Here is a 141,365-nt window from a genome sequence, read left to right on the forward strand (position 1 = left end):
CAATCTCCATGCTTGGTGCTTCCCGCCACCCCCCCCCCCCACCCCACCCCATACTACATTTAAACCTCACAACAGTCCAGTGAAATATTATTCTCCCTCCCTTCTGTTTCTGTGTTGATGAGGAAGGTAAAGTACCAAGGGTTACAGAGAGTGTTACAGTGAAGGTAAGGCTTATTAGCAGGTCCAGCTCTAGAACTGGAGCTCCAGCTGGTTTGCTCACAAAGCCTTTGACCTCTTTACAGCATGTTTTGTCTCTGGAAATTAGTTTTAAAATGTTCTTTTCAAAGTATGGACAGTTCTTAGGTTCCAGCTAGTTGATTTTGAGCCCCATGATGTATGTAGAAGACTAGAAGGGTTTCTGACATGGTGACTGATTCTCCCAGATGGGACCTCCTGTTGTAGTTCCTCAAGTCTGCAGCATACCAGAGGGGTCATTCTCTCAGGGATACCCCATACATTTGGATATACTGGTACCTCTGTGGGAAGATCGTGAGTCATTTGCATCTCTCTCTCTTAGAGCAGGACCAGAAGCTGTGTCCATGTGGGACCACTTCCCATGCTGTGTATTTACTTCGTGTCAGCCAGTGATACCTGCCCAGTTGGAACCATTCTGGCCTGGGGTGTTCTTAATAAAAGCGACAGCAGCAGGCATTTACTGATTAACCCTGTTCCAGGTACTTTTCAAAGTGCTTTCTAGGTATTATCTCATGTACCCTCAAACCAAACTTTTGAGGTTGGTACTGACAGAAGAGGAGAACCTGAGGCACAGGAAAATTAATCTGCCACAGCAAGAGCTCAGACCTTTAAGGTTCCATCTCCTGATCTTCCAACAAAATTTCCTTGAGTTTGTTTACCTTAATCAAGAGCTGAAGTATACAACAAAAATTATGCCAAAGCTTTCTTTGGATGCAGGCAAGCATAATAGGTAGAGAGACATGTGAAATCTGGGAAATCAATGGTTGGAGTTTGGTGAAATATGTAGGAAACAGAATTAATGATAAAAGATTTGGAGGAGGTAGCCTTGAACTGTCACTTCTTTGAAGAGACTGTACCCCAATAGCTGTGTAAACTCAGAAGTTATGCTTGAGTTCCTCATTGCACATCTAAGGATTGGTGAGGTTATCACTTGCAAGAGCTCCATAAAAATGCAGTTTCCTGGGTCCTACCCAATAGGTGGTTGAGTGAGTGGCAGGATGAGCAAGCTTGTTAAACTACTGTTCATGCCCCTGACATAAATCTGAGAGAAAAGGATCAGTGGCTTTCCCCTGCTATAGTCTACTTGTAGCCCTTTACCCATGAGATAATACTCAGTGTGAGCCTGCCTGTGTTAGGTGTACAAGGAGGTAAAGAAAGAAGACACGGGAAGAGCCCTGAATCTGTCCAGAAGTCAAGGCTGTCACATAGGAGATCTGGTGAACAAAGCCAGAGAACCCACAATCAAATACGACGAAGAAAGTGTTTAAAGGAGAGAGCGTATTGTGCATAACTCGGGCTTTTGCTAGGATGAGGATTCCTGAGGTGAAGGACGCCCCAGCATCCTCAGCAGAGAAGGCCCACCTTTGTTATGTGCAGGTGAATGACAGAATGGGACTGGTTCTCAGGAGACTGGACTATTTAGCATCATACCTGAGGAAGATGGGGCTCCTGCCTTAGGATCTTCCCATCTCTAGAGAACCAGACACATACGGAAACCCTCACAAGTCAGACCACTGCAGGGTGGTGGGCCAGGAAGTATGGCTAGGTAGAAAAGTCTTCCTAGAGTAACTGAGCTCTTCAGTAGTTCTGAGGTCTCACCACTCAACTCAAGGCAGGTCCTAGCTTTTATTTTAAAAAAAGGTGCTGTTTTAAATGATCCTACTACAGGCCCTCCAACACTGAGGGTCTGGTTCTTTACTGGACAATGCAAGATACCTATAGAGGAACCATCAGACCCTTCTCTGGTTGGGTCAGCTGCCACTTGGAATCCCCAGTTCTAGTTTATTTTCAAAGTCTCCTCTTTCAAGGTGCATCCACCTCCCTATGATCCCTCAGTTCCCTATCCAAGGGGGCCAACCCATAGACCTTTAAGGCTTTTGTGTTATTACATGTGGGACAGACTGGGTGACTCAGAGCCGAGCTACCAGAGCTCCCAACCAAGGTCTTAGGTTTGTCTCCAGCCTTGGTTACTACCAAGACTACTATCCACACACCATCATTAACTTACCAAGGACAGAAGCTAAAAGATCCATGAGTTTGGGAATCAGATTTAGTCTTGGGAGATACCCGCTCTACAGTTACCATCACACAGACAGTTGTGAATGTTTTAAGACTGCACTGCTTTTAACTGACCACAGAGAAAACAGCTCCACAAATAGAAATCTAGCACTCTCAGAAACCTGTTGCAGTGTTTAGCCTTCTTTTACCTCTCACCATAGCTTTCATAAAATCTGTTTAAGCTAAGTCTGGTGTTCTGCAGTCTTAAATACTCTCATTTTTTTTTTCTGGCTAAACCCAACATGGAAAAAGCTAACTAAACCAGAAACCTAGAGTGTGTTGGATGGAAGGGGGAGCCATTGATCCCTTCTCAACAACTTAGGGTAACAACATGTTTCTCCTAACATGGTGTTGGAGAAGACTCTTGAGAGTCCCTTGGACTGCAAGGAGATCCAAACCAATCCATTCTGAAGGAGATCAGCCCTGGGATTTCTTTGGAAGGAATGATGCTAAAGCTGAAACTCCAGTACTTTGGCCATCTCAAGCGAAGAGTTGACTCATTGGAAAAGACTCTGATGCTGGGAGGGATTGGGGGCAGGAGGAGAAGGGGACAACAGAGGATGAGATGGCTGGATGGCATCACTAACTCGATGGACATGAGTCTGAGTGAACTCTGGGGGTTGGTGATGGACAGGGAGGTGTGGCGTGCTGCGATTTATGGGGTCGCAAAGAGTCAGACACGACTGAGTGACTGAAATGAACTGAGCTGAACATGGTAATATGTTCCTGATAGTTTGGGGGACTAAGATGAAGGTGAAAGTAGGAAAGCAAGACAGTGAGTTGTGTAGAGAAAGTAGTAAAAAAAGGACATAGCGTGCTCTTCCCCACTAGGCTCACTTCTACCCTTCCCCTCGCATCAGAACCTGGTTCTTTTCTAAGCTAATGTATCAATAGTTGTCTTAGCCTCCCGACTGGCCAGATGCATAGCTGAGTCTAGCTCACCCATGTCATCCTGTGAAGTCTGTTTTACCTCCTTGACCTTTAATGATACCTATTCTGTGGCCAGCAACGAGTGGACTACAGAGTAGGATGTTCAGGGCAGATGCTAGTCTGGAGATAGCAATTGGTGACTTAGTTTAGATAGAAGCTAGGAGCCTTGGAAGTGGGTGAGAACAAAGAAGAATGAGGAGGGCAAGAAGAGAGGCGAGACGCTTGGAAGCCACTGATATTTAGGGGAGGATGGGGAAAGAAAAGCTTGGGAAAGATTCTGATTACTAGGCAGAGGTAACCAAGGACAAGACCAGGCTGTCTTCTCACACACTGGTGAGAGATGGGGAGTGGCTGGGATGAATGACCAGGATTCAGAAATGGAACTTCACTAGCGATCCTGAGGCAGGAGGTGACGAGGAAATATGAGTTAGAAGTGAAGGAATAGTGCTTGGGCTCCACTTCAACCAAAGCAAGGCCCAATTTTTGCATATTAGACCTCTGAGTAAGATTTCATTTAAACAAAGGAAACTGCTACCTTAAAAAAAAAAAAAAAAACAGCAAATATCCAAAAGCAAACAGTTTGAAAGCATAAAGCAGAGTAAACTGAACATATTGTTACATTTTTTTTCTAGATTTGGGCTGCAGTGACCTAGAGGGGTAAACAATGCCAAGCAAGGGCAAGACATTTCAAGGCGCTGAATAGCCGTCTTAAAATCCAGTTTAAAAATCATGTCCGACTTTTGCAACCGTATGAACTGCAGCACATCAGGCTTCCCTTCACTATCTCCCTAAGTTTGCTCAAACTCATGTCCATTGAGTCAGGGATGCTCAAAATATGGCCTATGTACAACCATATAAGCCATCTGGCTGCCAGAGAAATGTGGTTTCTAATTTATACAGTGGAATTTTGGGGTCCTTCAAGCCTATCCTAGTCTCCTCTCAAACTGGAACACCAGGGACTTTGAATGGCCAGGAGAAGGGAGTGTTGACAAAATAAAGGAAAAAAGGATCTGACAACCTTTGAGTGCTAGGCATACTTTATTTTTAATCTCACAATAACCCACTGCAGTAGGTATTCTTTGGTGGTGTTTAGTTGCTAAGTCTTGTTGGACTCATTGTGGCTCAACGGACTGTAGCCTGCCAGGCTCCTCCGTCCATGGGATTTCCTGGGCAAGAACACTCAAGTGGGTTGCTGTCTCCTTTTCCAGGGGATCTTCCCAACCCAGGAAGGGATGGAACCCCAGTCTCCTGCATTGGAGGTGGATTCTTTACCACTGAACAATCAGGGAAGCCCTATTCTTAGTTTACAGATAAGGAAATTGAAAAGATTAATGACTTGCTAAAGACAGCCCAGCTAGAAGTGGCTAAACTGGAATTCTGTCCAATACCTTAAGCTTTTCCCATTAAACCTATCAGACGCTTTGGGTTGGGAGTGGGAAGCAATCCTTAGATGCCCCTCACCTGTATATTCCCAAACTGCCAATGGTATTTAGCTGGCAGAAATTGTGTCAGCAGGGCCCTAGCACTGACATCTTTTTGGCAGAACTACTAAAGTGCAGACCCTAAATATCTCTCAATCACCACCTACCATAAGCACCCTAAAAACTGATTGAGGGTGTATGTGTGTGATGCCTAGGAGGCAGGGTGTCAGAAAATGTGACAGTTTTGAGTCTATGTGTTGTGAGTTGAAGATGCATGTATGTGATTTGGAAACAAATTGCTTCTTTGGAGAAATTTTTTTTTTGAAAAGGGCCAGAAATCATTTCAAGCTGGCACAAGCTGCTTTTGGAGTCAGGAAGGAAAGGAGTGTGGGACAAGAGGGGAGGCTGTTTCTCTCAGAAGTCCCAGCTTGAATCACCGGTCCTAGTATGTCTAGAAATAACACGAGGTGGAATGGACGAAGCTCAGGCAGGCTCGGTTTGGCAGCTTGGTTTGGGCAAGTCATTCTAGTACTGTGAGCCTCCAGTTTGCTCCGCTACAAATACAATTCAACACAAAAGAGGACTCCTGGGAATCAGAACCTGGCTTCCCCCTGTGACTTCTCCAAGGCCTTCACACAGATTCATTCACTCTTTTGTTCTCACTGATAATCAGAGTAGGGGTGAGGTGGGGGTCGATGCAACTGTTAGTGAAGCTGGAGGGCCATTGTCTCCAAATCAAACTTAACTAATTTCCCAGAGTCTGGGAGTGGCTGTGTTCTGCAGGGATCAATGTACCGAGCCAGAAACAATCACAGGACCTCTTTCAAGGGGCCCCCTTGCCTGACTGCTGGGGATACAGGCAGCTCGGGGGTGCATTAGAGTTACTGTCCTTGAGGAACTCAGTCTAGGGGTTGTTTAAGAGGGGATTCCCATCAGGGTGGTGCACTTACGAGGGTAAGGACTATCAGTGAAGTCTGGTTCTCTGAGCAGGAGTAACTGTCCTAGTTTGCAAATGCACCATAAGTAACCTCATTTACAGTACACCCACTATAGTTAAGGCTTACAGTCAGATGCTTGGGCCTTTGGCCTCCACAGAAGTTCCAAACTTCACTAGGTGTATTAAAACAAGTTTTTATCATCACGTGTGATCTGCATAACGGTATGGACTGCTCTGTGAACTTCTTGTACAGAACAGGAGGCTGAACCACAGGAAATAAGAAGACCAAGTGGAAACCATGGGGCTCAACTTCCAGATGAATGTTCTTTCTGCTCTATTACTCTCCCCCATCTTACATTCACACAGTATCTGTTATGCTTTCATTTAGGGCAGAGCAACTTGGGAAATAAAGCCCAAATCTGAGATAGGGCTCCAAACATCATGAGATCTCTGTTCTGATATAGAAAAACGTGGTCTTCAGTCTAAGGGTCCCCCAGGCTGAGAATGTACTTCAGCCTCGATGGCCCTGCCACATGCTGGGCTTCCCACTGAATACACAGTCTTCACCTCCTGGTTTTTCCTTCTTTACTGCCTTTCCTTCAGTAATTCCAACCAAGCTGCCACCCAGATTCTAGTCCCTATACCTGAGATGACCTACTTCCCTTCCCAAATCAGTGTTTCTTCCCACCTGCTCTCCTTAGTAGCAAACTTTCCTCCCCATTAGAGCCCCCCACCCCCATGGACTCAGGGAGGGAAGGGTCCTTACAGACCATCTTTCTACTCCAATTTTTCACCCCTATTTTTGCAGAAGAAAAACAGGCCCAGAGGGAGAAAGGGACTTGCTTAAGGATATACTGCTAAATCACTGGCCTTACTACCCAGGTGGCCAAAGCACTAGCCTCAAGCTCTTCTACCTCTTCACACACCAGCCACTGACAACTTTCCCTCCATAACCCACAATGATCAGTCACCCAGTCCTCTTGAGGCTTTCTCAAACACATCTCCCCATTTTTATTCCTGCTTACCCATTGCCAGTGCCCTAGTCAAGTCTTCCTTACATCTCACCTGAATTGTTGGGATAGCCTAACTGGCAGCAGGCTGCCCTATTCTGCCACAGGATTTAAAGGCCCTTCGCATTCTGACACCTCACCTTATCCACACTAGCTTCCTTTCCTGAATATCTCAACTGGTCTTTCTTGCTCATTCACTGTGTAACCTGGCCCCAGGGTCAGCTCTGTTGAGCACAGACATGTGGCATAGCCTCACCATCCCCCTGCAAAAAAAAAAAAAAAATTACAAATGATCCAGGGAAGCATCTGAGTCCGAATTTTGACTTTAGGGCTGCTAAAAGTAGGAAGGGTTTCTGGATTGGGGGACCAGGAGAGAGACAAGAAACATCTTGGCTCCCTCCACCTACCCCTCCCACCAGAAGATGTACCTCTGTAGTCTTCAAACCGGTCATTACAAGCCTTTCTGCCTCCCCTTGCCGCTTGTAGGCACCCTTCTTTCAGCCCACCCTCAGAATTCATCCAGCTGCTGGGATGTTGAGCATCTTAAATGGTAGTTCTGGGCCTGTGGTCCTGTGACCCAGCATGCTGCTTGTACATTCTGCTATACAAGTCTAATAATTTTAACAAGGTAGAAAAGTCTTTGCTCTCTGACTCCATCTTTCCAACTCTGGTTTTCGTTACTATAGCCACACTTGAAGAAGCTCTTAATACTGCTTTGCATTTATCATTTTGTGTGCTTTGCTGAAAATGAGTTAGTTGCCCCTCCGTTTCTGCGTGAGTGCCACCTCCTCCATGAAGTCTTCACCCAGTTTTCCTCAGCTAGAAGACTCTCCCTGCTCTGAGCCTCTGGAGGTGTCTCTATATACATTTCCAAATTGCCTTAGCTCTTTCTGTATCCTCTCTTCAGCTAGGTCTGAAGCCCTAAGAGGACACAGAGTGAACATCTCATTCAGTTTCTGTAATGGCAAAAAGCAGCAGGTGCGGTATGAATGTGTCTGCCTCACCCCTGCAGGTGCTCAGGCAAGTGCCTGTTACCCCGAAGGGAGGACTTCCCGCTTACACCGCTCAGTTTTTAGGCAGGCGCCGGACACGGTTAGGTTACACAGCCAGGGGAGTCGGGACATTCCAGTCAGTCGCTAGGGTATCCTCACCCGCTCTCTCTGCCCAGTTCCAAATGGGGTGTGTGTAAGAAGGATATGGGGGCCGGGTAGCCTCAATAGCTCCTCCTCCAGGTTCACCCAGCGAATCTCCGAGTCCCAGGAGGTCTCCTTCCAGTCAAAGGGCCTCAAGTAACTCCAAGCGGCGGTGCGGTAGAGATGGGGCCCTCTGCCATGGTTGCACCTCCCACTCACAGCTAGTTTAATTAATTTATTTCTATTTTTTGGAGGGAGGGGGCGTTCAATGAAGGGGAAGAGGTGGAGCAAGGGGAGGAGGCGGGCCCAGGATGACTGACGCGAGCACCAGGGAGCCAATGGCCCGTGGGGGGCGTTCCCCCCCATTCAGGACTCCTCGCCTGGCTCGGAAGGTATGTTAAACAGCTGCTTTTAATTTGGTCTCCCCAATCTCGGGCGTTTGGGGGGCTTGTTTGCCGGCCGGTCCCTTTGACCAGTCAGCCATGGTGCAGGCGCCGCGGGCCCTGGGACGGAGCTAGGGGAGACTTGGAGTCCGGCGGCCGAGGGAGGCGAGGGGCAGGCCAGGAAGGAGAGCTCTTGGCGCCGCCCGCTCGCCAGTGTGTTTCCAAGCCGGGCCAGATCCGCGGGGAGGGGGTCGGCCCGACCCGGGGTCTCCAGTGTGCCGGCCGTGCTGCCTAGTTTATTTCACCGAGCGGTCGGTTTCGGTAGGTTTCGGCGGCGGGCTGGGTAAGGGGCCGGCAGGAGGAGATCCCTCGCCCTGCTGGAATGGCTTAAAAAATTATTGTAAAGAAGAAAAAAGGGGAGATTCCGTACACAGACTGGAACCGGGCCCGAGATGCGGCGCGCGGGCTCCGCAGGGGGCGGCGGCCTGAGCTCAGCCGGCCGGGCCCACCAAACCGCCCGGAGTTGGTCGAGAGCTGGAGTTAGCGAGCGAGCCCAGGCCCGCAGCTTTCCCCGCTAACCACGCTGGGCGAGGGCGGCAGCCGCCCAAGGGTTTTGTTTCTGTCCGCAAACTTGTCGGAGGGGGCGGTGGGCGCGCTCAGAAGAGGCGCGGGCTCCTTGGGCCCGCGGTTGTTATGGACTCTGGGGGCGGGGGCAACGCCGGACTTGCGGGAGGGGCGGTCGGGGGCGGGGGAGGCCACCGGAAAGAGCCCCAGCGCCTCGGCAGTAGACCCATGCGCCGGTCTGAGCTCTCCGAACTCCCGGGCCGTGGCAGGAGAGCTAGCGTTCGGCGCCGGAACCCGGCCCGGGGGTGTGGAAAACCTCCAGGAACTCGGCGGCTTCGACCCGCAGCCCCAGCTGATCCCTTTGCAAACATGGAGCTGCCTCCTTCCCCGCCCACCCCAAGGCGGTGACGGCGGCTCCTTTCCCCTCCCCCTGCCGTGCTGCTCGCCCGCGGAAGGGGCGGGGGCGGGGGCACCGGCGAGTGAGCGCGCCCACGAGGGGGTAGCCTGAAAGGGGCAGTGAAGGTCGGAAACTGGGCAAACAGTCTCCACGCTCGAAATCGGGAAAAGGAAATGCATCAGCGGGCGGGAGGGGCGCGGGAGGCGCGCCTGTCAGTCGGGATGGCGGCCGCGGGCTGGGGGCGGGGCGCCGGCGCGAACCGCGGAGGTCGGGCGGGGCGACGCCAGGAGAGGAGGCGCAGGGGCCCGGCCCTTGGAGCGCCAGACTACCCCGACTTCCACTCCTTGGCCTAGCCTGTTTACTATACTCTGGCGACGGCTTGTGCAACCGGCCTGGAGGCGAGCTGAGGGGCGGGGCCTTCCCTCCTCTCTTCCACCCGTCTCGGGCTTCTTCAGAGGGCCCGCCTTCTCTTGTTTTCCACTGGCTGGGCGAGGCTCCCTTTTTTCCTGCTCGGTTGTTGATTGGATGACATTCTTCCCAGCTCCGCCTATCGGAGGCCGGGCTGGAGTTTAAGTTGCTAGGATTTTTTTCCGTGAAGGGCGGAGGGAGGATTCCTGCGGCTTACGTGAGGCGCAAGGGTCCGCCCCTACTTCTGATTGGTGAGGTGGATAGTCCCGCCCCCTACGGGGGAGCGAGCTTGGAGGGGGAAGTCCACCCCTGTTCCCCGCCCCCTACCCTAGCGTGTGTGCGCGCTCAGCACATGTGTAAGGCGCGCCTTGCTCCTTCGAAGAGTCCTCCCGCCCGGAAGTCCCGGGCTTGGAGCTCTTGGCAAGGGGGGCAGGGAGAGCCGAGAAAGGCACACGATATTTCCTCCAAGGCTCGAGATCTGGTAGCCTTCGCTTTGAAGTTAGGGGTTGACGGTGTAGGGTGGCTTTGGGGGGCTTTGCTCCTGTGGTTCTGCAAGGGTTGGGAGGAGGGGGTGTGGTCTGTCCTTCCTCGCCAAGTACTAAAGTTCTGACCCTGCATCCTGGCTTTTCTTGCGACTCAACTTCCCGGAGACCGCCCTAAGCCTAAGCTTCAGAACGCTGCGGACGCTGCCAGTGTGTTTTCTTTCCAGCATAAGGCAGCCGCTGTCCTTACTAAGCTTTATCAAAACCTCTGAGCAACCTAGGATTGCCGTGGATGGCTTTAGGCAATATCCAGGGCAGCTCATCCCCTGCTGACAGAGAAGTCGAGAGTGGCCCAATTCTGCTAGAGTTCCGAATGGTTCTTGATGTCCAGGTGGGAATGCCGTGTGGCACCCAGTGCAAGGAGAGGAGGAAGACCCAGTTCTGCATATTTGCCGCTTCTTCGTAACCTCCTAGAGGTTTGGGCTGGGGGTCTCGTTTGTTTCGTCCGTGTTACTTATTTTTTGAGCTCCGTCCTGGGGCAGGGTTTGGCTCCCAGGGAGATTGTTCCCATCTGTCGGCTATTGAAGTTCAGTTCGCTGCCTTCCGGTTTGGAGTCCGGCCCACCTGTTGCCAGCGCTCATTTCTTGGGGTCTCCGGCGGATTACGGAGGAGGGACAAGAAAGGACCTGGGAGTGAGCTACCTGGGGCCTGCCTCTTGGATACGGACTCGGCTCTCTTAGGGGAGTAGCTTTTCTGCGGAAGAGAGCGGGAAAACTCTAGTCCCGCCCCCTCCTCTCCTGGCGCTCCGTGAGCGCCCCCCAAAGCAAGGCCAGCGTCAGTTCGCCCTATTTAGTGAATAAATTAAAGCCACCTAGATATCGCTAGCATCTCGTCTGTGTTCAAGGCCATATTACCTAAACAGAGAGGGCCTAGGAACTGTCATTAACTCTCGTAGACCAAGGAGGAGGGAACAGCTGTTCTTATTCCGTTTCCAACTCTGGAACTTTTATTATTTCTCTGAAGTGTGGTGCAAGATTCATTTATGCCATGGCCTGTTTGGTCTCCTTTTCTCAGTCGAGTCTGATCCTCCAGATCTACCCTGGAGATCGCAATTGCCGTACGCCTCACGCTCCGCCTTTCAGAGGCTTGCCAGGGCGTTGGCTGTTAGGGCCCTGCCCTCATTTTGGTTATCTCCGCCCTCTTAGGACTGCATATTCAGGTTTAGGGAGTGTCGGTGTTAAAAGTATGCAGCCACCCCTAGCTGCGGGCTGAACAACCGCTGGAGCTATTCCTCGACTTTGATCTCCAGCCCTTAATTGTGTATTCTACTTACTGAAAGGAGCTGTCGGCTGCTCCGCATATTTGTGTCTACAAGGAGGCATTCTGCAGAAATGTAAACTGTAGAGAACTGGATGGGAAGAATGAGATTCTCTTTCCCTTTGTAAGGGGGTCCTCCACGGTGGCAATGCTGCTGCCTCTCCCTTTCAGATCCCAAGATATCGGATTCCCGCTGCTGCGCTCCGCATCACCTTCTGTTACAGGCCCTGGAACTCTGCGCTTCAGTCTCTAGTGTAAACATTCCACAAAAGGACTGCTAAGGTTCAGCCTCCTCGCGCAGGGCGGAGTCAGCTGCTTCCTAGACGGGCATCCTGGCCAATAGAGGCTCCTACCGGCGCCGAGACAGCCAGTCTGATGGTTGGAGGCGGGGCCTGGTCCGGTAGTGCGGTAGGAGGAGCCTGCTCACGGACATTTTACCCCACATCGGTTACTTACCTTCCTAGGGCAGCCGGAGAGCTAGGGGTAGTCTTCCAATACGGTGACCGGCGAGGGCGGGAGCGGAGTTTTTGGGCCTGTAGCTGAGACGGCACGGGGCGGGACATATAGAGTTCTCCAATGAGATGCGAAGAGCTTCCCTGCTTCTTCCAATTGTATTGTGGCTTGGGGGTGGGATTCAGCAGTTCGTCTCCAATAGGCGGGGTTGAGTTAGGGAAGCTCCCCGCCAATAGGGGCGTGGAGAAGGTGAGCGGCTCCCCCCCCTCCCAGCCGGGGGGGAAGGGGCGGGCATCAGCAGGCAGAGCGCAGCGATTGGCTATATCTTTGACGGGCGGATAGTACGGCCTGTGCGGAGCGAAGTTGAGTCTTCCCTCTGCGGGGCGGGCCGGGCGAGTGGGCGGGATTTCCCGGGTAACAGAGAAGCGGCCGCGGCGGTAGAGGCGGCGGAGACGGTTTCTCCATCTTCCCCCCCTCCCCTTCCCCCCTCGGAGTTTCCCTCCCTCCCTCCCTCCCTCCTTCCCAGTCTGGGCACTGGGGCCTGTGACCGCTCCGTTAGCAGAGGGGCGGCTGCCAGTCCGCTTTGGCGGGCCTGTGCTCCGCGCGGTTCTTGGGGCCTCCCTGCCCCAGAGGCTCACGCCGAGAGGGACACGCAGTGAGGAGCGGCCGAAGCAGCTTTGCGGTGAGAGCACGCCGGGCCGGGGTCGGGGCGGAGAGCCTGGTGGCGGGTAACGCCGGAGCGAGGGTGTGTATTTAGGGGGGGGCTGACCTCCTCGGCTTCCCGTAGAGCAGGAGGGCGGGAGGCGTGTGGATGTGTGAGGGGGGTGGGGGGCGGAGCGGGGTAGCTCTCGGTGCGGGAGGGGGAGGAGAGCGTAGTCCCGGTGCGCGCGGAGGGGGCGGGCTCTCGCGCCGCCGCTCAGGGGCGGGGCCGGCGCGCGCGTGCGATTGTGGAGAAAGGGGCGGGGCTGGGCCCTATGCTGAGTGCTCTTTGCCGCCGACCACCCCTCCAGTCCTCCCTGGTTGGGCGGGGCCTTGGCTGAGCGGCCTAGCACTGGCCTGCTGGGGTTGGGTGACGGGCTGGGGGTCTCCCGCCTGTGGCTTCGGGGCGCGGCAGGGAGGGGGCGTGAAATCTGCCTTCCTCCGCCTTCCTGGGATCCGGTTGGCCGGAGGGGCCGGACGGAGCGGCGATGCCACTCCCCCTGACCGTCCTCCCCCTTTCCCGGGTTTCCGCCTCCTTGGCAAGTGAGGCGGGGCTCGGGAAAGCCCGCTGTCCTGTCTGGCTGAGAGTCGCGGCGCCTAGATCTGCCCCGCCCTACGTCTCCATAGGGTGGGAGGAGCCCCCAGACTGCGAACTGTGGAGGTGTCAGGACTTTCTCTTGTGGCTCGGCCAAGCCTTTTGCCTCGGGCCGGAGAGTCAGGTGCCAGAGCTGTTGTCTCTGCTTTACTCGGTGCAGCATGGATCGCACTATGCAGCCTGGAGAGTGAGAGCGTGGTCCACTTCACGGCCCTCTTGGTTGTAATTCTTGGGGCGAGGTGCTCAAGGTCCTTTCGCTGCAGTCTGCGGTCGAGGGCTGCTCGTGCTGAGACCGTGCTTCCGCAGCGGTGCTGGTTGGGGGGAGGGGCGGAGAGTCATCAGAGACTAGAAATGTGGCCGGGGACAACCTTTCCTGGAGTTCCCTTGATGTTGGGTTACCGAGGCTGAACGGGGCGGGGCTTCCTCTAAGCCAATGGGATGGTGGGTAGTTAGTTAGACTTGGGCACTGTTTCTTTGCCTTAGAACTTCACATCCAGTTAGCCAAGGAAAGGCTGAGAAAGCTTCTTTTCCCAAGACTGAGATTTAGAAAAGTGTTGGATTTGCATTTTACTAAATGATTTTTAATCAAAAACGGTGATTAAAAAAACCTGAGACTTTGAATAAAATTTTCCAGTTTCTTCAGCTCCTGCATTTTTTGAATGCCCTAATTGTACAGGTGGTCTGCTACTTAATTCCACAAATAAGTAAGTTGCCCTTTAGGTAACTTTAGATGTTCTTGAAAAGCCTGGTTTTAGTAATTCTGTTAGAACATCTAGACCACTTTCTATTTATATTTATAAAGCATAATGTTCTTACTCTATTTTTTTTAGAGAAGGGTGAATTTGAGGCTAGTGTATTGAGCCTTATGTATGTGACTTATGTACTGTTGCCCTGCAGTCTGTATTTGGAAATTGCCTTAGGACAGTTCAAGGTTAATGAACCACTTTAATTGAGGATTTTGCTCAGAGTTGAGACATTCTTTTTTTTTATTTTAATTGGAGGCTAATTACAATATTGTAGTGGGTTTTGCCATACACTGACATGAACCAGCCATGGGTATACATGTGTGAATCCCCCTCCCACTTCCCTCCCCATCCCATCTCTCAGGGTCATCCCAGTGCACCGGCCCTGAGTGCCGGAGACATTCTCTTTTCTTAAGAGAAATTACTTGTGTTTTTAATATTTTTCATGAGAAAATAAACATGGGACAAATATGTTTATTTATTCCTTAATATCTTATCAAGCCCTCTGGCTAATTAGCTGAACTTAAATTCAGTTCTGGATTTGTGCTTTGCTCATTTGGGACTGAGAGCTTGGTGTCCTGTGCTGTACTCATGTGAAGAGATTAAGTCCCACCTTCTTAGCTAAAGAAGTCGCAGTGGCAACAGTAACTTTAATTTGCTTAGTGGTGACTGTAGTAGAACTGGTCTGGAGACAGGAAACCTGGGTATTTTCCCTGTTTCTATAAACTGATAAAGTTGGTGAGAATAGCGGAGAGTTTCCATTGAGGACAGTTTGGTCAGCACATAATTCCCACTATTTGTGATGCTGTGTGCTGGGAAACATAGAAGACCTAATTCATGCCCTTGAAGACTGTGTGGTCTTTTGGTGAGCCAGGGTCAGAAGTCCCACATAGACTTTAAGATTTCGGGTAAGAGCCTAAATAATGCTGTATTAAGAAAGTTAATATCAAATATCAGTATCATATAGTTTTGTCAAAGACCCTAGATAGATTTGCATTTTGTAATTAAGGTTTCACCTAAAGAGTAAAAAGAAAAAAAAATTTTTTTTCTTTTTTTTCTCAGGAATGGGTTATGTAGTAATTTGATCAGATTCCTGGCAAAACATAATCCTGTTTGCATCTTCAGTGCAAACAGACAAGATGCTGAAGATCTTTGCCAGGCAGATGTTAATGGCTGTGAATTTTAGTTGGAATTAAAAGATTGTATCCATGGCATTCAGTAATCTAGTGCAGTGCTTTCAAAGGCTTTCTTACTCTTCTGGATAACTCTTATCAATCAAGAATTTGTTAAGCTTTATTTTCTGTAGAGTCTTATAAAGATGATGTTAAATGCTTTTTCAGACTACACTTTGTCTCTCTTCTTGAGTAATAATGAGAACACTTACTGAGCCCTTTACTATGCCCCAGGCACTGAGTTAAGTATTATACATTTATTAATGTTTAATGCTCACTACAGCACTGTGTAGTAGGTACTATGAAATCTGTTTTAAAGATGAGGAAACAGTGGGACAGAGAAGTTAGACAAATGGTAAATGGCTAATCCAGAATCTGAACCCAGGCATTCTGGTTATAGAGTCCAGGCTCTTAATGCTATACTCCAGCTGCCTCTGGTCTAAGGATAGTAAGTGGAGAAGGAGCAGTGTGGTGTTTGTTTGTTTGTTTTTTCTAGTTGTAGTAAAACATATAATATAAAATTTACAATTTTATCTATTTTTAAATGTGTGATTCAGTGACATTAAGTGCATATACATTGTTGCGCAATCATCGCCTCCATCCACATTTCATCTATCCATATGATAGATGTTTGGTTGTTTCCACTTTTTGTCTAAGTGGAATACTGTCTCTACCACTTCTTGTCTATGCAGCTGTGAACATGGATGGATAAATATCTCTTCAAGTACCTACTTTGTATTCTTCTAGGTATATACCCGGAAGTGGGATTGCTAAGACATATGATAATTTTATGTTTAATTTTTGGAAGAAGCAGCAATGTGCTTTTGAAGGCACGTTTGAGGGGTAAGATTGAGATTCAGATTCTAAAGTTAAAATGAGTCAACATGCATTGTTGACCACCTTTTTTAAGTTGAGGTATAGTTGATGTACAGTATTATATAAATTTCAGGTGTACAACACAATGATTCACAATTTTTTTTAAGGTTATTGAGCATCTTCTTAAATAGCTCTGGATTGACACAGCGAGAGTGTTTGTCCCTGAAAAGTTTACATTCTTAGAAGGAAAGGTAAATATACATATAATGTGATTTTTACTACACGCCAGTATAGGTTGAATGTGTAAGAGTAAAGTACAGAGAGCTGTAAGGAATTCAGTGGAGAGCCCAGCTTTTGGTGGGAAGAGGAAGAAGGAACACTGAATAAGAAACAGGAGGGAGGAGTCTGAAATCAGAGCCAGTTTAAGGGAGTTGTTAGACATCTCTCAAAATACCCCAGAGAATGCTTTGGAGTGTTAGAAAGGGTGGCATTGTATTGAAAATGGCATGTGGATTGTCTGTCTTTCAGAGTTTGTGAATCCTTTTCTCTTCAGTTGGCAGATGTGATTGCTTCCCCTGCTTAGCAAGGTAGTTAAGAAACACAGGGAAGAAATTATGAACTTGGGGTAACTTCTTGTTACTCTGTTAAGCTCAAAATACTTTATTAATATGGTCAATGTTATTTCCTAGTACTTCTTTTCCTCCATCTACCTTCCTGTTTCTGTTACTTTAATAAGTGAGTAGTCAAAGTAATATCTTAGGATTTTAATATTTTTCTTGTTACAATTTAATTAATTCCTGGTTTTTGTTCTTTGTTGAGATTAAGGTCAAATAATGAGGTGCATCCAGCAGCATACTTGGGTAGTCTGAGTTCTGAATATTTCAAGGAGTTTTGTTTTTCTGGCAGACATCTTTTTAAATTTGAATTTTAATTATCTTTATACAGTTATCTGTCCAATTGTCTTTTAACAACACATTAAAAACCTTCGACTTCTCTTCAGTTACGTAATTTTCTTTTGAGGTCTGTTTCTTCAAAAGGCAAGTCCTTCTCCCCCAAAGTCCCAAAAGACATGCCCAGTGGGATTTGTTGTCACATATAACCAAATGCAGATTTTTTTTGTCCTTGTATATTTGCAGGACAGCAACCTGATACTGATTTTCCTCAGGGAGAGCTGCTGCAGCAGCTCGCAGTTCATATAGATTGGGACTTTATTTTCTCCATATCCTCAGTGTCTAGGACAGTCCTGGCATACAATAGGTCATACAATAGATAAGTAGTTTACAAACTGAACTCTGATGACATTTTATAGTTTGATAACTAGAGGACATCCTGGAGTGTGAAGTCAAGTGGCCTTAGGAAGCATTACTATGAACAAAGCTGGTGGAGGTGATAGAGTTCCAGCTGAGCTATTTCAAATCCTAAAAATGATGCTGTTAAAGTGAGATGGTTGTATGACATCACTGACTCAATGGACATGAGTTTGAGTAAGCTTTGGGAGTTGGTGATGGACAAGGAATCCTGGCATACTGCGGTCTGTGGGGTCGCAAAGATTTGGACACAACTGAACGACTGAACTGAAAGTGCTGCGCTCAATATGTCAATAAATTTGGAAAACTCAGCAGTGGCCACAGGACTGGAAAAGGTCAGTTTTCATTCCAGTCCCAAGGAATGTTCACACTATCACACAGTTGTGCACATTTCACATGCTAGCAAGGTAATGCTTAAAATACTTCAAGTTAGACTTCAACTGTACATGAACCAAGAAGTTCCAGGTGTACAGGCTGGGTTTAGAAGAGACAGAGGAACTGGAGATCAAATTGCCAACATCCGTTGGATCATAGAGAAAGCTAGGGAATTCCAAACAAACATCTACTGCTTCACTGACTATGCTAAAGCCTTTGACTGGATCACAACAAACTGTGGAAAATTCTTGAAGAGATGGGAATATCAGACCATCTTACCTTCCTCCTGAGAAACTTGTATTCAGGTCAAGAAGCAATGGTTAGAACCAGAAATGGAACAACGAACTGGTTCAAAATTTTCAAAGGAGTACATCAAGGTTGTGTATTATTCCTCTGCTTATTTAACTTATATGCAGAGTACATCATGCAGGATACCAGGCTGGATGAAGCACAAGCTGGAATCAAGATTGCCGGGAGAAATATCAATAACCTCAGGTATGCAGAAGACACCACCCTTATAGCAGAAGGCAAAGAGAAACTAAAGAGCCTCTTGATGAGGGTGAAAGAGGAGAATGAAAAAGTTGGCATAAAACTCCACATTCAAAAAATTAAGATCGTGGCATCCAGTCCCATCACTTCATGGCAAATGGATGGGGGAAACATTTGGAAACAGTGGCAGATTTATTTTCTTGGGCTCCAAAATCACTATGGATGGTGACTACAGCCATGAAATTAAAAGACGCTTGCTCCTTGGAAGAAAAGCTCTGACAAACCTAGAAGGTGTATTAAAAAGCAGTGACATCACTTTGCCGACAAAGGTCCATCTAGTCAAAGCTGTGGTTTTTCCAGTAGTCATGTACAGATGTGAGAGCTGGACCATAAAGAAGGCTGAGCACCAAAGGATTGATGCTTTCAAATTGTGGTGCTAGAGAAGGCTGAGAGTCCCTTGGTCTGCAAGGAGATCAAACCAGTCAATCCTAAAGGAAATCAACCCTGAATATTCATTGAAAGAACTGAAGCTGAAGCTCCAATGCTTTGGCCACCTGATGCGAAGTGCCGAGTCATTGGAAAAAACCCTGATGCTGGGAAAGAGAGGGCAAGAGAAGAAGGGGGTGACAGGATGAGATGGTTGGATGGAATCACTGACTTAATGGACATGAGTTTGAGCGGACTGTGGGAGATAGTGGAAGACGGGAAAGCCTAGCGTGCTGTGGTCCATTGGATTGCAAAGAGTCAGAAATGGCTTAGTGACTAAACAACTAGAGGATACCTCTGTTTTGTTAGCAGCTGGCTTCAAAATTAGTTAGGCTTTTATTGGTAGGAATTTCTAACGGATCCATCTCCTTTTTGCTCCTCCTTTCTTTTGCTTTTGTTTTCCTCACCCACTCTTCTTTGTGAGTGCCTGCATGTTGGTTGTATTTACCAGCATCGTGGTGGTGAATGTTTCTGCAGTCCTGTTGATATCCTCCAGGGCTAGGCTTGCTGACTTGCAGGCTATTGAAGGATATACAGAGACACAATCCCTTATTTGCAGCTCTGAAATACAAATATTTTTGTTTGTTTGTTTTGGTAAGTTCGGAATTCAGAGGCACAACTTCCAAATTTTGGTAAGTTTGGAATTTGGCAAGGAGATCCAACCAGTCCATTCTGAAGGAGACCAACCCTGGGTGTGCTTTGGAGGGAATGATGCTAAAGCTGAAGCTCCAGTACTTTGGCCACCTCATGCAAAGAGTTGACTCATTGGAAAAGACTCTGATGCTGGGAGGGATTGGGGGCAGGAGAAGGGGATGACCGAGGATGAGATGGCTGGATGGATCACAGACTCGATGGATGTGAGTCTGAGTGAACTCCGGGAGATGGTGATGGACAGGGAGGCCTGGCGTGCTACGATTCGTGGGGTCGCAAAGAGTTGGACACAACTGAGCGACTGAACGGAATAAGGAATTCAGAGGCACAGCCTGATCTAAGCTGTCCCACTTGGTGCAGAAATGTGAACGTGCTTGATTATGGAGAGCTACACTATGCACCATATGCCTTTCCGAAACCTCAGCAATACTGATAACTCAAATTTCTATCACTGGAAACCTCTCCTCTCTACAGTAGAGGAACAAATCCAGTTGCCCACTTCCTGCTTCCTCTTGGATAGCTAACAGGCATCTTTGACTTTCTTATTCACAGCAGATAAATACTATTTGCTCTATATTGAAAAAACTATCCAGAATTTGACCACTTAATTCCACCCCCTACCCCCAGCTACAGCAGTGAATGTCAGTAACATCTCTGTTTCTAGCTTGGATTGTTTCAGTAGCACCTTAACTGTTCTGTTTTGTTACTGCCACTCTTCAATCTGTTCTTAACATAGCAACCCAAGTGATTCTCTGCTTAAAACCCTCCAGTGGCTTCCCATTTCAGTCTGAGTCTTTATTACAGCCTCTGAGAACAAACGTGTACTCTCTACCTCTTACCCCCAACTCCATTACCTTTCTGACTTCATTTCCTACTAGTCTATCTTTCCTCCATTCTGCTCCAACTAGATGGCTTTTTCCCTTTTCTTGGAAAATGCCAAGCACATATGTACATCAGAGTCTGCACTTGCTGCCCCCTCTGCCTGTGATGCTGCTTCTACTGATCCCCACATGGCCAGCCTCTTCATTTATTTCATTTCATAAGTTACCTTATTAGTGAGATATTCTTTGGTCATTATTACCTAAAATTTCAAAAATTCTCCTCTGCTTTTTCTTCTTAGCGTGTGTCACTGTCTGATATTTTGAACACTGTTTATTATCTTGTTTATTTCTCCCACTAAAATGTGAACTTCTGGGATTTACTTCCCTGGTGGTCCAGTGCAGGGGCTCTGGGTTTGATCCCTTGTCAGGTAACTGTATCGCACGTGCCACAGTGGAGAGTTTGCATGCCACAACTAACAATCCCGCCTGCTGTAAGCAAGACCTGCCGCAGGCAAGTAAATAGATATTTTTAAATATGTAAACTTCCTGAGGAAGGAGAAGTTTGTTTTATTTTATTTACATCTGTATCCCTGGCTCCTAGAACAATGCCCGACACATAGTATGTGCTTACTAAATATTAGAGGATGCATACATGTGTGAATGAATGATTTGGTTTCCATCACAGCAAAACGCTATCCTAAGCACGGTGGAGGACACAGAGATGTTTAAAGGTTTGTGTGCCCATGTCTGTGTGGGGGCAGAAATATAGCGAATAGAATAGAGGGAATATGAGGTGAGTGGCACATCTGTCATCCACAGAACCACCTTGAGTTCTGTTCTTTATAATACTTTCTTGAAAGCTGCAGCTAACATAACTTCTGTTATACCTAATCTGTTGTTTTATACTTGCCAGTTAATTTATAGAAACCTTGTCACACGAAGTAAATGTTAATGTCCTTGAGAAGAGGGATACACAATGATTTCCTTTTTCAAAATTACTCTACTGTTAATATTTAGTTTTTTAAACTTTTCATTTTGAAATAATTTTAGGCTTTAAAAACTTGCGAAAATAATACAAAGAATTGCCACATAACCTTCACCCAGATCTCCCAAATGCATCTTACATAAAACTACAATACAGTGATCAAATCAGAAAGTGAATATTGATACAGTTGTTAGTATCTTTTGAATTGAACTAGTTTCTTGTCCATTTTTTGTCTGTAACATCAGTGTTAGTTAGACCCAATTTTAGTTTTTGAGTTTCTTTTTTGAGCAGTATTAACTACCTGTAAAGATTTATATTTCATGACTTGATTCTTTATTAGAGGTCTTCAAAAGAATGGAAATTTACTTATTTTCTTTTTAATGGAATAAACTGGTTCTAGCTTTTACCGTTTATACATCTGACCTAAGTTGTAGGATCTTGATGATCTTAGTTATCCTATATCTTGAACCGTTTTGGTCTTTCATCATCTTAGGAATTACTTTATTATTACTGATCAATTATTCCCAACTATGCTAAAAAAAAAAACGCCTAAGATAGTAAGTGGAAGAATGATGAATCGCCTAGAAGGATGTGTTGTGTGCATGCGTGCCTACTCAGTTGTGTCTGACTTTCTGCGACCCCATGGACTGTAGCCCACCAGGCTCCTCTGTCCATGGGATTTCCCAGGCAAGAATACTGGAGTGGGTTGCCACTTCCTACTCCAGGGGATCTTCCCTGATCCAGAGATCGAATCTGTATTTTTTCATCTCCTGCATTGCAGGTGGATTCTTTACCACTATACCATCTAGGAAACCCTAGAAGAATGATGCAATAGTAAAATTTTAAGTCATCATTACGGCAGTTTTCTTACTGCTTTGCCCAAAGCATTACAGCACCTTTCAAAAAAGTATAAAAGAAGTTGAAGGATGCTATCTGAAACATTATGTAAGATGTTACCAATTGAGTTATCTGAGTGAAGAGTAGATGACAGTTCTTTATGCTACTATTTTTATAGTTTTTTATAAGCTTTTATTCAATATATTTCATAACCTGTAATCTTTTATTTTCCTCCAATAATGGCAAAGAGGAAAACTCACAGAGGAAGACGTTTCACAGTTATCAGAGGAACTAATAGATGAAAGTAATGGGCATCCCTGGTGGCTTGGTGGTAGAGAATCCGCCTGCCAATGCAGGAGATGTGGGTTCAATCCCTGGGTCGGGAAAATCCCCTGGAAAAGGAAATGGCAACTCCAGTATTCTTGCCTGGAAAGTTCCATGGACAGAGGAGCCTGGTGGGCCATAGTCCATGGGGTCGCAAAAGAGTTAAACGTGACTTAGTGAGTAAACAATAACAATGCAGCAGGTAGCAACACTCTTGGCTATGATGGGGATGGTAAAATTGATTGCATAAGCCAAGCTGATGACTTTGAGGCTTTAGATGATAAGATCCTAGATGAATTTTCTCAAACTGAAGAATTTATGTGTGGACAATATATTTCTGAGGGTAGGGTGCAGGCTGGAATATGATGTCCTCATCCAGGAATCATTCAACTAGAAGGACTTAGGAATGCAGTATTTTCAACAAAAGTGTAAACCATTCCGATTTGCTAAAAGGATGTACAATGGTATTCTTCTACCAAAACTTACTTGACACAGTTTGTAAATGGACAGATTCCCAAAGTTGTGTTTGATGATGTAAGGGCAAAAACCAATAAAAACCCCAAAGTAGTAATAAGCTAGAACTTTACTTGAGAGAAGTCTGTGCATGACAGCTGATGACTGGTCAGTTGCATTTTGAAGGATATTGCTTATTTTGGTTATATATATATCTTCAAAATCAGGGAGATGTGGACTAAAATTTGGATTTGCAGCTTAAATTCTCGCTAAAATTTCTAATAAAGGTGTTTCTAGCTCAGATGTTTAATGATAAGTTTTTCTGGCATACTGGGGTTAAAGGTGAATCACGTGTTGTAAAGAAAGCAGTGTTACCATCTGCACATACAAGGTGATTGTCCTGAATCACCTTTTTAAAACTTGTTGTCACACTGTAGTATGACATAACTTCACCAGAGCTCACAAAAGGTATGTATCAAATGGGACTGTCATTATATTAATCCCGGTTTCTCAGCCTTGGCTCTGTTAATATTTTGGACTGAATCATTCTCTCTCGTGGGGAACTGTCCTGTACACTGCAGTGTGTGTGGTGACATCCCTGGTCTCCATTCATGAGATGCCAGTAGCACCTCTCTTCTGGAATCGTGACAACAAAAAGTGTCTTCTAACACTGCCAGATGCACCCTGGAGGGGGGGCAAAATCTCCCCAGATTGGGGGACTGCCTCTTCGGGAAAATGTGAAACTACTTTTCAGGGGAGGCTTGGGTATCATATCTTGCGGTATTTTGAGGAAAATGGGTTGTTGATTTTGTTGAGCAATTATTCTAAGTAATGTGGGAAATCTAAATGGATTGACTTTTTCATTCTGGAAACATTTTTTTCACTTTCTAACAGATTTAAATCCAGAAGTGGATTTTTGGACATATTTTGAAATAGACTGTGACAGGAGTTTTACTGGGTTGAAGTAATTATAGACACTTGTGCTTTGGCAAAAATTTCTTTACTTTTGAAGAGAAGCTTTCCATTTTTTCAAGAGTATTCATTGAAATAAAACTGACCAGGACACATTTTATGTGATTTCACGTGATGTAGTAAGAGAGAGTAACTTTAGATTTTTCTTTTACTCTACAAATAAAAGACCTTTAAAGTGTGCCTAATTCAAGATAATACCAACACAAAAGCAAGAGGCACTGAAGGGTCAGCCATAAGTTAAGTGCATTTCAAAAAGAAAGTTGTGTGTTAAAATCCTCCATAATAAGGTGGTATGTTCCATGCACACTATTACTTTGAACTTATCTTGACTGAAAAAATTCTGTTGTTTCCATTTAAGCCAATGTGTGAAATTTAATCTAAATTAAAAGATTCTTTGTAGTTGGATTTTTCCATTTGGATTTTAGTAATTATGGAGAAATTTCTCGATTTCTCGGAGGCCAACACTTTGTTGTGGTTAAAGATATTTAGTTTGTAAAACTAGAAAATTGGCTTTTATTTTTCTTGTTCTGAATGGGTCAGCTTTTACCCTGCCCTCCCGTCTGAAATGTGTCTCGTTCGCTCCTCAGTTGTTCTGTCCTACTCCAGAAGACTCCCCTGCAATGTCAGAATTATCCTGCTCTACTTGCTTTATTTGGGAATTATGATTACTTTGCCTGATGATTTGGAGCTGTTCCCACTTTTTATTATAACGAATGACCTGATGACTTCTTAGTGTCCTGCGCTATTGTTTGTTCACATTAGGCTTTCTTTACTAGTTTCTATCCCTCAGAGTGCTTTTTTTTTTTCTTTTTTAATTCTGCCTTCTTAGATTAGAGTTTTGGTAACAGGGTAACCTCCAAATTGGAAACAGTTGGAGACCATAGTCGCAGATGAAAATCATGTCAACTGAATTGGGGCTTGAAAGTAGTTTTCTAACTCTTGTGGCTCCATCATCTGGCATTCAAATACTTGATGGTTTTGAATTATACTATACCTCTCTCTAAGGAGGATCCTCTGGTCTGTCCAGTATTTCTACTCCAGATATATCATGTATTCCAAGGAGACAGAGTATCTACCCTTTTGTTCCTTTAATCAGCTTTGTGACCTGGAATAAGTCGCTTAATTTCTCTGATTATCAGTTTCCCTCTAGATAGAAGGCTTTTGAGTGTGCTCAGTCGACAGGAGTGTTGTGAGGAGCTGGTAGCGATCAGATACGCAGGACTCGGCTGCTGTGGAGCCTAAGCACAGGGCTTGGCACGCAGGGACTATTTGTAGGATGGATAAATTGACAAAAATTTTATATAGCTATTTACTGCCTATAAGTCCAAGTTACTATAACATTTTAATTCATCTTGTATACTCCCATACCATAATTCATCCCTATTTTTCAAAACTAAGTATTGCCTTCTCCATATAGGATCTTTCTCAGTGTACACATTTCTACTCCCTTCCCAGTTGATAGTGCTTGTTTGTATCACTTGTGAACTAGTTTGTATTATTAGCTTTTCCTCCCACGATTTGATATAATTTTATAGTTGACACCCACATACACATACTACCTGGATTTTACTATTTCCGTTTTTACAGTACTTGTTTTATTATATGTCTATCTTTCCATTCCATCATCCATTAATCCAAACTAATTTCTTGGTGATATTTTAAGTACATTTCAGACATTGGTACACTCTTTTGGGGGGCCCTCCGCAGTGAAAGTGCAGAGTCCTAATCACTGGACCTCCAGGGAATTCTCTATATTTTTATCTAAGTGCTTGAGCATGCATCTCCTTATCTAGAGTTCAGTACTTGTTTCTAGAATTCACACACAATGAAATGCAGAAATCTTAAAAGAGTACATTGTGTCTGTGTTGAGAGCACACTGTATATATTCTGTAGCTCATTTTTTTCACTATTCTGCCTTTCCCTGTAGATGAACCCTAATCCTTCTAATTACTACATAGTTTTCTAAATATGGATGGATCCAGTTTACTTAGCTATTGATAGACATTTAAAATTTTCATACTTTGCTGCAGATGTATAGGATAGAGACCTAGAAGTGGAATTGTTAGGTGGTTAAAGGGTATGCACATTTTCAATTTGATTTAAAAATTTGATAAAAGCCTGAAAGTTGCCAACCAAATAGTCTTTACCAGCTACCACCAGTAGTGTCTCCCCGTACTCTCACCTACACTGAATATCATCATTCTCTTTTTAATCTTTGCTAATTCCTTTGAGTAATCATTTTGCTTTATATTACTAGTGAGGCTGTATATGGTCTTTCCAGCTAGCGTTTTGTTTTTAAGCTTTCTGTCGCCTCTCACGGCAGCTGGGATCTTAATTCCGTGACCAAGGATTGAACCCACCCCCACCACCCACCCACATTGGCAGCATGGAGTCTTAATTAACCATTGGACCATCAGGAAAGTCCCTCCAACTAGCTTTCAGACTTTTCTAGGGCATAGGTTGAAATCATCTGCCACCTTCATATCTAAATATTTGCTAAATGAATGAATGAGTGCTGTCAGAGCATTCCTGCTGTTGGGTAAGGCTGAAGAAAGGATGAATGAGGCAAGCGTGTGAGAAGTTAAAGAAAGCAGAAGTTGCTCAACGTGTGTGTGTGTTAAATCAGTAAAGGAACTCTTCTTCCTGTTGTCTTCTCCTCTTCTGTGTGAGGTAGGATAGTGAGATGGTTAAGAACCCACGCTCTGGAGGCAGGTTTCGTGGATTCATAGCTGTGCAACATTGGGCAATTTACTTAATCTTTGAGTTTCAGTTTCCTTATTTATAAAATGGAGAATAGTAGCACCTTGCTTACAGGGTTATTGAATGGATTAAATTATTACTAGTAAATTGTATAGAATAGTGCTTGACACTCAATATATGCTGCTGTTATGTTAATTATTATCTTTCCCTTCTGCATATGCAGTATTTGAGCATCTGTGATGAGTGTCTGGAAGGTGAGAAATGCAGACAAAGTTGGAAAGGACTCTGTCTTGAAGAAGCTTACAGATTTCGGGCTTCTTTAGGGGAGTGGAAAGACATTTTGACAACCTGGATGATAGGGTGGGATTGAATGGATATAATTGGTGAGTTAAATTGTCCCCACAATCAGTGAGAAAGAATTTTGAAGGCTGACTTAAGAAATTTGGATTTTTTTTTTTTTTTTTGCTGCACTGTGTGACCTGTGGGATTTTAGTTCCCCAACTAGGGATTGAACCCAGGCCCCTCAGCAGTTAGCGTGCCGAGTCCTAACTACTGGACCACCAGGGAAATCCTGGATTGATGGATTTACAACTGGATTGGATTTGCAGTTGAAGCCAACCATTTTAAAAGCAGTGTAGATTGTATGGGAGAGAGGCTGGAAGGTGTTGGTAACAAAGGATGATGAGGTCCCAAAATGAGGGGTTGCCTGTATGACTAGGGGAGAAGCAATTGATTTGAGAATCATTTAGGGAATAGAATTAAGAGTGGTAATTGTTAAAGAAGTGGAGGGCAGTTCACAGAAAGTACAGACCTTGGGCAGCCTCTTCAGTATCATAGAGATGGTCTGGAAGGCAAACTCTAGAGGCAAATTAAGTTAACTACTTTATAGAATCACAGTCACTTTATAAAGGAAATGATATTTTAATAGCTAAAAGATAGGACATGATCTCAGAATAAAGCATAGTTCTCTAATACTTAACCTTTGGAAAATTCACTGCAGCCTCCTCCCCTTCTTTTTCATCTTCCCATAGACTTGTCCGTAGACCAGCATTTGGGAATAGCTTCCCGGGTGGGGCAGTGGTAAAGAAGCTGCCTGCCAATGCAGGTGACTCAGGTTCCATTTCTGAGTCAGAAAGGGCCTCTGAAGAAGGAAATGGCAACCCCCTCCAGTATTCTTGCCTGGAGAATTCCATGGACAGAAGGGAGCTAGGCGGGCTGCAGTCCATGGGATGGTAAAGAGTTGGGCACGACTAGCGTGCACGCACAGAGTAGTCTAATTACATGCTTTTGCAAATAAGAAAACAGAACCAAAGTTACATGGCTTCAAGTCAGTTCAGACTAGAATCCAGGTCTTGACAGGTACTCTAGTCTTTTTTCCATAGTCTGTGTCGTGACCTTCTGATCTAAATTTGGTTTTCCATTTATGAGGTATTGACTGGCTTTTGGTTCCAGGGATTAATCTCAGGTGTGTTTAAGCATCTAGGTTCCACGCTAGTAGAACCCAAGATCAAACTGTGATCTAGATCATGGGTTTACATAGAAGTAACAGCCAAAAAGTCTTTAAGACTTTTTACTCTGTCCATTTATTAGACTTACTCCCCAAAAGGTTGAGATTGAGTGTTCCTAGTCAGTTGACTGGTAGTTCTTAAGTATCAAATAGCATGTGTAAGTCTATATTTCTAACTTCTTAATATGTCTGAAAAATTTTGAAATACTGTGCTAAATATGCTACTTCATACTAGAAAAGCCTGGGAAGACATAATCAGTTAAGACATTTTAAATTATTTCCCCTCGGCAGCCATCAGCAGTATGTTTTCAACTCCAGTTAACTAAATTCAACATATTATATAAATTTGGGAGACAGTCCTTCGATCTAAATTTATAGTGAATAGGAACTTCCTGGCGATTCAGTGGTTAAGACTCCACGCTTCCTATGCAGGGGGCTTGGGTTCAATCCCTGGTAGGGGGGCTAAGATCTCATATCCCTCACAGCAAAAAACAGTATAATCAGCAGAAAGATTAATTATGGCTTGAGATTTACAGAAAGATAATATTGAAAATGGCTGGCTTGCAGATGAAACAGTTGTGCTCCTGTGTCAGAGTCTAGCTTAGGTTTGTGAGAGTGTGAGAACAACCCAAGACGCTCTTTCAGGGCTGAGCACCCGAGTTACAGGCATGCTGAAGATGATGGTGAGGCTGGAGAAGAGGTGAAGCAGCCTCGAGGAGTCCTTGTGAGGATTGCTTCCCCTCGGGGCCTGCACGCTCCCGGGAAATGAGGAAAAGAGATTCGGATGTGTTTAGAAACTAGGTAACCCACTCCCCCCCAATTTTAAAAAGAATCTTGCTTTAGATGGAAAGGGAGTGGCTTGTGAAGTCTATTACTGTATTTTTAATCTTCTCACCACAGCAGCCGTGTCTTTCTTAGGCTGTGTTTTGTGACCAGAAAAGTGGTAGGGCTTGGCCCCATTTTGTCCTTGGCTGACTAGAGCTCTCTTTCTTATTGATATGCTTGTATTAATGATACCGATGTTGGAAAAGCTCCGAAAAGACCCATCTGGATTCCTGGCCAGAGACTAGACTTTGTGTGCTGCGGGAAAGGAACTATTCCCGTACAGGGGGATTATTAAACTGGGGGGTTCTGGAATCACTTTAGGACTTGAGAATATAAGGAGAAACCTTACTGATGGTCAGTTTCAACCTTACTTTATTTTTGAAGAAATAAATTTACATGGAAGGAGGAGCTTATTGGGATGTACAGAGTTTCTTAAATTGGCAAGTTTACAACCATTGTCCTCTTACTACTGGCCTAGTATTCTGTGATACCATTTAATTGTTGAAACATTTCATACTTTAAAAATTAGACCACAATTATAATGCTAGCTTTTGAGAGGAGTTAGGAAGAAACACTTGAATGTTTTTATAGCCAGTGAATAATATAATTAATATTAGGGATGATGGCACTTGAGAAAACCGGAGAATAAAGAAAGGTGTATTTGTGTGTTTCTAAATTGGAGGCTATTTTTCAGCTCTGCAGTATCAAGGTAATTCAGACTGGGTTGTTATTTACATTTTTGTCTCTCAGCTATGATAATCTGTCCACTGGGATTGGGAGTGTGTGGTCCCCCATGCACTTAAACTACCCAGTGATCATCTCTAGATGCAGGAGATGGTCATTGTCTCCAGGAGTTGAACTTTCGGGTAACTGGTCGTACACGTTATATTGGAGTGCTAATTGGTTTGCATGTGGTTGCTTTTGGTTTCTGCAGGTTTTGTAGTGCATCCCTGAGCATGAACGCAGAATGAAGCGACGTTTGGATGACCAGGAGTCACCGGTATATGCGGCCCAGCAGCGTCGGATTCCTGGTAGCGCAGAGGCTTTTCCTCACCAGCACCGGGTGCTTGCCCCTGCCCCTCCTGTGTATGAAGCGGTGTCTGAGACCATGCAGTCAGCCACAGGGATTCAGTACTCTGTGACACCCAGTTATCAGGTAAGCTGGAGCCCAGCAAGGGACTAGGGTAAAGGAGAAACACTGGTAAAGCATCCAGTTAGAGTTTTTGTTAAACACTCAGGTATTAAAAATCTGTTTATGGGCTATATGGAAGGTATAAAAAATAATGTAAACAATGTACACTTGTGTATTTACCACACACATTTTTTTAAAAGAGTGTTGTTGTTGTAACCTTTGAAGTTCATCCTGTCTTTCCCTGGTCGCTTTTGCGACAATAAAGTTGTTTAGTTGGGGTATTTTTGAACTTGTATCTGAAGTAAAAATGTATATTTTCTTCTTTGATTCATTTTTTTAAACCCATTCAGTGTGGTTCCTAAGACTTATCCATTTTCATGTATGTGACCAATTAAGTAGAATTTTCACTTGGTTATGAATTACGTGAATATATTCAATTAATTTATCCATTCTTCTGTTGGTAGAGTATCAAGCTGTTTCCAGACTTTTCCTGTTAGACAGGGGCTTCAGTGAGTGTCCGCAGGTTTTCCTAGTGCAGTGGTGCTCGCAGTGGCAGTCCCGGCGAGATGAGCTTGCAGACTTGGTGCACTACATATTTTATCAAGAAGGTCTTGCTGTGGAAATACAAAAAAAAGGCAGTGGAATTAAACAGCGTGTTTATTAGTGAAGGAGGTGGTTTGCATTCTGGTGCAAGCTGCTTATTTTTGCAGACCATTCTGCAGGTCTGCTTATTTAACCTATATGCAGAGTACATCACGAGAAATGCCGGGCTGGATAAAGCACAAGCTGGAATCAAGATTGCTGGGAGAAATATCAATAACCTCAGATATGCAGATGACACCACCCTTATGGCAGAAAGTGAAGAGGAACTAAAAAGCCTCTTGATGAAAGTGAAAGAGGAGAGTGAAAAAGTTGGCTTAAAGCTCAACATTCAGAAAACGAAGATCATGGCATCTGGTCCCATCACTTCCTGGGAGATAGATGGGGAAACAGTGGAAACAGTGCAAGACTTTATTTGGGGGGGGCTCCAAAATCACTGCAGATGGTGATTGGCAGCCATGAAATTAAAAGACACTTACTTCTTGGAAGGAAAGTTATGACCAACCTAGATAGCATATTCAAAAGCAGAGACATTACTTTGCTGACTAAGGTCCGTCTAGTCAAGGCTATGGTTTTTCCTGTGGTCATGTATGGATGTGAGAGTTGGACTGTGAAGAAAGCTAAGCACCGAAGAATTGATGCTTTTGAACTGTGGTATTGGAGAATACTCTTGAGAGTCCCTTGGACTGCAGGGAGATCCAACCAGTCCATTCTAAAGGAGATCAGTCCTGGATATTCATTGGAAGGACTGATACTGAAGCTGAAACTCCAGTACTTTGGCCACTTGATGCGAAGAGCTGACTCATTTGAAATAAGACCCTGATGCTGGGAAAGATTGAGGGCAGGAGGAGAAGGGGACGACAGAGGATAAGGTGGTTGGATGGCATCACCGACTTGATGGACATGGGTTTGGGTTGATTCTGGCAGTTGGTAATGGACAGGGAGGCCTGGCGTGCTGCGATTCATGGGGTCGCAAAGAGTAGGACACGACTGAGCAACAACTGAACTGCAGGTCTGAGGACACATTAGGAAGTCTGAGTGTCTAGGAGAGGGTTTGCTGGGCCATAGGGTGCATACATTTTCACCTTTAGCAGGTAACGTCAAATTGTTTTTCAGAGCTGTCCCAGTTTATTTACTCCAGCATTGTATATTCCTGTCATTGCATATCCTGATCAACACTGATCATTCATCTCTTGTCTGTTCACTCTTTTTTGTAAAAATATAAATTTGTGTTTTGCCCTTTTTAATTTTGAAAGTAAATGTCACCATTTAAAATAAAAAGATAAAATGTGACTTCTTCCTCTGAGCCCTCAGACTTAACCCCACTGGGTGCATTTCTCGGGTATTCAGAGTTTTCTCTGCATATGCAGGCATGTTTATTTACTTTTCTAATTATTTAGCTGTACTTCCCTGTTTACATAATTTAGGCCATACAGTCTACACTGTTCTGTTATTTCTTTTCACTTAATACATAGTAGACAATTTTCCACTTGAATATATGTATAGACCCAAGTAATTAAAAATATATGTATATATTTATTTACTCGTCTGCTCCAGGTCTTAGTTGCAGCATGCGGGATCTTTAGCTGTGGCATGTGAACTCTTAGTTGTGGCATGTGGGATCCAGTTCTCTGACCAGAGATTGAGCTCGGGCCCCCCACATTGGGAGCTTGGAGTCTTAGCCACTGGACCACCAGTGCACATCCCAAGTGATTTTTTAAAAAATCATTGCATATATAATATTCCATTCCAGGTCAGTCAGAACCATAACTTATGCAACTAGTCTAGAGAGGCACAGGTTGGGCTGGCACAGGAGTTCCCTGGTAGCCTGGTGGTTAGGATTCTGGGTTTTCACTGCTGTGGCATGGGTTCAGTCCCTGGTCAAGGAACTGAGCCCCTGCAAGCCATGTGGTGCAGCCAGAAAGAATAAAGTAAAAATGAAAAAAAGGTTTGGCTGGTACTGGTAATATTAATTGGTTTAATCTTCCTTGAGAGCGATTTGACAGTTTGTATCAAAGTTGTTATTTTTTTACCTAGCAATTACATATCTAGGAATTTATTATAAGAAAACAGTCAAGGAAGAGGGAAACCTGGATGAAATAGGAAATGGCAGTTCCTTAGGTGTCACTCCTCCACTGGAGCCCACCTTGCAGCAATATAGTACCTTCCTATGGGGCGGGGTGGGGCAGTCAGAGGACTGCTACAGATCACATCGTTAGATTAGGACTTGTAGGAAAGAAAGGTGATGTGTTTTCCTTGGGTGATTACTTTTGTCTGAACTAGTTCACGACTTTCTCCTACACCTGGGATAATCACATTTATTCCTATACCAGAAACTGTAATGTGCTCTTATAAAACCAGCCATCACAAGTATTTGTAAATGCTAGTTAAGTCTTAGAAAAACCTGTTCAGTATATGCATGTTGTAATATTAAAAGCTTAGAAACATAAAACTCTTCTTAAAAATATTAGAGCTTTTTGAATCATCTAAATAGTTTCTTTTTACTCCTAATGTTTATTGTTTCTGTGGATTTGTAAATAGTTGCTCTATTTCCCACCTTCTCCTCTGCCCAGGGTAATCTTTGTAAATCTGTGGGGCCTTGGGGAAAAAAACATTCTCAAGTTGTAGTACTTAGTTTACATTGTTTCAAAGTGTCATGTTATTTAGTCTCCTTACCTTGGAGATGTGGCGTATCAGGTGTATTGTTCTTAGTTGTTTTCTGTAGTGATTAAAGTTCTGAAATAGGAAAATTTTTAGAGCTTTGGAAATTTTATATAACACTTCTTGCAATAGAAATAGAAGGAAAGGGGCCTTCTATTTTAACCCTAAACTTTTAAGAGGACAAGAGAGAATAGATAAGAAATATGTTTCATGTTAGACCACGAACAGGTTGGAAAATTTAAAAATTTTTTATTTTAAAAGTCATAAATAAGGGGGAATTCCCTGAGTCCTAGTCCAGTGACTAGAGACTTGGAGCTTTCACTCCAGGAACAAATGAGAATATACAGAATAAGCAAAATAAAAATATTCTCTAACCTTACAGTCACAAAATAAAATGTTCACATTTTACTATATATTTGTTCTCTAGGATTTAAAATTTTATTGTGTTTTTTTTCTGAATGTTAATTTTTTTATTCTAGTATAGTTGATTTGCAGTGTTGTGTTAGTTTCAGATGTACAGCACAGTGCATGTGTGTGTGTATAGGATTCTTTTCCATTAGAGTTTATTACCAGATCCCAGGTATAGTTCCCTGTGCTATACAGTAGGTCTTTATTGGTTATCTCATTTATATATAGTATGTGTATATGTTAATTCCAAACTCCTAATTTATCCTTAGTATATTATATATACTGCTTTGTGTAATGTGCTTTAAAAAATTATTTAAAAGTTTAAATCCATATGCAACACATGAATACATTCAGTTTATGGATTGTGAACATTTTTTAAGTGTTAAAATATTTGCCTCTCTATCAGTGCTATTCAAACTGTGGTCCACAGATGGTTGATGTGAATACTTTCATACTAGTCTGTAATGAGATAAGTACAGAAATGGAGTGTTTAGAAACTTATTTAGCAATTGGACATTGTAATTTTATGTCTGTAGAACCTTGTAATAAAAAATAGGGGCTTATGTATTTTTATCTCATATGTAGTAATTCATTTTTATCATATTTCATAAAAGTAGTAGTCCATGAAGGATCAGAACTTAAGAAACAAGAAAAACTGGTCCTTTGCCACAGATAGTTTGAGATATACCAAGCTATATAATTTTTAATAGCTGTAGAATGCTGCTCTAAGATGGGTGGGCTATAGTTTATTTCACCAATTCCCTTTTGTGGGAAATTTGGGTTTCTGGTAATCTTTTGCGTGTGTGTGTTCTTTAGAGGCGTTTGGAGAGGAACGCACAAGCCTTGAAGCTTCTCATCAGCGTTTTGTCCGTTCTAGGTTTCAGCAGTGCCGCAGAGCTCCAGCAGTCATGGGCCCACCATCGCAGCGGTGCACAGCAGCCATCATCACCCCACAGCCGTGCAGCCCCACGGAGGCCAGGTGGTCCAGAGTCACGCTCACCCAGCTCCACCAGTTGCGCCAGTGCAGGGACAGCAGCAGTTTCAGAGACTCAAGGTGGTGTTCCACCCCTTCCATTTCTCTCTTAGCAGGCAGCATTGGCTTCAGCTTGTTGCTAGTGGTGTTACAGCTGTTTACAGTAGGCTGGGGGGTGAATGACAAGAAGTCTTCTTTTGATTTCCTGTCTTAGCACCTTGAGCCTGATCCAGAGAATACATTCAGGAGATTTTTGGGGATGAATGTGTGGTGTTCAAACATTCCAGGATTGAGGAGCTATTTGAAATGAAGTCCATTTTTTGGATGCCTGCTTTTGAACTCTTTAGTTCTTAGCATGGAATAAGGTTTTATTAACATACACATGGTTGACTACAGTCCTATATGGTAAATGGACCCAAGTATTATGGTTTAATCTTCTTATTCTTTATGACCAGCTGAATTGGCTAGCATCATCAAGTCCATCCTTAGTAAATCACATGCTCCTTTGGGGAAACCTTTATGAAGTTTGGGAAAGGCTATTGTTGTGAATAAAAAGTCAGTGTTTTCATCTGATCTACTTGGTGTATGCTGTAGGTTTTTAGCACTTTGAAATTCATGAGGCATCCGTGGAGAAATGAAACTTTCATTTCCAGCTAACCTTCTCTCTCTGTTTAGTTGAGTGTTACTTTTCCAAATGTGTGATTATGGTAGTAAGTTTTCCAGATTTCTTTTTTTTCCCCTAGTTTTTATATAAAATTTGAAATCAAGTACAAGAAGTATAAAACTGAAGACCTATAAAGAGATAAGATGTTGGATCTTTATTTGGTCATACAATTGTAATTATATCAAGTAGCTTGCAAGTAGGAATGAACAATGTATCCTTAAAAGATACATCTATGTGTAGGAGATATTTCATCTCTCTCATTTTTTGGTACTTAATCTAGTTCTCCCTGACTCCTGCCCTCATTGTTTGGGTTCTCAAGAACTTTAACATTGGCCTAAAGAAATTAAATGTTACATAAATAAGAGCACACCAAAGCTAAGCTATATAGAGGGATTTTGTGAAATTTACCCTGTATATTAGCTTAAGTCATTAGGAGTTGACTATGCATAAACATAGTCCTAAAGAGAGTAATTATTTGGGCCTGAAACTTTACTCTGGGCTCTGTCTTTAGGAAAATATTTGTAAGCTATATCACTTTTCCTTAAAACATTTTTACTGTCTGTTTGTAGAGTGGTGGCTGTATACCAAAATGTATTATTGTTACAGACTTAGCACTTCACCGAGTCCTGAAAAAAATTTTTAAGTTGGTTTGGTGTGACTGAATTCCATATTAATACTGTATTCAGCAATTGATACCTTAATGTTGCAAAAGCACTTATAACTTTCTTATTAAACTAACAAAAAATATATATTTATTTCTATACCCTTTTTCCAGTCAGCCCTGTCAAAGCATAGCACCTATTTTATTCTCCTTCCTCACTTGGCTGTAAGTGTATAGAGTGTGCTTTGTATGTTTTATAGGTGCTGTCAAGGAAGCAAGAAAGGGCTTTAGAGTTGGGGTTACAGAGTGAGTCACAGGTCGAGTTAGGTTTGTTCTCTTAGTTACAAGCTCTTGAATGTGATTCCTGGACATAATAACTTGTTGAATGTCCTTTCTAACAAGGGGAGGTAAAATGGTTTCTTGCGCCTCCATGTAATTTCATTTAACATTCTCACATCGCTTGCCATTTTTGGATCAGTCCTAAAATGTTTTACAAGCATTTGAACCAGCTTCAGTAAACCATTTATATTCTATAATAAGGAAGTGTTCAGTGAGAACTCTTAGCTTATTTCATACATCAACATTGTCTATACTTTCTTCTTTGTCTTTGGCAGATTGATGACAAGCAAGATTTGAATAATTTGAGACGTTTGGTGTGATTTAGTTATTTGTTGAATGCCAGCAGCGTACATATTTGGCACATATTTAGCAAGTTCTCTTTACAGTTGTTTGCTTGTCTCCCCAACAAGACTGTGAACTTCAGGAGGTTGAGGACTTTACTAATAAATGCCTGTGGAAGTGAGCCAGGAAGATGCATCAGCAGAATCTAAGACCCTCCCCACATGCCTCCTTAAACCTGTAGCTTTCAAATGATTTGTTCCAAGTTGTGTTCTTCTAAGTAATGATTTCTAGAACTGTATACATGCTTTTATAAAAGAGTTGTACTATACTAATTTTTAAACAGTGGTTCATTATGACCTGTACCTTTTTGTTCCAGACACACATACATCACATATACTTTCCTTCTTCAGGTTTCAGGATTTTTTCTCTCTGTGTATTTATTATAATATACCATAGAGTGCTTGTTTTTTGTATGTTTATTTTTGATAACTCTTCTGTTGTGACTGTAAATACTGTTCTTAAATATCTTCCAAAGTCTTTCCCTTCTGCAAGCTTACTGAATTTTAGGTTCCATCAATTTGGTCACTAATGAAACATTTCAATATGGAAAATTCTGAATATTGAATTTCAACAAAAATTGTCATGTTATTTATAAAGTACCAAAAGACCAACCTCCAATGAGTTGGTATTGACCAGGTATACACACTGTGCTCTGGCAGCGCAAATGCTCTCATTAACCATGGCTATAGTGGAAGTTGGGGCAACTCCTGAGCTACTACTCTTTAATGGCTTATTTGATTATAAAGATTCTGTTTCACAATATGTCACCAAAGTAGTGCTTGTCAAATCAGATGTTTACTTGTGAAACTTTCCTAAACTTAAAGTTATATAGAATTAAAAATAATCCCAGAGTATGTAGGATACACCTAGTGGGCAGTTCCCTTAGATGTCTCCTGAGTAGCTAAAACTCAAGTTGTCCTAGATCACACTTGTAACTTTGTAGCCCTTCAGACTTGTTCCTCTTTGTGAATGCCCACATGGTGTATAATTTAGTGAATGCCCTCTTTGCCTTATCTTCCATGTACAGTCAGCCAGCCCCCAAGCCCTGTCACTTCTGTCTCCTAAAAAGCTTTTGAATCTGCCCAGTTCTCTCTGTTTGGTCAGTACTATAATTTATGCCACTCCTGTTCACACGTGAGCCAACCTTATAGCATGACTGGTTTTCCTGCCTCCTCTTCATTATCTGTTTTTCCTGCACCAACTTGTTGTCAACACTTATAGCCAAATTGATACACGTGCAGATGATAATAGTCTGAATTGCTTTCTAACAAGATCCTTTCAGGATCTAGATCTTGCATTGTCTCCTGTGTTATCTCTTATCACTATTCCTACCACCATTTCTTCTTTTCACCACAGATCCTCTGGCCAAACTAAACTGTTTTCACATTTCCACATACACCAGATGGTGTCCCGTCTGCAGTTTTGCCCATGCTGCTTCCTCTGACTTTCTTCATGGGTCTTCATTTCTGCTAACTTGTACTTATCCACAAGACTCAGTTTAGACACCATTTCTTAAGGAAGCCCTCCGGTGTGTCCCCATAGGTTGGTTGGTTGGTTGGTTGATTTTCTTGTGTGTGGAGGGGTGCCCTTCCCATGTGCTCTCTGGGCATTTGGTGATTGCCCACTTTGCCACTGTGTTATGACTCCCAGCTGGATGTGGAATGAACTTTTGTACAGCAGGGCATACCGTGGCTTATTTGACATTAATTCCTTGGGACCTCACGTTGGGCCTGGCCTAGCATGTTGTTGCTTCTTAGTAAATATTTGTGAAATGAATAAATGAATGACTAAGTGAATGACATATGGATGTGATTATCCTTCACTAATAATTCTATGCAAAACTATTCAAAGCAGGGTTACAGATTTTATGAGTTAATTTTTATTTTAAGCTTGAGTTATATTACTGGTACCCATATTAATTTTTAGTGTTTTTAATGTATGTTTACTATATGTTTCTGTTTCACTTAATATGCTGATTTTATTTAGGTATAAATCAGTCTTTTAGAAGTAATTCTTGGCTGGCTTTTCTCTTAATAACCTTGAGATTTGTCCCTGCCCCAGGTGGAGGATGCACTCTCCTACCTTGACCAAGTGAAGCTGCAGTTTGGTAGTCAGCCTCAGGTCTACAATGACTTCCTTGACATCATGAAGGAGTTCAAATCTCAGAGGTAAAAGATACATGTGGTTGTAGTCGAGAATTTTGCTTGTTTTGTTGGTTCTGGAAGGAGGATATGGCTTATTCTCATCTGCTGAACGATAAAGGGCTCTTTGGAGGGAGTTGTGCTTTTATTTCCATGGGTCATGTTTTTGTTTTATATATTGTATAAAAATTGAAGGCCCAACACCTTTATTTTTTGCATATTGATAAATTTTTCTTAGTACTTAATCTGTCAGGGAAGTAAGCTAGTAATGATTAAGCTACTTGCTTTTTGGATTAGCTTAAGACACCCTAATATTCTGGCATGGTTCACTATTATAAAAGAGTGACTCATCTGAACAGTGTATATAGATACATGATGATTTATGCCAGTGTATCAGGGGTTGGATCTTGCATGGCAATTGGAGTTGGAGACTTACTTCCTGAGTCTGCTTGAGGGGACTGTTAGCATGCTTGAATGTCTGTTCTGTTTAAAATTGTGACCAAGCCTCTTTGGTTATGAGTATAAATGGCTTTGAATTTCAGAGGTCTTTGGGTGTGGTTAATTTTGTAACATTCAGGTTGATTTTTATTTTCCTGTGTAGAGAACCTAGTGGAATGTGAATTTTGTCTTGCCAGGGTGCTTTGTCAGGCTTGCCACTTTAATATTTGTGTTTCTTTTTTTTTTTTTTTTTAATCAGCATCGACACTCCAGGAGTGATTAGTCGTGTGTCCCAGCTGTTCAAAGGCCACCCTGACCTGATCATGGGCTTCAATACCTTCTTGCCCCCTGGCTACAAGATTGAGGTGCAAACCAATGACATGGTGAATGTGACAACTCCTGGCCAGGTTCATCAGATCCCAACCCATGGCATCCAGCCCCAGCCTCAGCCACCACCCCAGCATCCTTCCCAGCCTTCAGCCCAGTCAGCCCCAGCACCTGCCCAGCCAGCTCCTCAGCCCCCACCTGCCAAAGTCAGCAAGGTGAGCACTTGGAACACTCTGCACCATGTGAAATGCATCCCTAGAAAGCACCCTCCTTTGACATTTTCCCTTCGTATATAAGGCTTAGATAGATGACACAAGTTAAAATTCGTCAGAGAAGATGCGAGTCACATTCCTATAAAGTGGCTCACATTTATACACCACATAGTTATATATCTATTTAAGTCTACACATCAGCAATCTACATGGACTCTCTTGCCCCCAACTTCTGCTGTTTGAACCCGTGAGCATCCCAAGAAATGACAGCTTTGTGTAATAGTACTTTGATAACACAGGCAGAAATGGTCAGCTTATGATCAGATTATACTGTTTTCTGCATGGTCATCATTTTACAAAAGTTACTCTGTTTACCAGATTAGACCATATCAAGCTAAGCAGAAGATCTTGATGATGATGATGAGGTGTTTTTAGTATAGAACTCTACTGATACAGTAGCCATTAGTCACATATGGCTATATTTAAATTTAAATTAATTAAAATGAATTTAGTTTTTCCGTTTTACCGGCTACATTTCAAGTGCTCACTGGTTTCATGTGGCTAGTGGCTATTGGTGACTTCCTTGGTGGCTCAGGTGGTAAACCGTCTGTTTACAATGCAGGAGACCCGGGTTCAATCCCTGAGTCGGGAAGATCCCCTGGAGAAGGAAAGGGCAATCCACTCCAGTACTATTGCCTGGAAAATCCCATGGACAGAGGAGCCTGGTAGGCTACAGTCCATGGGGTCACAAAGAGTCAGACATGACTGAGCAACTTCACTAGTGGCTGTTGTGCAGAATAATGCAAATAAAGAACATTTCCATCACCTCAGAGAGTCTGTTGGGCAGAGTTGGTTTAGAAGACTTTTTTTATATGGCGTTAACTGCAGCAATTGAATTGTCTTTTTTGACATTAAAGATCTATGTAGAATAAGGTTTTTTCCTATTCTGTTCACACCTGTTGAGCAAGTAAGCTTAAAAATTGCGTATGAAAATTCTTCCCTGTAATTGGAGACGTCGCCCACTTTTAAGATTGTGTTTAGAAAATTTAAGGCTTGAATATTTGTATTAGAATGTGTGAACCCTCTGCTGTTGCCACCCCTGCTCAGTGTGATCTGAGCTGGGCTAAGATGGCCTAGCCAGAGTGAATAAAGTATATATGTTAATCAGACACCTTGTTTCTCTTTACTTTGAACTTTCTTTCCTGTGTTAAACCATCTGTATTCCTGAGGAGAATAAAGACTTTTTTCTTTTTAGCCTTCCCAACTACAAGCACATACTCCAGCCAGTCAGCAGACTCCCCCACTCCCACCATACGCGTCCCCACGTTCTCCACCTGTCCAGCCTCATACACCAGTGACAATCTCGTTGGGAACAGCCCCGCCCTTGCAGAACAATCAGCCTGTGGAGTTTAACCATGCCATCAACTATGTTAATAAGATCAAGAACAGGTTCCAGGGCCAACCAGACATCTACAAAGCGTTCCTGGAGATTTTGCACACATATCAGGTAAGACAGTTGCCCTTTCAGCCTGTCTTAACCAGGTTGCCTTCTGGGAACAACTAGTCTGAGAAGAACTGGTTATTGTGGACACGGTTGTGTCCACTAATTCTTACTGGTAGTTAACCAGTTAGACATTGTGATGTGTGTTTGTAAAGCCAGTTCGATTTACCTGACTTTAATTCCCTTGTAGCAGCCAGTTAGGATTTTTAAAGTCACTCCTCTGTGAAACAGTGCTATTTATCTGAAAGTTGAAAGAATGATTTGTGTAATATAGTTAAACTACAATAGAAGGAGAAATTTCTCTAATATTTTCTATTTTATCAGTCGGTAGTGGTCCCCTGAGCATTGACATATACTGCCCTGGTTTTCAAAAGGAATTGTCAGCCACCATCTTCCAGTCCTTTGTCAACTTCAAAGCTTGAAGCCAAAAACAGGTGCTAAGAACATAGACTTTCCTCCTGACTGCTACAAAGCCAGACATCTCAGAAAGTGTGCAAAAGCAAGTCATTCAAAACAGTGCCCCTTTAATAAGATCTCTTCCCATTTGCAATTTCCTATCAGAAAGAGCAGCGAAATGCCAAGGAAGCTGGAGGAAACTACACTCCAGCATTGACTGAGCAGGAGGTGTATGCCCAGGTGGCTCGTCTTTTTAAAAATCAGGAAGATCTGTTGTCAGAATTCGGACAGTTCTTACCAGATGCCAACAGCTCTGTGGTAAGTTATTTAGAAGAACTACACAATTGAGAATGGTTGTGATAAGTTAGGAAGCTGGAATCAGAAGGAGACTTTTTCGAAGTGATAACTTGCTTTTATAAGAGCACTCATCTCTTTCATGTGTTCTTAATTAGCTTTTAAGCAAAACAACTGCTGAGAAGGTTGATTCCGTGAGAAATGACCACGGAGGCACGGTGAAGAAACCTCAGCTGAACAACAAGCCGCAGAGGCCCAGCCAGAATGGCTGCCAGATTCGCAGGCACTCTGGAACGGGGGCCACCCCTCCAGTGAAGGTGAGGAGGGTGAAACTGCTCGTTGTGACTTTCAGGAACGGTAGTAGCAGACAGTGCGCAAGGCTGACACTTGGATCCTGGATATTTGAAGTTAGTTGGTGTATGTCACATAAACTCAGTGCAAAGCTTTTTATCTGGCTTTGTGAAGGAATGTTAGAATATAAATTGCTCCAATTACTTTTGAGTTCTTAACAGGTTTTCTTTATAGTTTCTCCCTTCTTTGCTATTAGCTCTCATCTGTTTCTTTGTTTCCTGCCAAGGGTTTCTGAGACTTAATTTTTCCTGCCTTGTACTAAGAAAGAAGCTGATTAAATTAATAATTATTTCCAAAATAAGTCAGTGGTCTCTGAGGTCCTCTTGTGAGTAAAGTGCAAATGCTTTGTGGGATCTCCTTGGTCTAGAGGCCTGTCCTCCCCAAGGTTCTTTGTTGGGTTGCCAGATCTTATCTGCCTCATCTTAATCTCCAAGGAAGGACCTTGGGGGTACAGCAGAGGGCGGTCTTAAACTCCTGTTAGTGACTTAACATGGTGCTCCTTGTTAGGGTAAACCCTGATGGTCTGCCTGCAGAAAGCTGAGCCCACTCTCTCCCTGTTGACGTGGGGCAGCAGTGCTAGGGAGTGGGCTCTGTGTATGTACTGAGTGTTGTTTCAGTGAATTCTGAAGCTGTATATGATGTTGAAGAGGTAGATATGTCTTTAGAATTTAAAGAATAACAAAAGCTAGTGGAATATCTTATGGTAAGAAGTGACTGGTAAATAAGCAAATAACCACTAAGAGTGACCTGTAAGGTGTTGACACTTTTGAAGGACTGTTGAACTATTTCTCAACGTTTGTAATGGTTTCTCCCTTTGAAACCAGCCGAACATAGTAATCGTGTATGTTTCTTCCCTTTAGTAAGGAGTTTTAGTAATACGAGTAGCAAGAATCAGGTCAGCAGATAGGCGCCAATCTTGGTCTTCTCCCGCACTTGATTACCGCAGGTGGAAATCCTATATTGGGAGGTTAGGATTCCCTGTCTGCCTTTTCCTTAGGCAGTGTAAGGCAGAGGCTGTGGCTCCTAAGAGAACGCAGTCCGACGGCGAAGGTAAATGTGCTGCTTCTCCCGGACGGTGCATTTCTTCACAGGCAGCTGAGAGGTGATTTCTTTATAGTAAACTTTCTGCCTGGAGTTATGTATGACCCATTCATTTGCTTTAAAATAGCAATCTTAAATTGGTCTGAGTGGATATTACTGACAAGGTAGTTATTCCTTCTGTTAGGAAAATAAACTTTTTTTTCCCATGATTTTTTCAGTTGAACTATTTAAAGTTAAAGGTTAAAGATTGATTACTGTGTAGTCCAGATATTTTTATAGCCTCTTCTGCCTCCACAGCTAGGAAGATAAAGCAATAGCGTTTGGTTCCTAATAAAGTTACTTTTAGCCCATGGAAAAAAGTAAGGATATTCATTCTAACATCACAGTAATGCTGTGACCATTTATGGAAAGAGTTATAGGCAAGTAGAATGACCTATGAACCTCTGGGGGGAAATGACAGGCAATCTGAAAAATAGGGAAGATAAGTGGAAATCTTTTAAGATGTAAAGCAAGTTAGTGACTTGAATTCTCTCATTTGTTGCAAATTATTAATCAGTGGTGGTTAGTGGTGGAACCTTAGAACAGAGATGATAATAAAGCTTAGGGGATTCCCTGGCAGTTCAGTGGCTAGGATCCGGCCCTCTCGCTGCCGGAAGCCCAGGTTCAGTCTCTGGTTGGGGAACAAAGATCCCACTACGGGGCACAGCCAAGAAAGCGAAAACAGAAAAGAACATAAAGCCCAGAGAAACCCTCTCTTTGAATCTTACATGTTTATATTTTTCCTTTTTTACAGAAGAAACCCAAACTGCTCAGCCTCAAAGATTCTTCTATGGCAGATGCCAGCAAGCATGGTGTAGGAACGGAATCATTATTTTTTGATAAGGTGAGTAATAAATTAATTGGATTTGATTGAACCCGGGTCTCTATGTCTCCTGCATCGGCAGGCAGGTTGTTCACCACTAGCACCGCCTGGAAAGCCCTGCCTCACTTTGAAAAACTGTGTCCAGTTGGAAGACCCCTAATATTAGCTACTAATGCCCAAAGAAAATCACCTTGTCCCCAAGAAGATTTTGTTTTAGAGGCATCAAGCTGGTTAGGTCTTTGTACTTTCTAACAGAGATTTCAAATTGTAGGTCCTTGCCATCTTTGAGAACTGTTAGCACAACTAGAGAAATGGTAACACTGTTTGCTTTAATTTTGTGAAATAGTTTGCAGCAAAATATAGCATTTGCCTTGTGGAAAAAAGCTATAAAAGAAGTGCATGATATTACTCTCTCAAACTATTGTGCTTCTATTGTAGATACCCAGGTGTAGATAGTGAAGCATGTCAGTGCGCCAGTTGTTGAGGACTTAAAATGGCTTGTAACCTTCTGATTGCTTGTGAAACTTATTTGTGGTATTGAATATTGGGTCATGGGAATTCTGATTTAACTGTATGTTGTCAGAGCTCCGCAGGTGATTTTTTTTTTTTTAAGTTTTGGTTGTGCTGGGTCTTTGATGTCATGAGGGCTTTTCTTTGATTATGAGCAGGGGCTACTCTCTAGTTGTGATGCACAGGCTTCTCATTGCCGTGGCTTCTCCTGTTTTGGAGCACTAGCCCCAAAATGCGTGGACTAAGTAGTTGTGGCCCACAGGCTTAGTTTCTCTGAGGCGTGTGGGGTCTTCCCAGACTATGGATTGAACCATGTTTCCTGCACTGGCAGGCGGATTCTTTACCACTGAGCCACCAGAAAAGTCCTGCACCTCTGGGTTTTTGCAAAAGGGCAAATCACTTAGTATCTCCATGATTGGTGCCTCCTGAGTCCATGGCTCTGATCTGAACCATTTCTGAGGGCTGCCTGGGCACTTGGTGCTTTTGAGGCAAATGTGAAAGTCCAGGTCACAGCCAACAGATGGCAAGGAAAGGGTGAGGGGAGGGGACTGAACTAGTTAATTTTAAAAATAGTGATGGTGTTTGTTGTTGTTTTCAAGGTACTTATTTCTTAGACATACTAAAAAAAAGTCCGGAGTTTGCTTGATAATTCAGGGAAATGATTAGTATTGGGGGTTATTAAAATTCTCAGCACTGTGAAGAAAGGAGAAGTGGAGAAAGGAAACAGATCAAGTCAGAGAACAAAAGTAGCTTATTTTAAAAGGTTATTAGTCAGGATTACCAGAGTTTGAAAAGAGTGTTGAAAAGATTCTGTAAACATCCGTTAGGCGAAGCAACAAAAGCTTGGGCAACACTCTTATGGTTCAGAGAATCAGGCTTGGGAGAGGTAAACGTCTTATTTACTCCAGGGCCTCTTTTTTCAGAGCTTTCGTTACAGGCATTTTTAAGCATGTGAAATTAGAGAGAGCGGTAAGATGACAGCACGTGCACCCATCACCAGCCTCGGCGGGCCTCAGCTCCAGCTGCTGCGCCTGTTCCATGTGTACTCTCACCTACCCCCGGTTATTTGGAGACAAGTCTCGTATAATATAATATTTCACCCATGAGTACTAAGTTTTCTTTCTTTTTTTAATATTTGTTTGGCTGCATCTGGTCTTAGTTGTAGCACGTGGGATCTAGTTTCCTGATCAGGAATCGAACCTGGTCTTCCTTCATTTGGAGCACAGAGTCTTAGCCACTGAACCACCAAGGAAGTCCCTAAGTTTCCTTTTTAAATGACTCTTTTTTTCAAACATAAGCATTAACACATCTAAAAAAACCAAAATTGATTCTTAATATCATCAAATAACAGTTCAAGTTTCCCCAGTCTTTTAAAAGTGATCCAGGATCTCTTGATTTCTCACTGAATTATTTTTCTTTCGGTTGTCTCCATAAGGTCCGAAAGGCTCTGCGGAGTACAGAGGCCTATGAAAATTTCCTGCGCTGTCTTGTTATCTTTAACCAGGAGGTGATCTCTCGGGCGGAGCTTGTGCAGTTAGTCTCTCCATTCCTAGGGTAAGTGGAGTCAGGAGCTTGGCCCTGGTGTGTGATAAGGAAGTAAAATAAAACTTAGTTTGTGGGAGTATATGAGAGACAAAATTAATTTGATTGTGGTGGGTCAGTTGACTCATAAAATGTTAGTGCTAAGAGAGTCCTCTGCGAAGTCTTCTAGTTCAGCTATGGAGATTAAAAGATTGGCAGAGGGCACATTGGCCAAGACTAGTGGTCTCCTGATCCCCTGACCAATGTTGGATGTTTTATATAGACCAGTCTCTTCCAGGGTTCTAGAATCTTGACTTTGACAACCAAAGAATTATCTGAACTTTGAAACAATATTGTTGATTAGAAGAATGGCTGGTTATTGCCTTGTTTCAGTACAGTTCTTGCATCACCACCTTGACTGATCTTAGAGCACTCTGTAAGAAAAGGAGAAGCCAGGTATTCAAAAGCAGTGCTTATTAGGCAAGAAGTAATAATTGTCACTGGAATTTGTCCAATGATAGCAAAGTTCTGACTCTACATCAAATAGTGGTAGTCACACCTCAGCATTACTGCATAATACTTCTAATTGCTCACCAGTTTTTTGGTTTGATTCTTTAGGAAATTCCCAGAATTGTTTAATTGGTTTAAAAACTTTCTGGGCTATAAGGAGTCTGTACACCTGGAAACCTTTCCAAAGGAACGGGCCACAGAGGGCATTGCCATGGAGATAGATTATGCCTCTTGTAAACGGTTGGGCTCCAGCTATCGAGCCCTACCAAAGAGTTACCAGCAGCCCAAGTGTACGGGACGGACTCCTCTCTGTAAAGAGGTAAGAAGGCATCAGCCCTGAGTCGTCAGCTTCCTCCAGAAGGAAGTGGTACGTGGGATGGAGAATTTATACGAATGAAGAAATCAAAATCCTTTCCTGTCTTTTTTCAAAAGAAAATGTTTTGTACTTATATTGAGAACTTTTTTCTATCTTTTTAAACTTGCTACACAGTTTCACTTGCTTATATTGAGAACTTTTTTCTATCTTTTTAAACTTGCTACACAGTTTCACTTGCTATGGGTGAAACTTGTAATGTTAACTGTTTCTTCCCTCCCCTAAAGTTTTGTCTTTTTTAATTGAGAAAGCTTAATCACCAGAAAATTTTGTTACACTTTTGTTTCAATCTCTCTTCTTTTACCCAAAGGTTTTAAATGATACCTGGGTTTCCTTCCCCTCCTGGTCTGAGGACTCCACCTTTGTTAGTTCCAAGAAAACTCAGTATGAAGAACATATCTATCGTTGTGAAGATGAACGTTTTGAGGTACAAGCTCCTTTATCATTTGAAGTTTGGGGAAATGAGAGATTCTGAAAGAGGATATCTTAAATACCTACCTGAGAGGACTGGCTTTTATGACCAAAGAGCAAGAGGCTCATATTCTTCTGTGGTAAATGCTTCTTGTATTTACCATGTTTTGTGACTTTGTCAGGTATATTAGTAATATTTTTGTAACAAATGTGACTTATCTAAAAGGCCACTTTAGCCCGTTTAACTGAAATTATCCGTTGATGGCTGAATAATACTCCTTTGAATTTTTAATGACATTTTAAAGGTTATTGTGTTGTACATAGTATTTAAAATCAGTATTTTAAGACCTAGTGGAAAACTTTCTGGCAGCTGTTTTAAATTACTTATCTTAAAGTGTATATTATTTTTAGCAGGTATCTTACTAACATGGTTAGCAAACTAGCTCTCCTGTGAGAACTGGAACTCTTCTCTCATATTTCTGATGTTGATTTGTCTCCTTTTGAAAGGAAGTTGAGTTAGGGACTTCATTTTAAAGTAGTTGGAAAGGGAAGAGCTAGAGTGAAGAAATGAGCTGGTCCAGAGCCCTGATACCAGGAGTGGGAGTACTGGAAACAGACTCAGTTCCCAGTGTGTTTAAATGTCTGGTTCACCGATACCAACAAAAGGGAATGTTAAATGTGTCTAGAGAGAGAAAATTACATGCCTCCTTTTTAATGTATTATATAAAATTGACTGTCCCTGCCCTTCCTATGGGTAGGAGATGTTTTGCTCCTTTTTTAACCCATACTGATTTAGCTCTGTGCCAGTTATCCCCCTTCACACTTGCTTCCCCTGTTTCTGGCGTGTTTTGAAGGAAGAACCACATGTTGGTTGGTCCGCTGGGCCCCAGTGTTTATGAGGAGCTTTGACCACTTGCAGAAAACTCAGTCATGACAGATATTAACTTCTGTGTAAAGTTTTATCAAGCTGAAGAAAGCATTTCTTTTTTTTTTTTAACCTATGTTTAGTCAGTTTCAGTGATGTGTTAGCAGAGATTGATGCCTGTTTTTGACAGGATATTATTCTCAGCTAGTATGCCTGCACAGGAGAGGCATCAGCCTCATTTCCTGCTTGTTATTGCAGTAGTGAAGATGAAAGAAATGTGTGTATGTATGCACATGTACATGCTGAGGATTGGATGGGATAGACTAATTTGAATCCTTTATGCATCAGGATTGGTTAATAGTCCTGTAATATAGTCAACCCCTAAATCCCAATGACTTGAAAAAGACGGATTTATTTCCTTATCATACTGCATGTGCAGTGATGTTCAGCTGCAGATTCCACTCATCAGAATTGCTTGGGGACCTGGGCTGTCAGAGTGGCACCATCATGAACAGTATCCATGACTGTAGGAGAAAAGCTCAGATGGATCTTGCACCCTTAAATGCGCTAGCCTAGAAGTAATGGATGTTACTTTGACTCACCTGTTAACAGCTCATAGGTCAGAACTAGTTACATGGCCCTACAACCCACTCCAGTGCTCTTGCCTGGAAAATCCCATGGACGGAGGAGCCTGGTAGGCTGCAGTCCCTGGGGTCGCGAAGGGTTGGACATGACCGAGTGACTTCACTTTCACTTTCATGCACTGGAGAAGGAAATGGCAGTTTTCTGAAGAAAACTCCAGTGTTCTTGCCTGGAGAATCCCAGGGACGGAGGAGCCTGGTGGGCTGCCGTCTCTGGGGTCACACGGAGTCGGACACGACTGAAGCGACTTAGCAGCAGCAGCAGCAGCTAATCTCAAGGCAGCCAGGAAGCCCAAGCCATCGTTTATCCATAACTGGGGAAAGGGGGCATTAAAATTTTTGACAAAATGACTACCATAGTCCTCAAACTAGAAAATTAGGAAACACTTATACAGAGTCATAGACTCTTGAGACTGCTCATTTCCTTTATTTTCTGTTTCTCATCTAGAAAATTTTGTGTTAAGCTTTGGAAAAAAGTTAACTCAAGGTTGCTAGTCATGTCTTTAACCAGGTTAGGCTTGGCCCTTGCCAGAAAATAAAGTGTCAGAAATATTCAGTGAAAATTTAAATGGTTACTCACAAATACAACATTGAAGCCCTTAAGTAATGCTCTTATTGTTAGTAGAGGTGCAAAAAGACATTAAACATTTAAACATTTCAAGTTACTCTGAAAAACTACTCATGAGATTGATTTACTGTCTTGAATGATCTTTTTGGGATTTGGTGGTAGTGGTTGTTATTGTCTGTAACAGATCTGAGTAATTCACAAAAGTTCAGGGGAAAGTGTCAGTAAGGTTGCCTCCTCCTAGGCCCCTTTGGCGTGGGGGCCAGTCGTCTTCAATAAACCACATTGGTGGCGCTAGAAGTATTAACTACTGCTTTGTTGTTGTTGTTCCGTTGCTAAGACGACTTTGTGACCCCGTGGGCTGGGGTACATCAGGCTTCCCTGTCCTTCACTTATCTCCCTGAATTTGCTCAAATTCATGTCCGTTGAGCTGGTGATGCCATCCAACCATCTCATTCTCTGTCACCCCCTTTCTCCTCCTGCTCTCAATGTTTCCCAGCATCAGAGTCTTTTCCAGTGAGTCAGCTGTTCGCATTAAGTGGCCAAAATTTTAGAGCTTCAGCTTCATCATCAGTCCTTTCAGTGAATATTCAGGGTTTGGATGTTTGCTGTGTGCCTGGTATTGTGCTAAATCCTTTATGTGGGTTGTATTGTTAAATCCAGAACCCAACCTTGTGAGAGTAGGTGGTGGTATTCCTGTCTTACTGATAAGCTAACAGTTTTATATGGCCATGGTATGGCAGAGCCCAGATTCAAATCCAGGGAGTTTGACTTCTACCTTCTACTCCTGACAGCTATTCTGTTCTGATTTGGGTCCTGAGCACACTGTCTTTTTTTTTTCAATAGCTTGATGTAGTTTTAGAGACCAATCTGGCAACTATCCGGGTTCTGGAAGCAATACAGAAGAAACTTTCCCGCTTGTCTGCTGAAGAACAAGCTAAATTTCGCTTGGACAACACCCTCGGGGGCACATCGGAAGTCATCCACCGAAAAGCACTCCAAAGGATATATGCTGACAAAGCAGCTGACATCATTGATGGTCTGAGGAAGAACCCTTCCATTGCCGTCCCAATTGTCCTTAAAAGGTACCTGAGTGCATACGCCCTTCATGCTTTAGTGCACTTCTCAACAGATTTAGTGTCCCATTAAATAAGATTCTCCTTTTCAGCCCAGTTTTTCCCTGAGACCTCCATTTCTCCCCAACCGCGGCTGTAGGAAGTCAGGTGGATAGTGTGGGATAGTGGAACTTCTTGATGGGGTTCTGTGTCACCAACAGCAGAGAACAAACCTTTCCAGTCTATACTGGAATGCTCTATGTGTTTAGGGGGATATTTTAAAATAGAGAACAAAGAAGAAAACAGCCACCCACCTTCCTGCCACTTAGTACTAACCGATGTTCACATCTTTTGTTTTTTAATAAGAAAAATCACTTTGTCTTTATGAAATTGATATGTTACTTAAAAAGCCTTAGCATCCCGTAAAAATTCAAGAATGTCTTCTTTCTTCTAACCAACCTTCAAATCAAGTATAGAGGGGCCGTTGAACCCACCTAAAATAAGGCTGTAGGTATCGAGGAGGCCGGGGCTGAGCCCCAGGCTCCTCGAAGTCCATGGCGCTCCTATAAATCTGGTCCTGTATCACCTGGTGAAAACTTATCCACTGCACAGTCACACGTGCCCAGATTTTCTTGTTCCTCCCCAGTCTTCCTCTCAAGAGCTGGCAGAGGGTGTTTGCCTTCTTGCCAGTAGCGTTTAACTTTTGTCATCGAGGTGGAGGATATCCTTCAGTTCTAGTGCTGGTTTTGATTTTTCTCTCCTCTCTTCCAGAGGCTCAGTCAGTTGTTTTTGCTGGAACTTCCAGGCTCTGTCTAGAGGAGCATCCATTGTTGTTCAAGTTCTCTGCTCTTGGACATTCGCATTTGCATTAGCATAATAACAATTCTCAGAAGTCCTGTAGCAGAGAAACTTGTTTCACTTTGTTTTAGCTGGCCAAAGAAGAGAGTCTGCTTTTCTAGGGTATTCTGTGGAATGTTGGTTGAGAAATAACTGTTCTCTGCAAGATTTCTGACTTTGGGATAAATTACTTCCCCATAGTAAGTCCCGAATGAGTAGTTTTCTCGTGTATCAGAGTTCAAGACTAGTTTGAATAAATGTATCCCAGAGTTGACTTGACAGATCTGCTGTACCTGTTGACCTTTGAAATAAAGTAAACCTGACATATTTCTTACTTCTAAACTCTGTGGGATGAGGTGCTGTTATCCCCTTTTTACGGATAAGGAGGCAGTCTTACGTGGCTAATATGGCAGAGTCAGGATTCCAGTCTACAAGTGTAATATGACTCCTTGCCTTAAAATTCCCTCCTCTGAACTCTTGTGTCTTTCTTTTTCCACCCTCCACCCCACTAGGTTGAAGATGAAAGAGGAAGAATGGCGAGAAGCTCAGAGAGGCTTTAACAAGGTGTGGAGAGAGCAAAATGAGAAATACTATTTGAAATCTCTGGACCACCAAGGCATCAACTTTAAACAAAATGACACCAAGGTCCTGAGGTCCAAGAGCTTACTCAATGAGATTGAGAGTATATATGATGAGGTGAGTCGAGGGTCTCAACATTTGTGAGAAGTCTCCAGTCTGTATGCTCAGCATAGCTTTGACTCCTACAAATTACCTTTGTTATATGAGCCTGAGACCCTCCAAGGTTTGTTGATTGTTGCTTCATAGGATAGACTTCTATTCCCAATTCTTCTACCATTTTAAATCTAAGGCTCACTGAGCTGTTTTACTGATTTTCCAGTTTTCCATCCTGGTTATAGTTCATGCCCACTGCCACCCTCTTCCACTTCTCTCCATATTTCCTTCCAACAGTACCTTGTATTCCTTCTTGTAGCCTATCTCAACTTTCCACAACTTAAAATACTATCTTCAATCCCCACACTCTTTCTCTCTCTGTTTTTGACCATGCTGTGTGGCTTGTGAGATTTCAGTTCCCCCACCAGGGACTGAACCCAGGCCTTTGGTACTGAGAGCATGGAGTCTTAACCACTGGATCACCAGAGAATTGCCCCCAGACTTTCTAATCCTTGTTTATTTGGCATCCTTCAGGATTATGTAGAGTACTGGGAGCTAGGATACAGAGATGAATAAGAAGTTAATCCTTCTTTCTTTGAGCTCATAGTCTTAGGGGATGGATAGAAACAGAGTATGATTGAGAATTTCTAGAAGGGCGTGATCTTGAATTTTAAACTTTATTATGAAAATATCAAGCATACGTGAAAAGGGAGAGAACAGTAAAATGAACTGACATAAATTTAATTTCCTCTCTGTCTTGCCAGTTCTGTTATATCTGCCACCTTCCTCACTCCCAGAAGTGTTTTAAAGGAAATTTTAGACCTCATATCGTATCCTCCATAAGTACTAATGTAAAATTTTAGAAGATGGTCCCTTTTCTGTCCTATTGTCTTTTAAAAATCTCAGTGTCTGGGAGGTGCCAGTCATGGTACCTCCAGTCATTTTGGTATCAAACCACATCTTGCACACTGTCTTTGTTTCTGGAAGTTTTCGATGGGAAAATAGTGGCCGTTATGAACGTGCTGCTCGTGTAGTCTCGTAGGTCTGTCTGTTGCTTTTGTAGCTGTCACATAATACTTGGTCTCTCTCTCTCTCCCCTGGTAGAGGCAAGAGCAGGCTACGGAAGAAAATGCTGGTGTACCTGTTGGCCCACACCTCTCGCTTGCCTATGAAGACAAACAGATTCTGGAAGATGCTGCTGCTCTGATCATCCACCACGTGAAGAGGCAGACAGGCATTCAGAAGGAAGACAAATATAAAATCAAGCAAATCATGCATCATTTTATTCCAGATCTGCTCTTTGCTCAGAGAGGTGATCTCTCAGATGTGGAGGAAGAGGAAGAAGAAGAGATGGATGTAGATGAAGCCACAGGGGCGGCTAAGAAGCACAATGGTGTTGGGGGCAGTCCCCCTAAGTCCAAGCTACTGTTTAGTAACACAGCAGCTCAGAAGTTAAGAGGGATGGATGAAGTGTACAACCTCTTCTATGTTAATAATAACTGGTATATCTTTATGCGGCTGCACCAGATACTCTGCTTGAGGCTGCTTCGGATTTGTTCCCAAGCTGAACGGCAAATTGAAGAAGAAAACCGAGAAAGAGAGTGGGAACGGGAAGTGCTGGGCATTAAGCGAGACAAGAGTGACAGCCCTGCCATCCAGCTGCGTCTCAAAGAACCTAGTGAGTGCTAGGGTTGTCGGTCTGCAGAAGGTGTGAGAGCTCGGGGATGCAGGACCTAGTTAGACTCAGGACTGCTTTCTTTTATGTTAGTGCATAGAGCACAGGCAGTCCTTCGAGGCTGGCTGGGTTCAAATCCTAGCACTGCAATTTACTGGTTGCGTGACCTTACTTAAACTCTCTGAACCTGTTTTTCTGTAAACTGGAGGTGCTACTTGTTATCTTGTGGGGCTGCTGGGAGAATTGGGGGAAATATGCAAAGCACCCTGTGCCTTGCTTAGATCATAGACCCTCAGTAGCTGGTACCGTGGACACCAAGGAAGTGGGTGTCAGTTACCGTCGTCAGCTTCCCAAATGGAAGGTCTCTCTGAAAGGACAGAGAATGACTGAAGCATCATAGTTGGTTCCCACTCCACGACAGAACAACTGTTCGTGCCTGAGACAATTACAAAAAAAGAGATGGGGACTCAGGAGATGGTTTGAGACAGCAGAACAGGAATGAAGATAGAAAACTCAGAAAAAGGAAAATAAGGGATGGTTAAGGAAGCCTCCACGTGCTCTACGTGATTCTGTGCCGCTTGCCTCTAGATCTCCCTTCAGGTTGTAAGTTAGGTACTTAAGCTGTTAGCCAAAGCTCTTCTGTGAAACCTTCTTGTGTGTTCTTTAGGAAATAACCCATTTTTGGAGTGAATTACCTTTTTATTTTTAACTGTTGGTAATGTAAGAAGCCCATGTGAAGCCCTGGCCATCTATCTGTTGGAGAGCTAATGACCGTGAAAATTAATTCTAAAAGCCTTTATCTGGATTAATCCTAGCTTGAGAGAGACATCTTTTAGACTTCAGTGTGGCGATTCCCTCTGCTTGGGTGGAAACAAGAAAGATGACCTGATCTTGGCTTGACCATTGGCTTAACCTGATTTTTTAGGCTAACAGTTCGTTCTTGAGTAATAATGCCAAGCCTCCACTGATCGTGGCTCACGTGGTTTGCACCAGTAGAACTCATAGCTTTATTCTGACGTGAAAGCATTTTTCACAGCAATAGCACAGCCCATGCCTCTGCTGTGGATCTGAACAAGGTAATGTTCTGTTAGGAAACTCAAGCCAGTTGCTTCTCTTAAATAGTAGTTGTCCTGTTTTGCCTGTATTGAATGAATCCATCACACTTCAAATAAATGGAAATGGACTCAGTTTTTGCTCTCAGAGCCTTTTTTCCCCTGTATAAACTTTACAAAGAGGTAGCTAAATGTCAAAGACAAAGAGTTCTCTTTGTAAATTTTTCTCATTGTAGTGAACTTTTTGTTGGAAGTACAACACACATACAGAATTGCGTAGCTTAGTAAATTTTTACAAAGCAAATACACCTGTGTAACCAGCACCCAGATCAGGAAACAACATAACCAGTAGCCCCCTTCCACTGCTGTCTGGCTTGCCAGCACTGGAAATGAGATTTGCCATCTTCATGTAAATAGGTCTTATTTGAGTAAGCTAAAGGTGAAGTCCTTCCACCTTTCCTTGTGCGCTCTGTTAGTTGCCAGATGTCTCTGTAACAACGGATAAGGTTTCTATCTGGTGGTTGAGGTGATTCATATGCAGCAGGTATAGATCATTTGATGCAATTTGTGAAATACAATGTTGAGAATCCACTTTTAAACAAAAAGACTTTGACAAATGCAGATACTTCATTATTCATAAAGGATTTAATCTGCCCTCCTAGTTTCCTGTTCCTGAGACGTTTCTCAGTGCTCGTGTTCGGTTCTGTCTGCCTTTTCTCTTCAGCCGTTTATGCTTCATTGACATAGCTATTTGAGCAAGTAACCCATGTCGGGGATACTCCCTTTGCAGGCTCCTCTCCTAGCAGGGAGCCGACAGCTTTTTGAAGAAACTTCTTTCCTGGGATATTTTGCTCTCATGTCACGCGTTGCCAGGCCGTACTGTAAATAAGTGTTTTGGTCAGTCAGAGGGTTAGAAGCCGCTGTTGAAATTGCAGCGTCACTCTCCTTTGATAGACAGTGCTGGGATTGTGGCCACCTGTCAGATCTCATCTGTCTGCAGCAGACTGAATACCGAGGGTTTGTTCTGTAAAGTGCTTTTCAGGCCAGCTGTGGGGTTTGCCCTGCCCTCTCTTCCCATCTTTTCTTAGCAGGGTAAGGCCTCACCTCTCCCCTCTTTCCCACAGTGGATGTTGATGTAGAAGATTATTACCCAGCTTTCCTGGACATGGTGCGGAGCCTGCTGGATGGCAACATAGACTCGTCCCAGTACGAAGATTCACTGAGAGAGATGTTCACCATTCATGCCTACATTGCCTTTACCATGGACAAACTCATCCAGAGCATTGTCAGACAGGTGAGGGTGTGGTGCGGGCGAGGGTTGGGGAGGGAGACAGTCCTCGTCTACAGGTAGGTCAGGAAAGAGACGGGGCAAGTTTGCTTCTGGGAACAGACGAGCAGTTTTCTTATGTGATAGTGTTAACGAACAGGTGGTTCTGTAGAGGGGAGGGAGAGGTTAATGTGATGTCGGATTTCTCCTGTTAACTGAGTGAAAGGGCTTCAGCCATGTGATTGACTGCTTTGCTCAGTGTGCCCTGGGAGGAGGAACCTACCCCAGATGTGAGGTTTTGCCCCCAGCTCCTGGCCTGTCTTCCCAGCTCTTATGTCATTTACCAGGTGTGAGCTGTTTCTCTTCTGTGAAAAGTGAAAGTGTTAGTCACTCAGTCGTGTCTGACTCTTCGTGACCCCGTGGACTGGAGCCCGCCAGGCTTCTCTGTCCATGGAATTCTCCAGGCAACAATACTGGAGTGGATTGCCATTTCCTTCTCCAGGGGATCTTCCTGACCCCGGTCTCCTGCATTGCAGGTGTATTTTTTTACTGTCTTAATAGGTGTTGGTAATTCTATGGACTTGCCTCATTTAACATTTGAAGTTCTTTTTACAGGAAGGGTTTTGTATAACATCTTTTATAATACTCTGTCCACCTCACTATCTGAGACTCCCTCTGTGTTAGGTTTGTAGTTGGCTTTGTGGTTTATTCTTGGGGTACCCTGGGAGTTTGTAGATATGTTGTTCTTTACAACAATGATAATTTTATAGCAAATAACATGTAATAGGTTTCCATTCCTTTGCCTTTTGTTCTGAGTTCTCAAAGGTATCAGTCTGTTGTTAGTGCACTTTTTTCTTTAATTAATGAATTTATTTATCTTTGGTTACACTGGGTCTTTGTTGCTGCACACGAGCTTTCTTTCATTATGGCAAGCAGAGGGCTGTTCTTCATTGCGGTGATCAGGCTTCTCATTGTAGAGCACGTGCTCTAGGGCACGCGGGCTTAGTTGCCCTGAGGCATGTAGAATCTTCCCGGACCAGGGATTGAACCTGTGTCCCCTGTGTTGTCAGGCAGATTCCTATTCACTGCCCCGCCAGGGAAGTCCACTTTTTTCTTTAAAGTGGAAAGTGCCTTCCTTAGGTAAAATCACAAAGGAATCCTTTGTGAGGTACTCTTGCTTTTGTCTTGAGTTTAGAAGGATGTGTGGCTTTGCACCCCTCTCATAGGATCTACTCAAAGTCAAGGAATAAGTGAAGCTTGGCATCTTCACAAAAGTTGTTATGGAGGAAGCTGCAAGTTGAAGCGGTTATTAAGGCTTTCCCTTAAGAGGTCTTTATGTTAAGAGACAGAAATCTTGACATGGATATAATCATCTATGGTCATAATTTTTGAGAGACTAATGCCTATTCAGTTCAGTTCAGTCGCTCAGTCGTGTCCGACTCTTTGCAACCGCATGAATCACAGCACGCCAGGCCTCCCTGTCCATCACCAACTCCTGGAGTTCACTCAAGCTCACATCCATCAAGTCGGTGATGCCGTCCAGCCATCTCATCCTCTGTCATCCTCTTCTCCTCCTGCCCCCAATCCCTCCCAGCATCAGAGTCTTTTCCAATGAGTCAACTCTTCGCATCAGGTGGCCAGAGTACTGGAGTTTCATCTTTAGCATCGTTCCTTCCAAAGAACACCAAGGGCTGAACTCCTTCAGAATGGACTGGTTGGATCTCCTTACAGTCCAAGGGACTCTAAAGAGTCTTCTCCAACACCACAGTTCAAAAGCATGAATTCTTTGGCGCCCAGCTTTCTTCACAGTCCAACTCTCACTTCCATACATGACCACTGGAATGTCCCCTAAATTTATATGAGAGTCCGCTTACCATACCATGTGCTTATGTTTCTATTTACAAGTTCGCTGTTGCTGGAGCTAGAAGTAAAGTCTTTCATACTATCAGCTCAACTTTAAAAATCCAATACAACCAGCTTTTTCTTTTTTTGTAAGCCCACAGTTGATTTTTTAAACAATAGATTAGTGATTAGTCCATTTACTAGAAGCACCTGGTGATGATTTTGAGTCAGTAATACATAAGGTCCAGTCTTTTTTTTATGGAGACAGATAGTATCCGGAAATCCAAATCTAGTGTTTTAAAAACATATGTTTATGCTTCTCAGGTTAACTCCTGAATTGGAGGCATAACATTTCTCCTTAAATCCTTTGCTGTTCTCCCAGAGTTCATTATTGAGGTCAAATAGACATTGCAGGGTCAAACCATATATTTAGCTTACTTTTCCAGACTAGTTTAATACGGGTTTGCTTAGGAATACAATAGGCAGTCTCATAAGTGTCTAGTGTGGGACTGAAGGTATGGCTAGACCAGATGGGGACTAGACTGGAAAGGTTTTTTCCCTCTCTGGCATGCCTCTTTTCTGGGCATCCCCCCCATCCTCACACTTCTCTCTGCAGATGAACATCCGGCCCCCTGAGTGTTTTCAGCGCTGACATGACCAACCTTTCCAATCCAGGTGCTCCTCTATAAAATGTCTGTCTACTGGACACACTCATTGTGTCATTTCAGTTTAGTAGGAGAGAGAATCTGACAAGCCTGGCATTGGGTTGGGAGTTGCCTAGTTGTGCCTGGATTTATAATACTGCCCTTTCCAAAGACTGGGTGGGGCCAGAAATCCAAGAAGAGGGTGTGGAAGGAGTCGGTGACCTTTAACAGTGAAGTATAAAGATGTATCTACATAGTAGAGACCATGCTTTGTATACTTTTTTTTTAACACTGCTTTTTTCTCTTAAACACTGTGTTTTAAGCTTTCCCCTGTGTTTTCAAGTTATAAGCATTGCTTTAACAGTCACATTAAAAGCTGTTGTATGGCCTGGTTGTAATTTAACCATTTCCAGTTGCTGGCCTTTCTACCACCAACAGGTGACTCACCATCTGACCTTTCATTTTGTCCGTTTATCTACAAATACACATACTTGTCATTTAAGACTTTTTCAAATGTTAAAAATAAGTAGTTGTCATAGTTACTAGTGCTTCAAAAAGAGTGTATCTTCCTAAAAATAGAATGGCTTAGTGGTTATGAGAATTTTAAAGTAAAATAGGTATTGCAATTAATGTTTTGCTTTCTTCTTTATCTGTTTTTCACATCCGGTGGCGTTTTAACGGGTAAAATTTCATTTGAAGGAATTTTTATTTTATGATAGATTATATCATCATGACCTGTAAGAATGGAATCTCTGAAGGGTTCAACTTGCTAGGTATCAGAGAGTTTAATAAGATAGTCACAGAAGTTACCAGTAGTCAATCATGATTGACATGTATTGAAAATGAGTTTATTTGCATGAAATTTAAATACTATGCTTTTATTATCAGATGTGGAAAAATAGGGAATGTGTTAGAAAGAATATTGGCGTGGGGTCCAGAAACTTGAATATTCGTTCTGACTTAGCTCCTTCAGCTGAGTGCCAGTGACAGATTAATTCAGCAACAGCTTCTTCGGGGCCTATTGAATTTCACTTTGTACCAGGGCTTTGAATATAGGAATGGATCTTGTTTTCATGGTTCTCCAAGTTCCCTCTCCTCACCTTAGCACACAGTGAGTTTTCTTATCTAAAATGTACATTTATCTCATATATAACAGGGCACTCCTATCCAGACTGCTTCCCAGGGTAGTTGTGTGGATCAAATGAGAATATGTGTGAAAGCAAATTATAAATGTTAAAGAAGTACCATAAAGGTAGCAAGCCGTAGAAATTTTCTTTCATGTAAAACAATTTTTAAGTACCTTAGAACTTTAAATGGTTCAGTTTAAATGAACTATAAATGAGCCAACCGGTGGCTCAGTTGGTAAAGAGTCTGTCTGCAGTGTGGCAGACCCAGGTTCAGTCCCTGGGTGGGGAAGAGTGAGTGGTCACTCTAGTATTCTTGCCTGGAGAACTCCATGGACTGAGGAGCCTGGTGGGCTCGAGTCCATGGGGTCACAAAGAGTCAGACACGGCCAAGTGACCAACACTAGAATTTTAAATAAGTAGCACATTCTGAGTTACCTATGGTTTTGCTCTTAAATATATATGAATACTTTACTTGTGGACCAATGATATGGTTGAAGATTTTGGCTCGGTTATTCTCTAGGAAAATAAGATAGTGATTTTATATGATTAATTTTCTAAAATTTTCAACCAAAAAAACCCTTTTTTTAAACTGAATGATTGGAACCACCGAAGGAAGGCCAAGTGTATGACGGGGAGAACTGTAATTTTGGTTCCTGATGACTTGCCTTTGCTTGATTCCAGCTGCAGCATATCGTGAGTGATGAGATCTGTGTGCAAGTGACAGACCTGTACCTGGCAGAAAACAATAATGGGGCCACAGGCGGCCAGCTGAACACACAGACGTCAAGGAGCCTCCTGGAGTCAGCATATCAGCGGAAAGCTGAGCAGCTCATGTCAGATGAAAATTGTTTCAAGGTGAGAGCTACTCGTTTAGTCGAGGAGCATGCTGATGGCAGTGTAGGCTGTTGGGACTCTACCCGCACAAGTCGGAGCCACACCAGGGTGCTTTGACCCAGTGTCTCCACTCCTAGAATGCCAGGGAGTTCCTTTGAACGCATCAGAAGAAATATAAAAAACATGGAAAAGTAAAGTCTCGTAGGCAGTCTGTTTCTTGCCTTTAAAAAAAAAATTAGTTCTTATATATGATTTTCATTTTCTCTGAACTTTTTTTTTGGTATTAAATGCTTTGTGAAAATTGTTTAAAAACGTAATCCATGGTCACTGTAGAAAAGATAGGAAATGTAGAAAAAGAAAAACTAGTTGTCTACAGTTTTCCCCAGAAATAATCATTGATGGCATTTCTAAACTTTTCTATGTTTGTATATATTTTGAAAGAGATTATACTGGGCAAAGCATTCTGTGTAACTTATTTTGCTGAATTAGCAACACCTCTGGGTCTTTTTATGACTGTTCAGTATCTTATAGAAAACTATGCCCGTCTATTTGGGCATTTAGGTTGTTGCCAGTTTTCCACCATTATAATAGCTAATTAGAAAAGCCAGTAGCTGGAGACTGGGAACAATCTAGATGCCCATTCCTTAGTGGGAATGGTTAATGGCAGCCTGTTCTGTGACTGCTAGATGGCATATTTTGCAGCTCTTAAAAGTTAATTATATGTTAGTAAAAATACTGAAGCAAATAAAAGGACACAAAATTATGTATATTATTATTGCACCTGTGTAATATGTATAGTTGAACAAAGCCTGTATGTATTAATGTAAGGATAGGTTTAGGTGGCCCAGAGTAAGGTTTATAGCTGGCTAAACAGAGAGAGCTAAGCTAAACAAAACTTCAACCTCAGTGAGCACATCCCATGTACTTTAATGATGTGACCCTCAAACTGTTCACTTAGCTGTGCATGCTTCTACTTTCAGCCTACTGTTGGCTTAATTTAGAATCAAAGACCTGGAAATGAGTTTTCTAGTTCAGTCACAGTTGTGATGCTCTACTACCTGAGGACTTTCCCACTACAGAGGAGAGTTCCTAAGCCTTTCATAGTTTTAAATCTATAAATGTTTATCATGAGTTTAATCTGTGCTTATTTCATGGTGACAGAATTACCACCCCCACCTACCGTGAGTTAACAGATTATGTGGTGAGGGCCTATGAAGGAATGGGTAGACTCACCCTGTAGATAACACATTTGTCAGAATAGCAGAGGGAACAGAAGGTTTGGTAACCAGGAATATTGGGTCATCACAGTGACCTTTTTCTTTTAAGTGTTTTACATAGAGAATGAAAGTACATAGTATGAGCATTAAGCTAAGCATAAGCAGCCCTTCAAATCCCCTGCCCAGTCCCACCTCCAGCCTCCTCTCCCTTCATTTTTTTCTAGGCATATTCTTTAGTGCTTTTTAAAAATTAGGCATGTTTAACTCTCCATATAACCACTCAAACCCTTTTCTATGCACTTACATATACATGTGTATTTATGTAGAAATAAATTTTTTAACTAAACTATGTACTTTATATCTTGCTTTTTTCCACTTAATACGTCTTAGAAATTTGCTCTATTTTGGTTTATATAGACATAACTCATGTTTTTCAGCTGCCGTGTCATACTTAAAACTATGTGGTTTGTTTGTTTGTTTAGGGTATTAGCTCCCTCACCACGATTCACTTGAGCCCCCAGCAGTGAAAGCACAGGAGTCTAACCACTGGACCACCAGGAAATTTCCTGTGCCATAGTTGTGTTGTTTTTTTTTTTAATCATTCCCCTATGGGTGAATGTTTTAAGCTATTTCCGTTTTTACTATCTCAAATAGTGCTTCATTGAACAGCATTTACAATTTATATTCTTGTGTGCATGTGGTAATGTTAAGGGTAGAGACATAGAAATGAAATTACTCGGTTAAAAGGGTAGGGTATGCATATTTTAGGGCTTCCCAGGTGGTGCAGTGATAAGTGAAAGTCCCTCAGTTGCATCCAATTCTTTGCAACCCCATGGACTATACAATTCATAGAATTCTCTGGGCCAGAATACTGGAGTGGGTAGCTTTTCCCTTCTCCAGGGGATCTTCCCAACCCAGGGATCGAACCCAGGTCTCCCACATTGCAGGTGAATTCTTTACCAGCTGAGTCACAAGGGAAGCCCAAGAATACTGGAGTGGGTAGCCTATCCCTTCTCCAGGGGATCTTCCCAACTTGGGAATCGAACCAGGGTCTCATGCATTGCAGGCGGATTCTTTACCAGCTGAGCTATCAGGGAAGCCCGGTGCAGTGGTAAAGAATCCACCCAACAGTGCAGACGCTGCAGGAGACAGGTTTAGTTCTGGGTTGGGAAGGTTCCCTGGAGGAAGAAATGGCAACCAACTCCAGTATTCTTTCCTAAAAAATTCCATGTACAGAAGAGCCTGGTGGGCTACACTCCACAGGGTCGCAAAGAGTCAGACACGACTGGGCGTCCATGCACATGCATGTTTTAAAATTTAAACTTTAATAGATATTCTCATTTCTCTCCCAAAGTGACAGGATATACCAGTGTGCACTTTGGTAAGAGCATTTATTTCTCCGTAACACTTAGTATTACCAAGCTCATTTTTGACAATTAGATGATTAGAAAAATATTTTAATTCATGTTTCCCTATTTCCTGTTGTCACCCATTTTTCCTCTTCTGTGTATTGTGTACTCGCATGCGCATCCTTCACCGTTTCTGGGGGAGGAGGACTGTAGTTCTTTTTTTGTACTTTTTCAAATATTTTTGTTATGATTTGTTTGGTTTTCTTTGTTATGATTTCTCTGAAATTGATTGGTCTTCCCCTTTGTCGTGTCTCTTAGGGCCCAGCTAAGTGTCACTTCAGTAAAGTGGAATCTTTCTCAGTTCGCTGAGCAGGGACTAGCATATTGCTCATGTTTCTAGAATAGTACCTTTGTAGTTATTTTGTTGTAATGTAAATATAGCTGTGTGTATGTATCCCTTTTCTTTTATTGAATTAAGCTCCTCCATTCAAGAAACTGGGGCTTCCCAGTGGCTCAGCTGGTAAAGCACCAACCTGCCAATGCAGGGGATGTAAGAGACGCAGATTAGATCCCTGGGTTGGAAAGATCCCCTGGAGGAGGGCATGGCAACCCACTCCAATATTCTTTCCTGGAGAATTCCATGGACAGAGGAGCCTGGTGGGCTGCAGTCCAAGGGGACGCAAGAGTCAGGCACAGTTGAGTGCATATGCACCCGTGCGCACTCACACACAAGCAAGAAACCATGCTCTCTTCTGAGTGTGCCCCTGACAGATAATAGCAAGCATTCAGTGGCTTGACTTTGTGTTAGTTGAAGGAAGCAAAGGAGGTATGTAGAAAAAGGAGAGGAGGGTGGTGTCGAAATGGTAGAGGATCTTCATAGCCATAGTAAGAGGTGTGAATTTTGTTGTGGTTGCTGAGCAGTGAGGCGTTTTTAAGGACTAAATAGCCCACTGAATTTGAGCTTTCTGGAAGATCAGTTTAGTAGCACTGAGTAAGGAGAAGGGGAGGAATCGAGGCATATTTACAACAGGAGGCCATTACCAAATTGGGGTGATGTGAGCAGTCTAATAATAAAGCTAGTCAAGCCTTGGAGTGGTTGCAGAGGTCAGAGAGTTGGGGTGAACACACGGTCAAGGACCTAGCAAGATAAGTGTCAGGTGAGGAGCCAGTTGGGGTGAAACCGAGTTCCGTTCTAGACATGCAGAGGACACTCTTAGTATTACTCTGAAGGGTGGCTTCCTTACAGATCTTGACACTCTAGGTCATTCATCCTAAATCCCCAGGGGGTTTTAGCAAACTCCTAGGAACAGTTTTTTTCACATCTATTTTGAAAGTAATTATGTTTGTGTTTATATGTATGTTATATTCTTGTCATTTTAAAAAATTCATTAAGAGGAGTTTTTAAAGGCTGCTCTAGAAAAACTGTGAACCAGAACTGGTTTCTGGTTCTGTTTGCTTATTGACTAGCTGTGTGGCCTTGAGAAATCAGAACTCTGAATTTTAGGTTTTTCCCTATGTAAAATGAAGAGTATTGATATAAATGATTCTCAAGCTTTCTTCTAATCTCTGATCATTACCATGTAATTCTGATAGTGATCTTTTTTATGTTTTAAATTTTAATTTTTTTGAATTATAAAAGTATGATAACACATTTACAGGAAATTTGGAAAATATATATAGAACAAGGTTACATATAGTTCCACTATATATTATATTTTTAAGTAGATAAATTCAATATCAAACTCTCAAAAATTAATAGAATGAGTATACAGAAAAGTAGATATAGTAAGCCTGAAAAGCACTGTGAACCGATTCAACATAATTACGATTTATACAATTTTCACGTAACAGTAGGATACAAATTCTATTCAAGTTCCCACAGACTATAAACTTGGAGACACTGAAGCATATCCAGGGACATAAAACAAGGTGCAAAGCTTTGATGGTCTAACGGTAGTGAAAACATAGAGTCTGTTCTCTTATCACTGTGCAGTTAGGATAGAGATCAATCCGATGGTGATTTATCTGCAGCAGTTCCTCAGGATGGGGCATTGAGAGTCCTGGGATTCCCAACAGGGAACTCTGTGTGCCATCACTACTTGATACTTCTTTTGTGCAAAACATGACTTGGTTTTGCCCCTATCAGTGTATTGCTTTTAAATATGAATTTTTTAAAAAATCACACAAATAATATTAGCAAAACTCAAAATTTCAAATAATCATTGGTTTCATTGTAGCAGATCACTTCTTAATGTTGATGGTTTGTGTTCCTTACCCCATGGTATGTGTGATTTCTTGGGTAGTTTTTATTGTGGTGAAAATGTGATTGCTGCTATCTGTTTGATGTTTTCCACTTCAGTTTGGTATGGGAAGTTTCTTTTTAAAAAAAAAATACAAAAAAACACTGTAGACTTGTTTACATCTTTGCATTAAGTCCCATAAATGAGATTATCATGTGAAATGGCATTGACATTTTATGGTTCTGATTTGAGTACTCTTTCTGATATTGATTACTGTTTTAGCTAATTCAAGAAGTATGAAACATGAAATGTTAACAAGAAGCTCTTACATTTCATTTTGCTGGTAGCAGCCTTTGCCTTCTAATCACCTCTTAAGCTTTTGAATATCTTCTTCATCTCTTCAATTGGAGCAAAATTTTTTTTTACAACTCTGTTGCCTCCCTACCTCTCAACCCTTGAGAATCTAATTACAGCTTTGGAGATGGTCTTTTGTTTACACTAAGCTTTCTTATTTGCAGCTTATGTTCATTCAGAGCCAAGGCCAGGTTCAGCTGACCATTGAGCTTCTGGACACAGAAGAGGAGAACTCGGATGATCCTGTAGAAGCAGAGGTATGGATGAACATACTGCGGAAACTGTGCTGAGAGTGTGCTGTGCTCTGAGAGTCTGCGTAGGGACTGTCTGCTAGAAGCCCAGCCAGCGTTAGCCTGTTCGAGGGTCAGGACCTGATGCTTAAAGTACAGGTCGTGTCAGCATGTCTTCGACTGAAGAGACTGCCTGGTGGTAGAGATTTAGACTTAGCGGCAGTCTCCTCTAGTTTTCAGTAAAGCCCTCTCCTCAGAGGGAATCTCATGGTTGCCAGCTTTGTTTTCTCCTAAAGCGTAAGAAACAAAAAATGAGGTGCCATCTGCCCAGTATTATCTTGATTCTTTGAGTCATGTTTATTTTCTGTTGGGATAGATGGAGCCAGGAGTTCAACCCCACAGAGTAGATGGAGAGTGAGTCGGTTGGCATAGCTGGGTCTAGCAGATAATACTAATGAGAGAGGCAAGCATCGTGTATGACACTGAGGGCATACGGAGGGGAGGAGACTTGTTTTATGGGACTATAGTTGCCGAATCTTCTTAATTTTTTTAAAAAGTTTCCAGATACACAGATTTTGATGTGAAAGGTACTGATTTTCAAACATTTGCCACTATACATTTTGTTCTTTAACAGAACCCTCTGTGGGGAAATAAAAACCTTTTCAGGTTTACTATATCCTTCTACTTCTGTGTATACTCATTCTATTAATTTTTGAGAGTTTGATATTGAACTTATCTACTTAAAAATATAATTATAATGTATAGTGGAACTATATGTAAATTTGTCAGTGAGCTACCTTCTAACCATTTACGACTTCTGATAACTCTAAAGTATCTCAGAGAAGCTTTAAGTTTTGCATTCTCACAGCTTTTTTTAAGGTGTTTCAGTACCACTTACCAAGCATGTCATTATGGAAAGTTTTTTTTTTTAATCTTGAAATTTAAGTATTTCAGACATTTCAGTCATAGAATTTGCTAACCCACCTGTTGAGGTTGGAGCTCAGGTTTTTTGCCTTCCCCACACCCATGCTGTGTTTACACTTCTAGCGCTGGTCAGACTATGTGGAGCGATACATGAATTCTGATACTACCTCTCCTGAGCTTCGTGAGCATCTGGCACGGAAACCAGTATTTCTCCCACGGTGAGTGAACCATGTCATGTACCGGCAGCAGGACACTTCTGCGTGTCCCGGGACGAGGGGTTAGCTCACTTTCAGGTTCTTGGTTTTCATTTTATCTATTGTTCTATTTACTGAGAACAGTAATTTGAGGTTTGTGTGGCTTTTACACCGTGCTCTTACCTGGAGTGTATGCTCAAGCATCAGGGAGGTGAGAGTTTTAGGAATCACTAATAACTTCCCTTTAGGAATATGTGTCAGAGTCTCCAGGGTTTGGTGATTCACTGGGAGGACTCACAGGATGCAGTCATACCCACAGTAATGATTTATCATAATGAAAGGATACGCAGCTAAATCAGCAAAGGCAGAAGGTGCCTGTGATAAAAATCAGCGGCACAAGCTTCTAGAGAGTCTGTGGCTTCCGTTGGAGTCACAAGGATACTCTTAATTCCTCCAGCAGCAAATTACAATATGTTTGAAATGCTACCTACCAAAGAAGCTCGCTGGAGACTTGGTGCTGTGAGTTTTTTTATTGGTTGCTAGTCCTGTATGTACCCTCTGCCTAACTTGTACCAAAATTCCAGACTTCAGAAGGAAAGTGGGTTTTCAGCTTTCCATTTACTTTGTACAAGCAGTTTAGGTACAGTGAGACACTCTTAGCATTTAGAGAATGGTGGAAACTCTCCCACGATTCACAGTCCCAGAACCCACCCAGGGGACAACCTTGTAAGCAAGGTTTTCAAAGGATGGCAGTCTTAGGCTGGCTGTGTTGCTTTTAGCAGAATTTTTGAAATTTCCTCCCTGTATATGGGGAAATTGTGTATGGTGGACCTCTCTCTGAAGATGAAAACAAAGTTTCAGAAGTAGGAAACGGGTTTTGTGTAATTAAGCAGCTTTCTTCCTTTCCCAAAGTTTGGGAATTGAAATCTCATGTCTTATATTCCCAGAAAGGTATTATGATAAGTGTGATTAGACTCATTGCTGATTGGAACATGGAAAGAGGTGTGAACAGAAGGACGCTGCCAGCTTCTTCTACTCCTTGAGTCATTTAGCAGACTTTAAGCAGCTGCTCTGTGCCAGGCCCCTTTCTCAACAAAACAGATTTAGTCTCCATGCTTATGAAACAGTACGAATAAACATAAGATCGTATATTTCTCACCAGATTGGCAAAATTCTTAAAAGATTTGTAAACTGTATTATAGCAGGTGTAGGGAAGAGGGGAGCGACTTTCACATACTTTAGGGGGAAATATTGATACAATCATTCTGAGGTCAGAGCAGTTAAAATGCAGACGACTTTACCCTGGACCTTTGGTTTTTAATAATTTGCCTTTCAGCTATTATTACAGCTGAGGTTATTTTTCAGTCTTTTTCTTTGAAACCCTTAAATTCTTAGATTGAATACCCCCCAAAGCTCTTATTTATGTGAATTATATATAGTAATATTTATCACATTTAGAAATTAAAACTGAAAAATGTTTATGAATTCATTAAAAAACAATACTAGATGCATTCCATGTTATTATCATAAGTAGTATTTTAGTGAAACACTGCTTCAGATGAGTGGAAAGCGTGGCATTGCTCTGCATCTTTGTGAATCTGTCTCATGTCTGGTTTAGTGTAACAGCTGGGTCCTCACAGCTGCCCCTGTGTTCAGTCTGCTGCCTGTTTCGTTTGGTTGTACTATGTGAAGAAAATCTGGCTAGAAAAGGAAGTATTTTCATATCCTTTCAGATAATTGTAGATACTCTTTGATATGACAACAAAACTCTCCAAGTAGTAGTTTCTTAAAGGTTAGTTGCAGTATCACTGAAAATACCAACAAGCCTGTCAAAATCCATTGGCTTATCTTGTACTTTGAATTTTTTTCTTGCATGGTTTTATAACTTCATATGGTCAGTTATTTGGAAAATGTGAATTCACTGAGTTGCGCAGACCTACCAAATGTTGACATGCTTTCTTTTTACAATATTCCCACCCCTACCTCCACACCACCCCTGAAAAAAGCCACATTTACTGATATCGCCGTTGACTTCATCAGTCACACCTTTTAAGTAGTGGGAAGTTGTCACTTATGCTGGCCAGTACCAATTTATAAAAATTCAGAATTTTACTTGAAGTCTTAAATTTTATCTTTAACAACAAATATATTGTTCAGATGTTTTTCCTTGAGGTACCAGGCTCCCTTGTTCATTTTTGAGAAAATATCTGCCAAACATTCCAGACTGACTAGTCAGCTATTCTTCCAGGTAAAAAGTGTGAACATTTGCAGTACAAGTGGTGCTCGCTCAAGTGCTTTCCTTCATGAGTCCATTGTACTTTAGCACACAGAGGTGCTTTATATGGAGTTCCCATTTCATCACCCAGCATATTAAAAAGATATGAAATAAGGGGCTTTAATTTCATCAGAAATGTTACTGCTTCACGAGGACATTCTTAAGTCAGACCAGCTTTTCTTTTTAATTGCCAGTGTGTGGCCAAAGGGTACAAAGGTACCTAAGGGGGTTGGTGCCACCATCAGCTTTTGTTTTAATCACTGTTACTTTTATACTGGTAATGCTAATGTTAGTACTTTGTGTCTTGTCTTGTTTTTTTAGAAAGAAAGACAATGTTTTAGTATTATGAAAATAGTTTTGATCTCACAGCTTCCTCAAAAATGTCTTGGGCCCTCCGACAGTCCTTGGACCAAAGAACTGCTGTTCTACGGAAATGTATATGCACAAAGATATTCACTGAAGCAGTTTTTAATAGCGAAGTATAGGAAACAATAGAATTGTCAAGCTGACAACCTTTCTCTGCTTGTTGTTGAGGGTATTAAGCTCTAAATACCTGCCAAGGCATCCACTGATGTGAATTATCTTTTTTCATATGTAGAATGGCACTGATTATGTACCGTCTTTGGGAGAACCGAAAAAATAGACATTTGAATAATTTTTTGTGCTCTGTGGTTCAGGTGAAGAGCCCTGATTGATTCCTGTTAAGGAAATGTTAAATTAAGACATATTTCTCTGTAGCAGTTAAAGAGAATGACACAAATTTATGTTTAATGAAATGAAAAAAAAAATCTTTATGGCATTAAGTGAAAAATTGAGAGAGACCTAGAAGATTTTAAGCCAAAACTGCTAACAGCGGGACTTCCTTGGTGGTCCAGTGGTTAAGAATCCGCCTGCCAATGCAGGCGACAGTAGTTCAATCCCTGGTCCGGGAAGATCCCACATGCCAAGGGGCAACTAAGCCCATGTGCCACAGATACTGAGCCCACGCTCCACAAGAGAAGCCCCTACAATGAGACGCCGGCGCACCGCAGCTAGCGAGCAGCCCCCACTCGCTGCAACTAGAGAAAGCCCACATGGAGTAACGAAGACCTAGCACAGCCAAAAATAGATTTAAAAAAACAAAAACCCAAACAGCCAACAGTGGCTACCCCTGCCAAGGCAAGTGGGATTTTGAGAATTGGGGTAGGGGGTAGTTGGCAATTTCTACTTTTTATTCCACATATCTCTGCAGTTGAAAAAAGATTTTTTTTAACAATGAAACCATTGAACATTTTTTTAGATGTATGTAGTTGTGATCAGCTTCATGAAGGCATATAATAAGGAAAAATTGGGGGTGGGGGGCAGTCATGGGAATCTGGATCTGGAGGAACTCTCACGCTGCAGGGCTTTGCTGCTTTGTAGGAATCTGCGGCGGATCCGGAAGTGTCAGCGTGGTCGAGAGCAGCAGGAAAAGGAGGGGAAGGAAGGAAACAGCAAGAAGACCATGGAGAACGCGGATAGCCTGGATAAACTGGAGTGTAGATTTAAGCTGAATTCCTACAAGATGGTATATGTGATCAAGTCAGAGGACTACATGTATCGGAGGACCGCCTTGCTGCGGGCTCATCAGGTGAGAACCAGTATTTGGAATTTCTCCACACGTCTCCCTCAGCCAGTATACCAGGATGCTGTAAGAAAGCACCAAAGACTGCGTGACTTAACAACAAAAACTTACTATCTTGACACTTGTAGAGGCTGGAAGTCCCAAGTCGAAGTGTTGGCAGGGTTGCTTTGAAACTTCTGAGGACTGTGAGGGAAAATCTGTTTCTTGCCTTTCCTAGCCTCTGGTGGTTTTCCGGCAATCACCAGCATTGCAGGGCTTGCATATTTCTGCCTTCGTTTTTACATGGTATTCTCCCTAAGTGTGTGTCTGTCCAAATTTCCCCCTTTTTAAAGGACGCCAGCCATACTGGATTATGGGTCCACCCTCCGACAGTATGAGCTCATCTTAACTAATTGTATCTGCAACAACCTTATTTCCAAATAAGGTCACATTCTGAGGGGTGGAAGTTAGGATTTCTGCTTGTGAATTTGTAGGGGGAGAGCTTAGTAATAGCTGGTGGCACCTTCTAGTAAAGCTACTCCCAGCATTCACATCTCCGGTAGTGTTGCTTGTGTGAATCCTGTCTGTGTTCACATGTGAAAGTCCTAGTGCTGTTATGGACCAGGTATTGTGCCAGGCCCTGAGACTACAGCCCTGAGATAGAGCATGTAAGGCAGTGTGATGATGTGCATTTCCAAGGAAAGAAACGAGGTGATCGGGGGTGACTGGCACACAGAGCCCTGCTTTTGTTGGGAAGACCTCTCTAAGGAGGTGACCCCTGAGGCCTGTACAGTGGTGAGGATCCAGCCTGGTGCAGAGTTGGGTTGGTACTCTTTAGGCAAAGGAAACAAGCAGGTGCAAGGCTGGGAGGGAGGAAAGGACTTCACGTGTTCAAAAAGCTAACGTCAGTTGCGGGGGACTTGCTTGGGACCTAGCAGTTGAGGCTCCACTCTTCCAGTGCAGGGGGGTGCAAGTTCAGGGAACTGGAGTCCCAAATGCCACATGGCAGGGCCTTTAAACAGTAAGTAAAACATCATTGTGTTTTGAGCCATAGGGGAAGTGGGATGCATGAAGTTGGAAAGGTGGGCAGAGGCCACATTATTTTTACGGGTTATGGTTTGGGTTTTGAGACACGTTGAGACTCTGTTGAGAGAGATGTAGACTGATGGGAGTGAGCGAACGCACCAAGTTGGACGGGCAGAGACCACTCAAAAGACTGCTCTCGTCCGTACGAGAGATGACTGCCCAGACTACCAGGATTATAGAGGAATTTTAATTAGGTTGGAGGGACTTCCCTGATGGTCCAATGGTTAAGACGCTGGAGCTTCCAATGCAAGAGGCATGGGTTTGATCCCTGGTCAGGGATCCAATATGCCATGCTGTATGCCAGAAAAGGATTGGAGATACAATTGTCAGGATGTGCTAATGATTGGATGTGGAGAGGTTTAAGAGAATGGAGAGCATTAAGGATGCTACCTGGTGGTTTTTGTTTTTTGATTTTATTTCTTTGCTTATTTTGCTTGAGTAACTGGGAAGCTTAGGGGTATGTGTGTTAACAGGAAAGGGTTATTACCAGGTTTGGGAGGCAGATCAAAGGACTACAGAACATTCAAGTGGGAAGCACAGATTGGGCAATTTAATGTACTTCTCTCTCGGTGCTGTGTGTTATATGTCTGCATGTCTGATTCAAATGATGTAGGGAGCTGGGAAACACCTCATTCATCTTTGTATCACCTTCCCTTCCTTGCTTATGGGCACCAACAAGTATGTTGGAGGTAGGAACAAAAACCTCCACTGAAGATCTGCTGTGCCCAACAATCTGATGGACAGAGTGGGATAATAGCAGGAAGGGATGGTGGGTTTTAAACCCTTTGCCTTGCGCCGTGACAGAAGTGACCAACAGCCTCATTGTCTCCCTCAGGGTACATTAGAATCGGCTGGGTTGCTGGTTTAAAAATACAGATTGATGGAAACAAGGAACTCTGTACACATTTTTCCCAAGACCTCCTCCTTCCCCAACATGCCACCACGTGGTGATGCTGCAGACCAAAATCGAGAAGCACTGAGCTAGTTCTGACCAGACCTTGGGTTGGCATTTCTCTGGGGGCTTTACCATCTGCAACTTGAGCCCCCATCTTTCCTCAGCTACTTTAGAACAAAATTGGATTTTGTATTCGAAGGGTTTTTCAGTCCTAGTTCATGGATGGTTTCTTCTTTGTTCTGTTTTGCAGTCCCATGAGCGTGTAAGCAAGCGGCTACATCAGAGGTTCCAGGCCTGGGTAGATAAATGGACCAAGGAGCATGTGCCCCGTGAAATGGCAGCAGAGACCAGCAAGTGGCTTATGGGTGAGGGGCTGGAGGGCCTGGTGCCCTGCACCACCACCTGCGACACAGAGACCCTGCACTTTGTGAGCATTAACAAGTACCGTGTCAAATACGGCACAGTGTTCAAAACCCCGTAACTGCAAAGCCAGAGCAGATAACTGGAGGGGGGTGGTGTGTGTGGGGGGCGCGTGTACTCGCACACACTGAAGAAACAAGGAAGATGCCTTTCAAGCCTCACTGGGCCTCTCTGGGACATGGCCACCTGATCTGTGCGTGGCTGGTGCAACCTGGCACCAAGTGGGCTACATATAAGGAACGTGTGATCCCTTACAAAGCCGGAGTTGGAACTTTTCCCAGGGGTTTTGGGTATTAGCCTGCCCTGGAGGGGAGGAAACCCACGCAAGCACAGGGACATGCAGCTTGCACACACCAGCAGAGTGGAGACTGGAGCCTCCTGGGGCGACTTTCAGTGAGGGAACCGGATGCTGTTCACACCTGGACGAGCTGGGCGAGCATCGACGACAGACTTGAGGAGGAGCCAGCGCTTAGATGGATTGTAGCTCTGATGGTCACTGCTCCTTTCCTCTTCTCCTCAAAAAGGAAAAAAAAAAAACTGGATTGGATTTTTCTTCCTGGTCACTTGAGCACATCTAGATCACCCATTAGGTTTTCTCTGGGACCTGCAGTTTGGCTTTGGGATTGATCATCTTGTGGATTTGATTCCTGATGAATACCTTGCTGCCCACCCTTTCTTCTCTCCTCTGGTTCTCAGCCTCAACAAGTTCAAATCAGTCGTCCTTTTTAGCTCCCGTGGAACTGTTTTGTACCTGCTTCTTTACTAGTCTACCCTAGTGCCATCCACCAGCTTTACTCACACACACACACACACAAACACAATTTTAACTTGGTTTTTCTTTTTTTTTTGTAAATAATGTACATACTGTCAATTTTTTATTAAAAGAAATATGCTTTGATGTGCTAGCATAACTGCTCTAGCTTCTTGTGTACCATAGTTCTATGTGGCTTCAGATTTAGTACCTATGAACAGATGTACAAGACATTTATTACACTTTTTACCAAAGGGAGTTACCGTTGTAGTACTTTTGTGTAAAACTTGTCTTCCTTCTTGCCCCACCTTTTTTTTTTTTTTGTAAATAAATAAAGCTTGGTTCTTACTTAAGGAATGAACTCTCAACATAAGTCCCTTGTCCTCACCAGAGAATACTGTTGAAGCAGGGATTTGGGCTTTGGTTCCTTATCTACATACAGTACAAAAACAAGATTTTGCTCTAAATAGTTAGCAGTCAGTTGTACTTGTCCCAAATCAAAATATCTCAGATTTAAAAAACAGAATTATTCATTCTTTTGGTACCTATTCTACCCCCTTATTTCAGCTGTTTGGAAATATTTTATATATGGGTATATTGTGCAGCTGTATAGTTTGTGCTTCTCTATTTTTTCTTACCTTTATTGGAAATGGGAGTGAACAGCTTAAATACCAAACCAGTGTTTGAAAGAAGTGTGTACACAGTGTGTGGTATAAATGGGGTTAGGAGGGAGAAGACTTGATACATTAGCAACTGCAAATGGAATATATATGTATATATATATTTTTAATTACATAAATTTAAAGCAGCAGATATTTAAACATGAGTGATTAGGATTTTTGTATGTGGGCAGCCTGGCTTTTCTGAACAAACACCAACTGAGCCCCTCCCAGGACTTTGGTGAATTTTTCTCCAGCAACCATTACTGTAGTCAAAGTAAACAACAGTGTTCCTGTGTGGTTTTGTTTGCTTTTTAATTAAAAATCCCTAATATCACCACCACAAAACCACATTTTGTTTTGCTCTGGACTGTCCTTATGAATGGTAAGCTTATCTGATTTTTAGACTTTTTTGTTGGGGGCAGTGGAGGAATGGGCAACTATAGGAGACTCAGCTCATATGTGTGAGGTGGCAGGAAAGGCTTGTGGGAGATTCTGGTGAAGCTGCAGCACTGCCTCCCTTGGAAGGTGGAGTGATACTGATGGGTTGGGTAGGATCTTCAGGTTTTCTGCCGGTAACTCAACCCACCCCCATCTGCTTGCTTAAGAAAGATCATGTTGACTTGGAGTTAATAGGGGGAACTGATTGAACCTGACCCAGGCAGCCCCAGCTATTGCTGTGTCTGCAGAGGGTTATGTCCAGAGCAGCTGCCTGCAGGTCAGGATAGGGTTTCAGGACCAATCCTACTAGTGCAACCAAAACGGAGCTTCACCTACAGCCAGGATTTACAAACAGCATTTTTATGTCTCCTGCCTTCTGACATCTGAGCTCCAAGCTCAGCTCAGCCTGTCTTAGAGCAGCAAGTTATATTTTAAGTCATGTTTGGTATTCTGTACTTAAGTCACCTTTCCCTATGATCTGCATTTGAAGTGTTGTAAACTTGGTCAGTATTTCTATTAAAATATCAGGGGTCGGTCATGTTGTGTATATACTTTTCTTCCTAATGATTTTATAGAGGAAGATTTCATCCCATTCCCAGGAGGGAGGTGGGGGAAAGCCGCCAGTAGACAACCAGAGTAACATGAGGGTGAAATTGGAGGTATTATGAAAATTCTGGTATTATGGCTTCTCTGAACTCATCAGTCCCTGTAGAGAAATGCATTATTCTGTTAGGCTCATGAATTCTATGTCTGATCTGCCATCTCAAAGTCTTAAGTTTCTGGCGATGGGCAGCAATTAGCCATATACATAAAACAGAACACGTAGTAGAGGAACCTGAGGTTACTGGGGTATAAAGCACTCCCTATTTAACACACGTCCGCCGAATGGCTTGAAAGCACCGGTCCCTGGCGCCCCCTTATGCAGACACAAGGACCATAGGCGAGGAGGTTCCGCTTGTAGCTTCTGAGACTAGGTGACCTGCATCTGCAGCAACCGAAGCTCCCACCAGTCATGCCTTCGGTCTGTCTCTGTACTAGGCTTTTCTCAGAATCAAAGCGTCAGACTTCCTGTTTTACTTAAGGATTTGCCCAGTGGCGACCAGCTCGGACCGAGATAAGACTAAAGCCTCAGAAGCGCAGCTTTTAGCTTTTAGCTTTCAGCTCGCTGCTCAAACTTCGGAGCAGCGGGGCTTCACTGAGCCGCTGGTGTTCCATGGAAAGCTGCCCGGGCCTGGAAGGCGCCTTTGAGGCGCCGGAACCTTTGGTTCCAGGCCGTGGACCGCGCCGGCAGCGCCTGGGGCCTTCCGGGGAGAGGAGAGAGGAGCGAACGCGCGGCAATGGCGGCGGCGCCGGCCCTGAAGCACTGGCGCACTACGCTGGAGCGAGTGGAGAAATTCGTGTCGCCGCTCTACTTTACCGATTGTAATCTCCGCGGCAGGTGTGGCCCCCTCGCCCAGGGCACTCGCCAGCCGCATCCACGAGTCTCTAGCCTCCCCTTCTGGGGGAAACCCAAGCTTCGGCCACATGGGCCGAGGGACAAAGTATCCGCCTCAGATAGTGCTGGGGCCCAGGAGGAGGGAGTGGGGAGAGACTGTGTCGTGGGGCAGCCCTCCGGGCGGTGGATGGAGGGAACGCGCATCCCCACCCGCCAGCTGGCCCACGAGCGCGCGCCCACCTGCCCCTCCCGCCCAGGCTCTTCGGAGACAGCTGCCCAGTGGCCGAGCTCTCCAGCTTCTTGACGCCCGAAAGACTTCCCTACCAGGAGGCAGTCCAGCAGGACTTCCGCCCCGCGCAGGTCGGCGACAGCTTCGGACCCACGTGGGTAACGCTCCAGAGAGAGGGCGGAGTTCCTGGGCCCCACCTCCCAGCTTGCTTGCCTCCCCTAAAAGCCTCCATTGTCGGCTCTCTGCCTTAGACAGTCACTTGGGGCAGAGCAGCACCCTCTGCTGGTTCCTCAAGCCTTCATGGAAGAATTTTCTCTTCCCCACTTCTCCCCTCGGGCTTCCCTGGTGGCTCAGTTGGTAAAGGTAAAGAATCCGTCCTCAGTGCGAGAGACTTGGGTTCGATCCCTGGGTTGAGAAGATCCCCTAGAGAAGGGACGGCAACCCACTCCAGTATTCTTGCCTGGAGAATTCCACGGACAGAGGAGCCTGGCGGGCTACAGTCTATGGGGTCACAAAGAGTCGGACACGACTGAGCAACTTCCACTTCACTTCTCCCAGTTCGGTGACATCTCTTAGGAAGGGCCCTCTAGGACAGATCACAGACCCCTGATTCTCTGCCTCCTTCCCTCACCTTGCTGCACACCCCATTGCTTCTTTCTTGTAGATCAAAGCTGAATACCTTGTGGTACTGCAGATTCTGGCAGAAAGTCTCCAGCCCTTGATGACCTTAATCATAGGAAGTATGTTGAAAGGACAAGGCTTTGACCCCTAGGCTCATCTTAGTGGTTCTGTTGCAGATGGTGGACCTGTTGGTTCCGTGTAGAGCTGACCATCCCAGAGGCATGGGTAGGTCAGGAAGTTCACCTTCGCTGGGAAAGTGATGGAGAAGGCCTGGTGTGGCGTGATGGGGAACCTGTCCAGGTGAGGAGCCCTGCCCTGGGTCGGGTATGGCCACATTTCAGCCCTGGTCTCTGGTGAAGCCACAGCTGAGTGGCTATGCCTGCAGGGTGGTATCAGGATTTCAGGACTGGATGAGTTTTTGCTTAGGCCCTTGCGTAATTGTTCCTTCTTATATTTAAGCGGATCACTGAAGGTCTCAACATAAGTAATGCGAAGCCAACTCTGCCACTGACTGGTCATCCTCCCATTCTGGAATGAAACTAGTTACTAATCAAATACAATAATATGTACAGCAGATGGACTTAGTAAGCCTTTACTAGGTGCTAGGTGCCAGACTAGTGGCTTTGGAGACTATATCACTTTTTATTTTTAATTTTTAATAAACTAGTTTTTATTATATGTAATAGATGCTTATGGCAGCTGGGGAGGAGGACTTTGAAACAGTTCTGGATAGTATAAAGTTTACAAAGTCCTCGTTACCTGAAATAATGGGTCTCTCCCTACCACCTCGCCCCCAGTTCCCCAGATGGAGCCACTATTAAGTACCTTGTTTATGTATCCAACTTTATCAGGTTTAACCTTTATAATCCTATGTGATAGGTTTTTATGGCCAGTGGCTCAGACGGTAAAGAATCTGCCTGCAGTGCAGGAGACCTGGGTTCAATCCCTGAGTCAGGAAGATCCCTGGAGAAGGGAAGCTACCCACTCCAGTATTCTTGCTTGGAGAATTCCATGGACAGAGGAGCCTGGCGGGCTACAGTCCATGGAACTGCAGAGTCAAACACCACTAAGCGACTAACACTTTCACTTTTCACAGACAGAAACTGAGATATATAGAGGGTGTTAGCACACTTGCTTGGGTCCACACAGCTTCCATTTCAGTTTGACTAACCCTCAGTCTTGGGTTGCTCTTCTGTGCAGAAAGGCAGCAGACCCCTCCTTTCCTCCCTCCCTTCCATGGCTCAGTGGATGTCTCCTGAGTGCCCTCTCTACGCAGGTCCCTGTGCTAAGCACTGGGGGTTTAGTGGAGAATGAAGCAAACCTTTCCCTGACCTCATAGAGTTTCCTTTCAGATGTTTATTCAGGAGTACAGAGGCCGTCAGAAGCCACCAAGGACCTGACACCTACCTAAGGCCCCACAAGACCAGTAGCTTTTCTGCTGGTCAACAGGTGCCGTTTGTCGGTCATGGTGCTGACTGCCGTTGGGGGTGGGGGGCACTTGCTATCAGAGGTCCCTGATTTGTCAGTCTTGGCCTTGGGAGAGAGGAGCTAGTGCTAGAGGTCTGGTAGAGGGGCTTGGCCCCCTTCAGCTTACACTTCACCAGAACTGTCCACAAGCCTCAGGCCCTGTCTCTTTCATTCTCCTCCTCACCAGGGTTTGACCAAAGAGGGAAAGAAAACCAGCTACATTCTGACTGACAAGCTAGGGGAGAAAGACCCCCGGAGGTGAGTGAGTCCCTGGACTATGGCTGACCAGTGCTGTAGGGGAAGGGGGCACCAGAGGGAGAGGAGCCGCCGAGGTCCAGAGAAACACATCCACTTTCAATACCACCATCTTCAACCCTCATAGTTTGTTTTTATTTTATTTATTTATTTTTCATAGTTTGTTTTTAAAAAGCAGGATATTTCTGACCGAAAAGATAGCATTTTAGTTCCTACATTAAATGCAGAAAAGCACAAAGAAGTAAATATTGATAATTCCCATTACCCCATCACCTAGAGATATCCACTATTAACAGCTCAGCATTCTTCCCAGAAATTTTTTCAGAGGTGGCGTTTACTAGTTGAGGTGGTATCTCTTTGATATTTTGGGTCCTGATTTTTTAAAATTCCATATTGTGCATTTTATGACACCATCAAAAAAACTCTGCTTAGATGTTATATTTTATTATATTCAGTGTTTATTAAACATTGTGTATCTGATGTTTCCAGACATGGGGACTATGATGGTGAATGATGTGATCTTTGACAGCAAGGGGGACTCACATGTACATATACAATTACAAACTGATGAGGTCTCTGAAAGAAAACACTCTGAATGGGAGAAGGCTCTTGTAGACCAAGGAGAGCACTAGGGGAAGAGTCCCAGAAGGCTTCCCGAAGGAAGTCATGTTTGCTCTCCAAAGACTGAGCAGAACAGCACCACAGCTTACTACACTGCTCCGAACAATGGCCTGCCTCTGTTGGCTGACAGATCGTTGCTCTGAAAGCTGGACCTGGGAGATCCAAACATGTTTTTAATGTGCTAAGAGGGTTCTGAGACCCAGGCAGTGCTTTGTATAGACAGCTTTGGAAATAAGTCTAAACAACATAATTCACACAGTTCCAAACTCGGCTACTTATCCTCCTCAGCCGAGGCAGAATGTAGGTGTAGTCTGCTGTTTCCATCGTGACCCTCTGTCAAACGCACCTGACATAACTGTGAGATCCTCTGGGTGGTAGATCCTGGGGGCACATGGGGAGGGGTCTGTCGGATGCCTCTCGGATCCTCCCTCCCCAAGCCCCAGAGTCCCCTACCAGTCCCTTGGCCTGAGGCTGCCTCCCCACATTTGTAGCCTGACCCTTTATGTGGAAGTAGCCTGCAATGGGCTCCTGGGGGCCGGAAAGGGATCCATGATCGCAGCCCCTGATCCAGAGAAGATGTTCCAGGTGAGCCGGGCTGAGCTGGCCGTATTCCACCGGGATGTCTACAAGCTCCTGGTGGACCTGGAGCTCCTGCTGGGGATCGCCAAGGTACTCAACACCCCCACCCCACCTGGATACTCTCTCGAGCCCTGTTTCAGGCAGGCTGTTTCTTGGGTCACATAGCTGGGGCTCCAGGAATCCAGAATAGAGAGAGTGTTTTGTGCCTGCCTGAGTGTTGAGAGGACTTCCCTGTATAAAGGGGAAGAGGGAGACAGTGCTGAGCAGGGGCACCAGCAGGAGCACAGGGTTGGTGGTAGGGAGGAACTCTGCTGAGAACCCATGGGAGATCAGCTGGGGTCTAATTTTGGAGCCTCTGCTTGCTTGAAATGGGGATTAAGGGGCAGAACCCTGCTGCAGGGCCTCGGGGAGGACAACCAGCGCAGCTTCCAGGCCCTATACACTGCCAACCAGATGGTGAACGTATGTGACCCTGCCCAGCCTGAGACCTTCCCAGTGGCCCAGGCCCTGGCCTCCAAGTTCTTTGGCCAACGTGGGGGTGAAAGCCAGCATACCATCCACGCCATGGGGCACTGCCACATTGACACAGGTAGGGCAGCAGCTGGCCAGGTTGGCTCAGCGGGGGGGTCAGGAGTGGTCTTGAAGACCTTGTTGCGCCCTGGAAGCACTGTGTTATTGGACCTCAGTTTTCCCCGTGTGTAAAATGGGGAAAGGGGAATGGACTGTAGGTTTTGCTAAATGTGCTCTGGATGGCATTATGCTAGATATTGGGGGAACGGGTAGGATTATTGAGACTGATGATCACAAAATAGGCAGAGACAGTTGCTGCCATGATGGAGGGAAGTATGGGGAGCCGGGGAGCCCAAAAGAGGCACTTAACCCATCTGGGTCTGGCAGATTCAAGAAGGGCTTCTTAGAGGAGGTGACCTTTGAACAGAATGAGGATGAGTAAGAATTTGACAAGGGTGCCCGAGTCCTCAGACAGGAGTGATGTGGAAGTAGTTGAGATGGGAATGCAAGCACAGGGGGAGGCTTCCTGGGGAGGATCAGGAATTCAGTTCGGAATCTGATGAGTCTGCAGTGTCAGAGGCTTACAGGAAATGACATTTTTAATGAACTTCCCAAGGTATTGATTCTGATGCAGCTGAAGTTTCTGAGCCACAGAATCAGGGCTTTCTCTGCTGTGCCAAAGCGTGGGATGTGGAGTTCTGGGCTAGTAAAGAAGAAATTGAGGAGGCCTAGAGGTTATGAGAGGCAGCAGTGCCTTGGGCAGGACAGCTGGCCCAGGCGGGTCCATCCAGGGAAGCGGTGCCCTCTGTTCTGGGATGTGTTCTGTGTGTGTAGGGGAGGGGCCACCCCTGCCGCTTCCTAAAGGATCCTCTAAACCCCAGAATAAGGCCAATCCAGGGACTGGGGCCCCCACTTCCTGACTATAAAACTGCCCCGTTAGCCTCAGCCATGTAAAAGTGACAACTCAGGAGAGATGCCACAGGACTCAGCAGGGGATGGGATGGGATGGGAGGAAGGCTACGGTGACCCTCTGGTGGCCCAGGAGGGGCCTGGTTGGATGCTAGGGGACAGGGGTACAGCTGGAGGTCTGTGAGGGGCTGGGGACCTGGCTGCTCTCCCTCTATCCTCACCCTCCTCCCCGCCTAGCCTGGCTCTGGCCCTTCAAGGAGACCGTGCGGAAATGTGCCCGAAGCTGGGTGACAGTCGTTCAGCTCATGGAGCGGAACCCCGAGTTCATCTTTGCCTGCTCCCAGGTCAGAGGGACGGCTGTGTGAGTGGTACCCGGAGCCCAGGGGGTGCTAGTGTGGGGTTCCCAGGGCTTCTCAGCCCACCCACTGAGCCCCAGGCACTCAGCCCCGGGTGGGGTTTATGTTGCTCCTGGCCAGCCCCAACCCCATCTGCCCCCAGGCGCAGCAGCTCGAGTGGGTAAGGAGCCACTACCCTGGCCTGCATGCCCGGCTCCAGGAGTTCGCCTGCCGCGGGCAGTTTGTGCCCGTGGGGGGCACCTGGGTGGAAATGGTGAGTGCCATCTGCAGCCCCTCAGTCTTAGGCCTTACCATCAAGGATTCTGTCCTCGGCTGTGCTGGTGACTTTCTGGAGGTCCTTCATGCCCTCTTATCAGTCCCTGGAATCCTAGGGCTCGGGACTCCCAGAGGGGTGGGGGTCTCAAGCACTGTGATGGGCCATCTGTGTGACCTGGCCCCAGATACCTCCTGTCTGGCAGACATTGGTTAGGCTGAAGTGAGGAGATGGACGCTTCCAGGGCACTGGCTTCCCCCAGTGTCAGAGCCCTGGCTTCTCTGGATGGGGTGGTTGCCTGAGTCCCTGCCCGTCTTGTCTGGTGCTGACCCCAGTGGCCCCCTTCTTCCCTCATGGCCAGGATGGGAACCTTCCCAGTGGAGAGTCCATGGTGAGGCAGTTCCTGCAGGGTCAGAACTTCTTCCGTCAGGAGTTCGGGAAGATGTGCTCAGAGGTAGGTGGGGAGCTGCTGCACCTGCAGGCAGAGGGGGCCAGAGCTTGTCCTTGAGTGAAGAGGGGCTGCAGCTGGGCCGCTCTGCTGCGCTCCCAGGTCCCCGTACCCCAGATGCCTTCTCCCTGCAGTTCTGGCTGCCAGACACATTCGGCTACTCCGCGCAGCTGCCCCAGATCATGCGTAGCTGTGGCATCAAGCGCTTCCTCACCCAAAAGCTGAGCTGGAACTTGGTGAACTCCTTCCCGGTGAGCAGGCCCTGGGGGGCCAGGCTTGGAGCAGGCCTGGGTCCCTCCTGGCCCGAACATCTCATCCAGGCTTATTGAGGAGTCCTGGACAAACCACCCAGCCCCCACCCAGGGAAGGCATGCCTCTCCCAGGGTCACACAACAGGGCGGGCAGGTAAGGGAGGCCCAGCTCTGCCTCAGCCCTGACTCTGGCCTCTCTCTTCCACCTATCTCCCTGCCTGAAGCACCATACCTTTTTCTGGGAGGGGCTGGATGGCTCCCAGGTGCTGGCCCACTTCCCGCCTGGTGACTCCTATGGGATGCAGGGCAGTGTAGAGGAGGTGAGAGGGCACATTGTGGCCAAGGTCGGGAAGGGAGGCAGGCTGGAGGGGGCCAGGTATCCAGCCGAAACTGACCGGTGTGAACCTGCCCCCACCTGTCCAGGTGCTGAAGACAGTGGCCAAAAACCGGGACAAGGGACGGACCAACCACAGCGCCTTCCTCTTTGGCTTTGGGGATGGAGGTGGTGGCCCCACCCAGACCATGGTGGACCGCTTGAAGCGGCTGTGCAATACCGACGGGCTGCCCAGGTCTGGCCTGGGTTCACTCTACCCCACCCTCTGCCCTTGCCCTGAGCCCTTCCTCTGCTCAAACTTTGGGCCCAGCACCTCCCCTCAACCTTGTTCCCTCCGATCCCAGATCATGGGCACCTCCCAGCTTCTACCCTGGAGGTGGGGTGGGAGAAAAGCCAAAGGTGGGAAGGGGCTTAAAGCCACTGAGGCAGAACTCTCCTGGGGGTGTCCAGACCTGGATTTGTCTGGACAGGGAGTCTTTTGGGGGTGGCTTCTTTCCGTTGGGGCTAGCTCTTGTCCCACTTGCATGGAGGAAGGATAAGTCGCATGGCCCAGGCTGGGAGACCCAAGCTTGCAGTCTCCCTCAGGGTGCAGCTGTCCTCTCCGGAGCAACTCTTCTCAGCGCTGGAGGGCCACTCGGGGCAGCTGTGCACCTGGGTTGGGGAGCTCTTCCTGGAGCTACACAATGGCACCTACACCACCCATGCCCAGGTCAGGGACTGGCTGTTGAGCCAGCGAGGAGGGGGCCCCCTAGAGTGGCCCAGACTGGGGGAAGAGGCTTGTGTTCCATGGAAGAGCTGAGAGGAGTGCAAGAGCTGGGTGCTCAGGAGCCTGAAAGTGGCAGGACTTAGCATCTCTGAGGGGGCAGGCTTTGGGGGCAGATAACACACAAGGCTTTATCCAGGAGTTCCTGGAGAGCATCAGGGGTTCTGAGCAAGAGAAGGGTTTGGCAGGGGGGGCCTGGGATGCTTGCTAAGGCTCTAGACTGAGTCCCCCTCACTTGGGCTCAGATCAAGAAGGGGAACCGGGAGTGTGAGCGGATCCTGCATGACGTGGAGCTGCTCAGCAGCCTGGCCCTGGCCCGCAGTGCCCAGTTCCTCTACCCAGCTGCCCTGCTGCAGGATCTCTGGAGGTCAGCCTGTTTTCTGTCCCCTGCCACCTGCTAACCTTACCCACACACCTCTGTGGCTGCCCCAGCCTCCCGGCCTTCCCCAGCCTCCCGGCCTTCCCAGCCCTGCCCTTGGCCCCTGCAGGCTCCTGCTCCTGACCCAGTTCCATGATGTGGTGACTGGGAGCTGCATCCAGCTGGTGGCAGAGGAAGCCATGTGCCACTACGAAGGTGAGGCTGACAACATTTCCATGGCTCTCACACCCAGTGCAGCGCCCAGAGTGTCCCCCGTGGGACATTCAGGGGTCACCCCGACCCCCTGCCCGCCCATAACCAACCAGTCTCTTCCTAGACATCCGTTCCCATGGCAACACACTGCTCAGTGCTGCAGCTGCAGCCCTGTGTGCTGGGGAGCCAGGTCCCGAGGGCCTTCTCATTGTCAACACGCTGCCCTGGAAGCGCACTGAAGTGCTGGCTCTGCCCCGGCCTGGTGGGGCCCACTGCTTAGGTATGAGCTGGGGAGAAGGGTGGCTACTGTGGCAAGAGGGATCAAGGCCAAATTGAGAGTCAGGGACATTCCCCTGGGGGTCTCTGCCCCGGGGTGCCCTAGGCCAGAGAGGAGGAGGAGTGTTCACCCGCTCCACCCTACCTTACCCTGCCCCAAGTATGGTTCCTGAAAGGTCAAGAAGGCTGCACTGACGCCCAGGCTCCTCCCCAGCCCTGGTCACTGTCCCCGGCATGGGCTATGCTCCTGCCCCCGCCCCCACCTCACCGCAGCCCCTGCTGCCCCAGCAGCCTGTGTTCGTAGTGCAAGAGGTGAGTGCTGGCGCATGGCGGTGGGGCAGGGGCTGTCCTGGGCTGTCCCTAACAACGTGGAAGTTCTGAGCTCCCCAATCTGGAGCAAGTGGCGAGGCAGAGCTAGGGCTGGGGGTCGGGTGGGCTGTTGGTTGTGGGAAGCCCCTGCAGACCTAGCCTCAAGGCCCCCTCCCACCAAGACTGACGGTTCTGTGACTCTGGACAACGGCATCATCCGAGTGAGGCTGGACCCAACTGGCCGCCTGACATCCCTGGTGCTGGTGGCCTCCGGCAGGTGCTAACCCCTTGCCCTCTCCCAGTGCCTGGCAGGTGGACCCCAAACCTCTCGTTCCCTCTGTCCCCTGGCCACAGCTGACCACAGCAGCCCACGAGTGGCTCTGGACTGGGACCCACACATGGAACAGGGGCTACTCTCCCTACTTTCCACCCCGCCCACCTCAAACAGCTGGGGAGATCAAGGTCATTCAGTTGTACTGATGTCCATGTCCTTCCAGGGAGGCCATTGCTGAGGGTGCCGTGGGGAACCAGTTTGTGCTGTTTGACGATGTCCCCCTGTACTGGGATGCGTGGGACGTCATGGACTACCACCTAGAAACACGGTGCGGGGTGGGTAGGGCTCCGGGCGGCAGTGGTAGAAATACGAACGAGTGTACTGGGCCCACTCCACCAGACTGTCCCGGCTCAGCGCCTCGCCCCTCTATTCCACAGGAAGCCAGTGCTGGGCCAGGCAGGGACCCTGGCAGTGGGCACTGAGGGTGGCGTGCGGGGCAGCGCCTGGTTCCTGCTGCAGATCAGTCCTAATAGTCGGCTCAGCCAGGAGGTTGTGCTGGACGTTGGCTGCCCCTATGTCCGCTTCCACACTGAGGTAGCAGGGGGCAGGGTGGTGGGGTATCTTCCCTGGGTGTGGCTGGTGAGGAGGGGCCAGCCCCTTGTACCCCCACCCCCCCACAGGTGCACTGGCATGAGGCCCACAAGTTCCTGAAAGTGGAGTTCCCTGCCCGTGTGCGCAGCCCCCAGGCGACTTACGAGGTCCAGTTTGGACATCTGCAGCGGCCCACCCACTACAACACCTCTTGGGACTGGGCTCGATTTGAGGTCTGCCATGGGGTGGTGTGGGTTAGAAAGTTTGGCTCCTCCCTGGCTGGGGAACGACTAGTTGTGTGGTATGGGGTGAGGAGGAACATGATGGTTCCTGGCATGTATGCCAGGCATTGTGCCAAGTGCTTTATGTTCAGTTTGATATTCATGCCCATTTGGTGGGGTAAGTACTCTTAATCCACCTTTCCCAGATGAGGGACTGAGGCTTAGACAGGCTGTGGTGTGCCCAGGGCCTCCCGAGGTAAGAGCTGGAATTCAATCAATCATGAGGTCCCAAAGCATCCCTCAGTCTAGGACAAGGAGCTCTGGAGCACACGGAGGAGGGGGGCCACCAAGTGGGTCTCTGATCTACGCTCCAGGTGTGGGCCCACCGCTGGATGGATCTGTCAGAGCATGGCTTTGGGCTGGCTCTGCTCAATGACTGCAAGTATGGCGCGTCAGTACGGGGCAACGTCCTCAGCCTCTCGCTGTGAGTGGGAGGCTCCCCCAGGGACTGGTATGGGATCCTGGCCTTGCCAGGATAGAACTGCAGCAGCTCTGGTCTGTCCCTTTCCCACCCTTCCCACCCCAGCTTGCGGGCGCCTAAGTCCCCTGACGCCACCGTGGACATGGGGCGGCACGAGTTCACCTACGCGCTGATGCCGCACAAGGGTGAGTGCTGCGCCCCATACCCCTCTGCCCTTCTCAGCCTCTGCTGCCGTAAGTGGGGAAAACGTTCATAGTCCGGCGCTCTGACCGCATGTTCCACCACACGTCCCTTTTCCGGTCTGTGCCCAGGCTCGTTCCAGGACGCTGGCGTTATCCCTGCTGCTTACAGCCTCAACTTCCCCCTGCTGGTGCTGCCCGCCCCGGGCCCGGCGCCCGCCGCCGCCTGGAGTGCCTTCTCAGTTTCCTCGCCCGCGGTCGTGCTGGAGACTGTCAAGCAGGCAAGGGGTGGGGTGGGGTGCGGTGGGGTGGGGTGGGGTGCGGTGGGGTGGCGCGGGGCGGGGCGGGGCCTAGTGTCGGCCCCACCCACCACCCACCTCCCTCCGCAGGCGGAGACCAGCCCCCAGGGTCGCACGCTCCTGCTGCGGCTGTATGAGGCCCACGGCAGTCACAGCGACTGCTGGCTGCACACGTCGCTGCCGGTTCAGGAGGCCGTCCTGTGAGTTGGGGCGTGGGGTGGCAGTGGGGGTCTTGCCCTTGCGGGGCCCTCATCACCTCCTGTTCTGCAGCTGTGACCTCCTGGAGCGCCGCGACCCTGCTGGCCCTTTGCTCCTCCGGGACAACCGCCTGAAGCTCGCCTTTACTCCTTTCCAAGTGCGGTCCTTGTTGCTCGTTCTGCAGCCCCCACCGAACTGAGTCCCTGAGGGTGGGGTTTTGTTTGTGGAAGGCTTTGGCAGCGCCTCAGTTCTGCCTCCTGAGCCTGAAGCAAGGGTCAGTTATCTCTTAAACAATAAACCTTTGGCTCAGGAAACCTGCTGGTAGCCCCTGCTCAGTCCCCTCAGGGCCCATCCTCAGGCTTTGAGGGGACAGTTTTTACCCCAGGTATTTGGGGCAGGGGCAAGACCCAAGGTTATCTGTGTATGCAGCGTCTGGATTGCAGCCCCCATGAGAGAAAGCCAGGATACTGGTGACCATAAGCTGACTAAAAGACCATGATACAAGACGGTGTTCTGGGGCTTCATGGTAGTCCAGCAGTTAAGACTATGTGCTTCCAGTGCAGGGGGCATGGGTTCAGTCCCTGGTCAGGGAGTTTAGATCCCACATAGGAAAAAACAAGCGGCGCTTCCCCCTGTACCCACAGATAGAGGGCTTGGGGCTGAGGAGGCCTGGTGGGTGGGTTCTGGCTGACCCCCACTAGGAGGAGAGCACTGACTAGTCTGAACGAGGCTAGGGGAGCAGCCACAGGCCCTGAGGAGTCCTGGACTGGAGGAGCAGTAGAGTCTGGGCTAACTGGGCAGGGAGTCTGCACCACCCATGAGGGGCCATCCCTGCAGAGGCCATGGCCCTCCTGTCCTCAGGACTGGGCAGCAGGCCCTTCACATTCAGCCTTCCCAGACCTTCTGCAGTCAGCCCAAGAAGTGCCGAGAAGTTCAAGTTTATGCATTTACTAAAAATTAGCATTTTTCACATGGGCTTTAAAAATGGCGATAGTGGGGTACAATTAAAAATGTAATTGTGTAGGAAATGGCCATAGGGTCAGAGCATCCAGTTCCTGCAACTTCGAGGAAGCCACACAGGCCCAGATCCAGGGTGCCAGGAGGAGGGGTGGATACAAGCAAGAAGAGCCTCTTGCTAGGAGGCTGAGGTTCCCTCAGGCTCCAAGGATGGGGTGTCAGCCTTGATCTTTCGGGTTCTTTGGCGGCCTAGGGAAGGACATGTGGGATGGCAGTCCCTGGCCAAGGACTCCCCAAGAGCCTCCCTTCTGCCTTTGTTCACATGCTCCTCCCACCCACACTGCCATCCCTTCCTCCTGGGGAGCTCGCTGCGGCAGTCCGTCCCTCCCCAGAGGAAGTTGCTGAGGAAAGCCCACCTGAGGTTGCTTTTCGCCTCCTTCTCTTCCCTTTGTCAGGGACCAGGGGGGCTTCTGGGTCCTGTTGGAGGCTGGTCCCCTCGGGCACCTGGGCTGTAGTCTGTTTAGGAAGTCCTCTCTGTGCCCTTTGTGTCCTTGAAGGCGCCTTGTTTGGAGATGGAGGAACCTGGGTGGAGAAGACGCAGGTCCGCAAGGAGCCCAGCAGGTCAGGCAGGTGAGGACCCTGCTCTAGGAGAGAGTGCAGGGATGGGGAGGAGCAGGGAGCCATACCTCCACTCCGACCTCAGGACCCTGCTGTGCTCCCTGGGACTTCTTCTTGCGGGACTTGCCCCCTGCAGGACATTGATGCTGATGGGCTTGGAGGGTTCTGTGGCCTCGGCCCCCTTCTCTAGACTCCCACGCTCCCACTCTGGAGGGACTCCCAGGGTCGGAGAGGGGGACTGGGATGGAGAAGGGTGCTGTAGCCCTTGCACAACTAGTTGTTTCTGCTCTCTTGTTACATTAGGAGTAGTTTACCTTTGGGTGCTAGGGGTCCAGGATCCCCCTAAAATGGAATCAGCAGAATTCAGGAGTCAGCCTGGTAGGGGTAGTTTGCTTGGAGAGGCAGAATCACATCTGTCCTTCCAGATCAGTGAAGCCCTTCCCCAAGGAAGCCTGACTGTCCCCTCCCCACCCTCCAGGTCAGCACCAGCAGCAAGGTCCCCCTGCTCTGGGGCTGCGCCACTAGCAGCGACCCTAGGACTCAGAGGAGGGGCAGAGCATAGCACAGGGAAGGCTTAGACCCTCAGACCAGTGTGACCCCAGGTCCTTCCATCCCACCAGCTTCCTTGGGTCTGTTTGCCTGTACAAGCGTTAGAGCCCAAACCTGGAACCAGATGGTGCGGCCATGCCGGTCCCGCAGGGAGCTCATGCCTGGTGCGCTGTAACACCGCAGCCAGGCTCGGAAGGCAGCAAAGTCCTCCTCCCCGCTCTCCGACCCGTAGCCTTTGCCCCCTGTGGGACAGAGGAACCAGGTGGAGATCAGAGGGGGGACTTAGGCAGGGAGGAGGGGGAGCCCAGTTGGACCTGGCTCAGACCTCAGCTTCACAAGCTGATGGATCGAGTCAGGGGGCCCAGGCTCTCCCTCCTCCAGCTGTGTGACCTCAAGCTGGTGTCTTCCCCACTCTGGGCCATGGCTTTCCTATCCTGAAGTCGGATTAAGAATCCTTGCCCTGCCTGCCTGGAGGTATAGTCCATTTAGAAATAACTAGGTCAACGAACTTCCATTCTCTAGGCAGGGAACCAGGCCCAGACAGGGGCAGGAACTGTCCCAGGTTACACGATATGCCAAAGCAAAGCCAGCCAGCCATCTTTGCCTCTCAGGCCCTCACCCAGCTGGACCACTTCCTTGGGCACCGAGTGGCACAGCTCCAGCAGGTCAGGGTTCTGCAGCTTGGCCCTGATCTTCTGGCTCAGGGTCAGCTCCGGGCTCTGGAGAAGGGGCAGGGGTAGGACCTGGATGTCAGCATGAGGCAATGCTGCTCAGAAGGCAGCTGATCCCTCAGGGAACAGACCCCTTCTGAGCTTGGCAGGACACGGACAGTTCATCGGCACCCCCCATCACCTCCCACACACGCACGCACACACATTGTAGACACAGGCTGGAACTGAGAATGGACCTGCTCGAGCTGAGCCGCAGACACCTGACCCAGCCCTGACCCTCGTCCGCCTGCCTGAGAAGGGCAGGCGCATCCCTCCTGGTGCCCTCACCGGCCTGCGCTGCTGCAGGGCCTCCAGAACTGTGCGGGCCTTCTCGAAGGGGGGGATCCTCAGCCTGCAGGGAGGTGGAGAGGGGTGCTAAGCAGAGGGGAACATGAGCACACCCAGACACCCCCGCCCTCAGGCCCAAGGCCTGCCTGCTGACCGGTACAGGATCTCCGCCCGCAGATAGTTGCCAATTCCATTAAAGAACCTCTGGTCCAGCAGGGCCTCACAGATGGGCCGGTCAAAGGCCTTGTCTGCTAGGTTTCGTAACACATTCTCCCTGGAGGGACACAGCCCGGGCACATAAGACCCAGTCTGCCTGCCCGCCCCCTGCCCCTCCCTGCCTCCCAATGGGGTAGGGGAGAGGAGCTGGGGGAAGCAATGTCTGGGTGCCAGGGGAAGAAACAAGTCCCAATTTCCCATTATCCCAGCCTCCGTGGTATTTGGCAGCAGGAACCTCCATTTTCTGTTAAAAATGGGAACAACGATGTGGGATTTCAATTCATTACAAAAGGTTAAAAATGCCAATCTAAAGGAACATGCTCAAGAAAACACTTGAATCTATGTGTATGGTTTGCATGTCACCAGAGTGGCTCAGATTCAAGATACTTTTGGGAACAAGGTGATCACAGGACCTCAGGTGTGCCTGCAGTCTGGAACTCCCTGTCTAGGACTTCCAGTTGCTTAGACATGAAGATTTGACATTGGTGGGGTCATCTCTTTTCAAGATGCTGAAGATCTTCATGGAAGCTGGCACTGGCTCTGTTTAGCAGGAGTGAAGGGGGCAAGTCCCGGCTGGTGAGTGCCCCAGCACCCCCACGGGTCTCTCCTCACCACCTTGAAGAGGAAATGAATCTTGCTTCTTTGAGAAAAAGGTCATGACAAGACTGACTCAGTGGTGGGCATGAGAAGCAAATGATACAGGGGCCAGAAAGTTTGAGGGGGTAAAAGTAAAGTGGAAGTTCAGCCTGGGTGGTCAGCTCTCAGAGGGAGGCAGATCCCCACAGGCTTTGCAGCTGGAGGACCAAATAAGCCAAAATGCTCATCACACAAGAGAAACTTCAGAACCACCTGGCAAAGAGTTAACTTGTGGCCTGACCCACCCCACCGACCCACCCCCACCCCCCACCCCCAAGAAAGGTGAAGCGGGAGAAATCCAGGACAACACAGACGCTTCCCTGGGAGTGCACGTGGGGTCACGCCTGGGAAGGCCAGGAATCTGCTGCCTTCTCTGGGCCAGAGATGCCTTGACCCACCCCAATAGGCAGCCGAAAGGCATGCCTTCCCCCAAGAAAGGATTTGCCAAGTCCCACTCCATGCCTTCCTGTTTGTGAGTCTTGTCAGAATGCTTTTACTTTAGAGCTTTGCACTTTCCTGGTAGCTCAGCTGGTAAAGAATTCGCCTGCAATGGAGGAGACCTCGGTTTGATTCCTGGGTTGGGAAGATCCCCTGGAGAAGGGAACAGCTACCCACTCCAGTATTCTTGCTTGGAGAATTCCATGGACAGAGGAGCCTGGCAGGGCCCCAGTCCATGAGGGTGCAGAGTGAGACATGACTGAGTGACTTTCACTTCACTTTCACTTTCCCTTCCCCCTGCCCTACCTGAACTAGCTCTGTGGGAGCAAGGACCACATCCCTATTGATCACTGCTGAACCCTCAACACTTAGAACTGGACTGGCACCAAGCTGAGACACGTGCATGTTTTATCTTTAGAGGAAGTGGATGACACTGGGCCATCTTATGTGACCTGCACCCCACCCCAGCTGGGGCTCTTAGCCCGCCTCAGGCAGAAGACAGGCACAGAGACCACGGGACACAGACTGGTGGGCAGGCACAATGTGGGAGACCACAACCTGCTTCAGAAGCCATGTCATTAGTGGTCCTCTCCCCACCTCCTTGAAGCAGTTCCTTCCTGCTCAGCCTCCCTTCTTGGGCTGTGAAAGCCTCTCTACTTTTCTTCTTAGCCTTCTGAGGGTACCAAGCAGTGTGGGATGCTGATGAGAGCCCCAGCTCTGACACAATCGGCCATGTCCTCCACCTCTTGCCCCCACCTCCTCTTACAGGTTTTGGGTTTCCACGTCCATTAGCTCAGGGAGTTGTCCCTAGGAAAGGATACTGTCTTGGTCTACAGATGAAAGGACTGAAGCCCAGAAGGGCTGGAACTCGCTTCTCATTGGCCAACAAGGCACTAATGAGCCGCGTCTGAAGCCCAGGACTGTATTGCTCACACCTGGTGCTGGCCCTACCTGAACTGCTCATACTCCAGCAAGACACACGGCCCGCGGCCTGGCTGCCACTCGCCCCCGAGGTCCCAGCGGCCGAATCGGCGGATGTCCACAAAGCAGAGGGCAAGTCGGGGGCCAGGTGGAGCTGTGTAAAAGCGCAGGTGGGCGTGGGGTGGCAGCGCATCGCTGGGCACCAGCTGGAAGGAGCCCGTCATGCCAAAGCGAAAGACAAGGGCCAGTGGCTCCCGCGGGGGCTGGGCCCCAGGCAGGGGGCTTAGGGTCAGGCGCAGCTCCTTGCCGCGGGCCAAAGCCGAGATGCTGTAGGCGCTGCTCTCAAAGGGCACCTCAGGGTTGCGGCTGACAGGTGACTTCTCCACACACCCGCCAAAGACCAGCTCCCTGCATGCCTCGTTCACAAAGTGGCTGGCCAGATGCAGTTCAGGGCCCTCGGGCATTCTGTGGGGGGGGTGGCCAGGCCCTGTGGGGAGGATGACAGCAGGTTGGGCCAGGTGTGCATCCAGTGAGGCGGCAATATCACTCCCAGTTTTCACAGGAGAACCCAGAGGGTCAGAGGGGGGCATGGTCAATGGGAATTGGAGGGAAATCAGCTGGCTTGGCCACAGCCCCTGCTCTGTCCCTCCCCTGCCCCATCCCCACCCCCATCCCCAAAAATGCTGAGAAAGCCCAGGATACTGGGGAGCTCTGACTAGGGAAACATGACTACCTTGTTCATTAACACCTTCCATGGGCTTCCAGGAACACTTTCTGATTTTAGAATAAAGTCCATATCCTTCCTGGGCCCAGGCTATCATCTCATTTCCTCCCACGTGCCCCACCCCCCTTGCTCCAAGCACACAGCTCTCCCTCCCCGCCTCCCCGCCTCCCAGCCTTTGCCGTCCCCCTCGGTCTAGACACACTTAAGAGAGGGGCCTCTCCGAGGCAGCATCCTCCATCCCCTGACCCCCTTCATGGCACCCCCAGAACCTGAAATTATTAGCTCCTGTCTGCCTGTCTCCACTCCCACCCCAGAATGGGAACTGTGCAGGCTCATCTCCCCAAGAATCAGGCCCACCTCAGTTCCCACAGTGATTGAGGGAATGAGCCTGGAAGATAAGAGCTGGGATAACGGTGGCTCACAGGCTCTGCCGGCAGACAAGGTGGAGGAGCCTGCCCAGCACCCACTGGGCAGGACCGAGGCCTAGGACAAGTAAAAGAGGGAATGTAGTTGTCTTCAGGTACCTTAAAGCTGGAGTCAGGTACACACGACATTGAGGGAGGAGGATGGGGCGCCAGGAAGGGCTCCCCAAGCTCCAGGCCATGGTCCATGGGGACACAGGAAACTCCCGGGTCAGCGTCTCGGGCCGAGAGGGTTGTCCCCCTTCCTCACCCTCGCGGGTTCCCATCTGGCTAAGGCAGGAAGAGTTTGCCACTTTCCTCAATCCAGGGTCGGGAGATCGGAGGCCAAAGTAGGTGTTGGGCAGAGGAAAGCATTTGGCCAGGGCGGACTCCTTTGTCCTCCCTACCCGCAACCTGGGCGCCGCCCCGGGCCTGGCACCCGAAAGGGTTCCTTTTGCGGGAAAAGGTGAACTTCAGGTTCCTAATTTCGCGAGCGGCGGATGCTCAATGGCTCGCCTCCTACCCACCCACCTGCTCCAGCTCCCGCTGCCTGTCCTCGGTTAACCCTGGCTCCCTTCCTCCCCAAGGTCCCTATTCCAGTCCTCTTCTCAGTTCCGCTGCACACACGCACACATACACCCCGGCCCCCGGCCCGCCGCAGGCTACCTGCGCCCAGCGCCGCTCCCGCAAGCCTGCAGCCACCAAGGGGTTAATGCCGGAGGCGGAGCGGCGCCTAAGAGCATGTTGGGAGCTGCGTGCGCTGCTGGGAAGCGTAGTTCCTCTTGCAGGTGGTAAAGCCAGTACGGGGTGGAGTCCCAGAGTAGGTGGCTGGGGTGTGGGAAAGGCTTCGGTCAGTCACCTGGCTGGGAGGTGGCGGAAGAACCTGGTTCCCGCTGCCCGGCGCCAGCGGGTTCCGGGGTCAGGTCTGAGGTCCTGGGTTGCTGCCGACTCTGACTGTGAGAAGCCACGCGGCTAAGTCCAGGACCGGGTGGGCAGTCCCAGCGGTAAACATCAGCAACTTCTCGAAATAGAGACACTTACAGCTGGGCTCAGGGCGCGAACAGGTGCGCGATCAGTGCAGGCTCTGGGGACCCGGTGGTGGCCTTACGTTTCAGCGCTAGTCAGACAGAACACATAAACACCGTCACCGCGGGTGGTAGAGTGCAGCCCGGCAACCAAAAGCAGGGGCGGAGAAGCGGAACCTACTTCCGATGTGGGGAAAGGTCTCTGCGGTGACATTTAGGCTGAAACCTCAGAAGGAGCCATCTGGAGAAGAGAGGAGACCAGTCTGTAGGGCAGGTGGAAGGAACTGCTAGGGAGGTGGCTAGGGGGAGTGCTGAGAGGGGAGGACGGACACATGAGCAAGGGCCGGTGTCTTCTGACCTCTGGAGGCCTCTATAAGGAGCTGGTATTTCACCCTAAGTGCAGCAGGCTCAGTGCCTGACCCACAGCCAATTCTCCCCCTTCATACTACACCTCCTTCCTCTCCCTTCATCTGTTTATTCGTGTATTTTGCCAAAAGTGGACTACCCTGGTGGCTCAGACGGTAAAGTGTCTGTCTACAATGCGGGAGACCTGGGTTTGATCCCTGGGTGGGGAAGATTCCCTGGAGAAGGAAATGGCACCCCACTCCAGTACTCTTGCCTGGAAAATCCCATGGACCGAGGAGCTTGGTGCAGGCTACGGTCCATGGGGTCGCAAAGAGTCGGGCACGACTGAGCGACTTCACTTACATTTTTGCCAAAAGTACTTTAAAGTAAATTAAACAATGCATGCATGCATGCTGAGTCACTTCAGTTGTGTCCGACTCTGTGTGACCCTATGGACTTTAGCCTGCTGGGCTCGTCTGTCCATGGGATTCTCCAGACAAGAATACTGGCGTGGGTTGCCCTACCCTTCTTCAGGGGATCTTCCCAACCCAGGGACTGAACCTGCCTCTCTTGCATCTCCTATATTGGCAGGCTGGGTTCTTTACCACTAGCGCCACCTGGGAAACTCATTAGATAATACTTTTTACCAAACCTAGTAAAGTTAACAATAACTTTTTTTAAAATATGTGTTTATTTATTTGGCTGTGGGGGGGTCTTAGTTGTAGCATGTGGCTCTTTAGTTGCAGCATGTGGGATCTAATTCCGTGATCTAGTTCCCTCATCAGGGATGGAACCCAGGCCCCCGCTGCACTGGGAGCACAGAGTCTTAGCCTCTGGACCACCAGAAAAGTCCCCAGCATAACATCGTAATATTATCTTATACACCCCACATTGAAATTTCCCTAGTTGTCCCCGTAATGTCTTTTATAGCTAGTTGGTTCAAAGCAGAGACCAAACGAGGATTTTACGTCTCTTCAATCACTTCCAGTCTAGATGGAACCACCCTTCCCACCTCTACCCACCTCACTTGCCTTTTTTTGGTCTTCATGATACTTACCTTTCTGAAGCGTCCTTTGAGGTGCCCCATCAACATTCTGGATATGTTTGATGTTTCCTTGGGTGTTGTTAACTTGTTCCTCTGGCTCTAGTTCTCCCTGCACACCAGAAATTAGATCTAAAGGCTTGGAAGTGGAAGTGAAAGTCACTCAGTCGTGTCCAACTCTTTGTGATCCCATGGGCTGTCCATGGAATGCTCCAGGCCAGAATACTGGAATAGGTAGCCTTTTCCTTCTCCAGGGGATCGTCCCAATCTAGGGATCGAACCCAGGTCTCCCACATTGCAGGTGGATTCTTTACCAGCTAAGCCACAAGGAAAGCCCAGGAATACTGGTGTAGGTAGCCTATTCCCCTCCAGGGGATCTTCACGACCCAGGAATCGAACTGGGGTCTCCTGCCTTGCAGGCGGATTCTTTACCAAGTGAGTTATCAGGGAAGCCCCAGTATCTCCTAGATGTTGTTCTATACTCCAAATTGCATGACATTAGGAGACATCCAGCCTCTGGTTGTCTCACTTTAGTGGGAATGAAATTGATTACCGGTAAGGCTGTGACAGCCAGACTTCTGTGTTGTAAAGGTATGTTTCATACCGTGGGACCACTGAGTAATCTATGGGGGGATTTCTGTTTACTTAGTTCTGCTTGTACATTGCTTTTTAAACACAAATGTAGTACTAGTGTAGTTGCTTGTCATGTCCAACTCTTTGCGACCTCAGGGACTGTAGCCCACCAGGCTCCTCTGTCCATGGGATTCTTTGGGATCCTCCAGGCAAGAATACTGGAGTGGGCAGCCATTCCCTTCTCCAGGGGATCTTCCGGACCCAGGGATTGAACCCAGGTCTGCATTGCAGGCATATTCTTCACCATCTGAGCCACCAGGGAACCCCTTAAACACAATGTATTGCACACTTAATAAACTACAGTACAGTGTAAACAAACTTTTCTACGCACTGGGAAACCAAAAAGTTCATGTGACTTGCTTTATGGCCATGCTCACTGTACTGCCGTGTTGTGGAACTGAATCTGCAGTATCTCCGAGGTGTGCCTGCACACGGAATCTTTAGTGTGTAGCCTTTTGTGTCTTTTGTCCTCATAGCATAATGCATTTGAGATCCATCTATGTTGTGACGCTTATCAATCCTTATTGCCGAGTAGTGTTCCACTGTGTAGGCACAGCAGCATGTTTATCCACTTACCAGCTGAGGGACATTGAGTTGTTTACATGAGGTTATTCTTTAGCATCATGCAAATACCCAGTTTCACATCACATCAATCTTTCACCTATTGGCTTTTTTATCATTGGTGATCCTTGCCTCAATCAAGTACTTAATTGGGAGTTACAAAATGGTGATTTTCTAATGCTGTCATTCCCTCTACATTAACTTGAATTCTTCTGTAAAGAAGAGCTTTTATTTCATTGATTAGGGTTATTTGGATATTATGAAATACTAAAAAGACAGGATGAATTCTGAAACACTTCTCTTCAATTATCAATTTTTAGACTAAGAATTTGATGCAATAAAGTCCAATGGTGACAAATTAGGGTTGATTTTTTGCGGGGAGGGGGTTTATCTTTTATGGACTCATATTTTTTTTACATTCAATAGCTAAATCTGTTCCCTGCCAAATCTTTATCTTTTCCCCCACTTATTGAAAGAGAACTGTTTTAGTCTTTCAGTTCAGTTCAGTTGCTCAGTCATATCCGACTCTTTGCAACCCCATGAACTGCAGCACGCCAGGCCTCCCTATCCATCACCAACTTCCGGAGTTCACTCAAACTCATGTCCATCGATTCGGTGATGCCATCCAGCCATCTCATCCTCTGTCATCCCCTTCTCCTCCTGCCCCCAATCCCTCCCAGCATCAGAGTCTTTTCCAATGAGTCAACTCTTCCCATGAGGTGGCCAAAGTATTGGAGTTTCAGCTTCAGCATCAGTCCTTCCAATGAATATTCAGGACTGATCTCCTTTAGGATTGACTGGTTGCATTCCTTGCAGTCCAAGGGACTCTCAAGAGTCTTCTCCAACACCATAGTTCAAAAGCATCAGTTCTTCAGCACTCAGCTTTCTTCACAGTCCAACTCTCACATCCATACATGACCACTGGAAAAACCATAGCCTTGACTAGATGGGGTATACAAACAGGTAAATACAATTTCTATTCTTAAGAAAGATTGGTAAAAGGCAAGTGAGTAAATACAAAACTACAATGCTGTGCTATGATAGCAATGAAAGGAGATTCTGTGATGACACAGAAGAGGGAATGCTACCTGGATAACCAAGCTTATATTACACATTTGATGAGACTTGGAATTTTTTTTGTGACTGCCACTTAATTTGCATTTTGTTCCCTGTTTTTTGCTTTTGTCTTCTTTTTCTTGTCCTCATATGGGCTACTTGAACATCTTTTAAAATTCCAGTTTGAATTAACTATATTGAGTGCATTACATTGTATATAGCCTTTGAAGTGGTTGATGTAGGTATTACTCTATACATATATTACACGTGTGTATATACTTGTCACAGGTCACTGATATTGACATTTTATCAATTTGTGTAAAGTGTAGAAAACTTATCTCCTTTTTCCCTCACTAGTTTATAACAACTTTCAATATCTCCTGTACATACATTGAAAACCACATCTAACAGTATTATATTTTGCTTCAAATATGTTCAACATATTTCAGAATGCTCGAGAGAGGGAAAGTCTGCTGTACCCATGCTTTCATTCTTTCCATTATTCTTCATTCCTAATGTTTCAAGATTTCTTCTATCATGTTCCTTCTGTTTAGAGATCCTCCTTTAGACTTAAATTTTATTTTATTTTATACTGGAGTATAGCTGATTTACCATGTTGTGTTAGTTTCAGGTATACAGCAAAGTGATTCAGGTTCATATATATATATATATATATATATATATATCCATTCTTTTTCAGATTCTTTTCCAATATGGGTTATTACAGAGTATTGAATGGAGTTCCCTGTGCTATGCAGCAGGTCCTTGTTGACTATTTTATATAGTAGTGTTTATATGGTAATCCCAACCTCTTAATCTATCCCTGCCCCCTACCCTTTCCCCTTTGGTAACCAAAATTGTATTCTCTATGCTTGTGAGTCTGTTTCTGCTTTGTAAGTAAGTTCATTTGTATCACTGTTTTTAGATTCCACATCTAAGTGCTATCATGTGACGCTTGTCTTTGTCTAACTTACTTCATTTAGTATAATAATATCGAGGTCCATCCATGCTCCTGCAAGTGGCATTACTTCATTTTTGTGGCCGGGTAGTACTCCCACATCTTCATCCGCTCATCTGTCAATGGACGTTTAGGTTGCTCACTATCTTGGCTATTGTAAGTCGTGCTTCCATGTGTGCTGGAGCGCATGTATCTTTTCAAATCATGCTTTCTTCCAGATATACACCCAGGAATGGGATTACTGGATCATAGTGTAGCTCTGTTTTTAATTTTCAAAGGAAACACCATACTGTTCTCCATAAGTGTTTGTACCAATTTACTTTCCCACCAACAGTGCATGAGGGTTCCTTTTTCTCCACACCCTCTCCAGCATGTATTGTTAGATTTTTTGATGGTGGCCATTCTGACTGATGTGAGATGCTACCTCACTGTAGTTTTGATTTGCATTTCTCTAATAATTAGCAATGTTGAGCATAGCTTTTCATGTGCTTTTTGGCCATCTGTATGTCTCTGGGGAAATGTCTGTTTAAATCTTTTGCCCATTTTTTGATTCGGTTATTTGATATTGAGCTGCATGAGTTGTTTATGTATTTGGGGGATTAATCCCTGTTGGTCACATCATTTGCAAATATTTTCTCTTTTTATTTATGGTTTCCTTTTAGCCTTTTTTTATTTTTATATTAGAACTGCTGGTGACAATTGTATTAGTTATTCCTCATTTGCAAATGTCTTGCTCTCCCCTTTTACTCTTTAAAATGTCTTACAATTTTGTCATTTTTAAAAATTGAAATATAGTTAATTTATATTACGTTAGTTTCAGATGTGCAACATAGGGATTCAATGTTTTTATAGTTATACTCCATTTAAAGTTATTATAAGACATTGACTGTATCCTCTGTGCTGTACATGTGTCCCTGAAGCTTATTTATTTTACACATCAAATAAAGAGGTTTGTACCTCTTAATCCCCTACTCCTGTCTATTCCTCCCCTCTTCTGTCTTCCCACTGGTATTAGTTTATTCTCTATGTCTATGGATCTGTTTGTTTTCTTCTATTCATTCATTTCTTGGATCTACATGTCAGTGATGTCATACAATATTTTGTCTTTCTCTGATTTATTTTACTAAGCATAAAACTCTCCTGGGTCCATCTGTATTTTTGTAAAAAGCAAAATTTCATTATTTTTTATGGATTAGTGATATGTATAATATATTATGAACATTGGGTATGTGTATCTTTTTGAATTAGTGTCTTTATTTCCTGCAGATAAATACCCAGAAGTCAGATTCCTGGATTACATGATAGTTCTATTGCTATTTTTTTGAGGAAACTCAATGTAGCTTCCACAGTGACTATACCAATTTATATTCCTACCAACAATGAACAAGGGTTCCCTTTTCTCCACATCCTTGCCAACATTTTTATTTGTAGTCTTTTCGGTAATAGCCATTCCGACAGGTGGGAGGTGATATCTCATTGCGGTTGTGATTTGCATTTCTTTAATAATTAGCGATGCTGAGCATCTTTTCATTGCCGGTTGGCCATTCCTATGTCTTCTTTGGAAAAATGATTATTCAAGTTTTCTGCTCATTTTTCAGTCGGGTTGTTTCCTTTGATATTGAGTTCTGGGTGCATTTATATATTTTGGATATTAATCCCTTACCAGTCATATCATTTGCAATTATTTTCTCCCATTGTGTAGACTTTTTTGTCGGTGGTTTCCTTTGCTGTGCCAAAGCGCTTAAGTTTAATTATATGCCATTTTTAAAATTTTTCTTATGTTTCCTTTGCCTTAGGAAGAAAAAAAATCCCTCCCCCCAAATTGCTACAATTTATGTCAGAGTATTCTGCCTATGTTTTCTTCAAGTTTTATCATATCTGGCCTTACATTTAGGTCTTTAATCCATTTTGATTTTTTTTATGGTATGAGAAATGTTCTAATTTCATTCTTTTACTCACCCTTTACTCTTTATATATATATATATATATATATATATATATATTTCTTTGGCTATGCTAGGTTTTACTTGCAGCATGCAGGATCTTTAGTTGTCCCATGTGGGATCTTTAGCTGTGGCACGTGGGATCTTTAATTTTTATTATCTATCTATTTCTGGCTGTGCTGGGTCTTCGCTGCTGTCTGGGCTTTCTTTTCAGTGTGCAGGCTTCTCGTTGCAGTGGCTTCTCTTGTTGTGGAGCACAGGCTCCAGATGGTGGGCTTCAGTAGTTGCCACTTGCGGACTCAGTAATTGTGACACACAGTCCCAATTTTCCTGCAACGTGTGGGAATTTCCCAGACCTGGAATCGAACCCATGTCCCCTGCATTGGCAGGTGGACTCTCAACTACTGGACCACCAGGGAAGTCCCCATGTGGGATCTTTAGATGTATCCTGGGAACTCTTAGTTGCGGCACGTGGGGTCTAGTTCCTTGACCAGGGATGGAACTCGGGCCCCCTGCACTGGACCCCCAGGGAAGTCCCTTGTCCTTTACTCTTGAGGTGACTTTCTCTGAATACAGAATTCTGGGCTGACATTTCTTGTCTTTCAGGGCCTGAAACGTGCTGTGTTTGTTGTCTTTGGGCTCTGCGGCTTCTGATGCGCTATTCAGTCATTTGAATTGTTTCTGCCAATATGTAAGGTGTCATCTCTGTCTTGCTGCTTTCAGGATGTTTTTCTTTAGTTCTCAGAAGTTTGATTATGATGTATCTTGACATAAATTTCTTTAGATTCAACCTGTGTGGAGTTCATTCAGCTTCTCAGCTCTATACATTTGTGTCCTTTGCCATGTTCTGGAAAACGTTAGTCATTATTTCTTTGGGTTCTTCTCTGCTCTACCCTCCTGCTTCTTACCTTCTGGGACTCTGACACCACAAGCACTAGATCTTGTGTTAATAGTCCTACAGGTCCTTGAGGCTCTCTTTTATTTATTTTTTTGTTCTTGTTGTTTTCCAAGTTATCTTCCCTCTGTTGTTTAGACTGGGTAATTTCTATTATCCTCAAATCCACTGATTCTTTTTTCTGTTATTAAGTTCACCCATTGAGATTTTTACTTGGGCTATTGTAGTTTTCGGTTCTAAAAGGTTTATCTTGTTCTTTCTATCCTCTATTTCTCTGCTGAGACTTGAGGCATTTTTAGGATGGCTGCTTTAAAATCCTTAGCATAGACTTGTAACATCTGAGACATTCTAGTGTTGGCGTTTGTCTTTTTTTGAGTTGAAATTTTGTTGGTTCTTGGTACAATGGTTTTTAAAAATTGAATTCTAAACATTTTGGGTATTGTGAGACTGGATCGTGTTTAAATCTTCTCTTTTAGCAGGACTTCTCTGACATGGTGCTAGTGGGGGAAGGGCTATGCCACCTCCTGCCAGCTTGGGTAGGGTCTAAGCTCCCACTCAGCCTTTGTAGGCATGGGTGGAAGGGGGACTGCGGTTCTATAGGGTGTGGCCAGAGGACAGCCCTTATTGCCTCTAACTTTTCTGTGCTGCCCGGCTGTCCTTCTCCTTGTCTACTGCTTAGGGAAAGCAGGCTTTTGTCGGGGCTCCCTTTGTGTGTTGGTGTTTCTAGGCGGTCAGCTTCTCCATCACTCAGCCTGGGATACATGAAACAAAAAGAAAATCTAAGGCACTTTCTGCTGTTTTGTTCTTCAGGTCTTGAGGATCCTAGCCAGTCTGCTGTCTCATCGCCTTTCGTAGTCTTATGTTTTATAAAAAATGTCCAAGGTTTTTAGCTGCACTTAGTGGGAGGAACAGAGAAAAGCCCATCTGTTCCATTTCTCCAGAAGCACAAGCCAGGAGGGGAGTCAGGCCTTATCTCTTTAAATTGTCCCATCTTTAGCCAGTGTGTCAAGCTGGCTCCTGTTGCCATGACTCATTTTTGATAGTTTCCTTGGACCCTGAGATTTCCCTGGTGGCTCAGATGGTAAAAGCGTCTGCCTACAATGTGGGAGAAACTGGGTTTGATCCCTGGGTCAGGAAGATCCCCTGGAAAAGGAAATGGCAACCCACTCCAGTATTCTTGCCTGGAAAATCCCATGGACCGAGGAGCCTGATAGGCTACAGTCCATGCCTGATAGTCAAAGAGTCGGACACGACTGAGTGGCTTCACTTTCACTTTTGGACCCTGAGATGTTCTAGGCTCCCCCTATACTCTCCCTGCCCTAGACCTGGGATCAGTCTTTTCTACAAACGGCCCTGGATGGCCTAAGACAGTCCTGGGAAGCCCTTTGTCTTAGTCTGTTCAGGCTGCTATAACAAAATACCATGGACTGGGTGGGTTAAATAGCAGACATCTATTTCTCACAGTTCCAGAGACTGCGAAGTCCACGTTCAAGTCAGAATCAGGTCTTGGCGAGGCTCTCTCCTGCTTTGCTGGACAGCTGTCTTCTTGCTGTTCTTATATGGCCTTTCCTCCGTACATGTTTACAGCGAGAGTCTGTCTTCCTTTTTTATAAGAGCACTAATCCCATCATGCAGGTCTCATGACTTCTTCATTTGAACCTAATTACTTCCCGGAGGCCCCACCTCCTAAAACCCTCTCACTGGGGTTGGGGCTTGGACATAGGAATTTAAGGGTGGGGCCACAATCATCCAGCCCATTATCCCATTCCCCTTGCCAATGAGTGGTTCAGGCATGGGCCCTCTCTCTTCCTAGAGATGACACAGAGGCAAGGGCTTTTCTCCTTTCGCTACTTGGGGCATCTGGTGTTGGGGCCACCTACCTGCTGCCAGCTTCAAGACAAGGCCAGCACAGAGAGGGCAGAGCCAAGAGCATCCTAGGACCAGGAGCTGGAGCCCTGATTCTCCTGTCTACAGACAAGCTGTCTCGTTTTGGTCCTCCTTCTGCCTCACCCCTGACCAGCCTCAGTCAGCAGCTGAGAAAAGAAAATGTACCATAGGTCAGCGTATCACTTGGTCTCTGTCACGAAAACCTCTGATCTGAACTCTAAAGAAATCACGCACACTTCTTTACACTTTGCACACTTCTGTTTATTCTCCCTTCTCTGGAAAACCATTGATAAGTGCCTTTCACAGGGGAGGGAAGGCAATGCTGGAAGTGTTCTCAGGATCCCAGGCTGGATTCTCAGGTGGTCACCTAGGAAGCCAGAGATCCAGGAGACCAGACCCTCAGGGTCCTGGAGCTGGGGCCGCCCCCTACTGAGAAGTTCGAGGGCAGCGCCACATGGGGCCCTGTGCTCTTCTTCTCAGCCCACGGAGTTCATCAGGGTTTGGGCCTGCTTTAAGTCTGCAGTGGGGAGAGGCAGGCAGGCAGGCAGCAGTTAGGCAGGACCTCAGGGCGCCCCTTACCCTCCCGATACAGCCGAGCCTCACCTGCCAGGAAGACCTTGAACTTGTCTGCTGAGAGGGACATGGCAACAGGCTGGACCGGGCCACCTGGGGCAGCGGCCACCTCCAGCCGCAGGTGGACCAAAGGCTCTTCCACGGTGCGCAGCAGGCTAGAGCTCAGGGTGTAGTCCACCCGCCAGCCCACGCCTACCAGCCTGTTCACTGTGAGACCGAGAGGGGCTTGAGGTCACAGGCCGAGGAGCCAGGCGGCCCAAGCCCTCACCCCGGCTCAACCCTGAACCCTCCAGGGCTCTGTGGCCTTTGAGAAGCTCTCATCCCTCTGACCCAAGAAGTCAGATTACCCAGGGAAGGTCTCAGAGGAGAGAAACCTGGGCAGGAGCCAGGAATCCCAGCCTGTGACTGCTTGACACGACGTGGTTAAGTATCCTTTCTGAACAAACACCTTCCAAACCACAGGCACCTTCCAGAATGAAGCCCAGACCCAACCCAGGCCCACCCTGCACTCACCCCGCAAGCTGCAGGCCCGCAGGCGCGCCTGCAGGGAGCTCTGCTTCTCCTCGTAGCAGCGACAGAGGCTGGCCGCGTGCTCTGGGGACGAAAGGAGGTCCCCTGAGCTAGCAGATGGGGGCTCAGGCTTAGGTGGCTCAGAGAGCAGGTCTCAGGCTCCTGGCCCAGAGAAGGCAAGGTGTGTCCCAGGGTCACACAGCCTGACCTCTGCCCAGCACTCCTCGGCCTACAGGTCACCCTCCTGCCTGCCCTCATCCCCGTACCTTTGGGCAGCCCCAGCTGCTGCAGCTCGCTGGACAAGGACTCGCCATCCACGTTGTGCTTGGCCGCACTGGAGAGGATGAAACTCAGCACCGCCACCGTGGCCTTCACATCGCCTGACTCTGGGGGGAGCCATGGGTGGAGTGGGGGGTGTCACTGCGGCCCCAAACACCTCCTGTGGCCCCACTATCTTCAGCTCAGAGTCCCCAGGCCTCCTAAAGCCACGAGCACTGCCACTGCCCCACCAGGAGCTGGTGGAGGCCCTGGGGTGGCAGGGCCTTTCCTCCCTTATCTCCTCCGCTGGGGCCAGCGGGTCAGAGGAGGCTGGGAGGAGGGGCCTTTGTGCCAGGCCCCAGGCCAAGTACCCAGGGTCACCCAAAGGTCTGTGGAGCCAGTGGGGTGCTCACCAAACCTGGCGTCCATGGTGAGCTTCAAGATCTTCTCATACTGTGAAGAAAGGAGGCTCTCAGGGCGGGGCTGGTCCCCTACTCACCAACCCCCTCGCGTGGACCCTGTGGTAAGGACACGAGGTATCCAGGGAGGGTGGGAGCTGATCACCCACCCCCCTAGGTCTGGTGCACTTTCAGGGCAGTGGGGTCACCGGGTCATGGGACCATGGTGGGCAGGGTCCTGTACTCACGTCAATCCCCTCTCCCAGAAGGTCCTTCAGCACCTGGCCACACAGCAGCCTCAGCTTCACAGAGGACTGGAGGGGGAGGCCTTATATCAGTCAGACTGACCCACTTCACACAGGCATGCTGAGGGGCTGGCCACATGATCAGTCACACAGCATGTGAGAATGGCCCAAGAGGGCTGAGACCCCAACTCAAGAGTGACCTCACCACCCTCCACCCACCCAAGAGCCCCCAGGTGCAATCCCTCCCTGTCCCCCACCCCCAAGATCCCGTGCACTCAACAATCTTGGCCAGCGTGCTGATCTCTGCCAGGACCCAGTCAGGACAGTCCAGGTCACCACAGAATCGGAACCTCTGCAAGAGAGTGAGGCAGGTGGTCAGGCTGGAGGGTGGGCTGACATACGCTCAGGTGTCTCCCGCGCTAGCTCCTCAGGGTCCCTGCTCCCTGCCAAGATGGATGAACTCTGGCCACTTGTTCTCCCCTACTACTAGGCTGTTTAGAGAACACTCTCCCTGACTCTTCCTGCCACCAAACCTTGTTCTGATGCGTGTCCCAGGCATGCACCTGTTCTACGGACATGCCTGGGTGCCTGCTCTGTGGGAGAACCCACTGTAAGCGCTGGGGGTGCCGCACGGAACACATGCCCCTCACCTGCTCTTCCTTTCCCCCTCCAGCTCCAGCTATACTGGGCTCCCTGTTGCTTCTACTGGAAATTAAACGTGGCTTGCTCTCTCATTTCACTCAGGTCTCTGCCCAAATGACACCTCTTCTGATGGGCTTTCTGTGACTATTTGCTTTCTTAAATAGCCCCTCACACAAGGTAGTTTGGGAAGGTCAGCAGATGTATTCATTATCTTGATCATGGTAATGTTTTCATGAGCATACCCGTCAAAACTTATTGAACCATACATTTACACATGCATGATTTATGTTGACTTTAGCTCAAAGAAGCAGTTTAAACAGCTCTTCACCATCATGTTCTAGCTCCTTCCTTTTTGATCTCCACAGCGTTTATCACACCACATATCACATTTTATTATTTATCCAAGGTCTCTCTTCTGTTAGAATGCAAACCCACCCAGTCAACCACATATTGATAATATCCTCCACCCGCCTGATCCACTGTCCTTTGCCCTGTTTCTGCAGCAAAGCTCTAACGCACACAATGTACATGTTCATCTCTTCATGCCTCTACCTGCACTGCTTTCAGATTTTGGGGACAAAACCTGCAAACTGGAGACACAATGAATCCACATTCTCCTGATTCTGTCAGGCCCTCAAGGCAGCCCTATTAACTCCATGTTGTCTACTCTGCCCACTGTTCACTGTTCACTTCAGACCTGCTCCATGACCCTGCCACCTCCAGACCGCCTTTCTGGCCTGCCACCCCCTTGATCACATGTGACCCCAGTGAAGTCCTCTGGCCATGGTCACAAATGACTTTTGTCACTAAACCTAGTCTTCCTCTTCCTTAGCTCATCCACAACAGCGGACACAAACCCATCCTTCTTGAAGCAACATACTCTTCCGGATTTCTCCCTCGGGCCTGGCCTCCGTCTCATTTGCTGGCTCACCCCTCCCCACCCCCAGCCCCCCAATGGTGATCTCAGCAGACTGCCTGCTGTCATTACCCTGAGGCAAGGCGCTGGGACCGCTGGTGAGGTGGTGGGGTGTTAAGGAAAGTCTGGGGCTTCTTTCCCTACTTCAGGGATTTTTAACTGTTTTGTGGCATGGACTCATTAGGCATCTGGTGAAAGCTTACAGGCCTCTCTCAAAACAATGTTTTCAAATGAATAAAGTACATAGGAAAAACCACACATGAAAGATACTAATTAAAAGTTATCAAAATAGGTAGTTCCCTGGTTGCCTAGTGGTTAGGACCCTGGGCTTTCACTGCTGTGGCCCTCAGTTCAATCCCTGATCAGGGAACAGAGATTCCTCAAGCCACATGGTGTGGCAGGGGAAAAAAAAAGTTATCAAAATATTCAAAACCAATCGGTGACGTGACATATGTTTCAATTCAAGTGATGAAAGTGATTTGGAAATGAGCATAAATGTGTAAATAACGCCAACAGCTGTGACATGCAAATATCTGATTTCTATTAGTGACAAAGTCAGAGGTGCTGCTAATAATACTGAGGTCTGTTGCCAACATTCACAACTGGAGGAAATATTAAATTTCAGTTTGAAGTTAGTGAAAATTGAGATATAGTATTTTCCTAAGTTTATGGGCCCCTGACTTCTACCCGCTGGACTATTTTATCATCTCTGGACTTTCTCTGACTTCTACCATCTATGTATTATTTACATTTTTACCATAAGAATGTGTTCCTTGTGTAATTTCTTAAAATACCAGCATTTCTCTAGGTTCTGTCCTAGGCCCTTTCTTCTGAACTCACACTGTGGCTGAGACAGATCATCTTGCTGATGACTCCCAAATTTATAACTGCCATCGTATTGTAGATTTCTGAACTCCAGACCCTTAAATCCAGACTGTCTCCTACCTGGTGCACCTGGGTGCTTAGAGGCCTCACTAAACATGTATCACAGTGACTGGTTCTCTTCCCTCTGAAACCTGCCCCTACCTGTCCCACCACCACTGAGCACCAGTACCTGGGAACCAAACCCAGCTCCCTCCCTCTCCCTTCTCCCTCTTGCATTTAGTCTCTGAGCCCCACTGATCTCCTCCACTTCTATCTCCACTCTCTCTCAAGTCACTACCACCTCCTGGGTGGGGGAGTGTCTGCTGCCCCAGGCTGTTCCCCTCTCCCTTTCTCAACAAATCAGCTGAAAGGCTCTTCCTCATTTCCCTGCCGTCCTTTCTTAAAAGTCCAAACTCCTCTCAAGACCCAGCAAGCTGTGGTCTTTGCTTATCTGTCGAGCCTCATCGTTCACTAGCCTCTAGTTTCTACTCTTCCAGGTGATGAAATGCATTCATTCCTACCGTTCCGAGCTCTCACTCACCTGAAGTCTTTGAATGCTGTCCCCTATCTGAAGATACAGCCTCCCACCAGCCCCCTTCCATGCCTCCCAATTCCTGGTACACTAGCTGCTTTCTTTCTGCCCCAGCAAGCTTTCTTCCCGGCTCCCAGGCCCTCAGGTGATGTCATCCTTGGGAAGCCTTCTGGCACTATGCACAAGGTGAGTTTAGTCCCTCCCGGCTCAGGTCTTAACTATGACTGCCCATTTTAATTGGCAAGCCTCCAACTCTGCCCTTCCCTCCTGCAGCCCAAGTGCTAGTGCCTGGCACAGTCCCGGTATACAGTAGGCACTCATAATCTGTTAAAGGAATGAAGGAATGGATAAGTGGAGAAGTTTCCACCCCGTATATACTCCTTTCTGCCTCTGGGAAGAGCAAAGGGATTTCCTAACAATGCAGAAGACTGAGCGAAATTGTGAGTAAGTTTTCCTCCAAGTTCTACAGGAAGGCTGGGAGGCCCGCCTTCGGGACGTCCTACTCAGGGGCAGAGAAAGGCCTGGAGAGACAAGCCCCAGCTCCTGCCCCCGAGAGTTCGGGCCCTTCCTTCCAGTCAAGACACTCCAAGCCTGCCGTCCCGCCCTGCTGGAGGAGGACGGAGGGAGGCTTTTCCTTTACCAGACCCTCGGCTTTAACGACCGCACCTAAGTGTCTGCTCCGCGGCCCAGGCAGATTTCCCATTTCCTTCCCGCAGCAGCGGCGGGGGAATTTGGGGCTCCTACCATGCCCGCCCTCAGCAACCACAGCCTCGTATCAACCCTCATCCCTCACCATTGCTCCAGGAAGCCCGCGCCCAGGACTTTCACCTTCCGGTCGCGCCGAGTCAGCTGATGCAGCCGTCACGTGACGCTGGGGCGGGGCTTCCTGGGATCAAGGCGGGAGCCAGTCGCCTAGCGTCACGGGAGCGAAACACGGAGTCAGTCCCCAGAACCTTTCCCCGGGAAGGACCAGCGCCAACCCCCAGATTAACTGAAAACAGAACCAAAGCAGCAGGAAGAGGAAGTGGAAGCCGTTTAATTTGTTCTCTTTAAGGCAGAGGAGGCCTTCCTTTCTGCAGTGGTATTCAGGTCGTTTCCATGTTTCCGATCTGTAAGCAGTGCCTTTACTATACAGGTGTGGGTTGTGGCAAAACATACATTTGTAAAACTTTATTGGAATAGAATGCACATACAGGAAATTGTACATAGTACAAATACAGAGCTTAATGAATTTTCATAAACGGTACGCCCCGTGTAACCAACACCCAAATAAGGAAACATTACCAGTACCTTAGATACCTCCTTCAAGTGCCTGGTAGTGCCTGGGTATTTTATTTCATTTTGATGAATCCCTTTAGTTGCATAGCAAAAAGCCTGTAAGAGTTGACATGCTCAGAATGCTTTTGCAGCTTCACCAACATCAGCTGTATATCTTAATTTTTCTTAATCTAATGGGAGAGAAAAAGTTTGCTTTAAATTGTATTAGTCTGCTTACTGGTGAGCTTGAAGTAATGAACAGACCAGGAAAACTAAGTTTCCAGTATTCCCTTAAATAGATAAAAACAAACAAAAGATAGCAACAACAAAAATACACTAGAGTATAAACTAATGACCAAAAAAGAAATGGAAAACTGATTTCTCTCTTCAGTTCTATGCCTCTCACCTACACAGTAGGCCCTGATTGTTTTTTTGTTGCAGCCTTTCAAGCTATGAAAGGACAGATAGAGTCCATGACAATTAAACCATTTCATAAATAGAAAGAGATGGAAAGTTAATTCTTGCTAAAATTGATCACACTTAAAAAGATCTTTTTAAAAATCATAAACGTCAGTACAATGAAATGAATAGCGTTGCAATATACCATATCAGAAAATTTTTTTCTTTTAAGAGGACAAGAATAGTTCCAAAAGAAGAAATGAATTGACACACTTAGGAAATCATTATTAAAAAGAAAAAAAATTAGTAACATGAAAACTGTCCTAAGTTGATAGGGTATTTGAAAGACAAAACAGGAAACATCAAACAGACGATTTATTTAAATGTGGAAATAAGGCAAGAGGCAGATGGCACGTCCTTTTAATGTCATACTGGAGTATTGTCTCACAGATTTGTTTCACAAACAGAGATTATTTGACTATTTAGACCAGTAGTTATCAAACTTTTAGAGTGTTTAAGAATCACCTGCTGGGCTTGTTACAACAGTACTAGGCTCCACCCCCAGAGTTTCTCTAATTACTTAGCTCTGGAATGAGACCTGAAATTTTGCATTTCCAACAGGTTCCTTGGTCTGCTGAGATTTCCAGTTTGGGGACTACACTTTGAAAGCCACTAATATAGGAAAATGTACCTGAGAAATTACATGTTAACTCGTGATTTTCTGTCCAGTAGAAAAGATAACCCCAAAGATTACAATTTTATTGCCCCATATGTAATTATCAGGGTTTTGTCTCAGCACACACTTTGAAATGCCTTTGCACTAGAAATGCACTAGAAATATTTCTCAACACAGACATAGGAAACAGACTTGAGGACACGAGGGGATGGGGGGAGGAAGGAGAGGGTGAGATGTATGGAGAGAGTAACATGGAAACTGACATTACCCTCTGTGAAATAGATAGCCAATGGGAATTTGCTGTGTGACTCAGGAAACTCAGACAGGGACTGTATATCAACCAAGAGGGGTAGGGTGGGGAGGGAGATGGGAAGGAGGTTCAGGGGGAGGGGAAATATGTATACCTATGGCTGATTCATGTTGATGTATGGCAGAAACCAACAAAATTCTGTAAAGCAATTATCCTTCAATTAAAAAAAACTTCTCAAAATGTTCCTTGGGGACCTTACTGGTGGTCCAAAGTTTAAGACTCTGTGCTGCCAATGCAGGGGGCGTTGGTTGGGTCCCTGGTTGGCAACTAAGGTCCCACATGCCGTGTGGCCAAAAGATTTTAAGTTCTTTGAATTAGCTTTACCATCTTACTGTTCCCTCATTAATTAAATATTTGACATGCTTTCCTCCACTTGTATGAAAGTCATGTGTTTCACTTTTTTGCAAATTAAACTTTGATACAGTATACTGGTATACTAGCCCTGGACAGGAGTACACAGATACTATATTCTAATACTAGATGTATCCCCTTACAGTCAGGAGCAGTAATGCACTCTCATTATCACCCAACATTATCCTAGAGGTGCTATGGCCTGGGCATCTCAACTGGGGGTGGTTTTCCCTTCCGAGGGGATATTTGATAATGTCTGAAGATATTTTTAGTGGTCACAACTATAGAATGCTGGCGTCCAGAGGACAGAAGGCAGAGGCCAGGAACACTGCTAAACAGCCTTCAAGGCATGAGATAGTCCCCAGTAACAAAAGATGGCCAGGTGGCTAGTGAAGGGTGCTGGAACATTGCGTATAGACCAGGCTCTCCAGACCCACCTGGGGCAGCGGAGTCAGAAGCCCACAGGTGAACACCTGCTCATCCCAGCCCCACACACCCCACAGGTGGAGAGAGGAAGGCTTCATAAGGAGGTGGAGGCAAGCAGGCAAGCGTGGATCTCATCTGTCTGCCTGAGAGAAAGCTCCAGATCAGCACTGGGAGGGTCAGCCCACGTTCCTGAGCAAGGAAGGGATTGGTCCGGGCCAGAACTCTGAAACCCTGGCTAGTGGGAGACCCCCCTCTTGCCCCACAGATCATCAGGAGAGTCCTGTCCAGCCTCTGGCCGTGAGGTGACGTTTTGGCTTCTAACGCCGAGGCTCACCTTGCCTTTCTCTCTCACCTGCCACTCTCGTGCAGACCCACATTGAAGGTGAGTGTCTCTCTGAGGCGGTCTGAGGGGCTGGGGGTGCAGGCCCAGGGTCAGTGGCTCAGGCTGGATCAAGGGCCAGTCCCAGGTAAGGCCCTGTGTGCCTTCACCCTCAGCCGGGGCCTCCCCACGCTGCACAGCACAGCCGCAGCTGTGGGCCAGGCGGACCCCGAGAACCAGGGACTGACCTCACTGAGACTGGCCGCTCCCTGCAGCCCCCACAGCAGCTCTGCACTCCCTCTCCAAGCCTCACACAAGCCCCGGGTCCATCCAGTCTGCTGCTCCTGACTTCCAAAAACACTGGGTTTTGTGCCCCCTACCCCTCACACCAGGTTCCCTCCCCAGGAGGCTGCTGAAAGGGGAACTGGCTGCACCTGCTGGAGAAAGGCCTTAGGAAATCCCCTTCTCTGGGATTCGTTCCACCTTCATTCATTCACTTCCCAAATGCTCTTTTTCCCTATGCCAGGCTCTAGGGTGATAGGTCGAGCAGGGTGTGTGCCCTGAGGAGTTCCCCTCTCTTTAGAGACAGACAGACAGACTCTCAGGCCTTAGTTGTATGGGCACCCAGGATTGGGAAGGGGAGGGCCTCACCCACAAGAGGTGATGGTGGGTGTGAATATGGAGGGCGTGGGTGTGACCACAGGCCAAGGGTGTCCAGGCGAGCTCAGCTTGTGAAACTGGGGTGGGTGCAGGTGCTGCTCTGTCTGGAAGGCCTCCTGACCTTGCCAACAGTTGGCCCTGGCTGGATCACAGGTAATGGCTTCAAGTTGATATTTTTGTGCTCATTCAGTCATGCCCAGCTCTGTATGACCCCATGGACTGTAGCTCACCAGGCTCCTCTGTCCATGGGATTCTCCAGGCAAGAATACTGGAGTGGGTTACCATTTCCACCTCCAGGGGATCTTCCCAACTCAGGGATCAAACCCACTTCTCTTGTGTCCTGCGTTGGCAGATGGATTCTTTACCGTGAGCACCACCTGGGAAGTAATACTTAGTACATTCAAATTACATAAGTAAACATGATAATTGTAATAAATGACAAAACACAGGACTTCTCTGGTGGTCCAGTGGTTAAGATGCCACGATGCCAATGCAGGGGGCACATGGTCGATCCCTGGTCAGGGAACTAGGTCCCACATGCTACAGCTAAGAGTTCACTTGCTACAACTAAGACCCAAGTGCAGCCAAATAAATAAATTAATGTTTTAAAAAGAGAATCTTGGAGAGGGGCTGCTGAGTGAATTAACCGTTGATTATGCCTACATGATGAAGCCTCCATAATGATCCGCGAACCACAGAGCTACAGGTTGGTGTGCTGGGAGGTGGCACACCCCAACTCCACTGGGACAGAAGCTCCTATCTTTGGAACCTCCCAGGCCTTGCCCAGTGTGTCTCTTCATTTTACTGTTTAACTGTATCGTTTATCATGTTCTTTGTCATATAGCAAAATTGGTGAGCATAAGTGTTTGCCTAACTTGTGTGAACCATTACAAGTTATTTCACCTGAGGAGGCAATTGTGCGAATGCTGATTTGTAGCCAACCTGGACCTCCTGTGGTTGGGGGGGGCAACTCTTTGATGATTGGTGTCTGAGGTAAGGGGAAATCTTGGGGACTGAGCCCTTCTCCTGCATGGTTTGGAGCTATCCCCAGGTAGACAGTGTCAGAGCAGAACTGTAGGACATTCAGCCAAGAGAGTGGGTTGGTGAGGGGAGAAACCCACACTTTTGATGTCAGAGTATTCATTGTATGGAGGAATAGTTTTTCCTTTTAGTCTTTATAAACATAACCTTTATAAAACAGTATACCATATTCTATTTTGGAATCTAAGTTTTCATCCAGCAGTGACTAATGGCAGGCTTTGAACAGGTTAGGAATTGTGCAGGCCCTTCCCTGGGTTCCAGCAGAGATAAGAGCACTATAAGCGGAGTCTGGCCACATTACTGGCTGACCTTGGCTGAGCCTCTACCATCCTCAGAGCCTCCATTTTCTTGGTCAGATTAAGAGTGTGGGTAGTACAGGGTCAGTGTCTGAAAGACAGAACTCCGTATAAAGCTGGGCAGGCTGTGCACTGCACAATTTTAGGAGAAGGAGGGGTATTCTTGTCATAATATGTGTGAAGCGAGCCCGCAGTGCTGAGGAATAAATGGGCCCTCCCCGAAATGTGGTGTGTAAACCTGTTGGTACACAAGATGATTTTAGGTGTTATGCAAATGCATTCCTTCTTATAGTTACTTTCTATTTGTAGTAAATGATACCGACTTTCCGCTTGAAGAGCTTGTTAAACCACAGTTTTGTTTGTTTGTTTTGGCCTTGCTGTGCAGCTTGAGGGGTCTTAGTTCCCCAACCAGGGATTGAACCCTGGGCCCTCAGTAGTGAGAGCACTGAATCCAACCTCTGGTGTGCATGCTGAGCCCCTTCAGTCGTGTCCAACTCTGTGCGACCCCATGGACCATAGCCCACCAAGCTCCTCTGTCCATGGGCTTCTCCGGGCAAGAATACTGGATGGGTCGCCATGCCCTCCTCCAGGGGATCTTCCTGACACAGGGATTGAACCCATGTCTCTCACATCTCCTGCACTGGAAGGCAGGTTCTTTACCACTAGTGCCGCCTGGGAAGCCCCATAACTGCTGGACCACCAGGGAATTCCCTCCCTAGAGCTTCTGATCAGTAGATCGGAGGTGGAGCCTGATGATTTGAATTTCGAGCATGTTCCCAAGTGATGCTTTGCTGCTGGTTCAGGGACCACACTTTGAGGACCACTTACCAAATTATTTTCTTTTTAATACAGTTGTTTAGCTTTTAAAAATGAGTACATGTTCAAGATCACTAACCATTAAGGAAATGCAAATTCAGACCATGGTAAGAGAACACGACATACTTACTAGAACAACTGAACTAAAACGAGGGGAACTGAAAAGTAATGACCATATAAATACAAATAAAACTATCTGGCATATGTGTCTGGTGGAAATATAATGTGGTCCAGACATTCTGGAAAACAGTTTGGCAGTTTCTTTTAAAAACTAAACATACACCTTAATATGACCTAGCAATTGTACTCCTGGGCATTTATCCCAGAAAGATAGAAACTTACATCTACACAAAAATGTGTATATGAGTGTTCATGGCAGATTTATTTGTAAGAGCCCCACGCTGGAAACAGCCAAATATCCCTCAAATGATGGCTAAGCAAAGTGTTTTACAACCATATTACAAACTACTCTTGTTCACCTTAAAAATAAAAGGTATTTTACTAGCAGGAAATGTGTTTCTTTGGAAATGGCAAAGGAACTGAAATTCTGGATAAGCAAGCTACAGCAAAAGGCATAACCAAGTCCAACAAAGAAAGAAGTTGAGAGGATTTGTTTTGAATGAAAGTCCATTGGAGAAAAATGGGGGTTCAGGGTGATGATGGTTTTCTGTTTGGCTGTTGCTGAGGTAGTAAATTTCTTGATGCAATGTACATCTTTTCCCCTTGGGGTCAAATTCACCCAGGTCCTGTAATAGACATGGAGTGGTACTGGGCAAGAGCTCCCTCTTCTGGCCTCTAGACTCCATTTTAGTGAGGTTTGCAGGCTCAGTTGCTCAGTCATGTCCAGTTCTTTGCAACTCTGTGGACAGTAGCCTGTTAGGCTCTTGTGTTCATGGAATTTTCCAGGCAAGAATCCTGGAGTGGGTTGCCGTTTCTTCCTCCAGGGGATCTTCCCGACCCAGGGATCAAACCCACATCCCTTCCACCTCCTGCATTGACAGATGGCTTCTTTACCACCACGCCACCTGGAAATCCCTTTTTTACACTATTCAGCAGTAACAAGGGACAAGCTATTGATACATGCAACAACATGGATGGGTCTCAAGGGTATTGTTCTGAATAGAAAAAAAAAACGATCTCAAAAGGTCACATCACATATGATTTTATATAACAGTCTTGAAATGACAGAATTATAGAGGTGGAAAAAAGATCAGTGGCTGCCAGGGGACAGGGATGGTGGGAGAGGAGAGATAAGGTGTGACTATAAAGGAGGAGCAGAGGAGCTCTTTATAGTGGTGGGATAGTTCTGAATCTTGATCATAGGTGGTTACATGAATCTACATGGGATAAAATGATAGAACTATACCTTTAGCATTGTTTGGATATTGTATTACACTTATATGTAATCGCTGGAGGAAACAGAGAAGGGTACACAGAGCCTCTCTGCACTATCTTTGAAATCTTTGAATCTATAATGATTTCAAATGAGTTTTTAAAAAATGGAAAATAATTTGTCATGGTCCCTGTGAGGGCTGGAAAAAAATTTCCAGACACGAGGCAGAACAAGAACAGACTGGAATTTATTAGAGCTGGAGAGGATGTTAAAACAGTATGTTGGCTCAATGGAGAGCCCTTTTGTGGGCTAGTAGCCAATTCTTATGGCCTCAAGACAGAAAAGTCATTCTGGAAGGGTGGCAGTAGGTGATTAGTTATGATGCTGTAGGGGGGATATTCTATCTAATATGGAGTCAGGGAGCTGGCTGGTTGAGATCAGGAGGCTCAGGGCAGTAGTTGCTATGTTGTTGTTCAGTCGCTAAGTTATGTCCAACTTTTTGCCACTGAGAGGGTAACAGGCAGGAAGGCCAGGGGTCTCCAACTGGAGGAAATAGGCTGCAAATGTCAGACATTTTTTTATTTCTCCCTTAAGCGGCAGAAGGAAACAAACTACAAGTGTCAGATTTTTTTCTCTTAAATTTCTGTGTTGCCATGATGACACCTGGTTCCACCCGAACTTTTTTCAGACCTTGAGCTAACCAATGCGTTTTTCTTTTGGAAATGTTTTTCTTAAGCTATGTTCATGAAACTACGTATTTGCTTTTGGAATTTGCTTGTCTTCAAAATGATTCTACCTAAGACTATTTTTCTTTTCTCAGATCTTGGGCTCTTAATAGCTCAACAAACCAGTATTCATATCAATTGTTTTATGGCTAGGGAATGACACACCTCATGCCATCCTATCTTAAAAATGCATATTGTGGGAGAGGGGCCTGGGGAAACTCTGTCAACCTTGAGGTGTCTCTCTTATCTGATTAATAGCTTTTTAACAGACATAAACGGCTAAAGACTAGCAAGGGGGCACTCTTTCTGCCCTCTTCTGACGTCTATGTCAGAAGCTTTCCCTACCTCTTTTATACTTTAATAAACCTTTATTACATGAAAGCTTTGAGCGATCAAGCCTCATCACTGGCCCCGTATTGAATTCCTCTCCTCCAGAGGTCAAGAATCCAGGCGGCGTCTTTCACAGCTCAGCAACAACCTTTCATCTTGGGGGCTCGCCCGGGGTTCTTCAGGACAAGTTAAGGACGCTTGGAGCTCTAGTCCTTTGTTCTCCTAGCAAACACGTTTTCTGCTGTATTTTACTAACTCTATGCTGTGCTTGTGTGTGTGATCGATTAAAAGAGACACATATGTGAACCAAGGGCTGTGTCTTAATCTGCGGTTCTGAGGTGACCTCATACGGTTTATGGCAGAAACCCTGTCGGGATTATACAGACCTTCTAATGTCAAGAGGCACCCAATGTCTCCTTCGGGGAATGGCCAGAGATGGACGAAGTGTGTGGGCTGAACTCTCCTTTCTCGGTCAAACTTTCCAGTCTCTCTGACCATTTCATAACTTCTGGGAATTAGAACAAACTACTAACCTACTCTGTTGGATCATAAACTTTCAAGGGACTTGTGATCTATGTTGTTACTGTGTATTGTTACTTAGGTCCCAAATTTAGACTGGTAATCAGGAAGCGCCTAGTCTCACTAGGAGTTGAAAGGTCAGAAGCTAGATGGAGCTCTAGCTCCAAGAGCATCTCTCAGGTTAAAGGTTCCTCAGGAGTACAGCGGGCTTCTTCCTTTGGGAAGGGTAGGTCTTAGTGGATCAGAGGAGACTCTCAGGTAGCTTTTGTCCCTACTCCTTAGATATTCTTTCTGTGGAATCTGTAGGAATACTGGTGTAGTGACGCTCAGAAGGAACATATTGGTTTTATGTTTGTACCCATCTTATTGTAGTCAGAAATATATTCAGGGTCGTGCAGACACTCAGGAGATGAATGTTTCCCCCAATGGTCTTAGCTTGGGAGGCATTTTGGAAGGTTACTCTGATTGCACCCCGGGTGGTATCAGAGACACACAAGGTTTTCATGCTGAGGAGCTGGACATTGGTCTGGAATGCCATCAGGTCCCCCAGTGCACCTCCACTCCACCTCGGTGGTAGAACCGGGAGGGATGAGTAAGTCACCTGCGTTGGTAAGGGGCAGACTAAGTCCGACCAGGGAAGGAAAGCTTCAGTGTAAAGTCTGTCTATACTCCCATCTAGAGCAGGGAGGGATGCCTCTGGTAGAAAGATGGCACCAATCGCTTTTTTTCCTCTCTTACAGATGGGAGCTAACAATTCCAGCCTTGCTCCTTTGAACTGTATCCTGAAAAACTGGGATAGATTTGATCCCTAGGGCTTAAAGAAGACACGCCTGATCTTCCTATGTGATACCATGGCCATGGTACCCACTGGATGATGGCGAACAGTGACCAGTTGGAGGGTCTCTTAATTTTAATAACGTTTTACAATTTGAACGGTTCTGTAGAAAACAAGGGAAATGGATAGAAGTAGCATATGTGTCGGAGAAGGCAATGGCACCCCACTCCAGTACTCTTGCCTGGAAAATCCCATGGGCGGAGGAGCCTGGTAGGCTGCAGTCCATGGGGTTGCTAAGAGTCAGATACGACTGAGCGACTTCACTTTCACTTTTCACTTTCATGCATTGGAGAAGAAAATGGCAACCCACTCCAGTGTTCTTGCCTGGAGAATCCCAGGAACAGGGGAGCCTGGTGGGCTGCCATCTATGGGGTCGCACAGAGTCGGACACGACTGAAGCGACTTAGCAGCAGCAGCATATGTGTTGCCCTTTTTCTCTCTGCAGGACATGCCAGATTTATTTCCTCAAGGTATAGATTTGGGCATGAAAACTTCAGCTCCCTTCTGTCCTCCTACTTTGCCCCCATATCTGGGGCTCCAAACTGAAAGTCAGGGAACCGCCCCCCACCGGAAGGGTTGCCTTGATCTCGGTAAAAATCCAGACTGAGATTCAAATTGCCAGAGTAGAGGGCCAAACAACCCCTGTCTTAGTAAGACCTCAAACTACTCTGGTTTCAATAGAAACCCAGGCAGTCAAAGTAAAAGAAGCTCAGACAGCAAAAAACTAAGGGTGAAATACAGGGTGAGATGGAGGACAGGAGACAAAGAGATAAAGAAAAACAGGCTTCTCCAATCTATCCCTGGGATCATATGTGCTGAACAGCCAGAGAGGCTGGGGAACAGCCACACAAGCTGTTGCCTCTTCATGAAGCATCCACTGTTTGTTTCCTTCTGCCACTTAAGGGAGAGATAAAACATGTCTGACACTTGTAGCCTGTTTCCTCCATTTGGAGACCCCTGGCCTTCCTGCCTGTTACCCTCTCACCACCCCATGGACTGCAGCATGCCAGGCTTCCCTGTCCCTCACTATCTCCTGGAGCTTGCTCAAACTCATGTCCATTGAGACGATGATGTCATCCAACCATTTTATCCTCTTGTCAGCGCCTTCTCCTCTTGTCCTCAATCTTTCCCAGCATCAGGGTCTTTTCCAGTGATTTGACTCTTCTCATCAGGTGGCCAAAGTAGTGGAGCTTCAGCGTCAGTCCTTTCAATGAATATTCAGGGTTGATTTCCTTTAGGCTTGACTGGTTTGATCTCCTCGCAGTCCAAGGGACTCTCAAGAGTTTTCTCAACACCACAGTTTGAAGGCATCAGTATTTTTGTGCTCAGCCTTCCTTATGGTCCAACTCAGGGCTTTTCCAAGGTACTTCTTCCCCTAAGCGGTCCAAGGGCATGCAGTCCTTTCAATGAATATTCAGAGTTGATTTCCTTTAGGCTTGATATGTTTGATCTCTTTGCTGTCCAAGGGACTCTCAAGTGTCTTTGCCAGTACCACAGTTTGAAAGCATCAGTTCTTCAGTGCTCAGCCTTTTTATGGTCCAGCTCTCACATCTGTACATGACTAGTGGAATGTAGTTGCTATGGGACTTGGTTAATTCCAGAGATTTTTGTTTAAATTCTGTCTTATAATTCTCATATCTCAGCCATTTATGAGTCTGCTTGTGTTGACTGGTTTTTCTCTTAATTTTAGGATACATTTTCTTGCTGCTTCATACATTTAGTAAATATTTCTTTATATGGTGGACTTTTGAACATGCACTGTAGAGATTTGGCTTGTGTTATCTCACTCTAAATATGTTGAGTTTTGTTCTGGTCAGCAGTTAAATTACTAAGGAATTAAGTTAACCGTATATGTCATGGCTTGGCTTTAGGTTTTGTTAGGGTGTGTCTTTTCCTATTTTGTCCTTATTCCTAAGGAATCGTCCTTACTCTCAAAGTATAGCCTTCAAGTCTCTCATGTCAGTTTATGGGAATGTCCTTCCTTGATACTTTCAGAAAGTAGTTATATGATCTCCACCTAATTTACTGTAGCAAATGTCATGTCCAGGCTTCAGGGAGTCATTCTAGCAGGATGTTGGAGCTCCAGATGTTGTTGACAGATATTAAATTCATGGGAGAGTGCTCCCAGGTAAGTAAATTCTCATGTCTTCTCTTATACTTCCTCTCCCAGATTCTTCCGGTACATAATAGCTCCTGCAACTCTTTTGGTAAATAAATGGTTTCATCCAGAGCAGGAATGTACATTTGATCTTGGGCCATGATGAGGACTAACTCTAGGTATTGGTCTGGTGGCAGTGTGGGGCAGCCAAAAGAAGGGGACACATTATCATTCTGTAAGGGAAGATTCTACCTCGGGGAAGTTCTTTGCCTAGTCTCCAGGCAGCAGGAGGCTGCTCTGCTTACTAAGGTTTGAGATGAGGGGTTTTTATAGCCTAGCCTGTTCAGGGAAAACTGGAGGTTCAAGTTTCTTGAGTGTATCCATTCAAATTTTCTCATAGCAGTAATCTGAATCCCATTACTTTTCTATCAGGGACCCTGCCTTTATGGTAGGAGATCAATTATGGTTGATCATACAGCCTCCTTTGCAATTCTGCCACCCTTATGATATTCAATTCCATGTCTGATTTTCTGCCTATTCTACTCTCCAGGAGCAAGAGAACAGGGTTTTGAGGAGCCACCATACCATTTTCCACAGCGGCTGTAGCACTTTACATTCCCACCCGCAGTGCACAAGGACTCCAGCTTCTTCACATCCTGAAAAGGAACTCTCCTACATTGTCAGCGGAAACTGTAAATCGGTGCAGCCAGTATGGAAAACAGTATGGAGTTTGCTAAAAAAAAAAAAAAAAACTAAAAGAAGCATTGCCATATGATCCATCAGCCCCACTCCTGGGCATATATCCAGAAAAAAAATTTAATTTGAAAAGATGCATGCACCCCAGTTCACAGCAGCACTATTTACAATAGCCAAGACATGGAAGCAACCTAAATGTCCATCAACAGATGAACAGGTAAAGATGATGTGGTATATACATGTGATAGAATACTACTCACCCGTGAAAAAGAAATAATGCCATTTGCAACAACGTGGATGGATTTAGAGATATCACAGTAAGTGAAGCAAGTCAGAAAGAGAAAGACAAATGGCATATGATATTACTTATAGTGGAATCTAAAATATGATACGAATGAACTTATTTACAAAACAGAAACAGGTTCATAAACATAGAAAGCAAACTGACGGCTACCAAAGCAGGGAAAGGTGGGTAGGGATAAATTAGGAGTTTGGGATTAGCAGATACAAACTACCATATATAAAATAGATAACACCGTGCTGCACGTCTGTACTGGACTATTCCCTGCTGGATAGCACAGGGAACTAGATTCAGGATCCTGCAATAAGCCATAATGGAGATGAATATGTATGTATATATAACTGGATTGCTTTGCTGTACATCAGAAACTAACACAGCTTTGTAAATTACTTCAGTAAAAAAGAAATTATCCACATCCTTGCCAATGCTTGCTGTATTAGGGGTTTTGTTTGTTTTTTTAATAACAGCCACCCTAATGGGTGTGAGTTAGTTCTCTTATTATAGTTTTGATTTGTGTTTCACTAATGATTAGTGAGGTTGAGTATCTTTTATATGCTTGTTGGCCAATTGTATATGTTCTTTGGAGAAATTTCTATTCAGTTCCCTTGCCTATTTCTGAATCTGGCTTTTGTTGACTTTGGGGAGTTTTCTATATATTCTGGATATTAATCCCCTATCAATCAGATAAATGATTTGCAGATATTTTCTCCCATTTTGTGGCTTTTGTGTTTTTACTCTGTGGATAGTGTCTTCTGACAATTTAAATTTTCATGAATTTCAACTTGCCTATTTTTCCTTTTTTTAAACTTGTACCATTGTACCATCTAAAAAATCGTTGTCAAATCCAATGCTGTGAAACTTCTATGTTGTCTTTAAGAATTTATTGCATTAGGTCTTACGTTTATGTCTTTGATCTATTTTTAACTCTTTTTATATGATGTTAGATAAGCATCTAATGTCATTCGTTTGTATATGGATATCTAATTTTCTCAGCACCATTTGTTGAAAAGACTATCCTTTCCCCCACTGAGTAATCTTGGCACCCTTTTAAAAATCATTTTACCATGCAAGGGTTTATTTCTGGGTTTTTTATTCTATTTGAGTAGTCTAAATGTCTGTCTCTATGCCAATACTACCCTGTTTTGATTACTGTAGCTTTATAGTAGGTTTTGAAATCAGAGTATGAGTATTCCAACTTTGTTCTTTTTAAAGATTGTTTTGGTTGTTTGGGGGTGCCTTGAGATTCCATGTGAATTTTAGGATGCGATTTTCTATCTCGGCAAAAAAAGTCATTGAAATTTTTGATAGGGATTGCATTGAATCTATAGATCTCTTTGGATAGTATTGACATTTTAACAATATGAAGTCTTCCAGTCCATAAATATGGAATGTTTTTATTTATATCTCTGTAATTTCTTTCAACAATGTTTTGTATGTTTTACTGTACAAACCTTTCACCTTCTTGGTTAAATCAATCTCTAAGTATTTTATTCTTTTCGATGCCACTGTAAATGGAACTGCTTTTATGATTTTCTTTTCAGATTACTCATTGCCTATAAAAATGCAACTGATTTTGTGCATTGACTTAGTATCCTGCTACTTTGCTGAATTCATTTATTAGTTCTACCAGATTTTTTGTGGAGTCTTTATGATTTTAAACTTATAAGGTTATCTAGAAATAGAGATAATGGTACTGCTTTCTTTCCAACTTGGATGCCTTTTATTTTTTACTTTATTTTTCTTGCATTAAAAAAAAAAATGTCTTGGCTGTGCCACCTGGGATGGGGGATCTTAGTTCTCTGGGCAGGGGTTGAAACTGTACTCCCTGCGGTGGAAGCTCAGAGTCTTAACCACTGAACTGCCAGGGAAGACCTTTTGTTTCTTTTTCTTGCTAAACTGCTCTGCCTAGAACTTCTAGTACTATGTTGAATAGAAGTAGTGAAAGTGGTCATCCTTGCCTTTCTATTCCCATTTTGTTGAGTGTTTTTATTATGAAAGCATTTTATTATGAACTTTGTCAAAAGCTTTTTATTTTTGCATCAATGAAAATGATTGTGTGGTTTTTCTCCCTTTATTCTGTTGATGTGGCTTAATGATCGATTTTTCATATGTTGAATCATCCTTGACTTCCATGAATAAACCCTATGGTGTCTTGGTGTATATGCTTGCAATATGCTCCTGAATTCTATTTTGTTGTGGATTTTTCCATCAATGTTCATAAGCAATTCCACTTCTGGGTTTGTGGTTTTCTTCTAGTGTCTTTTTTATTAGGGTGATGCTAGACTCAGAATGAGTTAGGAGGTATCCATGCTGTTCAATTTTTTTTTTTTAATTTGAGGAAGATTGGTATTAGTTCTTTACACATTTGGGAACATTCACCAGCGAGTGCATCAGGCCCAGGGGTTTTCTTTGTTAATAGACTTTTGATTCCTTATTCAATCCCCTTACTATTTGTAGGCCTGTTCAGATTTTTAAGTTTCTTTATGATTTAATCTCGGTAGATTTTGTGTTTTAGGATATTTTCCATTTCATCTAGGTTATCCAATTTATTGGCGTACAATTGTCCATAGTACCTTTATAACCCTTCTTATTTCTGTGGAGTTAGTAATGTCACCACTTTCATATCCAATTTTAGTAATCTGAGTCTTTTTTTTTTTTCTTAGTCTGCTAGCTAAAGTTTTGCCAATTTTGTTGATTATTTTGAGGAATCCATTTTTTTGGTCTCACTGATTTTCCTGTATTGCTTTTCTAATCTATATTTCAGCTATTTCCGTGTCACCTTTATTCTTTTCTTTTCCTTCTGTTCCTTTCTTCTGTTTAGTTTGTTCTTTTTCTAGTTTCTTACATTGTAAAGTTAGGTTATTGACTTGAGTTCATTCCTGTTTGGTTTGGTTTGTTTTTGTTTGTTTTTGGGCCATGCTGCATGTGGGATTGTAATTCCCTGACCAGAGATCAAACACTCGCCCCCTAACCTGGAAGCTTGGAGTCTTCACTACTGGCCCACCAGAGAAGTCTCCGTCTTTGTTTTACTAATGTAAGCAATTATAGCTATAAATTCCCCACTTTGTACCCATTTTTGTTGCGTCCCATAAGTGTTGGTTATTGTTTTTTTCCTTAATATGTATATTTTATTGAAGTATAGTTGACTTACAATGTTTCAGGTACACAGCATAGTGATTCAGTTATATATACACACATATTATTTTTCAAATTGTTTTCCATTATAGGTTATTACAAAATCTTGACTGTAGTTCCCTGTGCTAGAGTAAACCTTTGTTGCTTGTTGCATATCTGTTTTTTAAATTAGAAATCTATCATGATAAATGTGGGTGGTTGTGTTTTCATATTCATTTGACTCTAAGTATTTTCTGAAAAATTAGGATGGAATGGAAAACCTTCTGATTTCTTCTTTGATCTGTTGCTTGCTTAGAAGTGTGTTGTTTAATTTCTACAATTTTGTGAATTTTCCAGTTTTCTTTATATTTTTGATTTCTAACTTCATCCCATTTTGGGTCAGAGAAGATACATTGTATGATATCTTTTAGAGCCTGCTGCTGCTGCTGCTAAGTCACTTCAGTCGTGTTTGACTCTGTGCGACCCCATAGACGGCAGCCCACCAGGCTCCCTCGTCCCTGGGATTCTCCAGGCAGGAACACTGGAGTGGGTTGCCATTTCCTTCTCCAGTGCGTGAAAGTGAAGTCGCTCAGTCGTATCTGACTCTTAGCCACCCCATGGACTGCAGCCTACCAGGCTCCTCCATCCATGGGATTTTCCAGGCAAGAGTACTGGAGTGGGGTGCCATCGCCTTCTCCACTTTTAGAGCCTACTGAGACTTAATTTTTGGCCTAGCATATGATCTATCCTGGAAAACATCTCACACGCACTTGAAAAGAATGTGTATGCTGTTGTTCGGTGGAGTTTGAACACTGGGTTGGTTTACTGTGTTGTTTAAACCCTTGATTTCTTTACTTATCCTCTGTCTGGTTGTTCTATTACTTAGAGGTATTGAGGTCTCCAATTGTTATTGTAGACCTTTAGTCCTGACAGTTTTGCTTCACGTATTTGACTTGTCATTAGGTCCATAAATTTAATAATTTTTCTGTATTGAACATTTTATTAATATATAATGTTGTGCTTTGTCTCTTGTAAACTGCTTGATTCAAAGTCTATTTTGCCTAATATTAGTATAACCAGTCTTGCTCTCTTTTGTTTACTATTCACAGGGAATGTCTTTTTCCATCCTTTCAACCTGTTTGTGTTTTTGATTCTTGAGTGAGTCTCTTATAGACAATATATAGTTGGGCCATGTATTTTTTCCCTTCTTCCATCCTGTCTTTTGACTGGAGAACTTCATCTACTTACATTTGAAGTAATTACTGATAAGGAGGGATTTACTTCTGTCATTGTATTATTTTCTACAAGTTTTTTTGTCTCTCATTTCCTGCATTCCTGTCTTTTGTTTTTCAGTCAACTTTTTTTGTAGTGAAATGTTTAAATTCCTTTCTCATTTTTTTTTTGTATATTCTTTAGCTATTTTCTTTGTAACTACCATGGGGATTATATTCAACATCTTAAAGTTATAACACTCTAACTTAAATTTATAAAGTTATAACACTCTAAATTAAATTTATTGAGGTTAAATAATTTTAACCTCAATAATCTGGAATCTAAATAGCTGGGAGAAATATCAATAATCTCAGATATGCAAATAAGACCACCCTTATGGCAGAAAATGAAGAAGAACTAAAGAGCCTCTTGATGAAAGTGAAAGAGGAGAGTGAAAAAGTTGGCTGAAAGCTCAACATTCAGAAAACGAAGATCATGGCATCCAGTCCCATCACTTCATGGCAAATAGATGGGTTAACAGTGGAAACAGTGGCAGACTTTATTTTTTTCGGCTCCAAAATCACTGCAGATGGTGACTGCAGCCATGAAATTAAAGGACGCTTACTCCTTGGAAGGAAAGTTATGATCAACCTAGACTGCCTACTAAAAAGCAGAGACATTACTTTGCCAACAAAGGTCCATCTAGTCAAGGCTATGGTTTTTCCAGTGGTCATGTATGGATGTGAGAGTTGGACTATAAAGAAAGCTGAGTGCTGAAGAATTGATGCTTTTGAACTGTGGTTTGGAGAAGATTCTTGAGAGTCCCTTGGACTGCAAGGAGATCCAACCAGTCCATCCTAAAGAAGCTCAGTCCTGAGTGTTCATTGGAAGGACTGATGTTGAAGCTGAAACTCCAGTACTTTGGCCACCTGATTTGAAGAGCTGACTTGTTTGTAAAGACCCTGATGCTGGGAAAGATTGAAGGTGGGAGGAGAAGGAGATGACAGAGGATGAGATGGTTGGATGGCATTAGCAACTCAATAGACATGAGTTTGGGTAAACTCTGGGAGTTGATGATAGACAGGGAGGCCTGGCAAGCTGCAGTCCATGGGGTCGGAAAGAGTCAGACACGACTGAGCAACTGAACTCAACCTCAGTAACATGCAGAATCTCTGTTATTTTACAGTTCTATCCTAACTCTTAGTTTGTGTCACAAAATGAATCTGTATACATAGTGTTGTTGTGTTGTTCAGTTACACAGTTGTGTCTGACTCTCTGTGACCCCATGGACTACAGCATGCTAGGCTTCCCTGTCTTTCATTATCTCCTGCAGTTTGCTCAAATTCATGTCCATTGAGTCAGTGATGCCCTCCAACCATCTCATCCTCTGTCGTCCCCTTCTCTTCCTGCCTTCAATCTTTCCCAGCATCAGGGTCTTCTCTGAGTCAGCTCTTCGCATCAGGTGGCCAAAGTACTGGAGCCTCAGCATCAGTCTTTCCAGTGAATATTCAGGATTGATTGCCTTTAGGATCGACTAGTTTGATCTGCTTGGAGTCCAAGGGACTCCCAAAAGTCTTCTCCAGCACCAGAGTTCAAATGAATCAATCCTTCAGTGCTCAGCCCCTAAGCAAAAAGCTAATAATTCTCTTAAATGCATTAGTCTCTTAAATCATGTAGAAAACAAAAAGTATAGCTGCAAACCACTGTTACAATAATACTAGGTTTTATAATTGCCTATATATTTACTTATGGGCTTTCCAGGTGGCTCAGATAGTAAAGAATCCACCTGCAATGCAGGAGACCTGGGTTTGCTGTCTGGATCAGGAAGATTCCCTGGAGAAGGCAATGGCAACCCACTCCAGTATTCTTGCCTGGGAAATCCCATGGACAGAGGAGCCCGGTAGGGTATAGTTCATGGGGTCGCAAGAGTCAGACACAACTTAGCGACTAAACTACCGCCACCATATATTTACTTATATTATGATCTTTATTTGTATGGCTTTCAGTTACTGTCTAGTTTCCTTTCATTTCACCTTGCAGGGCTCTCTCGAGCATTTCTTGATCAGGACAGGTCTAGTGGTCACAGACTCCCTCTGCTTTTGTTTATCTGGGAATGTCTTGATTTCTTGTCTCTCCCTCCCTTTTTTTCCTTTCTTATTTTTGCTGTACTGTGTAGCTTACAGGATTTCAATTCCCTAACCAGGGACTGAACCCAAACCATTCTAGTGAAAGCCTGGGATCCTAACCCTCCCTTTTTAAGTACCATTTTTGTGGACACAGGGTTTTTCATTGACAGTTTGCCTTTTTCTTTGAGAATAACAGCCCACTGTCTTCTTTGGCTCCCACTGTCTTCTTTGGCTTTCTGAAGCGAAATCTGTAGATAATCTTTTGGAGGATCCCATGTTGATAATTATGAGTAATAGGATTATTTTCTTCTAGTAGGTAGAAAATTTTCATTAAAGCAGCATAAAAATATTCACTTAGACGCACATGCGTGTGAATTTGTAAACAAATCTTTCTGTACATCTACCTACCTATCTAATCTTTATTCCCTATTGCAATCTGACCTCCACCTGAAAGTACCTCTTATGCCTGCTGGTGACAAATTCAGTTTTTATATATCTACAAGTATCTTCTGCTGAGTCCTGCACCAAGGCCACAGAAGCGGAGCTCAGAACTGAGGTCACCTCTGAAGCTCACTGAGCCCCTTTATAACCATTGCCAAAAGCCCCCCAGTCATCACCAGCAGGCCTCCTGACCCATAATTAAGCAAAAATGCCCACCCCAGTGCTCACCCTATAGCACCCTAACCAATTACCGAATGCCAATTTCCCAGCAGGAATTTTCTTTGCCTTGAGACTATAAAAATTGGCTGCTAGACCACAAAAATGGTCGACTTTCCCAGGTCTGTCAGGAGGGTGGTGTGCTGTGCTTGAAGCACCTTCATTATCTCTGCTCCTTGCTCGTAATAAACTCGCTCCCTTCTGAAATACTCTGCGTCTGGAAATTCTTTTCCAACCTGTGCTCAGACAGCCTCAATATCTTCTCTTCTTGTCTCCTTTCCTGACGTACGTTTTTGCTCTGTCTTGAACTTCATACTGCAGCCATTTCCTGTTAGCTCATTGAAGGTCATTGATGGTCTTCAGTTTCCAGCTGTTTCTGTTGAGAAGTCAGCTCTCAATCTAATTCTTGCTCCTTTGAAGGCAAGTTGACTTTTCCCCTCAAATTCTGTTAAGATTAAAAAAAAAATTGTCTTTGGTTTTCTGATATTTTATCATAATGTAGCTAGGAGTATAATTAATTTTATTTATCTTGCTTGGAGTTTATAAAGCTTCATTATTTTTAAAAAATCCTGTCATTTTAAAAAATATTGCTTCAACCTCATGATCTCTTTCCCCTCTTTGACTCTAATTGAAGGCGTGTTTGAGTTCCTTAGTGTAGCCTCCATGTCTCCTATTCTCTCTTTCACATGTTTTATTCTTTAATCTCTTCAAGTTTAATTCAGAATATTTTCTTCTGACCTGTCTACAAACTCACTAATTCTCTCTTCAGTTTTGTCTAACTGACTGTGAAAACCATTAATTATTGTACTTTTCTACTTAGAGTTTTTTCTAACCTGCTGTGCCTTTTTTTTATAGTTTGGTGGTTTTAAATTTTTTTTCAGTCTTGCACATAGTAAGCATGGTTATTTTTTAGTCTGATCATTCCAATATCTGATCTCTCTGGGGGTGTTTATTTTTTCCTCTCTCTCTTTTAAATAACTATTCCTGACTGGCTTATTCTGTTGGAAGAGAACATAGAATTAACAATGTGAAGACAGTTGGTTCTTATTTCAGAGAGACAGCAGTGAGCAGTCCTGAAGAGAGATTTTAGTTCCCTGCCCAGGAACTGGACCTGAGTAGCCTGGATGAAAATCAGGACTCCTTGTCACTAGACACCAGAGGCTAGAAGCTGGAAGCAAAGTTGCCCTGGCTCTTACTCCCACTGAAAGCAAAAATATTTCAAGGAGGCGAAAACTGTAATAGGTACAAAGTTTATTATTAGAGACAGAGCGCAAGAAGTGGAAGAGCAGAGAGAAAGTTCGTTTATTTAAGACAGAAGCTAGGCAGAAACACATACCTAGAGAGAAGGGGTATGGGTGTCCCTCCTGATGAGAAAGCGTGCAGCAAAGAGGTGATTTACATCCCTTATATAGGACAGTTCTTCAGGGTTTTTGTTAACCTTTGGCCAATTTTTTCTTTTCCCACCCCTGGCCTGTTCTAGGACTCTCCCCAACATGTATGCACAACATTTTGCTAAGATGGATTCTGCCACAGAAGGCAGTAGGGATATTATTATTATGGGGGTACACTTATTATGGGGTGGTGTCCCCTCCATTTTTGACACCCAAGGAGCCTCCCTGCACGTGTGCAGACAGGGAAGTTTTCCTTGACCTCAGGAGTGGTTATCTTATCTCTTTACTTCAACAAAGTTCAGCTTCTACCACTAGCTTTGTCCTTGGAGTGTCTGGGTGAGAACAAAGCTTCAATTTTACTCCACTTGTCAAATACCAACTGTCCAGCCCAGGGGCACATCTATTTCCTACCTCAGTATCTGAGGTTGGGAAAAACATCCTCCCCTCCCTATACATGCCCACTGGCACAAGTAAAAAAATAACCAACTGTGAAGGAGCAGCTGAGATAGTGACTGGGAGTCAGGAGAAAGAGACATGGAACTCCAGGGCAGCTGAAGAGGCCATGCATGTGCTGGGAGGGCCCAGAGGCAGTGTTCCATGAATAATCTGAGTACACAGATTTTAGAAACATCTATTTCTGCTTTATTGACTATGCCAAAGCCTTTGACTGTGTGGATCATAATAAACTGTGGAAAATTCTGAAAGAGATGGGAATACCAGACCACCTAACCTGCCTCTTGAGAAATCTGTCTGCAGGTCAGGAAGCAACAGTTAGAACTGGACATGGAACAACACACTGGTTCCAAATAGGAAAAGGAATACCTCGAGGCTGTATATTGTCACCCTGATTATTTAACTTATATGCAGAGTACAAGCTGGAATCAAGATTGCCGGGAGAAATATCAATAACCTCAGATATGCAGATGACACCACCCTTATGGCAGAAAGTGAAGAGGAACTAAAAAGCCTCCTGATGAAAGTGAAAGAGGAGAGTGAAAAAGTTGGCTTAAAGCTCAACATTCAGAAAACGAAGATCATGGCATCCGGTCCCATCACTTCATGGGAAATAGATGGGGAAACAGTGGAAACAGTGTCAGACTTTATTTTTTGGGGCTCCAAAATCACTGCAGATGGTGATTTCAGCCATGAAATTAAAAGACGCTTACTCCTTGGAAGAAAAGTTATGACCAACCTAGATAGCATATTCAAAAGCAGAGACATTACTTTGCCAACTAAGGTCCGTCTAGTCAAGGCTATGGTTTTTCCTGTGGTCATGTATGGATGTGAGAGTTGGACTGTGAAGAAGGCTGAGCGCTGAAGAATTGATGCTTTTGAACTGTGGTGTTGGAGAAGACTCTTGAGAGTCCCTTGGACTGTAAGGAGATCCAACCAGTCCATTCTGAAGGAGATCAGCCCTGGGATTTCTTTGGAAGGACTGATGCTAAAGATGAAGCTCCAATACTTTGGCCACCTCATGCGAAGAGTTGACTCATTGGAAAAGACTCTGATGCTGGGAGAGATTGGGGGCAGGAGGAGAAGGGGACGACAGAGGATGAGATGGCTGGATGGCATCACGGACTCGATGGACGTGAGTTTGAGTGAACTCCAGGAGATTGGTGATGGACAGGGAGGCCTGGCCTGCTGCGATTCATGGGGTCGCAAAGAGTCGGACACGACTGAGTGACTGAACTGAACGCCTCTTTGTCTTCCACACAGATCTGTATAAGTATTTAAAGGTAAGTTGGCACTCCCCACCCGCCCTCTCTCCCTTCTGTTTCATGTTGGTTACTGCAATCCCGGCTCCTTTTTCCACATGAGGGTGAAAGGATGGAGGATCCTGCGTACATCATCCCTAAACTTCAATGAGATCCATATCCATCAGTTTCTGAATCTTCTGGGCCATGACAATATTCTCGAATGTTCACGTAGTGCCTCCTGCATTGGCAGGCAGTTTCTTTACCACTGCTGCTGCTGCTGCTAAGTCGTGTCAGTCGTGTCCGACTCTGTGCGACCCCATAGACGGAAGCTCACCAGGCTCCTCTGTCCCTGGGATTCTCCAGGCAAGAACACTGGAGTGGGTTGCCATTTCCCTCTCCAATGCGTGAAAGTGAAGTCGCTCAGTCGTGTCTGACTCTTAGTGACCCCATGGACTGTGGCCTACCAGGCTCCTCCACCCATGGGATTTCCCAGGCAAGAGTACTGGAGTGGGGTGCCATTACCACTAGCGCCGCCTAAATGTACTTCTTTAATGCTATTGAAGGATTGATGTTCAGTCACTCGGTCATGTCTGGCTCTTTGCAACCCCATGGACTGTAGCACGCCAGACTTCCCTGTCCTTCACTGTCTCCCAGAGCTAGCTCAAACTCATGTCCATTGAGTCAGTGATGCCATCCAACCATCTCATCCTCTGTCGTCCCCTTCTCCTCCTGCCTTCAATCTTTCTCAGCATCAGGGTCTTTTCCAAGGAGTCAGTCCTTTTCATCAGATGGCCAAAGTATTGGAGCTTCAGCTTCAGCATCAATACTTCCAATAAATATTCAGGGTCGATTCAAGCATAGTTGATTTAAAATGTTGTGTTAACTTCTTACGTAAAATAAAGTGACTCAGTTTTACATATGTTACCAACCAGAGTTCTTGGTCTCCTTAATCAATAGAAATTGATCAGAAGCCAGACAAGAAAATCAGGCAAGGCTTTATTAAGGGGCCCCTGCTGTAGCAGGGAGGAGTAAGAGCAAGTAACAGATTCCCTGGCTTTCTCACTCGCTGGGGAGTGGGCAAGCTGGTTCCTTATATGAGGTGAGCATAGAGGTGTGTCCAAGGGTGGCTTAGGTGGTTTACCCACCCTTTAGGTGGTGGTGTGTGCAGGGGGCATGCACAGTACCCTGCCTTTGCTCCTGAGCCCCTGCTTTTTCCCCCAGCTCTTTAGAATTGGCAGTTGGTCTTTTTGTGTCTTGTCGAGAATTTGCCCCAACAGGGCATGCAAACTTGCTAAAAGTAAGTATTTTCAGTCCCTTATAGTTTCCTTGAATCTTGTTGCTCTAGGAGATGTTTGTTCAGGTGCAAGCATTGTAGCACTGCAGCAAAGGGTCCCAGGTCTTAGGTCCGTCTCACGTGTGTGTGTGTGTTCTTTTCATATGCTTTTCCATTATGGTTTGTCACAGGATATTGAATATAGTTCCCTGTGCAATACAGTAGGACCTTGTTGTTTATCCATCTTATATATAAGAGTTTGCCTCTGCTAACCCAAACCGCCAATCCTTTCCTCACCTACCTTTCGGCAACCAAAAGTCTGTTCTTTGTCCATTTTTGTTTCACAGATACGTTGATTTATATCGTATATTAGATTCCACATGTTGTTTTTGTTCAATTGCTCAGTCGTGTCCAACTCTTTGCAAACCCATGGACTGCAGCACGCCAGACTTCCCTGTCCTTCCCCATCTCCCAGAGCTTGCTCAAACTCATGTCCATTGAGTCAGTGATGCCATCCAACCATCTCATCCTCTGTCGTCCCCTTCTCCTCCTGCCTTCAATCTTTCCCAGCATCAGGGTCTTTTCTAATGAGTCAGCTCTTCATATCAGGTGGCCAAAGTATTGGAGCCTAAGCTTCAGCATCAGTCCTTCTAATGAATATTCAAGATTCATTTCCTTTAGGATTGACTGGTTGGATCTCCTTATAGTCCAAGGAACTCTCAAGAGTCTTCTCTAGCACCATAATTCAAAAGCATCAATTCTTCAGCACTCAGCCTATTTATGGCTTGACTCTCACATCCATACATGACTACTGGAAAAACCATCACTTTGACTATATGGACCTTTGTTGGCAAAGTAATATCTCTGATTTTTAATATGCTGTCTAGGTTTACCATAGGAGCATATAAGTGATATCATATGGTATTTGTCTTTCTCTTTCTGACTGACTTTGCTTAGTGTGATCATCTGTAGGTCCATCCACGTTGCTGTAAATGGCATTTTTTAATGACTGATTAAAATTTCATTATGTATCTGTATACACACACACACACAAGCACACACACACACCACATCTTCTCTATCCATTCATCTGTTGATGGACATTTAGGTTGTTTCCATGTCTTGGCTATTGTGAACTGTTCTGCTTATGAACATAGAGGTGTGTCTGTCTTTTTCTTTTTGGACATGCTGTATGGCATGTGAGGTGATAGTTCCCTGACCAGAGAGCAAACCTGTGCCCCCTGCAGTGGAAGCATGGAGCCCTAACCACTGGGCAACCAGGGAATTCCTATGCATGTATCTTTTCTAATTATAGGTTTGTCAGGGTATATGCCCAGGAGTGGGATTGCTGGATCATATGGCAACTTTTTTGAGGGGCGGTTTGAGGAAACTCCATAGTGTTTCACACTATAAATTGTGGCTATACCAATTTACATCCCTAGAGGCACTTCTGCATCTGCTCCAGGGTGATGCAGGGTCACTGGTCATCTGCTGCACCTGGAGGTAGCCATGGCCCCACACGTCACACCTCCAGGCTGTCGAGTCAATTGTCCTGGGCCTTCATGGAGCACCGGTAACCATCTATCACCTCCTTTACGATTGGAGTCCAGGTTTGGTGCCTTCTGGGTGGACATTTGTGACCTGTGGGTAATCTTTTATCACTTCAAGGGCAACCGCTTTCCATGGAAAACCCTTGATGAAGGTTGGTTCTGGCTGAATACAGTCTTCAGAGTTCTTGAGTGCCACCTAAAACCACAGGAGATTGCTATAGCAGGCTGGATCATTGTACAATCACTGTACAATTGGGCATTGTTTGGGTTCTGTTTGATGGATTCTGTCTAAATGCTTCTGGGGCTGGGCAGAGTCCCTGTCCTGAAAACATTCACTGCCTTTGTTCTCCTCTGAGGCCAACTCAGAGCTTAGGGAGGCTCTTGCTCCTTGAGGATTTTCTCTTTCTGCTGGCGCTCTTTTTTTAATTGGAGGGTAATTGCTTTACAATGCTGTGTTAGTTTCTGCTGTACAACATTGTGAAACACCCATGTGTTTACATGTATCCCCTCCCCCCTGAGCCTCCCTCCCACCCCACTCCCCCCATCTAGATTATCACGGAGCACCGAGCTGAGTAGTATTGACATATATACCCCTACCATATGTAGACTAGCTAGTGGGAAGCTGCTGGATAGCAGAGGGAGCTCAGTTCCGTGCTCTGCTAGCATGTTTGGAGCGCACCTGGGATGCAGTGCTGTGCTGGAGACTTGTAAAAATGGATGGCGTCCTTGTACTTTTTTCTTTGAAATAAGAGTTGCCAATTTGAGCATAAGCTCTGGCCATCTGTTGACGGTCCTTCTGGCCCACTTCAGCGGTCTTCTCACAAAGCTCCCGGCATTCACCGTAGTCACCCTTCGCAAAGAACGTGGCTGCTTGATTGGTCATGTAAATCATGTTGGTGGAGTCCAGGCCCATGGCTCTGTCATGGAGCTTCAAGGCTGTGTCAAAACCTTTCTCCTTATCAGCCCCAGTTCTTTGTCTTTCAGTGCCTGCTGCTTCTCTGGAAAGATCTTCCTTTGGCTCCGGCTTGGGCTGCTTTGGGGGAGGAGGTGGTGGTGCCGGTGTCGCAACGTCCTCCTCCTCAGGCACACTGCCCACACTGCCTGAGGAGGACGCTGGGAGTAGAGTAGTCATGATCAGGGATCTTACAGGTTTGTGTCCAGGTTGAATGACTTGTTTCATAGTTGCTCTGTTAGTTCCTAGTAGGTAGGGTTAGTGGGCTGCGTCTTTGTCCTGGGATCACTCTCCAGCTTCCAGGACAGATTGAGTGTCCTGAAAGGGCTCATGCATTTCTTCTCTGCCAACCAAGCCTCCATGATCTGTAAACCTTCTTTGAGCTGAGGAATGTTTGCCTTATGTGAATGTTTGCCTTATGTTTTAAACCTGCCTCAGATGTTTGCTTGGCTTCTTCAAATTTGTTTGTGAACTCAAGAGCCTCTAGTTTTCCCGAGTAGCCCTTGCCCCAGTCAAGCTTGAAGCTGAGAGTTTTGCAGCCATCCTCGGAGGGGGTTTCTACTGTCTGCTGCATTCATTAATTCTTGGTTCATGTTTTCCTGTCTCCTCCTGGGCCTCGTTGCCTTAGCTGTGTGCCAAACATTTAAAAAACATTAGCTTGTAAAATGTTTTGAGGATTAAGATAATGTTATCTTCCACCAGAGGCAATTTCATTTTCCTATCCCAGTGCCTGAATTCATGAGCAATTCAAGATAATTGTAATCCAATTTTATGAATTGAGACTGAAAACTGGGCTGCAGTTTATGTGAGATATGGGTTACTTCCAGATCACCCTTACTCCCACGATATAGCCATCCAGTGTTCCAAACCAATGGTCTATGGGTTTATAAGAACATAATGCACACCCTACCCCAAACTTTGGCAGGTCCTGGACTTCAACTTTTGTCTCTATAGTAACCTAGAAGCTCTTCAAAGTACTGATCAGCTTCTCAGCTACCTTTTTATGATAGACAAACAGCTCCATGGGAAATGCAGCTCTGAATGCTGAACCTTTTTTGTCTCCTCCTCGTATCTTGGTCTAGGAGTTCTTCACTGTTGTGTTGACTCTCTGATGCCTTCATGCAGATTTCTATTTCGCTGCAGCCAGGGTTTCTATTAAAGGTAGACATTGTGCTGGTTTTCCAATTTTTTCCTTGGTTAATGGGATTTCCTTGTGGTTTAGCCAGTAAAGAATCCACCTGCAATGCGGGAGACCTGGGTTCAATCCCTGGGTTTGGAAGATCACCTAGAGAAGAGAAAGGCTACCCACTCCAATACTCTGGCCTAGAGAATTCCATGGGATCGCAAAGAGTTGGACACATTGTGCTGGTTTTCCAAAGTGACTTTCACTTTACTTTAATGGGCAGTTCATAGTACCTACCCCTTGAGTCAGGAGCAAAAGCATGGAATTGGAAATGTGCCTGGAAAGAATGAGTGTTCCCACTTAGCCCAAGTGGAGGGTGCTTGTTGGGGAGACATGGAGATGTATGAAGAAAGCAAAATCATGAAGGGCTAAGAGCACCTAAAAGTGTGGGTTGCCTGGAAGGGATGTGTGCCCCCAAAGACTGCCCACTGCTCTCACTGAGTGAGCTCTGTTCATGTCAGCTGAGTCAGGTGCTGCCAAGTCAGAGAAGGGAGGCCAGGCATAGTTTCTACCCAATACGGGTGTAAAGTCAGGGCTAGGGCAATGAAAAATAGAAAACCCCAAATAACAGTGGCTTGAATAACATAGACATCTATTTCCCTCTCATACCAAACAAGCTTGGAGGTGGATAGTCCACAACTGGTCAGGTGCTTCACAAGGATGTCTAGGACCTTCCTGTTTGCTTCACCATCTGGCATTTACAGTCTCTACTGCATGGTTCAAGAGCTTGAGTTTCACATTTCAGTCAGCAAGAAGGAGAATGACAAAGAGTAACACTTTTTCCTTTTGGGGACATCCTTCATGGTGCTCTGCAGTCCATGGGGTTGCAAAAAGTTGGACTGAGCGACTGAACCAAAATCATGGTGCTCTTATCCTATTGGCCAGAACCAGGTCACATGGTCACACCTACTACAAGAGAGGCTGGGATATGTAGTCTTTATTCTGGACCACTGCATGCCCAGCTAAGAATAAGGGATAGTTGGGAACTTCTCCAGCAGTCCAGTGGTTAAGACTCTGTGCTTCCAATGGGGGGTGGAGGTTCAATCCTTGGGTGGGGAACTAAGACCCCACATGCCATGCAGTATGAAAAAAGAAGAAGAACAAGAAGAAGGGATAGTATTAGTAATGAAAAATAGGAGAAGTATTTGGGGACAACTAGTGGTCTCTGCTAGTGCCCTCCCCTTTCCTATCCTGTCCAGTCCCTCTCCTCCAGGAAGCCTTCCCTGACATCTCCAATACTTAATAAGCCCCATTTCCTTTGCTTCACAGTTCAGAGAATCTGACCACTGTAAGGAAATTTTGAATTAAAAAAAAATTACTAGATTTTTCCAATGGAAAACTATGCACTGTTTTGATTAAAACCATTCTTCTGAAACTGTGTGTATATATATATATATTTTTTAAACAAACATTTTTTTTACAATCTTATGTTGAGGATGACTGATAGCAATGCAAAATAATTGTTTATAATCAAGCAAACAAGAAAAAGTTTTACAAGTATTTATAAATCTATTTAAACATTTATTTATTTCATATAAATTAAGGCGTCTTTGAATTCTCTCCTGAACTGGTCATAATGTCTGCCTGGTTCCCTCATTAATACTGAATTAAACACAATCTTTAACATGTGTTCATTTTTCCATCTGTATGAGAGCCATGATTTTCCTTTCATTCAACTTTTAACACCACACACAGCCTGACTTGGTAAGCAGGGGAATCCAGCCAGAGGGTTTCAGCAGGAGAGAGACCAGTTTGGGTAGAAGAGACCAGTCTGGGTAGAACAACCCAGGACAAATGGCATTAGGTGTCAGACCCCTGACATTCCTTAGAGGATGCACCTTTGGAGATAAAGGGCAGGTCTGGGGCCAGGTTTCCTGCTTGGGCACTGTCATTACCCGGGGCAGAAGGACAGGTAGCATGTGAGGCAAAGATGGGGGAGAGGCAGACCAGAGGTAGGAAAGCAGTCAGCTGGCCTGATTCAGCTGGGATTTCTGCTTGTCACTTGCTCCTGACAGGGGCTCACAGAGTGATTCTGACCCTGTCAACATGCTTGGAATAGGTGGGTTGACACCCTGGGTACCTGAGTGATGTGATGATGGGCAGGGCTGTAAACTGAGACCCTTGGGGAGCCTGGGCTGGGTCCTGGAGGGAGCTGGGGAAGTGGGGGCTCTGGAAAGTGGCTGGACGGTGGGGAGGGGTCTGCCCTCCCTCCTGTGCATGAACTGAGTTAGCTGTAGAGCTTTGCTAAGGCTGTTCTCTCGGCCTAGAACACCATCCTGGAAGCACAATTAAGTGGAAGGTGCCACTTCTCTCATACCACTTCTCCTGTCCCTTCCCAGAGCTAGCATGTGGCCACCTCAGCAGCCATGGGCAGGGGTGGGAGTGGAGAGGAGCATGGGCTGGAGCTGGTCTGGGGAGTGGGCCAGGATGAAAGTCAGCCAGGCAGAAGAGCCAGAGGCTCATGGAGAATTGAGAATTCAGCAGAGGATGCAGAGGGCCCTGCCTTCCCCCACTCTTCTCCCTGTTCCTCCCGTGAGCCTCCTGTTCTGTCCTGGTCAAGTGGCCAGAGCCCACAACCATCATAGCAGCCCTCCTCTAAGGAGCAAAGCAACAGGGGATTAAGGTCTGGATGGGCAGGCACCTGCCAAGGGGCACATGAGTCACGTAAGCTGGTCCCCACCCCACCCCACCCCACCCCACCCCTACTGCTCTCCTAGGGGATTGGGAGCCCGGAAGAGACAGCCAGGAAGGGAGGACCAGCTTCATACCCACCTTTGAAGCCAGAGAGGCCTTACCTCCGGAAGGTACATAGGCAAAGCTGAGCATCCACCGGCCCCACTGCTGGTGTGTCTAGGCAAATGTCTGCCTGGTCAGTCCTGGGATGACCTGTCCTGTTTCTCCTCTTGGGATCCCCCTCTTGCTCACTGCTGTACGGATCTCCAGGACTCTTTGGGTCTCCTCACACCCTCTCTTTTGGTGCTGCACTAGGGTCATGGGATGACAGCCAGTGCAGCCCTCCTCCTGCCCCAGGAATCCACTGCCCCCAGTGATCACAGAGGGGGCTCCCCTCTGTACTCAGCCGTGTTATGGAGCAGGGCATGGAGAGGGAGCAGAGCTCTTACACAGAACAGCAGACCATATAACTGGGCTAGACTGTGGTCCTCTCAGGGCTGCGGAGCTGGGAGGAGGGGAGGCCCTGATGGAGGGGCCTGAGCTGGCCCATGAGAAGAGGAATATTACCCAACACTTGGCTCCGGACCCTGCCCCAGAGGTTGTGAGTCTTTGAAAAGTTTTTATTGAAATCCTTGATCTGGGGCTAAGATTCCCGCTCAGTTTATTTCAAGGACAAAGACAGGTTATTTCGGGTGTTGGGATGGCCTTCCTACTGGAACACAGGGGAAGAGCAGAGACAGCCCAGGTCTAGCTCAGCTCAAGTGCAAGTTCCAGCACCGACGCTGACACAGATTGAGCCTCATCCCCATGCATATCCTAAATCCTGATCCTAGACATAGCCCTGAGCCCCAGTCCCTAGTTCTTGATTGAGCTTTCTCTGTGAGATTGTTCTCAATCAGCAGGGGCTTGATGGAGAGAGAGAGCATGTCTTCATCTCCCACTGCTGGAGCCTAAACCCAGAGCCCTTGCCCTGTGGTGTGGAGTGGTCCTCAGGCGCATTTCTATCCCTCACCCCTCTCCTGTCCCTGGGAGCTCATGTTTTGACCATCACTGCTAAGCCAGCCTCAGTGCTGAAAGAGTCTAGTCCAGCCTGGCCTGGGGTATGAGTGGCCTTCACTCTTGGACCAGAGCCATCAGAAACCAAACCTTCCTGGTCCTGAGGGTGCCTGGGAAGGGGGCAGCCCTGCCCATCTAGGCGGAGGTTGGCGTTGCTGCGCTCACCATCTCCTTTG

At 45.5% G+C, this 141,365-nt stretch overlaps 4 protein-coding genes, 1 long non-coding RNA gene and 1 pseudogene across 8 annotated transcripts; 2 read left to right on the forward strand and 4 right to left on the reverse strand.

Moving 5' to 3' along the window:
- The first annotated feature begins 12,221 nt into the window (after nucleotides 1-12,221).
- On the forward strand, nucleotides 12,222-73,963 carry SIN3A (SIN3 transcription regulator family member A). 2 transcript variants are annotated; one of them, XM_052659772.1, is made up of 21 exons: nucleotides 12,222-12,370; nucleotides 29,380-29,601; nucleotides 34,124-34,300; nucleotides 38,227-38,333; nucleotides 39,004-39,286; nucleotides 40,539-40,790; nucleotides 41,346-41,498; nucleotides 41,633-41,791; nucleotides 43,660-43,749; nucleotides 45,674-45,792; nucleotides 46,378-46,588; nucleotides 46,953-47,069; nucleotides 49,971-50,209; nucleotides 51,529-51,712; nucleotides 52,793-53,366; nucleotides 55,540-55,709; nucleotides 59,977-60,150; nucleotides 65,454-65,546; nucleotides 66,567-66,661; nucleotides 70,296-70,521; nucleotides 72,726-73,963. In XM_052659772.1, exons 2-21 carry the CDS (start codon nucleotides 29,413-29,415, stop codon nucleotides 72,954-72,956), a joined length of 3,843 nt encoding a protein of 1,280 aa, XP_052515732.1. In that variant the 5' UTR covers nucleotides 12,222-12,370; nucleotides 29,380-29,412; the 3' UTR covers nucleotides 72,957-73,963. The 2 variants fall into 2 exon arrangements, with proteins under 2 accessions (XP_052515732.1, XP_052515733.1); XM_052659773.1 differs by having other exon boundaries at nucleotides 70,314-70,521.
- On the reverse strand, nucleotides 69,756-76,558 carry LOC128066704 (uncharacterized). 3 transcript variants are annotated; one of them, XR_008201240.1, is made up of 3 exons: nucleotides 76,506-76,558; nucleotides 73,250-73,407; nucleotides 69,756-70,579 (listed from the first exon to the last, which is right to left on the reverse strand). It is a non-coding gene; the product is annotated as an uncharacterized LOC128066704 (long non-coding RNA). The 3 variants fall into 3 exon arrangements; XR_008201239.1 differs by having other exon boundaries at nucleotides 73,250-73,410; nucleotides 76,422-76,528; XR_008201238.1 differs by having other exon boundaries at nucleotides 69,757-70,579; nucleotides 76,422-76,555.
- MAN2C1 (mannosidase alpha class 2C member 1) lies at nucleotides 76,059-87,567 on the forward strand. The gene is made up of 26 exons (XM_052659775.1): nucleotides 76,059-76,184; nucleotides 76,439-76,564; nucleotides 77,208-77,331; nucleotides 78,686-78,756; nucleotides 79,866-80,043; nucleotides 80,353-80,542; nucleotides 81,610-81,716; nucleotides 81,871-81,981; nucleotides 82,343-82,435; nucleotides 82,564-82,680; nucleotides 82,905-83,000; nucleotides 83,104-83,249; nucleotides 83,600-83,723; nucleotides 84,023-84,144; nucleotides 84,266-84,351; nucleotides 84,473-84,628; nucleotides 84,839-84,936; nucleotides 85,116-85,210; nucleotides 85,431-85,535; nucleotides 85,645-85,801; nucleotides 85,888-86,031; nucleotides 86,394-86,503; nucleotides 86,606-86,685; nucleotides 86,812-86,960; nucleotides 87,069-87,178; nucleotides 87,249-87,567. Exons 1-26 carry the CDS (start codon nucleotides 76,084-76,086, stop codon nucleotides 87,373-87,375), a joined length of 3,123 nt encoding a protein of 1,040 aa, XP_052515735.1. The 5' UTR covers nucleotides 76,059-76,083; the 3' UTR covers nucleotides 87,376-87,567.
- Nucleotides 87,568-88,197: 630 nt separating this feature from the next.
- Nucleotides 88,198-93,099, reverse strand: NEIL1 (nei like DNA glycosylase 1). Its single transcript, XM_052659778.1, has 9 exons — nucleotides 92,540-93,099; nucleotides 90,453-90,572; nucleotides 90,299-90,362; nucleotides 89,920-90,019; nucleotides 89,415-89,542; nucleotides 89,066-89,093; nucleotides 88,820-88,881; nucleotides 88,550-88,715; nucleotides 88,198-88,382 (listed from the first exon to the last, which is right to left on the reverse strand). Exons 1-9 carry the CDS (start codon nucleotides 93,097-93,099, stop codon nucleotides 88,312-88,314), a joined length of 1,299 nt encoding a protein of 432 aa, XP_052515738.1. The 3' UTR covers nucleotides 88,198-88,311.
- Nucleotides 93,100-104,221: 11,122 nt separating this feature from the next.
- On the reverse strand, nucleotides 104,222-109,785 carry COMMD4 (COMM domain containing 4). Its single transcript, XM_052659792.1, has 8 exons — nucleotides 109,711-109,785; nucleotides 106,244-106,315; nucleotides 105,967-106,032; nucleotides 105,734-105,773; nucleotides 105,329-105,448; nucleotides 105,066-105,146; nucleotides 104,583-104,759; nucleotides 104,222-104,496 (listed from the first exon to the last, which is right to left on the reverse strand). Exons 1-8 carry the CDS (start codon nucleotides 109,711-109,713, stop codon nucleotides 104,456-104,458), a joined length of 600 nt encoding a protein of 199 aa, XP_052515752.1. The 5' UTR covers nucleotides 109,714-109,785; the 3' UTR covers nucleotides 104,222-104,455.
- Nucleotides 109,786-135,984: 26,199 nt separating this feature from the next.
- On the reverse strand, nucleotides 135,985-136,851 carry LOC128066468 (stress-induced-phosphoprotein 1-like; annotated as a pseudogene).
- Between the last annotated feature and the right edge of the window lie 4,514 nt (nucleotides 136,852-141,365).

Source organism: Budorcas taxicolor, chromosome 21 (assembly GCF_023091745.1).
Source record: "Budorcas taxicolor isolate Tak-1 chromosome 21, Takin1.1, whole genome shotgun sequence".
Lineage (NCBI taxonomy): Eukaryota > Metazoa > Chordata > Mammalia > Artiodactyla > Bovidae > Budorcas > Budorcas taxicolor.

Excerpts from the sequence above, each read along its gene's own strand:
- SIN3A (XM_052659772.1), top strand. The coding sequence starts at position 29,413 with ATGAAGCGACGTTTGGATGACCAGGAGTCACCGGTATATGCGGCCCAG. Across the intron at positions 38,334-39,003 it reads AAGGAGTTCAAATCTCAGAG|CATCGACACTCCAGGAGTGA; the intron begins GTAAAAGATACA and ends TTTTTTAATCAG. Across the intron at positions 41,499-41,632 it reads CAGATGCCAACAGCTCTGTG|CTTTTAAGCAAAACAACTGC; the intron begins GTAAGTTATTTA and ends GTTCTTAATTAG.
- MAN2C1 (XM_052659775.1), top strand. The coding sequence starts at position 76,084 with ATGGCGGCGGCGCCGGCCCTGAAGCACTGGCGCACTACGCTGGAGCGA. Across the intron at positions 84,352-84,472 it reads AGCCATGTGCCACTACGAAG|ACATCCGTTCCCATGGCAAC; the intron begins GTGAGGCTGACA and ends GTCTCTTCCTAG. Across the intron at positions 86,686-86,811 it reads CGCGCTGATGCCGCACAAGG|GCTCGTTCCAGGACGCTGGC; the intron begins GTGAGTGCTGCG and ends GTCTGTGCCCAG.
- NEIL1 (XM_052659778.1), bottom strand. The coding sequence starts at position 93,099 with ATGCCCCCCTCTGACCCTCTGGGTTCTCCTGTGAAAACTGGGAGTGAT. Across the intron at positions 90,573-92,539 it reads CTGGAGTATGAGCAGTTCAG|GGAGAATGTGTTACGAAACC; the intron begins GTAGGGCCAGCA and ends GTGTCCCTCCAG. Across the intron at positions 88,383-88,549 it reads GAGGCGAAAAGCAACCTCAG|GCCGCCAAAGAACCCGAAAG; the intron begins GTGGGCTTTCCT and ends GTCCTTCCCTAG.
- COMMD4 (XM_052659792.1), bottom strand. Across the intron at positions 106,033-106,243 it reads TCAGCACGCTGGCCAAGATT|TCCTCTGTGAAGCTGAGGCT; the intron begins GTTGAGTGCACG and ends CTCCCCCTCCAG. Across the intron at positions 104,760-105,065 it reads GCGGGCCTGCAGCTTGCGGG|TGAACAGGCTGGTAGGCGTG; the intron begins GTGAGTGCAGGG and ends TCGGTCTCACAG.